The sequence below is a fragment of the Mya arenaria genome, chromosome 16, assembly GCF_026914265.1.
Source record: "Mya arenaria isolate MELC-2E11 chromosome 16, ASM2691426v1".
Lineage (NCBI taxonomy): Eukaryota > Metazoa > Mollusca > Bivalvia > Myida > Myidae > Mya > Mya arenaria.
Window position 1 is genome coordinate 21,503,631 of NC_069137.1, and position 105,195 is coordinate 21,608,825.

The 105,195-nt window shown below is 34.8% G+C and overlaps 7 protein-coding genes across 11 annotated transcripts; all 7 read right to left on the reverse strand.

Annotated features, from left to right (window-relative positions):
• Positions 1–4,538: 4,538 nt before the first annotated feature.
• LOC128221164 (protein KTI12 homolog) lies at positions 4,539–19,265 on the reverse strand. Its single transcript, XM_052929637.1, has 8 exons — positions 19,064–19,265; positions 12,672–12,723; positions 10,027–10,079; positions 9,142–9,197; positions 8,112–8,191; positions 5,994–6,153; positions 5,626–5,757; positions 4,539–4,700 (listed from the first exon to the last, which is right to left on the reverse strand). The coding sequence occupies exons 1-8, from the start codon at positions 19,212–19,214 to the stop codon at positions 4,557–4,559; spliced, it is 828 nt and encodes a 275-aa protein (XP_052785597.1). The 5' UTR covers positions 19,215–19,265; the 3' UTR covers positions 4,539–4,556.
• Positions 19,266–21,798: 2,533 nt separating this feature from the next.
• On the reverse strand, positions 21,799–32,362 carry LOC128221022 (uncharacterized). Of its 2 annotated transcripts, none has more exons than XM_052929421.1 (4): positions 32,279–32,362; positions 30,253–30,295; positions 24,082–24,508; positions 21,799–22,320 (listed from the first exon to the last, which is right to left on the reverse strand). In XM_052929421.1, the coding sequence occupies exons 1-4, from the start codon at positions 32,306–32,308 to the stop codon at positions 22,302–22,304; spliced, it is 519 nt and encodes a 172-aa protein (XP_052785381.1). In that variant the 5' UTR covers positions 32,309–32,362; the 3' UTR covers positions 21,799–22,301. The 2 variants fall into 2 exon arrangements, with proteins under 2 accessions (XP_052785381.1, XP_052785380.1); XM_052929420.1 differs by lacking the exon at positions 32,279–32,362 and adding an exon at positions 31,569–31,697.
• Positions 32,363–35,600: 3,238 nt separating this feature from the next.
• On the reverse strand, positions 35,601–41,381 carry LOC128221141 (uncharacterized). Its single transcript, XM_052929596.1, has 3 exons — positions 41,246–41,381; positions 39,100–39,148; positions 35,601–36,732 (listed from the first exon to the last, which is right to left on the reverse strand). The coding sequence occupies exons 1-3, from the start codon at positions 41,273–41,275 to the stop codon at positions 36,314–36,316; spliced, it is 498 nt and encodes a 165-aa protein (XP_052785556.1). The 5' UTR covers positions 41,276–41,381; the 3' UTR covers positions 35,601–36,313.
• Positions 41,382–47,288: 5,907 nt separating this feature from the next.
• Positions 47,289–64,053, reverse strand: LOC128221947 (T-cell-specific guanine nucleotide triphosphate-binding protein 2-like). 4 transcript variants are annotated; one of them, XM_052930658.1, is made up of 9 exons: positions 63,904–64,053; positions 60,127–60,275; positions 59,790–59,868; positions 57,565–57,622; positions 53,760–53,814; positions 53,563–53,618; positions 52,316–52,370; positions 50,928–50,977; positions 47,289–49,346 (listed from the first exon to the last, which is right to left on the reverse strand). In XM_052930658.1, exons 2-9 carry the CDS (start codon positions 60,215–60,217, stop codon positions 48,183–48,185), a joined length of 1,608 nt encoding a protein of 535 aa, XP_052786618.1. In that variant the 5' UTR covers positions 60,218–60,275; positions 63,904–64,053; the 3' UTR covers positions 47,289–48,182. The 4 variants fall into 4 exon arrangements, with proteins under 4 accessions (XP_052786618.1, XP_052786619.1, XP_052786621.1 ...); XM_052930659.1 differs by lacking the exons at positions 50,928–50,977; positions 53,760–53,814; XM_052930661.1 differs by lacking the exons at positions 57,565–57,622; positions 60,127–60,275 and having other exon boundaries at positions 59,791–59,868; positions 63,904–64,017.
• A 20,272-nt stretch (positions 64,054–84,325) lies between these two features.
• On the reverse strand, positions 84,326–87,664 carry LOC128221485 (uncharacterized). Its single transcript, XM_052930091.1, is given in 5 exon segments — positions 84,326–84,706; positions 84,709–84,729; positions 84,732–84,939; positions 85,478–85,584; positions 87,643–87,664. Coding segments are annotated over 5 exon segments (432 nt in total). The 3' UTR covers positions 84,326–84,632.
• A 6,398-nt stretch (positions 87,665–94,062) lies between these two features.
• On the reverse strand, positions 94,063–94,806 carry LOC128221486 (uncharacterized). Its single transcript, XM_052930093.1, has one exon. It carries the CDS (start codon positions 94,804–94,806, stop codon positions 94,063–94,065), a length of 744 nt encoding a protein of 247 aa, XP_052786053.1.
• Positions 94,807–99,603: 4,797 nt separating this feature from the next.
• On the reverse strand, positions 99,604–105,045 carry LOC128221487 (uncharacterized). The gene is made up of 3 exons (XM_052930094.1): positions 104,377–105,045; positions 102,963–103,106; positions 99,604–101,053 (listed from the first exon to the last, which is right to left on the reverse strand). The coding sequence occupies exons 1-3, from the start codon at positions 104,466–104,468 to the stop codon at positions 99,604–99,606; spliced, it is 1,686 nt and encodes a 561-aa protein (XP_052786054.1). The 5' UTR covers positions 104,469–105,045.
• Between the last annotated feature and the right edge of the window lie 150 nt (positions 105,046–105,195).

Genomic DNA, 105,195 nt, shown 5'->3' on the forward strand with positions numbered 1-105,195 from the left:
CAACTATGGATAAACCTTGTTAACACTCTAGAGGTAACATTTTCAGCCCAAATATCCTGGAAATTTGTCAGAAAGGTTGATTCGTTGATTTCTAGCTCAAGTTCGAATATTGGTCATCTGGGGTCAAAAACTTGGTCACAGAGCCCAACTATGGATAAACCTTGTTAACACTCTAGAGGTAACATTTTCAGCCCAAATATCCTGGAAATTTGTCAGAAAATTCGTTTCGATGATTTCTAGCTCAAGTTCGAATATGGGTCATCTGGGGTCAAAAACTAGGTCACAGAGCCCAAATATGGAAAACCTTGTTAACACTCTAGAGGTAACATTTTCAGCCCAAATATCCTGGAAAATTGTCAGAAAGATTGTTTCGATGATTTCTAGCTCAAGTTTGAATATGGGTCAACTGGGGTCAAAAACTAAGATACAGAGCCCAAATATGGAAAAACCTTGTTCACACTCTAGAGGTAACATTTTCAGCCGTAATATCCTGGAAATTTTTCAGAAAAGTCGTTTCGATGATTTCTAGCTCAAGTTCGAATATGGGTCATCTGGGGTCAAAAACTAGGTCACAGAGCCCAAATATGGAAATATGTTGTTAACACTCTAGAGTTAACATTTTCAGCCCAAATATCCTGGAAATTTGTCAGAAAGGTTATTTCGATGATTTCTGGTTCGAATATTGGTCATGTGGGGTCAAAAACTAGGTCACTGAGCCCAAATATGGAAAAACCTTGTTAACACTCTACAGGTAACATTTTCAGCCCAAATATCCTGGAAATTTGTCAGAAAGGTAGTTTCAAAGATTTCTGGCTAAAGTTCAAATATGGGTCATCTAGGGTCAAAAACTTGGTCACAGAGCCCAAATATGGATTAACCTTGTTAACACTTTAGAGGTAACATTTTCAGTCCAAATAGCCTGGAAATTTGTCAGAAAGGTTGATTCGTTGATTTCTAGCTCAAGTTCGAATATTGGTCATTTGGGGTCAAAAACTTGGTCACAGAGCCCAACTATGGATAAACCTTGTTAACACTCTAGAGGTAACATTTTCAGCCCAAATATCCTGGAAATTTGTCAGAAAGGTTGATTCGTTGATTTCTAGCTCAAGTTCGAATATTGGTCATCTGGGGTCAAAAACTTGGTCACAGAGCCCAACTATGGATAAACCTTGTTAACACTCTAGAGGTAACATTTTCAGCCCAAATATCCTGGAAATTTGTCAGAAAATTCGTTTCGATGATTTCTAGCTCAAGTTCGAATATGGGTCATCTGGGGTCAAAAACTAGGTCACAGAGCCCAAATATGGAAATACGTTGTTAACACTCTAGAGGTAACATTTTCAGCCCAAATATCCTTGAAATTTGTCAGAAAGGTTGTTTCGATGATTTCTAGTTCGAATATTGGTCATGTGGGGACAAAAACTAGGTCACTGAGCCCAGATATGGAAAAACCTTGTTCACACTCTAGAGGTAACATTTTCAGCCCAAATATCCTGGAAATTTGTCAGAAAGGTTGTTTTGATAATTTTTAATTTAAGTTCGAATATGGGTCATCTGTTGTTTTTTTATTGTTATTTATTGTTTTAATTTCAAACTTCATGAACTTATTCACAGTAAATTGTGATCTTTTGTGACGAGTTATATAAAATCCAACCTAAATATTGTAAGAGTTATTGCCCTTTGTATTGTTTTAAACAAATACATAGTTTTCATGTGTTTAAAAGCTGGACATATAATAGTTCCACCTATGGTGTATGAAGGGGCAGACAGGCACCATCCAGTATAGAGTCCGATCAATTACTTTTTAACCCTTTGTCAAATCATGACCAAATTTGGACAGAATTTGTATGAAAGTGTTTGATAAGAGAGTTATTGCGCTTTAATCATAGAAATTACCTAAAATTGCTCTTGTCCTATTAATAACTTTTTAAGCATTTGTCTAATCATCACAAAATTTGGTGAGAATGCGAATGGGCATAATACATCAGAGAAGCCATATCCCTGTTATTGACCTTTAATTATCAACAAGTCTATAGCACAAAGTTTTACTCAGGTGAGCGATATAGGGCCATCTTGGCCCTCTTGTTTGATAACGATTGTACTTCTTAGCCAATGTCATCTGTCAGATGTTTTTGCTTTAAAGTTACTGTCGCCAGTATACCAGAAAGCGTTTCCCTTCCATTGAGAGCTCCAAAATATGCCTCAAAATCACTACTACAATGTGTCTCTTGTAAGAGTGCAAAATCGTAGTCATTGTCTTTAATTCAATTAAAGACTGCATTTCGTTTTAAGTTATTTCGTAATCCATTCACGTTTATGGAAACTACCTTGAACATTTTATATGCGCTGCAAGTTCGTCCGATTGACCATCATAGATGAAAGCCAGGAGGTTAGCTTATAGCTCCTCCGTGCCCTCGTCGGAAACATGAACACCTTTGGAATCCCTCGGATCGTAGAATATTTTATTAAACTTGAGTCCATGATAAACAAGTGCATCGTTGTCTTGAAAGTGAAAGTTATTTTTTGACTGACACAGTTTATCCGTTTAAATAAGTTTAGCAGCAGAGTTCATACTTTTCACAACATGATTTTTGCCTTATCGCGGCAGAATACTGGGAAAAGCTACCGGCACGCCCGCCGCGCTTCGGTGAGGGTGGTCAATGCGCGGTTGGTGCCTGCGATGATATCGTCGTTGCTTCTGATTCGCATGTCGTTCTTGCCGAGGTGCATGACTACCACAGTCTCATAATCTCCGATTTCCACCTAGGAAATCAAGCTTTCTACAGACATTACTGATTCGCCAGAGAAAGAAACATTCTTAATACCTGAACCTTTCACGTATATTCGAGTGCAATTGGAGTCACCGAAAATAATGTTTACTTCAGATTTTCCCGCCCTACAGGATTTTGACGTCACTTCCGGCGGGAAGGCTCCTTACCCGATGTATGTGGGCCGCGCGCCGGTACGGGTATTTCCAGTGTTTCACGGACGCTATCAATAAGTATTCAAAAGAAAAGAATTGTAGAGATTACACTTCTTGTTATTACGCATGGGGCAGATTTCGAAACGACATTTATTTCCAAGCTGATCTACTATTCAAATAATCAAAATCTTGGATCACTTTTGCTAAAACTGCAGAAAAATATTTTAACTTAGAAAATGCACTGCTAAATATAAATTAATTTTCTTATTTAATTTAAAAATAATTGAGTCTTGGAGCAATGTAATGTTAATACATAATATTTTTATACTGCAGGTGTGCCAAGTGAAATTTGCTACATTGTGCATTTTCTGTTGAGAAGAAGTAGTGCCTAGCAATGAGGAGCCAATTGCTGATCAGACATAGGCATATTTCATTGTAAGGCCAATATGTGACAAGAGTGTTGCAAATAGGAAAACTCTTGCAGTCAGGAATGCGCTTCAAATAAACAACAACAAAAAGTGACACGAAAACTGAGTTTGTAATAATATCGACTTTATGTGGCATTATTTTAGTATGTGAAGTGAATAAAATGCTTATAACATGATTACATTAAGTTAAATCTGAAATTGGTGGGAGTGAAAAATGGCCTGTAAAGCCAAACATATGTGTATGACAAAGTGAGGATTTGAACATATTCATTATAATATTGAGGCATTGCAGACATTGTGTTGCAAAGAAAACAAAACAAACTTAAGCATTTTTTTTCAAATGTCATTCATACTGTCTATGAACATGCCTCTTCTGTTTTATTGATATTTTGATCTTTGGGTTTCGCCAACAACACTATGAAAAATACATGTACTGTAAAAAATATCTTGCATTGATCCCGTCTAACAATTTAAAAAAAACAACGTTTAAGATCGAGATATACAGGTCCAGTCTTTTCTTGCCATACCATTGTGGTGATAATGAAGACGGCGAGGCATTCTCGGGTTATCAATCAGACAATGCTTTCACATTCTCGAGTTATCACATGAAAAAAAGCTTTTTGCGTTCAATGACACTGCAAGATTGACTTTAAACACAATAGGGTTTATCTACTGTTCTCCTCCAACCTCTAAGTCAAGTGTGAGATTCATAGGTTCAGGCATTGTCGATACATCACTTGGACAAGTTTTTCGAAATCAAGGTTATTGTGACCTTGACCTTTGACCTGAACAATCTACAAGGATAATCTACTGGTCATGACCAATTTATAATGAAGTTTTGAGTTCCATAAGTCAAAGCATTGTCGAGTAATTACTCGGACAAACTTTTTGTGTTCAAAATCACTGTGACCTTTACCTTTGACCCAATGACCTAAAACTCAATAGGGGTCAATGTAATACATGATGTTTTTTCTGAGATAATGACTTAAAGGTGCTTACATGCCAAACCTAAACCAAGACACCAACTCCGAGGGTGAGTCGTATTGCTAGTCAATTTCTTCAAATAGTCAAGCGTATAACTGCAAACGGACACCGCGAAAATAAAATAGTTAATGGTATATGGCCATAAAACAAATTACAGCATGTGACAATCTTGAAATCACAAGGCAAAACAAAGCAAAAATGGGGACAATGAAAGTAATTATTTATTTCAAGGTATTGTTCAAATATTGCACAAACATGTTTGATATTTTCCCCGGGTTGTCGACCGGGTGCATCTTCATATATGTTATAAACTGTCGCCGAGTTCGTTGCAGCTCGGCCAATGTAAAAGATCGAGTAAATTGAAGCTGAAATTAAGGTTAAGGAAATTAATAAAAAAATGTGATCAACAAATTGCAGTTTGCACTAGTTTTAATGTTAGATACACTGCTGCATCCAATAATACGATGAAAACTACAGGGGAAAAGCCAAGTAGTCGAAAATACAATAAATAAACCCTGTCTGGACACACAAGGCAGGGGCCCAAACGACAACTAGAGACACAAACGTATAAACGTACTAACACCACATACACACATTCAAACACCGCAGACAGACCACACATGCATCAAAATAGCTTTACCGCTAGATCATGGGTTTAACGCCTTGGATCGCTCAGTAAAACATGAGTTCACTGGAACACGAGTTCACTGGAACACAAGTTCACTGGAACACGAGTTCACTGGAACACGAGTTCACTGGAACACAAGTTCACTGGAACACGAGTTCACTGGAACACGAGTTCACTGGAACACAAGTTCACTGGAACACGAGTTCACTGGAACACGAGTTCACTGGAACACGAGTTCACTGGAACACAAGTTCACTGGAACACGAGTTCACTGGAACACGAGTTCACTGGAACACGAGTTCACTGGAACACGAGTTCACTGGAACACGACGAGGGCACTGGAACACGAGTTCACTGGAACACGAGTTCACTGGAACACGAGTTCACTGGAACACGAGTTCACTGGAACACGAGTTCACTGGAACACGAGTTCACTGGAACACGAGTTCACTGAAACACGCTGGAACACGAGTTCACTGGAACACGAGTTCACACGAGTTCACTGGAACACGAGGGCACTGAAACACGAGTTCACTGGAACAAATAGGTTCACACAGCTATACTCAAAAAAGACAACACCAGTGCAATGGCAATATCTTAAAATAGGTTTGGGATAGAGTCACCCCCCCAAAAAAGGTGAAAATACACATTGTAAAGGATACTTTATCAGTGGCACCTGGGATGCCAATGTTGTCCCCGGGAACGCTCGTCTTTTGTGACTCCATTATAACCCCGAGAATATCTTGTGTGGTTTTGTCCAATTCATACAGGAAATTTGTGGAAGACAGTGGTTGCTGAAAAGAAGAAATTGAGACTTCATAATAACTCCGAAAATATCTGGAGTTGTTATGCATATCATGAAAAATATTTTATCGATTTATAGCGCTTGATACATAATAGGTCACCATATATTGTGCACAATTAACGACATTCAAGTAATGATATCACAACAAGTTTTTTCACTAAGTATATAAAAAATATGACATTATTTCATGTTCTAGACATTATAAAGAAAAATTATCCCACATACAGGTAAGGTTGAAGCATTAGGAGGCGGGGCCTTTCTCCTCAGAAGTGCGTCAACAATGGCTTCAAATGGTAAGGCATCATCCTTCTGGACCACGAACAGAGGGCTATCCCATCTGTTGTTAGCTTTCGGCTCCTCAAACCGTTGTACCAGGCCATCAAAACTATAAAAACACAAGGCCAGGCTAAAATATTTTCTCTTGTTTTCCATCAGATAATTTTACATGACCACTAAACGCAAGCTCCACCACTTATCACTGGTACAAAGAAAAAGGGCGGTCGAAACTGCAAGAACACAGTGTAAGGCTTCAGTCTTAATGTTTAAACTCTTCACTACTGAGCTTGTTTCTGCAGTTTTCCATGTAAATATTAAATATTTTTCATGTTTTCCATCAGATGATTTTACACGTCCACTCAACGCAAGCTCCACCATTTATCAGTGGTGAAAAGAAAAAGGGCTGTTGACACTTTCGTGGTTCAGCTGTGCCTTGTGTTTACTTCGACGCATGTGAGTATGATTTATATTTTATTTGACAATTTCATTAAACGGACATATTTTGAAAACCCGAGAATGTGGTACTATGAAATAACATTTTTACTGCAGGTTGGCTGTGACTTCGTTTCAAAATTGTGCGAAATGGGATGCAAAGAGCTTTTCACCCGAATCGGACTTTAAAAGGCAGCTTATGGGTCCTCCTGGAGAGTGATAACATCGCTCTGTGTTAATTGACTTCCCTGTTTTATAACATCATAGCTAAGTTGACTTCACTGATTTTTTTCTCATGTTAACAATTGTCACCCTTCTGCTAGTAAGAGCCATTATTATTTAAAGATGTCATTGTAAATCCGACGCCTTATTTTCGGATAACGACAGACTTGATAAACTGCAGAGACAGAATCAGTATCATGAAGACCGCATAGTGAGCCTCTTACATCATCTTAAAAATATCACCAGGCTGAACTATTGTAATTGCTGAAGTCATTGTTTAAAAACTTCAATATAGGCCTTTACTCTAAATAAAAGGCCCACAACTCCGGCTTCAACAAATAAAGATAGTCGACTGAAATAATGAAGGCCCACAACTCCGGCTTCAACAAATAAAGATAGTCGACTGAAATAATGAAGGCCCACAACTCCGGCTTCAACAAATAAAGATAGTCGACTGAAATAATGAAGGCCCACAAATCCGGCTTAAACAAATAAAGATAGTCGACTGAAAAAATGAAGGCCCACAACTCCGGCTTAAACAAATAAAGATAGTCAACTGAAATAATGAAGGCCCACAACTCCGGCTTAAACAAATAAAGATAGTCGACTGAAATAATGAAGGCCCACAAATCCGGCTTAAACAAATAAAGATAGTCGACTGAAATAATGAAGGCCCACAACTCCGGCTTAAACAAATAAAGATAGTCGACTGAAATAATGAAGGCCCACAACTCCTGCTTAAACAAATAAAGATAGTCGACTGAAATAATGAAGGCCCACAACTCCAGCTTAAAAAAATAAAGATAGTCGACTGAAATAATGAAGGCCCACAACTCCAGCTTAAAAAAATAAAGATAGTCGACTGAAATAATGAAGGCCCACAACTCCGGCTTAAAAAAATAAAGATATTCGACTGAAATAATGAAGGCCCACAACTCCGGCTTAAAAAAATAAAGATAGTCGACTGAAATAATGAAGGCCCACAAATCTGGCTTTAAGAAGTGTAGAGTCTCTTTTCCAACCAGAAAACAACAACAACACAACACCATTAAACGATGATTGGCATTACCTAAATGGCACTCTTGTAAATCACATAACTTCTAATGTAAAAATACAAATTAGAACTTAAATCTTTTTCACTAAATCTCAAAATTACAATGAAAAAAACAGGGACAAGCCCAGTTGTCGAGGGCCCAAACGACAATGAACTAAAGAAACAATCATATTAACACCACCTACATAAATAGAAACAACAAAGACAAATATATAAGCTGGTCCATACACAATCTAAAACTCTATATTAATGCCTCAGAATATATTTACACTGTTTGGTCATTAACCACATAACACAACACTACTTTGTAAATTGATCATCAATGTTAATCGAGAACAATAGCAAAAGGTAAGTCTCACATGTCTTGGGAATATCTTTCCTCGTCCGGTCTGGCCATGTTCCACTCGCTGGCAACATCCCTATTTGTATCACAGAATATCTAAAACATAAAAAATATATATTAAAATAATGGTTTCAATCCTGGCCACTGTTGTCCAGTTTATTTAAACCAATTTGTCACAATTTCCGCAGCATAGAACTTTACTAATTCACAAACAAATTAAAATTTAAAAAGTTAACATCTAAAAGCTTGTTTTATATCGTACCTTTTGTCGTGACTAAAAGTCTAAATTCCGTTACCATAAGCTCAGCCTATTCTCATTAGTAGAATACACTTAATCAAGTAAAAAAAATAACAACGAGATTTTTGTGAATTAAATAATTATGTTGCCTGCTTGTTGAAATTTTGACAATTCAAGGGCCATAACTCCAGAGTGAACAGGTCGTTGTCAACCTTGAGGAGCCATTCTCAGCAAAAAAGATTGCACTAATTGAAGGTAATATTAACGCATATTCCGTGCCAATCATGGGTTTCAGAAAAAATGGATATTTATAAAATCCATTTTTATCCACGAAATTGAGCACTTCCGTTCCGTTATATTCGCTGATTTCTACATCGTGAATGTCCTTACATTTTTTTATTGAAATGCAATTTACGCAAAAACAAGGGGTTAGATAGAAAAGGGTGCTAAGTGAAATTAAATAAAGAAGCAGATAGAGACCTTTCGCTATCACCTCCCAGCATGGAAATTTACTATCTGTATCCTTACTATGAATATTAAAATGGTGCCCAGGCATTTTAATATATCCTAATTTGGACATGTTGCTTATGAAAAGTATGTTACAAATCAGAATGACAACACCTCATCATCTGGCATTTTATATATATATATATATATATATATATATATATATATATATATATATATATATATATATATATTGCAGAAACACAGAAATATAACTGCTTGTGTAAAGAAATTTTAGCAAAAACAGATGTCAGAAATAAAGAACTTGCGCATGCAGATGGGCATCAAAAATAATACTTACGACTACTTGGGTGGTTTGACATTCCTTTGTTACACAGTACAACTCGTATCGAAAACCTGATAAACAAAAATAGTATGTTACATTTTTGTTACTAGATCTTGTTTGCTAAGGAAACATAATGTTTTTCCATGATCTGGAAATATAATATTGTAGATGTAAATTATAAACATGGTACAAGATAATCCTTTTTTGTACTATATAAATTAAAATATACCGCTTATGTGACATAGTGGTTAAGGTGTCTGTCTACGGAGCATGAAGTTGAGGTTCGAGTCCCACTAATGGCTTGTTCTGATATGGCCAGTTGCTGATCCAGCAGCTAGTTTAATTTATAGCACTTATTTGCTTTTCTGCCAGGCGCCCAGCATATTGAACAGGAATCAGAAGTAAAGATATTTATCAACCAAGGTGTCTCATAAGAACAGAACAGACAGAACAGAACAGACTTATTAAGACTTATACTATCGTACATCGTCTAATCACATATAATAATTCACTTAATTATGTCATGTGTATGTACAAGGTAAGTTTTAAAGTTGAACAAAAGCGTTACAGGAGCGTTATTTAGTTATAATTAACTACTATAAGGTATAAATATGTAAACGCAGTAGTGTAACAGCTTCATAAACAGGCTATAAAAGAGGATGAACAGAATTATGTATCGTTGTTTAGAATACAGTTACGGATACATAGTGATTCCTTTACGTATTTACAGAGCTTAATAAGCTCAAATCTATTAACAGAGTTTAATAGTTGGTGATATTTAAACACGGAGGGGCGAACATATGAGTCAAGCACACTGGCTCTTTATTGAGAGGGGTGACATTATAATAACAAATACTTTTAAATTCAAATGGTGAAATGAATTAAAAAAAACTTACAAACCTTTGATATAGTTCAGGGAATCCAATATTGTTATGGCGTCTTTCCCAAGATTTCTGGAAAACACAATGTTAAAGATGAATTCAATATTCATTTTAGTTTTAACTTATTTGTTTTTACGATTGTGAAACAAGTAATGATAACTTATATTAATCACTCTTGTGGGTGGATGTTGCACAAGAGTTTTGTCTTGCGTTGTTGGGGAAACCGAAGAACCAGGAGGAGACCCACTTGTCCGACTTGGTGACCCCAAATCAAACTCTAGAAACATATGCCCAGGCCGGGAATCGAATCTGGTCCACGAGGTGAGAAGCGAGTGCACTTACCACTGCACTAACCGGACAACCTAAATAATATATTCATTAAATTGCAAAAGCATGTACACAATATAAAAGAATATAATATAAGAATAATGCATGGTCCCCACGGAAAAAAGATGTTTTCATATTCTCATCTATTGTATTCATAAAAAGTTAAAAAACATATTCTCATCTATTGTATTCATAAACCATTTTAGTGAAAAATTTCAACTTAAGGATTTTTTTTTCTAAGTTGTATTTAAAGAAAAGCTAGAATGCTTTTGTGCAAATGAATGAAAAATGCGAGAACCCCCCCCCCCCCCCCCCCAAAAAGCATATGAATAAATCTTATGAAAAATAGAGGCTATTTAAAATATTCAGACAATCAGTGTTAGAAATTTGAATTATTTCACAAAGTTTAATAGATTTTTTAAGCGATTTTTTGAACCATTCCCCAATCATGAGAATAATCTTCTGACATAAATTCTAATAAAGAAAAAAATCAAACCTACCCGTTTTTGGACAAGATGTTACCCTAACCACACATTTTTTTGCCTCATTCTGACCATGTTTATAATTATGAATCTCTTCTTCCCAAGATAGAGCACTATTAAAAGCATTTGTTATTTTCTTTTCTTTTCATTTTAAATCTTGAAAGATTTATCATTGTATTGACATGCGCAGCAGTGCTCCAGCTTGGCCTAATAGCAGTTGGGAGCACCCTACTTCCCTTTTCCAGCACCCGGCTGCCTTTTTATATGCTCTGATGAGCCATTTTGTTTGACAGAGCCCTCCGTGATAATAATGAACTAGATTTGATATATATTGGACATATTGTCAAGCCATTTGTTAGAAAAAAGTATAAAATACTACATTGTATTAAATAAATATGCATAATTTTGACACTCACATTAAGTTAAGATAACAGCTAGTGTACATTGTATTTTGTAACAATCAGAATTAACAATATAATTGAACAAAATTACAACACATTCACAATATGAATTGAATATTGAACCTTGCAAATATACACCATAAAGGCTCATTCAATGCACTTCAAAAGTGCCCTTTTTGACCTAGCACCCTGCCCTTTTTAAATTCTGTCTGAAGCACTGGCGCATGTCATAGCTTATTTGAGTTATAAGGGCAGTTTATCTCAGTTGGTACAGCACCTAACTTGCAAACCCTGTTCGATCCACGAATAGGCAGCATAATTTTATGAATCTGTGACAAGGTGATGGAACAAAATTCAAATTGACTTCTTACGGCCTTTATGAAAGGTAGCAGCATAGATGGGTTATATCAGGATTTGAAAAGGGCAAGGTACTAGGTCAAAACGGGCACTTTTGATGCCATTGAATGAGTCTAAATGGGGGCACTTGCAAAAGGCCAATGTTAAATTCTTATTGTGTATGTGTTGTTTCTACTTTCCATACCAACAGATGTTATGAATACCTAAGCTGTTATCTTTACTTAAAGCTGCACTCTCACAGATATACCATTTTTACAACTTTTTTTATTTTTTGTCTTGGAAATAGCAAATTTTTGCATAAATATCTGCAAACCAAAGATGTAAGATTACTGACAAAAAATCAGATCGTAGATTTGCATATTTCCGTTTGAAAATAAGGTTTTATGGCTTAAACCGTTACGAAAAATGCATAAAACATCAATTTTTGAACCTAAATATAAAAATCTGCGGTCTAATTTTTTGTCAGCACTCTTATATAACTGGTTTCCATGGATTCTCGCAAAAATTGGCTGGTTCCAAGACAAAAAATAAAAAAGTTGTCACAACGTTTAATCTGTGAGAGTGCAGCTTTAAATGTTAAAATTATGTATACTATATTTATTATTTTTTTACTTATTTCTGAAGATTGACTACTAGTAATTCAAACAAAAGGGCACATCAGGGTGTAGTACAAAGGCAGCAGGGTGCCCCACCCTTCTACTTAGGCCTAGCTGGAGCACTGTTAATATAAATATCAGCTAGTATGGGTCTGCAGCCTGGGATCATGATTACGAACAGTCTGAAGTCCAAGTCGAGTCTCAGGCTCAGAAAAGCATTTTTATGAAGGAACAAAAAAATCATATTTATTCAATTTCTTTTACCGAAATATAAGTAAATATAAGTACAATACTCAAATAGTAATATATTTCAGCAAATATCTTCATCAATGCTTTGGTATAAGGAAAATTACAATGAAATTAAATTTTGCCCTAGTGAGAATTGAGCTTGGACTCAGAATTGAGACTGTTTGTAATTACTGCCCCAGGTCTTTTACAATAATATAGATCACAAAGATAGTTGGACTGATCTATATGCATCTTACTTCTATCAACATGTACCTTTGAACAGCTGATTTGAGATTCCCCCGCACCAATTTCTCTTGTTTAGAATCTGAAAGTAAAAAGCAGTCATCGAAATTAGACTTTGGTTGAACAAGCCCGAATTCTGACACAAGTGATTGGCATCAACAGTCTGAACAAGTCCTGCTATATAAAATCCAGGATTTGAGCCAGCCCGGAAACCATTTTACCAGTGCAGGGGTTGTGAGCTTGAGCTAATTTTGACCATTGAAAAAGAGTTATTTATGTGTCAACTAATTATAAATGATAGGACCTGGTTGTAAAATATATAATGATGACTTATCTTGCAGATATATTTCTACATATATTTTCATTTAAAATGAAAAAAATCTTAAATGAAAGTTAAGAAAATAAAATATTTTGGACCCCCAAAAAACAAACTTTCATCATATTTGATAGTATTATTGTTGAATGTGGAACAATTCTACTGCAATAATTGAACTTCAGGGAGCAATTTTCAATAGGCCTGGCTGCAATTGGTCTGCCCCCGTGTTTATACTCTTAGCCCTTAGCAATGGTATACGGCTTACAACAAGGCCCAAATTTGCAGACAATTCACTCCAAATTGCAAGATGATACTTCGTAGTTAATAAGGCTATACAGCTTACTTACAGGACATAATTATAGATTATTTAACATTTATCAATACAATACAAATATATTTGGTCGAGTACACAGCTTGGAAAGTCATATTGGATGACTTTCCAAGCTTTGTACGAGACCATATATATTCCATATTGTACAGAACAATGTTAAATGACCTTTTTATTCTATACCTAAATACTTTCCCAAATATATTCTGTATTGTACAGAAAAAATGTAATAATAATAATAATAATACAATTTTAATTATAATAAGTATAGGATAACAATATATTTCACACAGTGAGCACCAAAATTTCACAAGTGGCGTGGACAGGAGTGAAACATTTACTTTTGAAACATTCACTTTTTGGAGTTCCAGGGTGAAATATATTGGTATCTTACACTGAAACAAAAAAAATCTTATTATTATTTGCCTACAAATGATATAAAATGTTTTATCGTTGTTTTTCAGAAAAGTGAGTCAAATTGTATGTGAATGTAACATCATTTTGGAAATGAAGTCGTTGAAATTGTGTCCTAGCACAGTATGCGCTGCCTTGACTTGATTTGGAACTGAAAGCAGGCTAAAATTTCAGTACTGGCTAAGGTCACAAGTCCAAACCCTTTTTGATTTTTTTTATCAATTATCCTTGAGAGTTTTTGTTGTAGTTAGTTAAAATTTTGTATGAACCATCTTTGGTTAATGTGATAATATCTGTTAAAGACAGATTCAGGATCTTATCAATTTTATGTTGAAAATCATTCATTTTATGGACAGTAAATTACCCTTCAATTTATGCTATCAAGGAAACAAAAAGTTATACCGAACACTTGAAAAGCGAAAATACATGGTCATACAATTATAATTAATAAGTATGCTATATTAAATAAACAAATTATAAACATTTATTGTTTCCACTGTTTCTTAAAACATGTGCTTTTAATGTGAAGCATGATTTCTATTTATAAATATCTTGAATGTAGGTCAACAAAATTGCAAGGCCTCAAAGATGTGCATGTGCCCTCTGACCTCATCCCCACTTTTGCTACATTTTTATCTTTACGTATTAGAACATTGAAATTGGCATTATTAGAAAAAAATCAACACAACAAGATGAAACTTCGCAAGTGTGACCAAGCCTCTATATTAATCTAAATCATTGAAAAATTGATCAAGGTAAACAAACACATGTTTTAACAGTTGATAGGGATTTGTGCCCTGTTGGGAAATGTACCGTCAGCCATAGCCACAATAATGCGCATATAGGGAACTTTTTTAACATTTGGATATTCATTTTGTTCCCTAAATGCCACAAGTGGAATGATTCATACCAATGTAAAATATTTTCTTCAAATGTAACTCCACAATATTTAACACTGCATTGTTAAACAAGAGGCCCATAAGGGCCTATGCTCTACTGGCATGGTTCTTGTGGCCGTTTTAATCCAGAGCATGTATGTATGGGTAAAAGGCAACAGACATATAGTTCAGGTTTTGTGTTTGGGTTACCGGAAAACGTTGCACGTTCAACATCAGAGGACAAAAAGTATTGTAATTAGATTAGTTGCATGAACTATATTAATATGTGCCAAGTAAAAGTCATCTGACAAAAAAAATGCTTTCAAAACTGTACTCATGTTCAAAAGGTCAAAGTCAAGGGCATACAAGAACAACATTGATGCTCATTTGCAACACTGTAGACATGGTCTAAATATCATTGCTGAAGCTTTAAGAATAAAAAAGAAGGTCAAAAGGGGTGGCCGGCCAGCTTTGGCCCCAGGGGCATATTTTGAGCCTGGTGGAGCCTTATTCAAAATAGCAAGTGTCTGCAAAGCTGGTTCCGACAAAAAGATTATCAAACATTCTCAATTTAAGTATACCAAACCTGTGAACCCCGGGGGATGGCCAGTAATGACACCAGGGGCATAATTTGAACAAACATTCACAAGCAATTGTGCTGAAATGGATGCGCGAACACACAAAAAGATTTTCAAACCTTTCCAAATTTAAGTTAAACAAACCTGTGAACCCTGGGCGTGGCCAGTAACGACCCCAGGTGCATAACTTGAACAAACATTGACAACCAATTTTGTTAAGATGAATGCGCGAACTATAGACACTATGAGCTAAAAAAAGGGCTTTGGGCTTTCAACAAGAACAAGGCAGAGTAATTCACAAAATCAACTGCAGAATCAACAAGAGCTGTCACAGTATGTGACGAATGCCCCTGAATGTGACATTGACCTATGAACAAGGTCAGTACATGAAAAGTTAAATATCAAACAAATACATTTGGCAAGTTATTTCAAATTGCCTCTGGACATAAAAAATACCACCTTTACTTGACAACCTACATTCTTATGTCCTTATATTCAGCATTCCATTGTGAATTAACACTAAGTGTATCTTTCACCTTAAGAGGTAGGGACATGGGTCTTGTACGTGACACGTCGTCTTGGTATGTCGAACACATGTGGCAAGTTATTTTAAAATCTGTCCATACAAGAAAAAGTTACAGCCCGGACATAACAACCAATACTCTGTATTCTGATATGCAGCATTCCATTGTGAATAAACACTAAGTGTGACCTTGACCTAAGAGGTAGGGACACGGGTCTTGCACCCGACACGTCGTCTTGGTATGCTGAACACATGGGGCAAGTTATTTAAAAATCTGTCCATACAAGGGAAAGTTACAACCCGGACACGACAAACTATACTCTATGTCCTTATATGCAGCATTCCATTGTGAATAAACACCTAAGTGTGACCTTGACCTAAGAGGTAGGGACATGGTTCTTGCACGCGACACGTCGTCTTGGTATGCTGAACACATGTGGCAAGTTATTTTAAAATCTGTCCATACAAGGGAAAGTAACAGACTGGACACAAGTTATTGAGCTGGACACACTGACGGACGGACGGACTGACCAACGGTGCGATTTTAATATGCCCACCTTTGGGGGCATAAATAGCAAGTTGTCTCCCTTAATCCTAGACTTGACTTTACATGTACATGTAAACATGGCTAAAAATAGAATTCGGTCATGCAGACCTGGCTAAAACTAGGTTAGCTAAAAATAGCATATCTTTCAAACTTTCAAGGTCCATAATCTAGGCATGCATGGGCAGATATGGCTGGTTTTCGAAAGGAACCGAGCTCTAATTGATACCTAAATACTGTACAAGTTTCATCGAGAAACATTCAAAAATGAAGACTGTATCGCGTTAACAAGAAATTGTTTACAGTGGCACGGACGCACAGACTCATGGACGCACATACTACGTACACATTATCATCGCATAAGCTCTTCTGGCCTTTGGCCAGTAGAGCTAATAAAAACACATAAGTTAAACATAAATTATTTTTAGCTGATACCTTTCTCTTATTACACTTAAGTGTTTTATGAAACATAAATTTAGATTGATCTGTTAACACCTTTAGCACATAGGCAAGTGGCCAGATTAAACCTCCCAGTCAATAGCCAACTTACTGATAAGCAACTACTTCCTTATTTGTAAAGGCATTTAAGGGTTATTGAAAAAGAGCAAATTCATACGGCAGTATGACCTTAAGATCAATATTACTCACAATAATTGTGGCCAAATCTTTTTTTATGTGAATATATTTTTTATAGATAATTAAATTATCTAATAAATGGTGTCAATGATGAAAAATTTAATTATTTTATTACATCTGTGAATGCATTTCCAAGATCAAATTGTAACATTTCTTTGAAATGTCATAATTTCATTAAATTAAAGGGTAAAAAAATGCTGGGATCAATCTAAATTTTATTGCCCCTGTCATAAAGACCCATCTGGATTAAAAAGCCGACAATTGATGTTCTAGTGTATTATACACAGAAATATGACATGAATATCTGGTGTCCACTTGCACAAATGTGTTTACCTTACCTATTTTACGGCCAGAACCATGCTGAACATCTATCAGCTCCACAGAAAAAAACAAGCTGTCATTTTCACATGATGATAATTAAATCAATTCTGTATATATATGTGCATGATTTTAATATGTGCTTCTACACTTTTGTAGTGTTTTTAATAGTCACTGAAACTTGCACTGGCAAAACCAAAGAAATCTGGCTCATTGTTTGTGTCTAAAATGTTGATTTATATCATTTTGGGAATATATAATGAGATAAACAACACATCTGAGGAAATTTAATGTCTGATATACAAGAAACAAACAAGGTATGTAACTCAAACTTACCAGATTTCACTATCGAGTCCAGTTTTTTTAAGTTTCTTAATCAACATACACACAATCCATTTTAAAATAGGTGACATGAAAAAAGGAGTCAATGCCCTTTAAAATGGTATGCAATATGTTGGTATAACTTTATTGTCTTTTAGACAAACAAGCCAAATCCAATGTCAGATTCTCGTCTTTTTCTGTAGTCAGAAACTGTACAGCAAATTCCAATTTTCAGTGTGTCCCTGTGTAAACATGTCTACACACAGAAATATTTAAGTGATTTTATGCTTTGATATACAGAAAATACAATTCCGTTCGATGTCACAAAAAGGGTGCAGGAAGAAGTGAACCATTTCACAAGTGAACCAGTTCCTAAGTGTACCATTTCAGGACCAAGTGAACCACATATGTATTATATAGTGGCTATTATAATAACTAGTAATTATCGCCATTTGAATGCAAGACTCAAGAGTAATTACCAATTAATAAGGCCAATTAAAATACAATTATCCATTAATTACACCCACACTTATTTGTTTTTGGGACATGATTGAGGTGTAAATAACAAACATAGATCATTTTTTGAACATATATGAAATAAAATTCAACAAAGTAGGATGTATTGATAATATATTCATTATAAGGATTAAATAAAAAGGTATTTTGTTTTTCATTTTTCTTTTCCTTTTTTCAAAACATTGTTATATCAAAATACATAATTCTAATAAATAAACACTTTGATATGATTAACAATGTATTCATATTATCTATTAAATCATTTCTACTCAGGAAAATAAACTCTGAAACATAACATTACATTAAGAGAATATTCCCTATATAACATATAGATGGTTCACTTCGTCTCACCGAGTGGTTCACTTAGTCTTGGTTCACTTGGGAAGTGGTTCACTTCGTCCTACATTCTCACAAAAAAAACGCCACGAGTTTATTAACAGTATCAGTCTTCAAACTAAATCCACTTTGTAAGTTTGTAAAAGGCAGCCATATTCCATATGCGCTTAGATGATGATATTGAGCAAGTTTCAAGTTTTTTTTTTCATTATGGCATATAATATGCATGTGATATAACAAAACAATGAAACACATTTCAGTTAACTTTATAAGCAATAATCGACGGCTTCCGCCATCTTAGGAACTGTGCGCGATATTTTTGCTGTTGTGAAATTAGCGTTAGGTTAAATAACACTAAATTTTACTTCTATCGGAGATCGAAGAAACGGGTGGCGGAAAAAATAAAAATACAGTTAGGAATTTGAATCTTTTTCTTTTTTGGGTTTTGCAACATTTAGGAACGGCGCTCCCGTAAAACGAAAAGGAAGCCAAATGAAAGATAAAAAACTCTGGCCTTATATGGACTATGTCAACCAGTACAGTGAAATTTAAATGTTATTTCACAGTTTTAAACAGTGAATCATCATTTTTAATTCACAGATACTATCTATAAACCACTGGAAAGCATATAAAAATAATGTAATACAACTTAAAATAGCAATTTTGTTGGCGATTTCTGGTCAGTAATGTGAAAGTTATGAAAAGGCTCTTTACCTGAATATACTTCATTCCGGTTGACACCCGTGCTATGATCGCTCACAACAGTAACATCTTTATTGTGATCAGATTCAAAATACCTCTTTAATTCATCTGATCTTCTCGATTTCCCACTGCAGGGGTAACCGCAAATCAAAATAAAAGGCATATTTTGGTTTGTTTATATTCTCACATGGGCGCTGCCATATTAAATCAACCTAAAGAAAAAATGGAAACAAAATCTTGGTTACTTTACACTATTATTATAATTAGTTACTAAAACTCGGAACGGAATACAGAACCTGGCACAATAACCGGGATCAATACACAACACATCCCCAAGTCATTTTGGGTAATAGTTTTTGGTAAATTAACGCAAAGAAGAAGTGAATGCAATACCAGTCACATCTTAATATTGGTAGAGTTGAAGAAAAGTGATGGAGTACAAGGGGACCGGTTGCAATACCCTTGCTGTGTTTGAAGGCACGTCTTGGTTCTTTTACGTGCCCGTTATAAAGCACCGACAAACATAGGAACACATTCCTGGGTCTAACCGGTACTGAATTCTTCCATTTACAATGTACATAATGCCAAGGTCCAGGAAATGATGAACTATATGTATTCCTTTAGATCTTGCGGTCAAGGATAACCATTGAAAGTACAAGCACTTATTTCCAACGGGGTCCTTTGTTTTTGCTGAAGGACCGGCACGAGGAAGAGACAGTGGTGGGATACAAGGAAGTCCGGGTGCGATACTCTAGATCCTTTTCGAAGAAACCCCTTGGTTCTTATACGTGCTCGGTGTAAAGCACCGATACACGGGGTACAACTTTCCTGGGTTAAACCAGTACTTAGTACAACACTTTTCCAAGCACTACCCTTTAAATGTGGAGAACCAAGGGAGCTACATGTACTTGTACCAATTTTAACGTCTTTCGGTATTACGCGGCCAGGGATCGAACCCACGACCCCCCGCTCCGTAGGCGGACGCCTGAGCCTCTAGGCCTCTAAGAAAGGGACTTGTACAAAAAAAATTAAATCGTCTTTCGGTATGACGCGGTCGGTGATAATTCCATAACATTTTGTATGGCTAACCTCACAAAAGTATACATGTTTCCCACAAGTTTACTATCACCCAAGGAAACGCAATTACAAACAACTTTGTTGGAAAAAACAAAATATAGAGAGTTGTTTCGATATATCTTTTTTTCTTATGAGTTATCCTCCAAATTTTTTCACCTAATTTGAGTTTATGTTGGAGCTTATGATTATTGTTATCATATACCCGACTTTAAATAAAGATTCCTGTAACTTATGTCTTGTGTTTTTTTTTCGGGAAGTTAATAAAGAAAACTCTGATAGATTGTGCAATGCTAAAAAGATAACTCGTTGTCAGATATTATATTTTTTTACAGTTCAAACAATCATGACTGCCCCTATATTCACACACGTGTCATCAGGGAGGAAACTGTGCGATGTACAAACAATGCGATGAAAATGAAAACAAAACAGTACAAGTCAAGTAGATCCAATATGTTCAGCTTGTTTTTGAAATCACCAACAATTTAGCTTCAACACCTATAAATATGGAAACTAGCCAATGGTCTGAGATGGTATGACCATGCTTTGATTGTCACGTGACAAATAAAATAAATAAGGCATGTGCCATTACGATAAGTAGGCAAGTCCGAATCGGTGTAAATTGCCTTAGAGGACAACTCATCCCAAGTTATTGATATTACACAAGAGCGCTTCAGCCGTCTGTTTAATAGTGACGACACCTACAACCCGAGTAATTGAGATTACTTACACAAGGGCTCTTAAGCCGTCTATGTAATCGTTACTGCACACATAACCCAAGATAGTGAGATTATACAAGAGCGCTTCAGCCGTCTATGTAATAGTTACTGCACCCACAACCCGAGTTATTGAGATTATACAAGAGCGCTTCAGCCGTCTATGTAATAGTTACGGCACACACAACCCGAGTTATTGAGATTATACAAGAGCGCTTCAACCGTCTATGTAATAGTTACGGCACACACAACCCGAGTTATTGAGATTATACAAGAGCGCTTCAGCCGTCTATGTAATAGTTACTGCACACACAACCCGAGTTATTGAGATTATACAAGAGCGCTTCAGCCGTCTATGTAATAGTTACGGCACCCACAACCCGAGTTATTGAGATTATACAAGAGCGCTTCAGCCGTCTATGTAATAGTTACGGCACACACAACCCGAGTTATTGTGATTATACAAGAGCGCTTCAGCCGTATATGTAATAGTTACAGCACCCACAACCCGAGTTATTGAGATTATACAAGAGCGCTTCAGCCGTCTATGTAATAGTTACGGCACACACAACCCGAGTTATTGTGATTATACAAGAGCGCTTCAGCCGAATATGTAATAGTTACAGCACCCACAACCCGAGTTATTGTGATTATGCAGGAGCGCTTCAGCCATATATGTAATAGTTACGGCACACACAACCCGAGTTATTGTGATTATACAAGAGCGCTTCAGCCGAATATGTAATAGTTACAGCACCCACAACCCGAGTTATTGAGATTATACAAGAGCGCTTCAACCGTCTATGTAATAGTTACGGTATACACAACCCGAGTTATTGAGATTATTCAAGAGCGCTGTACATAAACGCCAGTGTTTTAAATACAGCTCGCTAGTCGAACAATCACTTGTTGTTTATATATAACATGTTATGCAATTTGCTAAGGGACGTCAAGATGTCAGGTTTTCAAATTATACATCTATTCATAGACTGTCAAATATATACATGATACGGTTATATAACAGAACAAAAGATTTACGCAACATAGAATCTTGCCATACAAGTATATGTAATATAAAACATTTCATACATGTGATGATCTTAATTTAACTCCATTCGACACAAATTCGCCAAAGAAGTGCACTTTAAGCCACTGATTACACATGAGAAACGCTTTAAGTGCAGATCAAATTTGATACGTTTTACAGCTTGTCACGTGGTCATATGACAAGTCATACAGAACTGTTTTTATATACATGCATATCAGTTAACCATCATTGGTATAACTTAGAATAATCATAATCCAGTAAATCGCATTAGAAAAGACAAAGCATACGGTTGACAATTTAAACATATTTCACCACCTGCACCACAGGGTACAGGAACAGCCGTAGAGACATTCGTTTATATGTGGTCGTAAGACAGAACTTCCGTAATTTCCGACGGATGGCTGGACCGCATTTACCGTCCTGTCCTGGCCCTAAAACAACAACAACAACACAACATTATTTAGAGGATATTGCATTTGTGGCAATTCAATACGAGATTTATTAAACGAGTTCCACTTGCTGATACAACTCTTCTTATAGACATCAATGACCTGTTTTTATACGGACTTTATTATAATGTTATTAATGTTGTAAGGTTTAAACCAGTATCTAATAATTCTAACGTTTTTATTAGACGTATTATATATAGAGGATATCTGCTTAGTTCTCGATGCACTATAGCATTACATGTGTTTATTTTAACCTGTAACAACTGCTGACAAAATATATGTGTATACGTTCTATTTCTTTTGACTACCTAAACCCCAAATTTCACAGGCATAATTCAATATTAAGCCAAGAAAATAACCAAATAATTGACAAACTATTCAGGTTTAAGGTAGTATTGTTTGCATTTGTATAATCAAGTATCCATAGTTAAACCTCCAGTGTAATTTATCACAGTACCTAAATAGTTAAAATTATCAACACCATTTATATTATGGCTATTATATGTCCAATGCTCATTATGACGTATTCTATCCGATTTATGATACAAACAGGGAAAAAAGAAACGGGAACATAACCTCCCCTTGGCACAGGCCAGCGACATAGCTGAAGTATTCAGAGTAAGATGTACATATATTTTCATACATATTTTCACTATTCTTAGTAATTTAACTTTTATACCAGATGTATACATTTTAAGCCACAACGCATTGCGATAAATACTATCAAAACCCTTATGCATGTCGACATAAATAACATATAATATTTTATTTTCAATGATATATTTTTGCCCAATAGATATTAGAATATAAATTGCGTCAAATGTTGAGCAACCTTTTCGAAATCCGAATTGTGCATCCGAAGTAGTAGCATTAGATTTACAAAATAACTCGATGCGCTTATTTTAAATTGTTGTAAATACTTTTGAATAGCAACTAACAAGTGTAACTCCTCTGTTATTATTGACATCATTAACATAACCTTTTTATGAAGAGGAATAACAACACCTTCTGTCCACTTTTCTGGAAAGAAACCCGACAATAAAACCCGGTAATATATATCAATACATTCAATAAAGTACTCATTTAAAATAAATTTGCCACCAGCCGATTTATTACGTTTTAAATGCTTTATTGCACTACGTACTTCAATAACAGAAATAGGTTGGTCTAACTTTGGAAATGTAGAGTTATCTTTATTAAATTATGACTTGAACAATATATCACACCCTCATCGTTATTGCAATCGAACGTATTGTTGCTAATATTTTCAAAAAAATCTAAACCGTAATCGTGTTCACGGCCTGTAAACATTCGGTATTTCAGCAAAGCTGTAATCATGTCAGAAGCAACTAAACAATATTTATTTTAGCGAAGCCATATCGTGCTTACAGCCTTTACACGAAAGTGATTAAAGCGAAGCCGTACTCGTGTTAACAACCTGTAAACAGAAGTAACAGATGTAAATTACAATGAAAACAACATTTAATTCCTGTGATAATCGTAATTTAACTCCACTAGACACATAGTCTCCAAATAGTGATCTTTAATCCACTCTAGAAACATGAAACGTTTTACATCTTGTCACGTGACCAAATGATAAGTCATACAGAACTGTTTTATATATAGGCATATGAGTTAACCATCATGACCCAACATTGGAATATCTTTAAATACTCAGACAAAAAAAGTAAAGCGCATTAGAACAGACTAAGCATATAAGAACATTTTTATATATTTCACTACCTGCACCACGGGGGACAGGAACATCCGTAGAGCCTTTCGTTGTTAAGATCGTTATACAGAACTTCCGACATTCTATTCGCAAAATGGTGACAGTTGTTGCTTAACACAGCGTAATCTCCATATCGCGATGTATATTTCTCAGCACATTTCTTCAAGCAGCTCACGGTCACTTTGCTTCGACCAGCTACGCTGGTTTCCTTGCCAGACGGACATGAAGACGAGCCCCACTTTTTGGTACTGACGTTAAGATCATTCGGCCCTTTCCGACCGCGTTCCCCAAATTCGAAGTAATATCCCCGATAGAACAAGTATCGGTGTGTTAACTTAAGTGTGTAACGCGTCGGATGGTTGGACCGCCTTTTCCGTCCTTTCTTTTTTCCAAGGCACGAAAATGAAGTCTCGCCGAAATAGTATGGATAGTAGACAACTAAAAAATAACAATAACAGAAGCATTATTTGTAAACATTATTTGTTGACATTGCATGTGTGGTAATTCAATACGAGTTTCACTTACAACTAGGCGGAAATACCATAATTGATCGATGCAGCTATTTTGATACATTTGTGATCTTTTTGTGGTGTTTTTATGTTTTTGTCCCTCGTTTGGTGTCGTTTTGGCTCTTACCATTTCCCTTAAAACTTATAAACCTAAACTTAGCTAAATGGATTTGTAAGGGAGCTTATCATTGTTATAAGAGACAGAAATTATATTGCAATTTTTATATCGGATTTTTGTTTTGCATTGGGTTTGTGAAAGGGACTAAGCTTGACCATGTAATAAGACACAGAGATTATATCGGAATATTGCTTTGCATTCGGTTTGTGAAATTTTTGTTTTGCATTGGGTTTGTGAAAGGGACATAGATGACCAAGTTATAAGAGACAGAGTTTATATCGTTTTTTTTTTTGTTTTGCATTGGGTTTGTGAAAGGGACATAGCTTGACCATGTTATTAGAGACAGAGTTTATAACGGAGTATATATTGAATTTTTGTTTTGCACTGGGTTTGCGAAAGGGACATAGTTGACCAAGTTATAAGAGACAGAGTTTATATCGTTTTTTTTTGTTTTGCATTGGGTTTGTGAAAGGGACATAGCTTGACCATGTTATAAGAGACAGAGTTTATATCAGATTTTTGTTTTGCACTGGGTTTGCGAAAGGGACTTAGCTTGACCATGTTATAAGAGACAGATTTTATATCGGATTTTTGTTTTGCACTGGGTTTGTGAAAGGGACTTAGCTTGACCATGTTATAAGAGACAGATTTTATATCGGATTTTTGTTTTGCACTGGGTTTATGAAAGGGACATAGCTTGACCATGTTATAAGAGACAGATTTTATATCAGATTTTTGTTTTGCACTGGGTTTGTGAAAGGGACTTAGCTTGACCATGTTATAAGAGACAGATTTTATATCGGATTTTTGTTTTGCATTGGGTATGTGAAAAGGACTTAGGTTGACCAATGTTTTAAGAGACAGAATTTTTATATCGGATTTTATGATAGTTGTTATTAAAGCGTTGTCGTAATCGTGTGCTTAGCACTTAAACAGTATGTTGAAAGCCTCTACACAATTGTTTTTAAACTAAACAGTAATCACAGCCTGTAAGCAGTAGGTTTTTTAAGCCAATCCGTAATCATGTCCGAAACCAATAAACAATAGTTATTTAAGCGAAGCCGTAATCGTGTCCGAAGCCTATAAACAATAGTATTTTAAGCGAAGCCGTAATCGTGTGTATAGCCTATAAACAAGATTTATTTAAGCGAAGCCGTAATCGTGTCCAAAACCAATAAAAATGGTTATTTAAGCGAAGCCGTAATCGCGCCCGAAGCCAACAAACAATAGTGATTGAAGCGAAGCCGTAATCGTGTCCAAAACCAATAAAAATGGTTATTTAAGCGAAGCCGTAATCGCGCCCGAAGCCAACAAACAATAGTGATTTAAGCGAAGCCGTAATCGTGTCCAAACCAATAAAAATGGTTATTTAGGCGAAGCCGTAATCGCGCCCGAAGCAAACAAACAATAGTAATTAAGCGAAGCTGTAATTGCGTCCGAAGCCAATAAACAATGGAATTTAAGCGAAGCCGTAATCGCGTCCGAAGCCAATAAACAAAAGTTATTTAAGCGAAGCCATAATCGCATCCGAAGCCTATAAACAGTAGTTATTTAAGCGAAGCCGTAATCGTGTCTGAAGCCTAAAAACGATAGTGATTTAAGCGAAGCCGTAGTCATGTTAACAGCCTGTAAACGACAGCTTTTTTAGCGATACCGTAATTGTGTTTATAGCCTGTAAGCACTTTGTTTTAAGTGAAGCCGTAATTGTGTTTATAGCCTGAAAGCTCTTTATTTTAAGTGAAGCCGTAATTGTGTTTATAGCCTGTAAGCACTTTGTTTTAAGTGAAGCCGTAATTGTGATTATAGCCTGTAAGCACTTTGTTTTAAGTGAAGCCGTAATTGTGTTTATAGCCTGTAAGCACTATTTTTTAAGTGAAGCCGTAATTGAGTTCATAGCCTGTAAGCACTTTGTTTTAAGTGAAGCTGTAATTGTGTTTATAGCCTGTAAGCACTATTTTTTTAAGCGAAGCCGTAATCGTGTTTATAGCCTGTAAGCACTATTTTTTAAGTGAAGCCGTAATTGTGTTCATAGCCTGTAAGCACTATTTTTTAAGTGAAGCCGTAATTGTGTTCATAGCCTGTAAGCACTATTTTTTAAGTGAAGCCGTAATTGTGTTCATAGCCAGTAAACACTATCTTTTTAAGCGAAGCCGTAATCGTGTTTATAGCCAGTAAACACTATCATTTTAAGTGAAGCCGTAATTGTGTTTATAGCCAGTAAACACTATCTTTTTAAGCGAAGCCGTAATCGTGTTTATAGCCTGTAAGCACTTTGTTTTAAGTGAAGCCGTAATTGTGTTCATAGCCTGTAAGCACTTTGTTTTAAGTGAAGCCGTAATTGTGTTTATAGCCTGTAAGCTCTTTATTTTAAGTGAAGCCGTAATTGTGTTTATAGCCTGTAAGCACTTTGTTTTAAGTGAAGCCGTAATCGTGTTTATAGCCTGTAAGCACTTTGTTTTAAGTGAAGCCGTAATTGTGTTCATAGCCTGTAAGCACTATTTTTAATTGAAGCCGTAATTGTGTTCATAGCCTGTAAGCACTTTGTTTTAAGTGAAGCCGTAATTGTGTTTATAGCCTGTAAGCACTATTTTTTTAAGCGAAGCCGTAATCGTGTTTATAGCCTGTAAGCATTTTTTTAAGTGAAGCCGTAATTGTGTTCATAGCCTGTAAGCACTATTTTAAAGTGAAGCCGTAATTGTGTTCATAGCCTGTAAGCACTATTTTTTAAGTGAAGCCGTAATTGTGTTTATAGCCAGTAAACACTATCTTTTTAAGCGAAGCCGTAATCGTGTTTATGGCCAGTAAACACTATCTTTTTAAGTGAAGCCGTAATTGTGTTTATAGCCTGTAAGCACTACTTTTTAAGTGAAGCCGTAATCGTGTTTATAGCCAGTAAACACAATCTTTTTAAGCAAAGCCGTAATCGTGTCTATAGCCTGTAAGCACATTGTTTTAAGTGAAGCCGTAATCGTGTTTATAGCCTGTAAGCACTTTGTTTTAAGTGAAGCCGTAATTGTGTTTATTGTAAGCACTATTTTTTAAGTGAAGCCCTAATTGTGTTTATAGCCTGTAAGCACTTTGTTTTAAGTGAAGCCGTAATCGTGTTTATAGCCAGTAAACACTATCTTTTTAAGCGAAGCCGTAATCGTGTTTATAGCCTGTAAGCACTATTTTTTTAAGTAAAGCCGTAATCGTGTTTATAGCCTGTGAGCACTTTGTTTTAAGTGAAGCCGTGATCGTGTTTATAGCATGTAAGCACTTTGTTTTAAGTAAAGCCGTAATCGTGTTCATAGCATGTAAGCACTTTGTTTTAAGTGAAGCCGTGATCGTGTTCATAGCATGTAAGCACTTTGTTTTAAGTGAAGCCGTAATTGTGTTCATAGCATGTAAGCACTTTGTTTTAAGTAAAGCCGTAATCGTGTTCATAGCATGTAAGCACTTTGTTTTAAGTGAAGCCGTGATCGTGTTTATAGCCTGTAAGCACTTTGTTTTAAGTGAAGCCGTAATTGTGTTCATAGCATGTAAGCACTTTGTTTTAAGTGAAGCCGTGATCGTGTTTATAGCCTGTAAGCACTTTGTTTTAAGTGAAGCCGTAATTGTGTTCATAGCATGTAAGCACTTTGTTTTAAGTGAAGCCGTAATTGTGTTTATAGCCTGTAAGCACTTTGTTTTAAGTGAAGTCGTAATCGTGTTTATAGCCTGTAAGCACTTTGTTTTAAGTGAAGCCGTAATTGTGTTCATAGCATGTAAGCACTTTGTTTTAAGTGAAGCCGTAATTGTGTTTATAGCCTGTAAGCACTTTGTTTTAAGTGAAGCCGTAATTGTGTTCATAGCATGTAAGCACTTTGTTTTAAGTGAAGCCGTAATTGTGTTTATAGCCTGTAAGCACTTTGTTTTAAGTGAAGCCGTAATTGTGTTCATAGCATGTAAGCACTTTGTTTTAAGTGAAGCCGTAATTGTGTTTATAGCATGTAAGCACTTTGTTTTAAGTGAAGCCGTAATCGTGTTTATAGCCTGTAAGCACTTTGTTTTAAGTGAAGCCGTAATTGTGTTCATAGCATGTAAGCACTTTGTTTTAAGTGAAGCCGTAATTGTGTTTATAGCCTGTAAGCACTTTGTTTTAAGTAAAGCCGTAATTGTGTTTATAGCCTGTAAGCACTTTGTTTTAAGTGAAGCCGTAATTGTGTTTATAGCATGTAAGCACTTTGTTTTAAGTGAAGCCGTAATCGTGTTTATAGCCTGGAAGCACTTTGTTTTAAGTGAAGCCGTAATTGTGTTCATAGCATGTAAGCACTATTTCTTAATTGAAGCCGTAATTGTGTTCATAGCCTGTAAGCGCTATTTTTTAAGTGAAGCCGTAATTGTGTTCATACCCTGTAAGCACTATTTTTTAAACGAAGCCGTCATCTTGTTTGCGGCCTGTAAACACTAATTTACAATAGTAAAAGCAAAGCCGTAATTATATTCAAAGTCGTTCCACAGCTAATGCAAAAATTGTCAATTGTAACTACGCCCCCCCCCCCGGTCCATGGGTATACGGGGAATAGCTGGGTAAATGGGCCGTGTTTAACCTACCAGGTGGCCCCCAGTGCCGAGTGAATGCGGTGGTTTTGTTTTCTTGCCCAAAATAGCAGGGAATGGGCCGTGGCTTTGTGCCTGGAAGTATCGGGGGGGGGGGGGGGGGGGTTAACGGGAGTTGTCCGCATTTAAGCCAAGCCTTTCCCTGAGTTTAACGAGATCAAACTGTTTGCTTTAAATATGTACATAATAAAAGGCCTTGCCCTGTTTGTCCACAGGAAGCGGGGGCATTTGACGGGGATGTTACCAGCAGTTTGTCTCCTCAGGATGGGGATTCTCCTGGGATTGGCTGGACAGTAGGTCAAAGTCCCCGCTATTTCCCGGGCCATGAGGGTTCGTTGTTTGAATTGACTAGTGCATAATGAGAATTCTAGCACACCGGATAGGAATTTCCGGTGACGTCAGCCGTGCTGGAAAATCCCATCTGGCATCCCCCCATGCCAGATGAGTCACGCGCTGTGACGTAATACTTTTCATTTCTTTTATTTTACATTTAATGTAACCATAATTATGAGATATCAATAGATGAGTTCCATAACTATTTACTTTACAAAAACACACCTTCAAAACAAAACAAAATAACCCTTAAAAGACGTGATACTAAAGGAACTTCTTGAGGTATGCAGTGAATAAATATTAATGCGCGTCATGACGTCAGCAAACATCATCGCACGTGCTTTTTGGTGAAATTTACAAAAAAAGTGTAATTCAAGGTATGCTAGAAAAAATATCTATCATGTGTGTCCGTTCCGGATCGAAAAATCCGACCCTCGGGCACGCTTCGTAGCCGGTAACTCGGCAAGCCTCGTTACCTGGCAACGCAGGTGCCCTCGGGTCGGATTTTTCGATCCGGAACGAAAACACATGACAGATATTGTTAGTCGTAATCACGTTTTATTCTATGAACTTTTTATATTACAGATAAAACGTAAACTATTTATATTATATACATGTCACGAAGGTGCACTTCAACTTACCGGCTTGTGATACTTGTACTTGCACACCTACCAGTACCAGCAACTGTAATAATAATCATATTTGAGAATCATTGCAATTTAGATTCAGAATAAATTCAAACCATTACAATTTAAATCATTATATTTAAAAATCGTTGTAATTTAAAATAATTATAATCGTCATATTCAATAATAATTAAAAAATAGAATCATCATAAATTAGAGAAACATTTTAATTTAGAATCATAATTATTCAGAACTATTATAATTTAGAATCATAACTATTCAGAACTATTATAATTTAGAATCATAACTATTCAGAGCTATTATAATTTAGAATCATAACTATTCAGAACTATTATAATTTAGAATCATAACTATTCAGAACTATTATAATTTAGAATCATAACTATTCAGAACTATTATAAATAAGAATCATTATAGTGATTGAAAAAAAGAATAACTATATATCATGATCATTCTAATTCAAGATCACTAAAATGGTGTGACATCTTTCCTATATACTTTTTAAGTAATTAGAGGGATCGCGAACCACAACGTGTTCGTTCATTTAGATCTGTCGCTACTCGTTCATGTAACATTTAAGTAAGGTTTTAGTGTCGTTTTTTTTTTTAAATTTTTCAAACGGGTACTTGTAGGTTCACTGACTCGTATAATTCAATGTCTCCGTGATTTGGACACGCCATTCCAAATATGTACTGTTCATTTGTCTAGATGAAGTAGTACAGAATATCTCAATGACGTAGTTCACAAAAAACATGTTCAAGTAACCGTACATCTTGTGTTTCCGAACCTCTCTGTCCGCTAATAAAATCTAAATTGAATCTAGTCCATAACCTTATAACCTACATGTGTTGCAATCTACTTTACAATCTAGAACAAGTTAACTCCAACATGGAAAAAAACTCAAATGATTTTATATTATGTAACATAACTACGAAAACAAGACATAATTAATGACTATATTGCAGTTTGCAAATTTATCTTTATTTTAACTGATTTCGGATATTAAATGGTCTGATTTTCAAGCTTCCAAAGTCAGAAAAGTTTTATTCATAAAATCTTCTTAAACGATGACAAAATAATACAAGGTCACCAGACATCCAAATTTCAAATAAAAGTACAGAAATAAACCTGAAATTCTAGTATTTTCATTATTTCGAGCAATATTTATATACTTCATAAAAGTAAAAATTTAAACTTATATTCTTAACAATAAATTCGGTCCTTAAATATTTCACTGTGTTACGTCATATGTAAACAAAGCTAAAAAACAAAACTAAATCATTATATAATTAATAAAATATGGTACTTACCATAACAAATATAAAAGCCGTGTGTCTCATCGTTGATGCACAGTAACAAAGGAAACAATAAAGTGTTTGGGAAGGCTCTGTACATATATCTGATGACTCTTGAACATTTCCTAGCCCGTATATTTTATTATATGGGAAATACTTTTCATTTTGTGCAAGCTTCTCGAGTTTAAAAGTGTTTCAACTTACCAACATACAACGACTTCCTTGCGAAAGCTTGAAATAAACACCCATATTTTGTTTTTGATATTCCCCGCTCTTCAGTTGAATTGGGGTTTAAGTATTAAACAGTTTTACTTTGATAAACAATGTACTTGATCGACAATTGGCTTCTTAACGACTACTTCAGAATCTGGCATGTTTCGAATCTTTCTTTCCTCTTCCTGTGTTGTTCAAAATTGTTTTTAGATATTTTGCGTTCTTATGCAAGAGAAAAGTCTCCACAATTTATATTTATAAGCGGCCGAATTGGCAGGACCGACGGACCGAACGACCGACCGACCGACATGTACAAAACAATATACTCCTCTTCTTCGAAGGGGAGCATAATAAACAATATGCAATGTTTTAATAAATATTTAAACTGTTTATCACACATCAAATAAATACGGTACCTGAATATTTTATTGTGTTACGTTAATTATTAACAAAACGAAAATGTTCATAGTTTGAAATAGAGAGTCATAATATTGATAAAATATAGTATTTACCGTAACAAATATGAAAGCCGTGTTCCTCATCTTGAATACACAGTGATATTGAAAATAAATAAGAAAATGGGAAGGCTCTACGTATATATTTGATCACACTTGAACTTTGTATTTTCCTTATATTTTATCTTTGATGCATACAACCTATTTTTTGAAAATTTTGGGTCTGTAAAAGCGTTTCAACTTATCAACATACAACGACTTCCTTGCGAAAACTTGAAATAAACACCCATATCTGGGTTTTTTTTATCTTCCCCGCTCTTCAGTTGAATTGCTGTTTGAAGTATTAAACAGCTTTACGTTGATAAACAATGTACTCGAAAAGGTGAATTTGTTTAACAAATAACAAAGTACTTAACTTTATTACTATATTATTACAAGTACCTAAACTCGAACGACAATGGCTTCTTAACGTTTACTTTAGATTCTGGCATGTTCCGAATCTTTCTGTCCTCTTTCTGTTTTGTTCAAATTAAAACATTGTTCAAAATTGTATTCAGATATTTTGCGTTATGCAATAGAAAAGTCAACATAATTAATATTCATAAGTGGCTGCAATGGCCGGGCCGAAAAAATCAATGGCAGGGTCGAAATGGTAAGGAGTTTGTCCGGATACCGAGTATTCACATCGCAATTAATTAAGATCTGTTTGAGTGAAATCAAGCTCTTTCACAAAAATTAATTCCGAAGTCATTTCTCAATTTCTCTAGCACAGCTCATTTGTTTCCACTTAAAAGCATGGTATGATTATTTACACATCATGTCATAATTTTAGCATTAAATTATTGCCTGGCCAAATCTCAATCTTAACTCATTTTACCACATAAAAGCGTAGTATTATGTATAGTGTTACCCTTTTTAAATACATAAACTATTTTTGCTGACCATTTAAAAGCCACAACACTAAACTAATTACTACTTATGTTTGTGACGTTGTGTGCCTCCATTTATGTGTCTGCTAAGTCATAACCTTGTCGCTGTATTTTCCATTGTATGGTTGAAAAGAAGATCAATGAAAAGGGGTTAGTTATATTGAATCGAATCACAAATGCCTTTTGGGTGTCCTAACCTTCGCATAACGCGAGGCGAATTTTTAATGCCATCCAAACCCATGTGCTTACACCTCATTTTGCATACATGTAGAGTACACATAAGGCTTTCATGAAATAAATATATATTGTGCTAAAACTCGTGTAGAATGCTCGAGATTAGTTGCGTTAGTATTTTTCCATTGCATATTACAATTACCTAAATCTTGATATACCAACGATAGAATTGAATATAATTCTTATCCTAATCCTTACTCAGATTCTCCTTAAGTTAAGATATAAACGGCGCCTGGTCTCGCTATGAATGGCCAAAACATGATAGGGCAAACATTTCTACGGACCGTGCCATGGCAATAACTCCAAAATTACAAATGGCGATTCTTTGTTAGCTATCGATTGTCTTGTTTCGTTGAGTCTCTTTTTATGTTTGATTGGCCTAAATCCCCGAGCTTTTAAACACGATTTTAGAAAAAAGCATCATTCACTGTAAAAGTGGGTTAAAATGTTTTACTAGTTCATGTTTAATCTAGTTTTAAGGAAACAATGCTTTTAAGGACTAAAACATACATCATTGGCAACATGTTTTGAGGATATAAGAATTTAAGCAAATTTAACGAGAGAAGGTTTTTTAAAAAGTTTTTTCCTTTAAAGGTTTGACAGTTTTCGGAAGAGTCTGTCGATAATATAAATATGTTTATGTCAAAATCCTCCAGAATACCCTATCAAAAATGAATTGAGGTTTATTTGATGATATCATTGCTAATTAGAAAGTTGTCAAATCAAATAATGAACTAAATTCATTTTATGGTTACAATACAAATGTCCTTCTCAACAAAGACGCAATCACCACACAGCCACAATAAATTGTTAATTGGATTGCCTTAAATACTTTGACATAAAACAAATTCATTTGTAAAAACAAATCTCCGAAAAATCGCAAATGCTTTTCACCCCAAAATCTGTAAAAAATAGTTCGTTAAAATTACTCAACTCCTTATGATACCCATGTTGCAAAGAATGTATGTACGTGTATTATGCTTGATTGAAGATGCACTATTACTCCCAAATAAGATTTAACACATTCGATACAATTGTTTTAAAAAGATGAACAAATGTCGAAAAACAATGATGATTATGGAGGAAACCGAGTTTAGTTTAAAAGAAATGTGCAGAAAACACGGTAGTGCTACCTTATCAAACCCTAGCACATCGCAGTAAATCTTTTAGCATTCACCAATCATTTAATAATTTTGCGATTTTCAGCTATTAAATACACAGTTATAGTATTGTTAATAGTAATTAATATTTTCCATAAATGCGTTATTTAGTAAGTAGTCGAGAGTTTATAACTCAAAATTTATGTTTGTTTTACATGTGTATGCATTGATTTTGAATAAGAGTATCACTTTAATATTAAACTTCATAACTATATAAATATTGAAATATATGGGAATTTCTTCAAGCCTATACAAGACAAAACTGCTTTCTAATTCCATCCATGTTAAAGGTTTTATGATAGGTTATAATTGAAAGACGCTTTCCCTGCCGTTTTTTTAAATCGAGGTCATTCGGCGCAAACACACACTAATGTTTGCGCCGACAACATTGTTAAAATATAACTTGTTCTGAAATATTCCACGAGCGAAGAGGACACCTTTGATTTTTGTTTGGAAACCCCCTATTTATCATACCTAGTCAACCACTAGTGACCTATTTGTAAATCCCGGATTCGTCACATGAGCCAACGTCTTGATTAAGCGTTGTGTTTCTGGACATCAAATACTGCAGTTTTATACAGAATTACCTCCAATATGCATGGTTAACTGAGAAAAGCGCTGCTGTAGTGTGTGTCCATATCTTTTCGGGGAGTGATTGGACCGTAATCGTGATATTCCATCGTATGTTTATGTTAATCTAATGCCAAGTTTTAACGTTTGTATAGGCTATAGATACAACAACAGAGAAAGAAGAAAAACATAAACGAAAGGTGGATTTTAAACATATATGTCCACTACCTTCAAGTCCATGTAATGGGGAGGCATGGTTACAACAATTGACTGGTGCATTACGGCATTAACATCCCGAGTTATTGAGATTATACAAGAACGCTTCAGTCGTCTATGTAAAAGTTATTGATTGTGTAAAAGAGCGCTCCAGCGCGCCCGTATTTTAAATAAAGCTTGTCAGTGGAGCATGTCGGTGGAGTTTGTATATAAACTACATGTACTCCCAATTTGGCAAGGGAATAAAATACGTCATGTTTACAATTTATTCACAGACTGACAAAGATGTACATGATACGGTTATAGAACAGAACAAAGACTAGCAACAATACAAAGTATATACATGTACATTATAAAAAAATCATTCATGTGATACAGAGCAAATGCGGAACGTCCATCTTGTCTTTTGACCATATGTCAAGTCATGTCAACTTGTTATTAGCAGTATATGTGGGCTTATCAGTCGACGATCATGAGTAGGCATCAAAAACACTATGCGTACACTTATATAACTCACACATAAAGAATTGTTAGGCCGCTATGATGGAAATATATTAAGTATGCAATATCAACAATGTAAGCTTATTTCATCGTCTAATAGTCAGAGGGTCGGTTTTATTTCAAGAGTAAATCTCTCACACATAAAGAATTGTTAGGCCGCTATGATGGAAATATATTAAGTATGCAATATCAACAATGTAAGCTTATTTCATCGTCTAATAGTCAGAGGGTCGGTTTTATTTCAAGAGTAATTCTCAGATATTTCAATGTAATCAAGTGTAAAATGGCGTTTTTTAAGATCGTATCTTCGATATCAACATTTTATTACAATTTTAATCGTTCGTTTTAGAAACTAGCATCCGTCATTGACATGTTTTCGTTTAAAGTCCATTCAAACTTTGAAGTCCATTTTACCCGTAATTACTAAGAAATCTCGCTTACTAACCCGCCCCCCCCCCTCCCCCGCCCCGATAAACTCAGCATTACTTCCTATATGTACACCACCAGGGGCAGTAACTGCTACTGTACCGGCCGTCGTACAGAACTCTCGCCATTCTATTTGCAAAATCGTGACAGTTGTTGTTATACCAATGGAACGAGCCGTACATCCACTTATAACTGTCAGCACATTTTCTCATACAGTCCAGGGATACCCTGCTCCACCCCGCTGGTCTGCTTTCTGTATCAGCCGAACATCGAGATCCCCATCTATATGTGCCGACTTTAGCGTAACCTCCACTCCGAGTTCCACCAAATTCCATGTAATATCCCCGATAGTACAAGTATCGATGAGTTATAGCTATTGTGGAACGCGTGGGAGAGCTTGACCTCTTCTTTCGCTTTCCCGGCTTGTTAACACACCGTAATGGAGTCGTGCCGAAATAGTATGGACAGGAGATACCTGAAGACAGCAACAACACTTCGTGATTTTACAGAGATATAATATGAGTGGTCGCTCAATACAAAACCGGTTGTTCTGGAAAGATTTTTTTAACTTAATATCAGACGCCGCCCCCCCCCCCTTGCACCAGTTCCAGTAACTCTTGATGATACAAACGTACATTTTTATGGTAGTGTGTAACCTCCAACCTCCATTGTACTAACTTTTTCCAGAAAAAAAATATGCTGACAAATAATATCGATCAATTTTCCCATAGACCCTCACGGCGTAAGTTAATAATATAAGTATCACATATTGTAATACCTATTCTGTAATTATTTTCTGTATCTATATGTAAAAAATACTTTGCATAGTAGAGGTAACGCTCGATTTTGTAAATTAATGATTCGTACTCAAATTGTTTCGTACCAAGATGTTAAAAAGTATGTCACTCTTATTCTATTGTTTAATGCTGATATTGAATTAAGGAATATACATTTGCTCTATAAATTATTAATGCTTTTTTGCTCTATAAATTCTTACAGCTTTGTTGTTAATAAGTAGTAACGCTGAATTCCATTGTGTATTTTCAGGATTTTACCAACATTGTTTATGGAATTAAACTTGTTATTTTAAACTGAATGTATCTTTACGCATACAACGGGGGTTTTCGTGTTTCACTGACCTTTCCAAAAGCGGTAATCCCATCATTTACTGATAAAGCTGTGTTGATGGGTGTGTGGTCTGTCTGGGGTGTTTGTACCGTTGCCCCCCTCGTCCAGTGCTATTTGGGCCCCCTATCGTGTGCCTCTTAACATATATAGTTTATATTTGAAATTTTGGCTACTGGACGTGATGCCTCATATTGTTGTTAACTGGATAGAAATAAGTGCTGCCTAGGTTTAATCAAGTAAGTAATAAATTTCATTTTAAATTGCGACGAATTCTATTTATGTTGATGATTTACGGCGTTATATAACGCTCACAGATTCAACGCTTTTTATTTATGACGTCAAAAGTTATTAAGCTAGATGATATATATAAAGTATAGAGTATATATAGAGGATGATTATTTGTTCACAAGGTGAAATATATTGAGATATAACACTGTAACGAACACCTTTTCTTTATTATAAAAAAGATATAGAGGATATTTGTTAATATCAGTGTAAGATTGTATTTCATTTCACGAGTGCCATAGAAAAACATTTTCACGAGTGGCGAAATGACGAGTGAAAATATAGTTGTTCTATGATCACGAGTGAAATCTCACCGATATCATCAAATTTGCCGTTTTTCTGCTTTTTTCGGAGTTTTATAAGTTTTTTAATTCATTTTTCAAAATACCCCCTCTTTGAAAAAAGTATTTTCTACGCGTGGGACGCCCCTCACAAAAAACTATAACGTAGCTGTCAATTTTCTATTTCCGGTTCTTGGAGAAATAGTTCTCTGATAAAGACTATTATTTGCTCGTTTTTCAGTGCATACATTTTATGAACATTAATCAATGAACTTTTATAATTGCATCTATTTTCCAAATAATAGTATGAAATGCACAAAAAAGCTTTTAAATTAAAAAGGTCATGTATACATAACCAAATCACTACGCCGACATTTATTAAATATTTCGTCGAAAAACATTAACGATATTGAATTACTTTTAATTATTGTCTTCAGAAAAGCGTTCCAAACTGTATGGAACGGAAATGACGTTGTTAAATTTATGTCCCAGCCCTGTGTGCGCTATCGTTGAATTTAAATGTTAGAGCGAGCTAAGATTTTAAAACGGTGAAAAAATATCAAAATATCATTTTACTGTGATACATTATTTATATTTCACTGATAAATCTCTATAAACCACCAAAAAAGCATATTATAAAATGACGTTTTGTTCATTGCCGCGGCGTCATTTGTGATAGAAACGATTAACGAATATATATGCTTTAAATCATGGTCGCCTTTTTTATACCAATTAACTTCATTGTTATGGGGTTATTTTCTACCTGCTAATTTTGATGAAAACTCTTAAATATTTGTCACTTTAAATTTTGAATATGTTTTGTGTAAGTGTTTTTGCTTAACTCGCTTTCTTTCGCTTGCTTTAGGGAAACTCGCTTGCTTTAGGGAAACTCGCTTGCCTTAGGGAAACTCGCTCCGCACGTGGAGGTTAGGTTAGTTCAGCTGACTGTCCATTTTTAGCCATTATCAAGTTGTCCAGCAAAGAGAACCGTTAGAAAGTTTATTTCGAAGATGGTTTTTCGTCAATAAATAAATTGTAAGTAACTAAATTAATTGCAACGCGTAGATCTTCTGCAATAGTTATTTAAACAAAACCTTTATCATGTTACATGTATTCCACAAGTTTTTGAAAGGTGCATTCCAACTTACCGCTACAAGCCTGTGAAACCTGTACTTGCAGACCTACCAGTATCAGCAACTGTAATAATCATCATAATTTAGAATCATAAAAACACTATAATGAAGAATCATAAAAACACTATAATGAAAAATCATAAACATTTAGAATAATTAAAATTTAGAATCATCATAAATTAAAGAATCATTTTGATTTAGAATCATTAATATTTAGAATCATTATAATCCAGAATCATTATAATTAGAACCATTTGAAATTAGAATCATTTGAATTTAGTTACTTTTTGAGTAATTATAGATGTTGAGAAACACAACGTGTACGTTCACTGTACGTGTAGCTCTACAGTTGCAGATATTTTTAAGTGTCTAATGCGAAATTTCGCTTTAACAATATCCTTGTAGGGTCGCTGATACTCGCATAAATCAATGCCCTGGTGCTTTTTGACACGCCCTTTTAAACATGTACATTGTGCACATGTCTGGATGACTCGGTACACAAATCTGGATGACGTAGTGCACATATCTGTATGACAAATGCACATCCCAAGATGATGTACTGCACAAAATGAGCAACGTTTACGTACCCGTACAAGTAATGTTTCCCAACCTCTCTATTAATGAAATCTAGCACAAAACCGTATTATTATACAGTATTATTCCAATGCACATTTCACCTTGTCACTTCTTTTAGCCATTGGTTATTACAGTCGAATCCCGATGACTCCTAGGGACCGCCCAAAATATCTCGAACCTCGGAAAATTCGAGCCAAGCGGGAACACTTACGTTCAGTGTAAAGAGATCGGTCCTTAACAATCAATTCGAGCCAATCGAGTTCGTGCCGACGGGATTCGACTGTTTTGTGATTCATTTTATGCATGGTGACCCAAAATTATTATGGAATCAGTTGAAGGGTATTGCATATTGTTTTCATATTATGTTATAGTTAAATGACATGAAGATAATTCCAAATTTATTAAGAATGGGTGGAGTGAGCCCAGCGAACGAGTCCTGCTTAATCATTAATAATTCACTTTATGTCATTTAACTGACTTAGAATACAACCTCATTGGCTGATACATTGTCAACGCAAACTCTGACGCAGGTAATGTGTATCGGATGATTGACAGTAGGTGGACATTTATACACACGCGAAAGGTGAAATTCTTAATGATTTAGTATACTACTTAATGGTTGCCTATCTGCAACACCAATGGCTGAAAATGTAGGTTGTATCCTAAAAATAAATATATGTCCGAAAAAAAAATTATTTATAGAGTAATTGCAGTTTATATTTTTTTTATTCATTTCAAATGAAATGGCGTATTGTTCAAACTTTCAAAGTAAAAATGTTTCCAATAAAATCGGTATAATTTGTACATACTAAATAATTCTTTGTTTTACTCAAAAATCCCTTATTTTACAGTGTATAGTTATCAATATATTTACACCTCAACGTCCATTCCTTAAATGAACTGCCTTTCGGCAATTGCGTTCATCAATCGATGTTCGGATCGCAATTCATCGCATAACAATATACATGCAAATTTGATCTTGTTATTGTTTGTATTGTGTCATCAGGTCTCGTAAAATATAAATCAACAATTTAGAAAGTTATTATATTTTAAACGTTTTGTTACCAAAAGTGTTTTAATTTTACGTTTAAAAGTGATTTCAAGTGGTTGATCTTTTCCCCCGTTATTGTGACGTCATTTGAAAAAAATGTTTCCGGTAACAGTCGGGTCGTCCTATTAACAGAATAGGAAAGCACGGATTACTTAAAGGTAATCCGAAATGAAATGAAGTATTTTTTTAACGTTTCTTGAATTAAATAATGAACTATTGGTGTAAATATAAGGAATGAATTGCGGGGTTGATGTCATTATCGGGGATATGAACGCAATTGGGCTGGTCAAAGTACGCGTGGAGTCCTTCGGACTCCACACACTTAGACCAGCCCAATTGCGTTCATACCCCAATAATGGCATCAACCCCGCAATTCATTCCTTAAATAAACTGAATAAATATTTAAACTATTAATCATAGAAATAAATTCGGTACCTGCTTATTTTATTGTGTTACGTTAGATATCAACAAAACGAAAATGTTCATAGTTTGAAATAAAGAATGATGATATTGATAATAAAATATGATATTTACCGTAACAAATATAAAAGCCGTGTTCCTCATGTTGAATGCACAGTGATACTGAAAATAACAAAGGACATGGGAAGGCTCTACGTTTATATGTGATCACACTTGAACGTTGTATTTTCCTTATATTTTATCTTTGATGCATACAACCTATTTTTTGAAAATTTTGAGTCCGTAAAAGTGTTTCAACTTATCAACACTCAACGACTTCCTTGCGAAAACTTGAAAAAAAACACCCATATTTTGTTTTTGATATTCCCCGCTCTTCAGTTGAATTGTGGTTTAAGTATTAAACCGCTTTACTTTGATAAACAATGTACTCAAAGAAGTGCTTTTGTTTAACAAAGTACTTAACTTCTTGATCGACAATGGCTTCTTAACGACAACTTCAGAATCTGGCATGTTTCGAATCTTTCTTTCCTCTTCCTGTTTTGTTCAAAATTGTTTTCAGATATTTTGCGTTCTTATGCAAGAGAAAAGTCTCCACAATTTATATTTATAAGCGGCCGAATTGGCAGGACCGACCGACCGAACGACCGACCGACCGACATGTGCAAAGCAATATACTCCTCTTCTTCGAAGGGGGGCATAATAAACAATATGCAATGTTTTACATGCATGTAATGTCGGAGAATGTTGACTTTATAACAATGATTTTAATTTTGAATAAATGCTGATATTTGATCGATAAATTTTCATAAAGCAGTGCACTGTTTGTCAAATTTTCAAATAGACGCGCATTGCTTATTGCACAGTAAAAAACAATGTTAAAGCTCACTACCCTCTTGATTGAAATTCTAGTTAAATCGCGCTAAGAGCTCTCTGCAAAACGCAAAAACTTGGGTAGTGTGTGAAGTATCTATCCTCAATTGTGTTTCATGCAAACACTGTTTACTATATATTTTAACCATGTCCGTGGTTCTGATTGCATCTTACGTCATGTGGTCAGGTTTTGGTAGTTAGGGCGTTTTTGTTAATATCAAACCAGTTTCAGTTTTGGTTTCAATGGTTTAAGCAGTTTTGAAACCGGTTTCGAAGTAACAAATGCATGGTTTTGTGTACAGTTTAAACAAAATGGCGGAGCTACTGCATGTAGCCATTATTTCTAATTATTAATATTACCTTTTTCATTTGGCTCATTTGTCAATTGTAAGGCATTTTTATCAAAATGATTGAGTTTCAACAAACGTGGTTGATCACTTTCGGCCATGTTGTTTTCAAAGTAAATTAGTTTTTGGATGGAACGAACCGATGAAACCGCCTCCGGTAGGGGTTTCGATAGTTTCAAAAACTGGTTTCGGTTTTCGTTACAAAAAACGATAAAACTGGTTTTGGTTTTTTTGAAACTGTAACAACGAATGCACAGTTCGTGAAACCGATATAAAACCGAAACCAGTTTATTACCAACAAAAACGCCCTAAAGATTCGAGAGGGTACTTTGCTTGGGGTTATTTATTACTGATCTCATTTTTAACGTCACTGGTTCAACACACGTAACGAGTGGAGTTAACCGAGCGGCTATACACTATTTTATCAGACTTATGGCAGAACTATTAAATAAAAGACAAAAGATGAAACTGTATAAAAAGTTTACTAAATGTTACTTAACCTTTTGATTGTGTAGAAATGATTTTGATTAAGCTCCAAATAATAAATCACAGAATGATTATAAAAGAAGTAATGTTCCTTTTGGCTAAGTGCCTATGATTGACATATTTACAATGAATTTCAAACTCTTTAAATCAACAGATTTGCCGATGATCTCGGTGAATTGACAGAAAGCTGGGCTTTCTTGAATAAAACACTGAGTTGTAACTTCCAAAAATAAAAAAGCTCATCAATTATGAAATACCAAATAGCCGAGCTTTCTTGGTATATACATAAAGTACGTTCACTTTCATTCTTTGCGTCTGCAAACTATAAATACGCTTCATCTACATCAAACAGGAAAGCAGAGCTCCACTCGTCAGCTATTAATATACAATACGTCAAAGCTGAGCTTTTCAATACAGATAGTATATTAAGACAAGCAACTACAAAGTTCAAGTTTATTTATATCAAGTATTTCTTGATGTATACTGTTTGGTAACGGCATCTAGAATGACAATATTGTGTGTATGTAAGCTTATTTATACTCGCACTCGGGCCTTGTCCATTCGGCGAGTGCTCCGTTAAGATTGTTAGTCATTTTAGGTGACATTTTTGAGCATAGTGCACATACAAATGTAACTCTGGTTAGAGCTAACCTGGTTCTTTAACAAGCACCATTGTATAGCACTGTCAAACGGGACCCCAATTTAACGTCCCTCCCCAGTATCCAGACTTAAAATAAACACCGAGGCAGAACGGTCTATGGGAGTCCGGGGCATGACCCCCCCCCCTCCGGATTTTTTTTGCAAGAAGCGATTTGCTGCATTTTGAAGTATCTTTTGGTTGATGGTTTGTGTACGTTGTGGCAAAAGAAGTAAGTCGAAAAATATTTTACAAGGATGTGGTAAAATTTGATAGTCAAGTGTCTTATTACTAGACAACGGATCTGCCGCTATATTATATAATATAATTATTATCAAAAACTCGGCCTTATATACGCCGCGAAAAGCGCTAGAGCAAAGCGATGCTTTGATTGGTTATTTTAACTGAGCATCGAATGGTTAAAAACCAAGCACTTTGATTGGTTGTGATCAGCATACTGATTGGACAAAATTATTCTTATCTAAATGACTATCAAAGATGACTTTGGCTTGCGAAGTATGCTATGCTTTTAATATCAAGTTACAGACTTTTTATGTTACAGTCAACTATTTAACAAGGATGTGGTAAAAATTTTCACACTAGCAATTGCTAACAGTGTTCTTAAAACTTTCTACAATATTTTGTATTCAATCAGAAAGACAAGTACTTAGTAAAAAAGTATTGCGAAGTTAGCAATAAAATATTTTGAGCATTACCTACAACACATCGAATTTTCGAAAAACATGTTATTTTTTATACTCTGAAATAGACTTATAAAACGGTTAAAAGTCACTCGAAATTGACAAACAAAATATTCCAATTCACGTATTCTCAAAAATTTAAATCAAGTTGAATTTTTGCTAGGAAGCTAAACGAGCAATTATCTCAATAAATCCGTGGCCCTAGCTTGTAATACAACTTTGATACGTTCGACTGATTTGAAACCCCGTGGCAAGGATCGATGTCCATCTTTAAACCCGACACGATAGACACATGCCGTCACATGACTACAATTATAGACATTCTCTACTTTTTACGTTATAACATGTGACTGCCTTGGAACCTCTTGGGAGAAACAATATTAATCCGGCAACCAACGAGATATGCACAACTTTATAATTTATAATACGTATATGTTCATACATGGAGGACGGTTGTGTAATACGTGGCCCGACTTTTAACTTCCCATTCGTAGTATATATACATTATGAGGACGAGGGCAAAATGATATATTTCTATTGTTTTTATTTTATTTTTCTATTGAGTTTCAAAGGTTCTAATGGGAACATGTTTTGTAGAAAACCTCAACATTGTAGTAATGTAATATTGTCAAGACTTCTAAACAAAGAAATTCTAATGCAGTTGAACCCAGATGCGGCTCACATGATTGCTCCCGCTTTTTGATCGTCAGACACATCTAAATGCAGTTCACACAAATACAAATATTCTTAACCAATATAATGCACACATGTATACACACCTAAAAGCTAACAGGCGAAACAAATGTAAATGAAATATCCATACAATAGGCAAAATCAGCTACCACTTGGACATATATTAAAGAGGTATGGACCGTGCACAATAATTCATTTTTGATTTACCAAATTTAAAATAATAAGAAATGTGCAAGCATATTTAACTGACTGGAAACGACAACTCTATGGCCGTAGTATTTGACAAATCAAACATTATTACTTTTTGCTTGGTTTAACCAAAATTTATTTAAAATGGCATTTACATTTTCAAGTTAAACGCTTAAAGATATTCAAATGATACACTGCGGGTATTTTACATGGAAAACACTCAAGTGATATATGCAAATAATCATGAAATAGTACAGAAGGAAGCTTAGAGTGTCTAACATTTATCGCTTTTGTCACTGTCTCAAGATGCTTATAATGTTGTAAAGTTATGATTTGTTACATTCTCACTGTTAATAACATTGTGAAAAAGTAAAGGTATTGATTGCTTGACTAATTACATAGTTTTAAAAACATTTTAGAAAACGGACAAATGGCTATCACCGTATCACACGTAAGTGGTTAAGATTGTATCTGCTGGTATGGCAATAAAATATATAGAGGAGTTGTCAATTGGTTCGTCAAATGTAAATGTATGGTTAAACCAGACGGTTTCCACGCGTTAATGGTTCAAATTCCACATAATACAACGGCATTTCTTACAAAACAGGAATAGGAGATAGAAAATGTAAAGCAAATTCATTCACACACTTGTCCGTACATGCCTCAATCGAATAAAGTTGTGATGAAAGTTTAAGTGGTGAGGCGTGTTTGACATACTTTAAACGAAACAAATGAAGGTTTCCTTGTTATCTTGCAAACTTGTCCTCATCTTCTTTACTTTAAAAATGATAGTATCTCCTGGTTTAACCTGAAGTGAAAGTTTGATTTAGCTAGTAAACTGCATCTGGTTTTCCAATCGATTGTCAAAACGTTTAAAACGTGTACTACATGTCACCATGGTTCTTTATTGCCGATCAAATGCCATTACAGTGTCAATGTTCGACTTTTTCGAACTGCAAAGCATCTGGTGTAGGCTTGCATGCATCCCTCTTTCACCGCAAAACGGTTACCGTCGAAACAAAAACTGACATTAAGACATAAGTGTGTCATTAACCCACTGAGAAAGAGGGCAAAGGAAATCAGTTAAACGATTCATAATTGGGTGCATAATTATTTTTGACATCCGTTTTAATCAAAATTGGACGTGGTTTAGTGGTGCATATGTCGCTTTTTATCCAAGAGGTTCAGGGTTGGATGCCAATCAGAAGCACTTTCTCACGACATTTCAAAAGGTTTCTTTTTAACAATTGAGCTGAAAAATATAATATTAGATAAATTTTACGTTTCAACAGCATGAATATACTATGATTGCGCAGATACAAACATTGTTGAAAACAAGAGTTTTAATCAGAAATGTTGTAAGTACACGGTTATACAATAGGGGTCATATGGGGCAAAATAAACATACTATCGTATACGATGGCTGTTCAATGTAAAATCGGTGTTTTTAGCATATTTTGTGAGTGTTTTTGTCCAAACTTTGTTTGTTGATCATCATGTTTTTCTTTTATCTTGATCATGGTTAAAGTTATGGCTGCATTTTTGGTTGTATTACCGACAGGTGTTTAGATCCTTAGTTAATAATTAATCATTGCACATAAAGTTGTCAATAAAATTGTTCATTGAATTTATCAAACTGAATTAGAAGATGCGGCTTTGCATGGGTGATCAAGTAGAAAGAAGAACAACCAGCATTTGTACACCTAAACAAGGTCGAAAGGGAGCTTCTGTAAGATAAACACAAGTAACAAAACGGTTCAGAGATATTTACCGAACTACTGCTCGCCATTACAGCTTCATATTTTAAATATGGTTAGTTGTGCTTGTCAATAGTCAATACAAGCTCCACGTTGCATTATCAGCCATAGATGATGACAACGACGTTTTTGATATATACAATAACAGAAAATTTTAGTTACCAACTCTGATAGATATGACCACCAACTATAGTAAACGCCAACAATGTAGTGTTTATCCCCATAAGACACAGTCAATTTAATGCACAAGTGGCAGGATTTCTTAATTAAGCAATGGACACTTTAATGGCAAGCCCAATACCATAACATATAGCCATGATCCTGTTTAAAGGCACAAGGATAAAGGCCTAAGAAATATCACACAAGAGACAATTCAGGCTACAAGACAACTCACATTAAAACTATCGTGTATTTATTTTCAAAACTTAATTGCAGAATTAGCGTCAACCCTTTTATCTTTGTAAGAGCAAATATAAATATTTGTTTGCCTTTATTTTGTTAATCATGCAAAGAAGAACCAATATTCTACATCTTATAACAACTGTGGTAAATAATGACTGAACAACTATCACTAACATTATAATTCAAACCTACGCAAGGAATTCAATTTGTTACAACTCCACATGTCAATACGCATTTTGTCAAACTCACCAACTAGCGTCTGCAACTTTTCTTTCCTGCCAGCATATGCGTAGTAGATTTAGTTTTATTGCTGACGTTATATGGTTCTATTAAAATGCACGACTGTTTTTTTCAACACAACCATATATTCCGGTGTAAAATAAATATTTTTATCAAAGTTTTTTAATAAACGATTTGCACTTAATAAAATATAAACACACTCCACGTTTAAGATTTCTTAACATAACTGAATTGCATTTAAAGCTCGATGCAATCGAGAAACAATTAAATATAGTTAAATGTGCAGTTTGTCCAAAACCTGGAAATGTTTATGGATTGGATGACAAAACAAATTACACTTCTAAAAACATATTATGCCTTCATTATTTATACATAGGATAAAATGAAAACAATTTTAAAGCATATATGGATGCGTCGACACAACTGCTTCATGTCGTGTTTTAACTCGTCAAAATGACGGATATAAAGTCGTCACTACGTGATCACTTCATCATTATATACAATATATTCTTACATGCAAAACCGTACTTTGTTTACTTCTGTCTTATAATATTATGTTAACATTTTAACGTATTGCATCGTTATAACAATGCAGAAATTTGATTGTTATCGTACATATGCAGTTAAATTAATACGATAGGCGTGCCCGGTTTAAACAGGTGACTGTTGTAAACGTGTCCGGATGATCATTCACTTCACATTTCTCAATGCCAATTATGTACTTGTCAGTTATTTAAATCCAGTGGAAAGCCGATATGCATTTAATGCCAGTGCATCTTTTTCACACAACTCTAACACACTTTTCAAACAGGCAACACAAGTTGTGTATGTACGAATGGCGCAAGTGATGCTGCAAACAATGGGAATACGTTTGATTAAAGCAGGGACTGACTTCCATTCTTTTGAAAATATACTTTCCAAATCGTGTTCTGTGTATGAAGACATTTTAATTTCTTTTACTATCTCATCTTTGTCAACTTTCAGTTGAAGTGCATCAATTTCCAAGCTTGCTGTGTTAATCCCTAACTGTTGCTGATACAAACTACATTCATGGAACATAAGTTTCATCACTTCTTCTCGATTTTCATGTGACATTAAAGAAAAAAGAGATGCATAAATAGCTATTCCCCCCATTCGGCCTTTGAGAAATTTTGCTTTCATCTGAATAATTCCACGAGAACGTTCAGATAAGGAATAGATGAGCGCTTCTTTTTTCAGTTCTGGGGCCTTTTCTACGAGCTTAAGTAACAATTCTTCAAAATCGTAATCTTGCCTCTCGTAATTATCAATAAGAGCTATATATACATTTTTCAAATGTATTCCGCCATCTAGAAGGTGTTTCCTTATGTTTTCCCTTATTTCTTCAATGACCTTCCGCCTGTTGTGCGATCTGGGGTGTGACTGTTTGCTTGCCAGCATGTCTTTATGTATGTGCGTTCTTACAAAGAAAAACTTTTTGTTTCTTTTCTCTATTTCATTGGCAAACCACATATCGTTTTCCTTAAATCTTTGTTGTGAAAGTAGTAAAAAGAAATCGTACTTGTCTAAGTTGACAAGTTCAATATAGTTGTCTTTTGGAAATTTTGGAGTACCAATACCTGGCAAATCATAAAATGCGATATTTTGTGTCTCTGGATGAACATATTTCGTCACTTCCATTGTAGTTTCAGTACATCCAACCGCCGCAGCTCCTTCGTCGTCTGCTGTTAAACCGAGAACGGCGTTGATGAAAGACGATTTTCCAGATCCACTTTCCCCTGCTATTGCAATTTCAATTTGCACATTTTTCCAACTGGACAGGTCATTGTCAACCTGTTGTTGCATCTCTTCATCACTGTTGTTAATTAGCAGAGTAATGTAATAGTCCATTTTTACTTTTGCAATGCCCCCAATCTGTAAGATAAGATATGTAAATGAGCTTACAACAGGTACCCACAATGTCTTTAAATCGAGTTCTGAAACGATATTTTGACTTTTATGTGTACTTTAAATTAAGTACTTCATTGTATGATAATCTAGTTTCATTTTCAGGTGATTGTAAACTATGTATTTCACCATCGATATATGGTAAGCTTTGATTAGGATTTGATTACAATATTCAAGCATTTGTTTATTTAATCCATGCATATATATTTTAGAATAAATTCTCATAGAATGTGAAGAAAGTTCTTTATGAGTAAGGAAAATTCTTATTTGGTACATAACAGAAAAATTATCATTGGTAAAATTGAAGTGCTAATAAAAAAAATCACCAATGCTGGAACATTTTTTTAGTCTTAGATTGTATTAAATTATTTTGTGAGTATTGCATTTCAACCTTTTGAGGAAATTATTCTGTTGTAAGATTTAAAAAGCCGTCATATAATGTGTTCAAAGATTTATTTTTGTGGACATTAAGACTACCAGAATCGTCGAAAATATTTTGTGTCCTTTTTTCTTTGGACATTTTTCTTTTTTTTCTAGATATTCAAATTTTCAAATTTCTTTTATTATTTTGCGAATTGGTGAATAAGTTATTTCTGTTGCTGTTTAAGTATGTTGCTGCTTATTCTTTCTCTGTTTCGTTCGGTGATCGTTACACTTTGATCATATACTGTCAGAATCACATACGGGCAGGGGCCAACAAACTGGAAGATTACCACAAACGGGCAGATTATGAACTTCAATTTTCCGTGCGTTACCAAGCAGGAATATAATGCACGACGGGCAATCATTGAAGCTATAACATTTCGTTATGTGTTATGCTCAAACGCGTCTTCCGTTATAGTGCCAATGAGTGGAATATGGATGTAAACAGTGAGTATCGTTTCTTATTTTTCATTTTAGAGGTTTATACGAGTCAATTTAAAGAAATGGAGAATGTAGTTCCACATAGGAATGGCTATGAGTTGTTCTAAATGTAAAAGTTCAAAATAAAATTTAAAATCTGATCGTCTAGAACTTGTATAGCTTGCTAAGCCTTAGTGTCTACAACGTAAAAAATCTGGATTTTCGTGAGTATTGTATTTCCAGGTATTATGAGGCAAAAGGCTAACGATTATGTTTATATATTTTCAGATGGGTGTTTTAAAAAGGAAAAGGAGGCGGGGCTATTCATATCGAGAAAAAAATCACTCTGTAGCTCAAAATTTGCAAGAAAAAGGATTAATGAAAAGAAATTGCCCGCCGTGTAATAGTTTTATAGATAAACTTTCAATTGGCCTTATTTTCCAGCATCCAATGATTTATATCAATACAAGAGTACTGAACTTAAAAGTTCGTTTAGCATTTTGTTGTCATTATACATAATGTCAAAATACATAATTCCGAAAGGTATTTGTTATATTTGGACATGTATTTATGCGTACGTTATTGAATTCACACTTATTTACAGTGACGTCAGGAACAGTAGTTCGTACGAATATTTATTATCGTAGTCTTCCTGGCTTTTAAGAATGATTTTTTTAACGGAAAAAACGATTCGGTCCAACTTACTTTGTTTATATATTCCAGCAATAATTTTGCAAGCTTGGTGCGATCAGAACCTGTAATAATGCAACATTTGTCTAAAACGAATAAGAATATTTGAACGAAAACTTTAGAACAATAAACATATTTTCAAAGTGACCAATTAAAGCTGATTTATGCAACACTAAAACACTGATTTGAGCTATTTTGCACCATAATGTCATACAGTTTGCTTTCTTCTTTTATCGTTGAACAGAAGATAATTGTTTGTTTAAAAAATAGTTATATTCTGCTAAAAAAACGCCGGGTTACATAATCACAGCGCGGAAATAGCCGCACAAGCAAAAACTCATACTCGGACTGCAACACGACCAATCCATTTGTATGGTTTCGACGTCATCCTGCTAATGCTAAACGATTAACTGTGATCTTAGTCTCATAAGATAGAAATACCGGCTTTTAAGCACATATTTTTCAAATTTAATTCGGTATCCTTCATAAGAACCATTATATTTGACATTTATTCATCCTATTAGTAATATTATAACAATATCATTAATTGAATTTGTCTTATTTGCAAATCCAATATCACTCAATCACTATCAGTTATATCCTTATATACTTAAAGTGACAATCTTATTCAAATTCAATACATACACGTGTACAACAAACGTCGATTTTGACTGATAATTCTTTAACTACTTACTTAATAATGCATTTATGGAAAATATTACTTACTGATAACAAGATTGAAACCGAATATTTAATATCAGAAAGCGCATAAATATTAGATGACTGGTGAATGCTAAAAGATTTACTGTGGTGTACTATAGTCACATATAGTCACATAAGATAGAAATGCAGTGTTATTGGCTCAGTGCAGTGCTTATTTTTTCATATTTAACTTGGTATCCTTCATAAGAACCATTGTTTTTGACATTTATTAATCCTTTTTGGAATAATAATTTTTTTTTATTAATTTTAGTAAATCTTATTTTGGAGTAAGAGTGAAAGATAAAGTAAAGGACGTATGCAACTATAACTCTTATGCTCTGTTATCCAAAAACTGTTTTCATGAATGCGGTTGATTAACGGGATTAAAACAGAGTATTATCGATCAAAGATGACACATATTTGTTCACGATTGCATATACACATGTTTTTCTGTTGTACTGCCAAAAACGTCTGAATCAGTTAATTTTGTCGATGTTATTAAATAATTATGTCTTCTTACCCATATAAAGGGCTCACCTATTCAGAGGGCTTAATCATCTCAGGACTGACCAATAGCACGATTGAAACTGTTTCAGAAACAGTCCGTAATTTACAAGGAAAATGACCGTTATGATTTATTGAATTGGCTATTGGGCTTGTCCCTTTATATCCCATTGTATTATGTAACTTGATGTTCTTACCCTTTGCAGCAGTCGTGTTTGGTCCACGTTTTCCTGGTGCATCAGAAATTTGTTCCTATAAGGGAAAGATGTTTTTCCACTTTGAGTGTAATTATAAATGCATGTCAAATGTTTTTATATAAAATTCAATTCTTAGAAATGTTAAGTACAAATCGAAGACCGTCCATCATCGTGCGATTCATGGTGAATGTCGTTGCAATAATAAAGATTCATTTTTAATGACACATGACCTCAGCTCTCTGTATACTAACACTCCACATAATGATAGTATAGCAGCACGCAGTTTCTTTCTTGGCATTTTACCAGTATATTTGTATCTCTATTTATAACATAACATACGGCACAGGAGTAATATAACCCCATGTGATATATTTATATATAACTTGTGTAATAATTAAGCAAATTAGGTAACTGCACCAAAGAAAAATGTATTCATACGCGCTGTCAAAAAGTGTAAACAACCATTAGAAAGATGTTCAAAAGAAATCATGTCGGTGTTAACAAACTCAATTCCACGAAGAAACAAATGGTGAAGAATGTTGGTCTTAACCCAAACAAACATCTCCCTAACCACAGCGCCAGACAATCAATTTTGCAGAAATTGTAGCATTATAGGAATGACAACAATGTTCCTGCGAACCAGATTATGCAAACATCGGTACACAAGAGCATTGCATCTATAACAACAATAGCCACTGATCCAACTTTTTCTGGTAGATTTTACAACATGTATGTAGCTCGAATTCACGGAAGTAATGTCCTTGTGTAAATCCATTAAAATGACAAAAAAAATTCATGCTGTTATCGGCAAGCTACAAAGCGAATTCGCACTATTGAAAGCGACCGTGATGTTGACTAACGGTCTTTTCAAACTTCCAAATGACATATACACACTCTCGTGAATACTTGTGACGTCATGCAGTTATGACATTGCTATTATTATTGAATTGCTTAATTTTAAAGAATTGAAATATGTATTTTTGTTGTTTTTAAGTAATATCATATGTTTTGTTTTGTTGACAAAATGTTTTTAAAGTCATTCGCGCAATAAAAGAGCAGGCACAAATATTTGGAAAAGATGGGCAAAATGGCCAGGGAATATCACAAGACACGCCACAAGTTACACTTAGATACATTGATTACATTCACTTTTGCTTATGAGTTTTAACCTATGTATTTAACATGTTTAAAATAACTACTTAAAAACTAAATTAGAACAGTTAAGTGTATGTTTTGAATGTAAATACCTCAAAATGTAAAGGTCCAGGCTGTCGGCGTCCCGGCACTTCATCACTCGGAATATCTAAAAACACGTTATTTTTTAATGTTTACCTAATTGATTTACTCAAACTTTGCAATCAAGCCATGATATTTACTTTCATAAACTATTTCCGCTATGATATCAATCGTTTTTTAAAGTCGATAACATAAAATATATTCTTACGCTTATCAGTCACTTTTTGGAGGTTTTCTCTAAGTGTCTCAGTCAGAATTACATCCTGTAATATAAAACTTGAGAGGAAATATACAGCATTTGTATACTGTGTGTTGCATACTGTAACCCACAATACACATTTTCGCCAAATACTGAATATGTATGTTATAGTTAATGTGTTAATAACGCTTGTCTTTTTCTATCATATAAACTATAAGTCTGATATTCTGTGAGTTACATGTGTACATTCAATTCATTTAATCCGATTTCTAAACTTGTTATGCGTAGTATCTGTCTAGAAATTGCGGCTTTGTCTTAAGCCTGTACCTTTTAATCAGACACATCGTTTGTTTGATTGCGTGCGTGCATATGTGCGTTTGTAAGTGCGTGTGCGTATCCAAGGACTCAGTGCGAGCGTAAACACGGAAGTGTTAAGATCCCTAATCGAAATCAAAGGGCCTACAGTGACGTCTTTACAAGTTTTCCCATAACGGAAAAACTGCCATACGTAGTAAGCTAAATAAACATTGATTGTGGATGACTATTCAGATCTTGTTCTAACAGAGAGATTCTGGCCTGATTTCTTAACGTGCAAACCATGGCAATCACGAAAAGATCTACGCAACTCTGGTCAGATGACGACATATCGCAGTAGTTTTAATAGTCTGCCGACAACGCGGGGAAATTGGGAACCATCACGACAACTCCGGGAGGTCCCTCCTATGTTCCAGAATGAAGATCGGCGACAGGCGGATGAACGAAGGGTGGAACGACGATGGGCGAGTGGGCGACAGGCGGATATTGTGCAGTCGTTACGCAGCCGACAATACAACGAGTAGCTACCGGGGACCGCTTTTTTATGTTGTCAATGAATGTAGATTAAATAGTTATTATGTATGCAGAAATCTTATTATATTATTATTGACTAGAAATGTGTAAATATGACACAGATGCCCTCTAATGCAACGTTTGTCACAAAGGAAAGGGCCATTATTAAGTACATTCTTTACAAATGTGTGTCCAATAACGGCGCGATAAGCATAGTTCAGTAGAAAACATAGGTAGTGCGTTAAACATTATCTTAAACTCCTAAACTATATACTAGAGCTTGCAGCGGAAAAAGATTTCGTATTGTTTTTTTGGAAAACGGTAAAGGCCAGGAAAAACAATCAAATATGGAAGTACGTTGTAGGAGATGGCATTATCGTTATACGGTGTAACATATCGAAACCGTGCGGATATTGTGAAACAGTTGGTGAGTATTTCAAAACGCTTTACATGCCGTCTGAAAATGCATCCTTCGAGAGCCACTGGAAATTAATTGTGGAAGATACTGTACAACTTGTACTTGTACTTGTACACACTGTTCTTCAACCGGACCTATTAACTGGACGTAAGAATATCCCCCGAAGCAATAGCTTAGTGTAAAAAAACTTAACCAACTGGAAAAGCTTGTGGTCCAGATGAAGTCAGCCATTAACACTTAATGTATAGTAAAATGGTTATCGCACAACCCCTAGCTACTTTGTTACTGCGGTGTTGAAAGTTGGCTACATACCTACATACCTGCCAAAATGAAAGAAAGAGAGATCATAACACTTCATTAAGGTGGAAACAAGTGGAAAGACGATCCTAACAATTATTAGAGCTATCACCCTGACACCTACAATTCTCAAAATATATGTGGAACAACTGAATATACAGCAAGACGAATTTCATGATCAGTTTAAGGCTTACTCATGATAAGTTTTTTTTACAGAGAGAATACCTGAATTACGCTAAGAAATGTTTATCTTTAATGTTTCTCTAGCTCTTGGACGCTCGATAAAATTTTGATCGGGTCTAGCACGATGATCTTTTCAATGGATTTCTTGAAATAAACACGGACAGTAATCTATTTTACCCAACGATCGACAGGAATACTCTGTTAGTCCTACGAGAGGTGTATGAGGGCACAAGAAGCCGTCTGAGAAATCGATTCAAGAATGCATGAAAGAAAATTGTAAATAAAAACATGTTACTCCCAGTTATTGAAACTGCTTTTGAACTAACCGTGGTTGAAAATCGATCAATGCAAAATGTCCCAATCAACTTCTAATAGTTGTTTACCACTATGGGAAATTGCAAGAAACAAACCCAAACGTTGATCAATCTGTAAGCAAGTCCAAAATGATTTTGGACTATTTGTGTCATGCTCATAGTTACAAATTTGTAAATGTTGAAGTTGAAGGACAGACACAATTATTGTTGATCTTGCACTTATTTTCACGGAAATGAACGTTATCGTTTATCGCTTTGAAATACAATTTACGAACAGTGTAGGCTCGATAATTTTAAGACGATAATGAGAACGACATGAGCTGATCAATGTGTGTATTTATTTTCACTCTGTACCGATATTTATCTTGCATGTTTTGTCAACTATCTTGTAGCACTTGCAGTATTAAGGCTGCTTTGCGGATGTCATAATCAGTTTCTTTAAATAGTTAAATTTACTGTTTTCACAGTTAACCCTCTTACTTTTAATTCGTCTAAAGCAACCTTACTGTAAAGCATGTGCTTCTCTTTTTAAGCGTCGTGAACTGTGGATATGGACAACTGTACTTCTCGGGTATCATTAAACACAAAGCGCTGTGATTCATCAATACAATGTATTTTGCTGATTTGAATTGTCTGTAATACATCATGAGCAGGTTATTATGAATAATTATTCTGAAAAAGTATTGTTTATTTTTGTTCAATAGAAAATAATTACAACTTTGGGCAGGTACGAGTAAATGCTTAAATCCTATTGGATAAAACAACCTATGTGTCATTTATTCAATTCTCCATGAAGCATTCGTGTATGCAAATCAGCTTATCAATTAATATTCATGACCGGTCTACTTTCTTTTTACAACCTATGACGTCATGTCATAGTAGAAAGTTGTTTAGATTAGTAAGCGCATTTATATATGTGCATTTTTCTTCTTAAATGTATTTGGGGTAAAAATAAAGCAACAATTGAACAATACACTTTTTAGAATATTGTTCTGGTTTTATGTTTTACTATTTATGACAATACATTGATGACGGAGAACTGGAAACTGAAAGTTCGTCTGCAGCAAAGAGTCATGGCGGGTGATCTGTCAGATTTCGACTCGTTTGGAAAACTTTTTGGGTAGTGTTAAGCTGTTTGAGCCGGAATTGAGTGAGGAAACTGCTACTGATGCTGCTGAGATTCCTTCAGAAGTTGAAGAACTGATGAACATTTCATTTGTTGATTTGCCTGAAGTAACAAATAAAAATGAAAGTAAAAACGAAAGTGTAGATCTAGGTCAACAGCTTAATGAAAGTTATGACATGCCAACCATTCATGAATATAAACAACCGGGCAGTTTGTTCAATGGTTAAAATATTGTATTAGGCAAGGATTAATGGAAGATACATTTCAGAGTTTAAACAAGTAGACTTTACGTAAATATCTTACCCGAATAGTGTTGTTATATCGTTTTGAAATGGTAAAAAAATGAGATGTCGCATTGTTACTTAATTTTGCTCCACGTTTCTCTCAGTCGACGAAGCATTCATACGCGTGGATAGGCTACATGCTACTAGTAATTACCGAGTGATCTTTATTAAGTTCGTGAACAGAGAACGCTGCTTTAAAGTATGTCAAAAGTTCCAATAATATGCGATCCAGATTATCGAGCAATGTTCATTGACTACAGCGGATTATCAACATACTTTCGGTTCGAATCTGTCAGTTCATGTGAGTAAAATTGTCTGATACATTTAATATACAATGTTTAAGTAAGAGGATTAAGAATTTAACCTCCAAGTCAATGTCCAATGCAGCATGTATACAATCAAAGGCCTCTGCTTGGGAACTCCATGAAAACAAATGCAGAGAATTTTTTTATCTTTCTATACAAATGAAGTGACGTTCATTTTCGCATGAATGTCCAAGACGAATCACCATCGAAGTAATTTCAGCGACCCTCTTTTTATACACGCTTCCTATCAAAACAATATCAAACGCTACGATAAAATTAATCTGTACAAAGACAATAAATACGTATATTACTATTTCTATTTAGTAACACACGGTTTCCGCGATTATTTGAATGACTCGGCTATTATCAGTTTTGCGGGCCGCCTGTTTTAATTCAATGCTCGCTTTTAAATCAAAATGGACGGAGTGTAGAATTGCAATTTATTGATCTGTTCAAACAGTACAATTTGTAGAATTTGAAAGGGGGGCAAAAGCGAACACAGTTAAAGAAAATATGCTAGTATGCTATAACCAGTGTAGACTAATAGGGCGGGGTTTTGTATTCAGCTTTGGCATTGAAAACAAAACAAACGAAGCGGCAAGTTTTGTATTTTCTTACATTTTGTACACTGTTCATATATCTCGACATAAAAAATCGATGTATTTGTTTATTTTAGAATATTTTTTTTTCTAAATGATACAAGTTAATTGTCATTAAACTGAATTGTGAAATTCAAGGCATGGAAAGAAAGAGTGTCAGTGAATATGAGTGATTCGTCTGAAACAAATTCCGATTTACTTGTTATGAATCATTCAAGCAAAGAAAGAAAATGATGAAAAAACGAATTGGCAGCACAATGTTTGTTTTTGCGACTTGGTTTTCTCTCAAACTATACGCAAGGGGAGAGGTGATACTATACGCAAGGGGAGAGGTGATACTATACGCAAGGCGAGGGATGATAAGTTACGCAAGGGGAGAGGTGATACTATACGCAAGGGGAGAGGTGATACTATACGCAAGAAGAGAGGTGATACAATACGCAAGGAGAGAGGTGATTCTCCCACCTCAGATAAGTAGATCAATTAACTTAACCATTCTAAAAATTCTTATCTTGCCCACGGGCGAAGATAAAATGCCCGTATGGAACTTCTTTTAATGGTCACCACATTGTAATTACCTCCCTTATTGAAGACTGTCGTCTGTAGCGCATCATGGAAACCTTGTCTGGTGGCAATATTTAGAACGCGAGTTTATTATTTCTCGCTTCAAAGGCAGTTTTCACGCACCTTTCAAGAAATAATGCTTCACTCTTCTTAGAACTATTTAAAGACCGATCAGACCATTTACATACTCTGAATCACTGCGCGAATATCCATGACAACCACGAATTATTGCATATCCGTACGCAATTATTTTAACTAAGCACAAAAGTTCCGGCAAAAAAATACATTTTTACTTAATTTTGTTTAACTGAGGTGGGAGAAAAAGCATCTACCATAGCCGCTCGTGTTAAGATAGGTTCATCCCGACCCTCGCGCAGGGTGTTTTGCGGAAACTCGGTAAACCTCGTTTCCGAAAAACACTATACGCTCGGGTCGGCATGAACCTATCTTACACTCTCGGCCATGGAAGATACTTATATTCTATACGCAAGGGGAGAGATGATACTATACGCAAGGGGAGAGGTGATACTATACGCAAGGGGAGAGGTGAAGCTATAAGCAAGGGGAGAGGTGATACTATGAGCAAGGGGAGAGGTGATACTATTAGCAAGGGGAGAGGTGATACTATACACAAGGCGAGAGGTTATTCTATACGCAAGGCGAGAGATGATACTATACGCAAGGGGAGAGGTGATACTATACGCAAGGGGAGAGGTGATACTATACGCAAGGCGAGATATGATACTGTACGCATCGACCTATAGTTCGCCCATTTCAGAGGGGCTTTCCCAAATGCTATACAAAATATATTTCAAAAGTATTTTAATATATAATGTAAAAAAAGAAATGCATTACGTCTAAAGAGTTGCGGAAATATTTTGAAATTGTAGTCAATGTCGTTTTCCTTAAGAAAATAAGGTTTGTGAACAATAAACAACATATAAGGCATATCTAAGAAACATCGTGTTAAAATGGTGCTTGGCAAAAACGCATTCATATTTAATCTTGTGTAACATGCAGTAAAAGTAAATGTAAGGTACGATATATCTATGTTTATGTTGTATCATGTTTTGTTGCAGATGATATACATGCAGCTAACATAGAAAATACTCGAAAATAGACCTTGCAAAAGCGCTGCGATGGATTCATTAAGGGCTGAAACTTGTTGGTCCTCACTTTGCAGCCGACTGGATGCTCCTTCTACAGAAAACATTTTAAAACTTTACTATGTATTGATATATAATAAAAACATGTATTATAATACACATTATGGAATAACCGGCGAAACGGCAAAAAACAGGAATCGATTTTATACTGAGATTTATTCATAATTGTTGCAAAGTTATCCACAAATGTCAAAGCATATCACATAATAGGGCGCCTTTTAGTCAAGAATCAATAGATAGCAAGTGTTCGAATATTAACTGGAATTATTGCAATTAAATACAATTGTGTGACCTTTGCTATCATTGTCGCATGGCAATCGTTGTTGCTGCCCTTTATGGCTGTCTTTTCGATTGATTGGGTCACTTTGGTCAGCAGAATCCATACTTTTCTAAGGGATATACTTCTTCTTCCGCATGTGCGTCATTTGTTTTGTTCAACAACTACAAATTTAGGTAAATTGCTGGTAAGATACCGGTTTTAATTGTAATCGTTGCAAAACCTTTAAACATGAAAATCTTGGAAACTAAAGTACCACAACTATCTGATATACTAGTAGTTGTATTCGGAACAAAAGTCAAACTCATGCAAGCAATAAAAGTAATCGACATTGAAGTGTATTAACGATGGTATGTTGTTCAGATAATATATATGTAATTTGTATCTTATAACCTTGCAAGAACCAGCTTTAGGAATATTTTAAAAGCGAGTAATACTTAAATTATATTCTTTAAAGCTGCAATCTCACAGATTTACCAAATCCTGAGTTCCTGTGTTTCGATGTAATCCCCGCAAAAGTCACATACACTTAAATTAGAGATTCCACACTTGTATAAGAATTTTTTTAGTAGGTATAATTCTGTATGAATTTGTATTGAAAACTTCTCAGGGTAACATCATTGGTGCATCTATAGTATGATGTGTAGATTAATTTCCATAAAATGTTATCTATATGTTCTTCTGGAATTACCCGTTTCCATTTTTCATCTATTTTGCTGTAAGTTTCTTTATAAAACTGGAGTGAGTATAGCAATTTGGTTTTACTTTGCTTGTTTCGATTTTGTGTTTTAGCGTGTCTTGAGAGTCATTTATTGGCATGGCAGCTCTCATTTGATCTTTCATTATTGACTGTGGCAAACAGGCTATTAGTTGATAATATTTTAGATAATCGTTATGTTTTATATTGTACAAATATTTAATATCTTTAAATTAGTAAAAGTGCTACCGTTGTTATTTATGTGTTAGTTGTTTCATATTATGATTTTATTTGTCGGCTTATTTGGGTATAACTGGTTTATTTCTGTCCAGGAATAAATGATGTCAAATAAGAACTTGTTTCCACAAAAAAATTTGTTAATTAAGGTATCGTTTAAATTACACTCAAAAACAAGGTTTCCACCGGATTTGTCAATAAGATTTGAATAAAATGTTTTATATTGGCTTTTGTTAAAGCGGTCTTATATTCTCTTTACAAATGACGCTTTAATTGAATTTAAAAGTTTATATATGTCAGGTACTTTCAGACCTCCATGTTCGTGTTCTTGTATAAGTAAATTTCGTTTTATTTTATCAGGTTTGTGAGTTAAATATATCTTTGTTTATATCGTCAAAAATATGTTTTTGCGGGTCTAGTAGAACAGTTAATGGATATATAATTTTTTGCAGTGCAAATGTTTTTATAACTGTCACCTTGCCAAGAAGAGTGAGTTTCCGGTGATGCCAACTTTTGAGACAATTTTTGAAGTTTTGTAATTAAGGGAGAAAATTGAGGTTTAGGAAGCTATTTTCAATATTTGTGAAATTTATACTTGTTTTTGTTAATTATTTGTATACTTGACAAAATAAAAAATGCACTGACAGTCTGTTTAAGCAGACAGCTCTGTGAGGTCAAGTGAAGTGGCCATATATTTAACTGTCTGCCTTTTATACTAATACCCCGGCGTTTAAGAGGCACACGGTTATATGTCTAACACTTTTAAACAGTTAAACTCCAGACGGTTAGGAATATGCGACTGATAAAATGTTTGATACCCGTTTAAAGCTTTCTATTGAATGCTCTGCATTATAGTTGGTTTCCAGTTAGCTACAAATACATTTAAGGTTAGGCAGTACGTTCAAATAGACAAATGCATGAAATTAAGAACAGTTCATCGAGGAACAAAATAGACGGGCCTTAAATGCAAGCCCATACATGTAGAGTGAATTATGGCAGTGGCAGATTACAGTTTCTTCGGGGATTGGTCCAGACAAAACATCTAGCGAAGCCGTATTAAGACAACCTTACACGGATATGTAATTGTGTTGCCGATATTGCCAATAAAAAGTATTGCAATACAAAGAAATGCAACAACTACAACTAAACGGGATAAATATTCAATATGTATAGATAGCTATTGGTTTAAAAGGGCCTAGTTTAATCCTTCTATAAGTGACCCCCCCCCAAAAAAAAAAAAATAAAAAAATAAAATAAAAAAAAATAAATAAAAAAAAAAAAAAATATAAAAATGGACCCTAATGGCCCTGAGCAAAAAAACACACAAAAAAACAGGAATTCGGCCCCTGCTGTGACATCAGTGCAATTAGCAGGAGATGCACAACAGGGGATTGTCATGCCATACATTCCAAAACTAGGCCTTTAAGAGATATGGACAGTGAAAATAATTCAGTAGTGTTTCAAAATAAAGGTGAAGGCATATTTTACTGACCGAAAAGAACGACCCTATTTCGTATTCTTGTGAAATTCAAACAGAAAAACTTCCCTTCATTGCTTTGTTTAACCAATATTGATTTCAATTTAACATTTAAGATTTCCAGAATCACATCTTCTAGGCAAAATAGAAATATGGTGATAAATGGAAAGCAATCATAAAATAATGGAAAAGGTAGCATTGAAGCGTCTTACCTGCATCGGTTTTGACACTGTTTCATGCTTATGTTGATGTATATTTAAGGATTTGTTAACTACTTAATGGTGATAATATGGTGCTGATTGTTTGACTTCTTACACAGTATTGAAAGCATTTCTGCAACGGACATGTTATCTTAAGTAAATACATTCTTCAAATATTATAGGGAAAATATACTTTTCTTCAATGAATTTATGTAACCTTTCAATATAATTATCCTCGGCACCTAGCGTATCATAACCTATTTGATACCCTGGGAAAATCACCTGTTAAAATCTCGTACTCATGAATAATTAATAAGGTGAAATCCAGTTACAATACATATACATTTTAAACAAATTTTGTTTTTAAATCATACCATTAGTTTAGTTAATATTGAGCAGATACTGAACTGAACCACTCAGATACTCATTTGAACACATTTGAAATTCAAAATCAAATACGTTTTGATTTTAATACATTTGAAGTAATGTAAATAAAGTTTTCAAACGTTTTTCTTCAAAATATATAATTCTCTGCAATATAACATCAAGTCATAGAAAACTGAACAATGACCATTGTTAAATATATATTATTAAATCAAGAGGGTTGTGGTTGAAGTAACTTTTTTAATACCATGTTGTCAAAGACAACGTTCAATAATTAATGTGCATGCGTGAGAATGCTTTTTAATAGATCAGTGCGAATTTTCATGGTAAAACTCAACCATTTTGTTACGGCTCTGATGTGGGAGTTAAGGTATAACCGAATAGACAATTTAGAGCTAGTCTCAGCTGAAGTCTACCATAAGGTGTCGGGTTTCTCTTTTAAATCACGTATCTGTACAAACAGTGGGCTATGGCGATATTTTTCGGCAAACGGATTGGTTTTTATTCAATTGAAATGCTCACTGGTTTCAAAAATAAAATACTTATTTTTATTTGCTTTTTCTAAGTTAATCATTTCATTTTTTCGTTTAATTAACGCATTATATTCAAATTAAGAAAACGTTAAAATTTACAAGTCACACTTCATGATAACCACGCAATAGTTTTTTTTGAAAGCCATGTAAAACAAGTTATAATTCAGACAATAATTCACGTTAAACAATGTATTTTCGTATTTCATGAAGAACTGTAAGTTTAATCAACGTTAGTTTAATCTAAAATAAAAAGTTAACATTTACCTCTCAAAACCACTTGTTTATTATGAGTTATCCGTTTTTAAATGTGTCTTGAAGTTTGTCCTAAAACAAAAGAACAACTCCATAAACCTAAGTCTATGCATATCTGAAAATACGCAATAGCTGGATTGATAATTGGAAAGTAAAGGGTATTCCCCCGATACTTGAGGCCGTATCATGTTACCTCAATACAAATATTTTATAATAGGGAAGTTTAATGTCATTTGATGTTGAGATACAAATTATAGCGATGAATCATGATCGTATAATTATGTTTAAGGTAATAGTGTCAGAAAACGATACGACAAAGCTTATTTTATACTGCATGTTTGACATACATGCCGCCTTTCAAAAATATCTTTATGGCCGCCAAAATCCAAGATGGCCGCCATTACCCAACCTTTGATGTTAAAATCATTAAGGCTAGTATACATATAATCGCTTCTTTGTTTATGATTCGAGGCTCGGTACTCAGTGAGGTAAAAATGACAGAATATACATTTTATAATGCAAAAACATTAAGCGTGTGTTGTATTAAACGAAGTGCACGTGGTGCATGTAAGTTGATTTAAACTTTTGTTCAGGGGGTTTCATTCCTGTAATAAAATAATAAACCTTCTTATATGGTCTAGTAAAAACTGTATCGTGCAGGTAATTTTTTTCTAATAGCACTCTGATATGAGCTCTTAAAGTGACTTGCTCATGCTTTTGGACCAAAAATTAGTTCTCCCTGTTATGCATCTTAAAACACTTATTTCATCATTTTTTTTACTCTATGATATCGAAAATACAGAAAAAAAACAGTTATAACATAGAAAGTATTTTGTTTGAGTGGGGTTCGAACACACGCCGGTAAAGTAAAGAAAAAAAGAGAAAAACACAGGCTAGTCCACGCGGCCAAGGAACTTTTACAAAAGTGGTGGATATGTTGACCTTTTAAGGATACATTGATTACACAACGCCAATCAACCAATCTCGCGACACCACAACCGTGATTAATTTTCGATCGCGTTATAAGCGCCTAAGAAAATTGTGCTCTTCAAAGACGATATTTGAGCAAATATCAACATTTGTCGAAGGGTTCCAGCTTTTGGTATTTTTGTATTAACACCCCTTATGATTTGCTACACATTATTTCGTTATTAAAAAGGGTGCATTTTACAAACCATGAGCGAGTTTCTTTTTTTAAATGTTTAAATAAAAAAGTACTGTAATTGCCTTAGTCTTTCATTTTGTTTAATTTGATTTGCTGTTTGATGTCCTTGATAACAACTACAGTTTTGTTTTTTAAGTGAGCAATATGAATCGTCTAATGCCATGCGGTGTTATAAATCACTGTGCTTTAAGATTTAGGCTTTTTTTTGAAATTGTGCATGAGATTAGTCGGAAGAATGCTCGCATTTGACGCTTAGGCCTAAAAAATACATTTGGTTCGGGTTACCCGACCCTACCTACGGAAAAGGCGCCGACCCTACCGTTTTTATAGTCAGTTTTTTTAAAACATGTTGTTTAAAACCTTAAATGCTTATACAGGAGTTAACTTTAACACCATTCTCCAATGATGAAAATGACATTCTTATATAAAGCCAAATAAAAGAAAAATAAATAAATAAAAAGCCTACCTACTCTACCTATTTTTGAAAATGATGTAACCCTAACCAAACAATTTTTAGGCCTTATCGGAAACCAAATAGTGTGCAGGACGTTAATGTTTTACGTTTAAACGAGTATCATACATAACGTTCCGTCTTGAGTCTAAGTATGAAATATATTTGTTCTTGAACTTTGTGTCTCTAAACCGGGTCTTCGTAAACATTAACGTCCTGCACTAATGATAATCAAGTGGTTAACTATAAAATAGTTAAATTAATTAATTAAACGAAATAATTGTTGTATTTATTCGAGTAGTAGAATTTGGGGGTAGTTAGATGGTATATGTTTGTTTTTGTTTTTTCAAAAAAAAATATACAAAAAAGGACAGTAGACGCGACTGGTAGACTGTCCCCCTAGACATCGCTTAACAATATCATGTTAATTATTATAATATTAGATTAACATATTACGCCAAAAATCAACACAAACGATATTTGTAACTGGGAGAATGTGGATTTTCGGTTGTACAAGTGTTCACCGATATTAAAATGCACTTAAGACCACGATCTACATGATCTTTGTTTGCAAAGCACGGTTAACCGAAATGAAATACAATACACCATAAACAAGTTGATAACAGCAATAAATGCTTCACAAGCAAACTAAATTTGTCTCAAGGACAAATATAAGGTTTAGATTTTAACTTTTAAGAATCCAATATTTGTATTTCTTAACGATGAAGAATTTGCCTATAGTTAAGATTGTGTGTATAATGAAATAGAAACTTTTTTGTAAAAGTTGAATGATATACTATTTACGAGTTGTTTTGTTAAATTTGTTTTGCATGCATATTTGTATCTTGAGTAGCAAGAGAGAAAATATTGGTCTGAAGAAACCTTAACACAAACTTGTCAAAATAGTTTTAAGTTTCAATATTTATCAAATTTATAACTTGGGTCCTTTCATTTATGGGTACGAGTTTTTGAGAGCTTTAGAAATTTTACTAAAGAAGATTTTATCAGATTTTAGTAAACAAAACAACAATGGCACTTAAACTTTAAGTATAGCAATAGGAAAAATGGTTTGAGATGCCAATATGATTGACACTTTCCTATCAGCATTAAGTTAATGGGGTATTTTTGTCCCTGTAGTCAAATAAACTGAAAACTAAAAAAAAATATGAAAGTCATAATTCAAGATATTGAATAAATATTAAGGCCATACCAAATTAATGTCTCGTTCACTGGATTTTTGCCAAAACAAATAGAAGCAAGCGAGCGAAAAATGATAAAAATACAATTTTGTCAGTATCCATAAAACCAGAAGCGAGCGAAGAGCGATTTTTTTTTCTTATAATCAATAAAAATAAGACAGATTGTTCAATAAAATTGCCCTTAAACCCATTTGAATGCAATCTTGAAATGGAACTCTGCTGGATATTGGGTAAACAAGGGCGTTGCTAGCCCTATATTCATGTGGATTCTGTATTGAGCTAGGGCATGCCCCTTTTTGAAAACCATGATGCAACCTGCCCGTTCTAAAGTGCTTTATTTAGTACTCGAAAATAGACAGCTTTAGGATCATGTTGTCAAGTACGCATAATTCAATTTTCGCTGATGTATTATATTTTTGTCAGACAGGTTAATATTCAGCTACACGCCTGTTAATATCCGAATACATATTATTTATTCATCCGTTTTTAGTACACACATTATATGGATAAACCAATTTTCTAATCCACGGAACGAAACATAAATTTGGTGTGGCCTAATGTTTTATACAAAACATAAAAAACGTGACTTTAGCGGAGTGAAATACGGCCGTTATGCACTTAAGTGAAATACGGACTACCGTATTTTGCGATATGAATTGCATTTAGATTTATGATGGGTATATAATAAGATTTATGATGGGTATATAATAAAAGCAGTTATACGGTGATAATTTTCCTTTTAAAAGCTTGTGAAAATATTGCGGAATTCGGGTTTGCATAAATTATCTGTGAAATCATTACGTTGGGAGAACAGCGAGACGAGACGGTTAACTAATACTATCAAAACTTAAATCTCGGTACTTATTATTTACTGAGTGATGAGTTTAATCCCTTAAAAGTATCATTAATAAATTTATTTCTAAGGCAATATAGTATTTTTTTTAAATACTCTCTTTAAAGTATGAGTTGAGTTAATTTGTTTCGAGTAATTCACAAAAGCAGGGTAGGAAGTGAAAAATGTCATGTATTCAAATTAAATGACGGATATCGTTACAAAAGAACAATATACATGTAAGAAACAAAGGTGGGGGTAAATTAGAAGCCATAAGAAACCCCAACCTCAACTCATTCGCGATTAGAGAGTGACTATGATGACATGATATAGAAACAATAAGAAATCGGTAAATGAAAATCGAAAGAAGTATGCAGAGAATATAACGGTGACTAGAAAAATAAATTTTACATGAACGACAAAAATAAGTACAAACATAATGAATGATGCGGCAGAGAAGGAGCACACAACTCCAATCTCTGAAAAACATAACCTTAGATAATTTAGGAGAGGAAAGCAAGGAATGAGAGAAAAAGCCCCAAAATAGCGCATAAAAGAAAATAAAAGAGCCCACAACTCTAGTCTCCAATCTATGAGCCAGGAATCTTAATATATCTGAACCAAAAGTGGTGAATATGAACCAAATAAATTGACATGAACAAGAAACATGCACGGAATACAGAAGAATAACCGACGTACTCGATCCCACAATATATACCTATATACATTTATAAACAAGCAGGAAAGTGCTTATACGAGCCCACAACTCAACGTAGGCATAACAAGAAATACTGAAACACGACATGTTTTTATATTACCCGACAATATGTCCCTAAATGACACATGACGCGTGTCTAGTCAGCACATTCACACCTCTGGCATTAGGGGCCAATCGTTGTAAAAACAAGATAAACGAACTTTATAAACAACATCAGTGATGAAAGCAAAATGTGTTTTATTCTCTTTATTGATTTTTTTCGAATATTCGAATACCGATTTTGACATTCGAATACCAAACGTTTGATCGAATATTCGAATATTCGAATATTCGTTTTCATCCCTAATAAAGATAGTAATAGTTACTTTTACACACAATCAATTCCTATTCCTGACAAATAAGTTTTGACTTAACGAGCTCCAACACTCACAATAATATTCACTCAGAGGGGTAAATACAATTCTCTAATGATATGAAGACTGCTCAGCGATACAGAAATATATTATAAATATATCTGAAGGCTGTGCAAAAAATAAACTCGGTCAAAACAACAAGCTGCAACGAATTAACTACACCTAGATAAAGGAACCAGATAATGGAAGTGTATTTAAACCGTATTGTTTTTCGCGTGAGAACTGGTTTTAAGACGCATGAAAGACGCGTGCTTACTTTGTGTCGACATTGAATCCAACTGAAGGCTGTGCAAAAAATAAACTCGGTCAAAACAACAGCTGCAACGAATGAATTACACCTAGTCAAAGGAACCAGTCTGGAAGCGCTGGAATCGTCTGATTTATGGGATGATGCACATGCAGAAAACGTTTGAACATTATTACTACGGCGTAAATATATAAGTTATTGTTCTGATTATTATTTCTCAAATATCAAATCGATAATTGCTCTGTTTATATACTAGGATATATGTTTTTCAAACGCTATGCTCAATGGATATTTTTCTTTGGCAAGTTTTTCTGACGATGTGCCTTTAAGTGTACTTAAACCGTCTTGTTGTTCGCGTGAGAACTGGTTTTAAGACGCATGGAAGACGCGTGCTTAGTTTGTGTCGACTTTGAATCCAAAATATTTATTTTTATATGATGCAAAATGTTGTATGTTGTATGGTTTATTTTTTTAATTTGTAATTGTTTTTAGGAGTTCAAAGCAACACAAAAAATACAGGCTCTGACAAACTTTGCAGTGGATTTAGTGTTTTGTTGATTTTTTAGTCTTGAGAATGAAGTACGTAAATTTGAAATGTGTTTATCTATGTAAAAATAAATGACGTGCTTGTAGCAAGAGCCTGGTGTTTGTTGTACTTTGGTAATAGTAGTTGTATTTTTAATGTTACAATTCAACGAACAAGGTTCATGTCCAATACTGACATATTTTCAGCAGAATTCGCTCTAATAGCAAACATAACGTCAATGGGATATATAAAGTCAAAGTGTCATGCGACTAGAAAAAAAGCGGCATCTGTGGTGTGATGTGTTGTTAAAGCCATTTATTTAAGGTATTCCTGACGACAATTTTAAGACCCATTTCTGTTTGTCGCGGTTTTATCGAAAGACCCATTTCCGGTTCTCACAGTTTTATCGAAAGACAAATTGCAAGTGCCGAGGTTTTTATATAAGGTATTTTTCTGGTTGTCGCGGTTTTGATATAAGTCCCATTTGTGGTTGTCGAGTTTAAATTCAAGACCCATGTTTGGTAGTGTCTTTTTTAACACAAACCCATTTTTGGGGTTCTTACGGTTTCAATATAAGACCCATTTCGTGTTGTCATGGTTTAAACGCAAGACGCATTTTTGGTTCTCTTGGTGTTGATATAACTATTATTTCTGGTTATCGAGGTATTAATATAAGCCATTTTGAAAAATTTCGGAAAAGTAGGAAAATTTGTTTCCGATCAAAGAAATATAAGTCAATGTGTCAAATGTTTTGCGGAACTTATAATATTATCAGACCTGAAAGAAAACTTAGGAAGCAGGTCGGATTGTTTAATCCTCCTGCTAATGCTTAATATTCTTAACATACCGACTATCCACAAACTATTGGATAATCTCCAAAGCGACCAAAACTACATGCTTGCTTTCTATTTTTTTTTTAATTATCATATGTGCAGTATATATATATATATATATGTCTTTTTTATTGACGCTTTGCCCATCATTTAGCATAATGTTTTTTATTATATTTTGTATCACCAGTGGATGATTTTTTTAATTGTATCATACACTCATTAAATAAGATGAATGGATTGGTGATGAGATCAAAGACTTTTGCAGATAAGGTTTACGTAATGGAATATTTGAACTAGTTGTTTGCCATTTCGAAGTTCATATATTGTTGCATTATCCTATTTATTATTATAAATATGAGCAGCCAATACAAAGAAGAAGGCGAAATCGCGTCATCGATAAAAATAGCGATTGAATCACGAATTTCCCTCAATATTGCATATTATGATCGTCAACATATCCCACGATTATTGACTTTGTTAAAAATGGCCGCGTTACGTCTTCAAGAAATGACGATTAGTTTATACTCGTAAAATAAGTACCGTTTGTTGTTATTATTGTTTTTTGATGTGCCATTAATAATAATCTCGACGGATACGTTAAAACACACCGAACTCGATGTGATACAGGTCACCAGAAAAACGTCCTATCATAATATATTTCTCTTGTAAATTGTAGGGCTACAAACCAACCATCTTCTACCCGAAGCGGCAATCCAAACCCCTGTTCGACGCGTTGTACAAGCAATGTGAAGGGATGGACATGCCTGTTTTATCGTTCTTCCCATCCGAAGCTCACCTTATAACCGACTCGTACAACTTCGTAGTCGACGCCTTGTTTGGATTTAGTTTTAAAGGTATGCTCTTTATATTATACTCGAACACCTTCCTATTTGATGCCTTGTGTGAATTTAGTTTTGAAGGTAAGATATTTTTGCAATAAGAAAACATATTTATGGAAACAAATAATTTTCTTTTTATTTCATTCAATGCATATGTTTTGACACCTTTCAATCCCACTTACTCATTCCTGTAATGTTAAAACATACATGTAATACATTGCGTTAACAATATGCTGTTTGTTTAGGTGTCCAGGTCTTAGTTTACTTGTGCAAAAGGCGTATACAAATTATTCATTACTATCATATAATCCTATTTGCTAGAGCATGTTCAATTAAATATGCCGGTCCGAAACTTCCTCCTATAGTGATAACCGGTTTTAGGTTTTTAGGTTGTGCAAAAACACCAGCTCAAGAATTACGCTAAGTAAATTACTTAAAATCAATTCGCAATGGGATTAATTGAACTTTTAAGATTAATAAAACGTAGATTAATCTAAAACAGGATGTATAAAAAGAACTAAGAACATTGCGTTTTAATGTCTTATCCACAAAACGGCGAAATAGTTTCATGAGTTGCTTATCTTTAGAATTTTGTTTGTTAATAATATGCACAACGGCTTCATTGTCTGAAGGAAAAACGATACGCTTATTCTGCAGGAGTGTCCCTCAGAGTTCCAAGGCCTACACCAGGGGAACAGTTTTTGACAGTAATGTGGAATGTGTGCAATACACTGTCGACCGGCCACACCTCTGCGAAGTAACGATCATTTAAATAACCTCCGAATTTAATGTTAGTTGTATTAGTATATAGATCGAGAGCGGCCGAACAGTCCCAACGGTCGGGAAGCATCATCGAAATGCCATTAAAAGTGTCTATAAACACGAACAGGCTCACAAATCCGTGCGAACGTCCAACGTGTGGCGTTTCTTGTAATGTGGCTTCTGAAGACCCATAGTTAGGTGAATCATGCGACGCTCTACCGGGTACGACAACCACACACGCGAAATTCGAAAGACTTATTAGACTTTGAATTCCTGTATTGTAGCTTTCTTCTTGCGTTTCATGCGGGAGAGACAATCACGATTTTTTCCAAAAGGCAGTCTTTAACCATGGCAATAGAGTCGAGCACGATCCAACGAACGTCCTCGTTGTAACAGGTAAATAAGTTGTTTTTTTCCTTGATGGGAATTCCCATATCGGACGCAAGCTGGAGGAAGTTATTCAGGTGAGCAATGCAGTGGTCGTATGAAGGTTTGGACAAAAAGAGTCTAACATATGGGTGCAACCTAAAGTACCGTGTTTGTTCGTGGCTATCAATTCAAGCGCCGATGAGAATCGTTCGAAAAGGTAACGCGAGTTGCTAAGACCCACTGGCAGAGTTTTGCCTACAACGCTCTTCCAATGAAACCTCAATAAGAGAAGACGGGTGGGTAGGAATGAGTCTGAATGTTTTTTTCTATGTCAGTCTTAGCCATGCAACAGCCCCGTCCAAAGTGTTTCACCAGTGTTTCCGCATCAACAATGGAATTGTAGTGGACGACACATTTGTCCCGAGGAATACCATATGAATGGGGGTAACAATGTCTTGAAGAGAGGTAGCGATATCTTCATTTGTTGAATGCTAGTTTTGGTCGGTTTGTGTAAGGTGTTGACGGCATAGAAACTGGTACTTGTTTGGCCAGTTCTTGTATGGTTGAAGAGTACTTCATTAAGGAATCTGTGCAGCCAGTGTTGTTTTCTGTGTACACCATCACAAAAATGGTGAAGGCCCTGTGCCAAGCTTCCATAGATTTGATATCTTCCTGTTCAGCTTTATGAAAGGAAATAATCACCTCGTATGATTGGCGCCTTGACAGTTGACCAGTTTCCTTTGAGAAAATTAAGGCCCCAAAGGAAATAAACTGCTCGCCCAATATCTTGGCCTTCAACTTTGAGTCCACATCCGCAGTAAGCGAACTAAGTTGGACACCTGAAGAAGTGGCGAGCATGACGGGAGTGGGGTTTGTTGAATCAAGGGGTGTAATTTCTTGATTGCTAGCTGTAGCAGATACACCGGCTGATGTTCGCAACGGATGTAGAGTGTCTGGATCTGTGGGCAATGGGACAGGTGGAGTTGTCAATGCTGGAGGCTTGATGACGCCCATCTCCAGAAGCGACTTAATAACCGATTCGGTGACGACCGGTGCCACTTAAGCCACTATTCCGTCTACAGACGGAGTGTCAGCTGCCGCACTATTTCTTTTGCTCATAACTGGAAGATGAAAGTGCTTGAAATTCCAAAATTAAAACGAAGAATGAGTGATGTAAATAAGCTTTTTTAAAGTCATATTTTTACACCTTAAATGGTACTAAAACAAACATAATGATTAGCAGCAATGTGAGACTCTCCAACCAAGTAATCCAAAAAACGCAGTTGTAAAACTCTTGAGTATAGACATTTAACAAGCAGGTCAAATAGCCATACAGCACAGAAGAGTAATTAAAACAAATGGCCCCATAACCCTACCCTCTAAAAGAGTAATACAACCTTCGGCTCCAGTAACCCAACTCCGTCTTGGCTCCTCACAATAGAGTAGAAAACAACATTCGGCCCCAATAGCCGCACTCCACATGAGAACATTACAAGAATAGGCTCCAATATCTTAACTCCTCAATAGAGTAATACTACAATCGGCCCTAATAGCCGTACTCCACATAAGAGTAGTACAAGAATAGGCTCCAATAGCTTAACTCCTCAATAGAGTAATACTACAATCGGCCCCAAAAGCCGTACTCAACAATAGAGTAATACAACAATCGGCCAGAATAGCCGAATTCTTCATAGAGTAATACGACAATCGGTCCCCATAGCCGAATATGTAGCATAATATCATACATAATTATAATTGAAGATATATCAATATATACATACAAATATATATCACGATAGAAGAGCCATACCAGTAGATGAGAAATGGGTATGGCGATACAGGAAGTAAATTGTGATTGTGAAAGCAAACTATATAAATTTTGACCAGCAATAAATACTTAGAGGTAAATCAGTTGTTAATTGATGTGCAGACTGTGCACTAAATAAGTAATTGTGTTATTAGTGGTTTTAGCCAGAGAAATAGCAGAAACTTAATAAATAAACAAAAACAAATAGTGCCATGCTCAAAGGAAATGAAATAAAAGGTTAGTATTTAAGTATGTTGAGACATTCATGAGCATTTGTCGAAGTTAATGTAGTAACACAGAATGACAGCCCCCCCCCCCCTCGCCCACCCTCCCGACTGCTGTAGAACAAAATATTTAGACCTCTGGCATTCAGATGTACACCGTCCAGGAAGATAGCCCTGGAGGGGTCCGAGAGAGGTCGCAATTTCCAGTACTGAATACGCACCTGTTGTCCACATTCAGTGTTCAGGGCTCGATTGAATAAAACGACTGCCGCGTTAAACTCCACAATACTAACGTTTCTTGTGTTTCGTCGAGGAAGTAGCTGAGGAATAAAAAAATCCCCGGAGATGGAAGCGGATTGCCCATAGTGACATCAGGGCTACCATTCGCAACACTAACAAGTGGAGATCAATTATTCCTTTCGCACAGTCGATGTCGTTTCCTCCAATCATCATGGTAATAATGACGAGCAGATAACGAGCAGATAACACGGCTGTCTGTGAATCGACCACCACTGAGTCCAAATAGTCCAATGGACTGGCCATGAGTCAAACGAAAAGCATCTTACACCGAACTGGCATCCTCGAGGAGGAAACGATGAAGTCTATTAACGTGGGAATCGACCAGAATCAAAACATCCTTTTCTTTGTTTACATCCGAAGTATTTGTTAAATAAACACACAAAGAACTGAAGAAATATGTTCGTAGCGGGACGATTCTGCCTAAATTTTTATACCCGAAATAGATAAAGCTATCTTTCAATTGAAATCGATAAAAAATCACTCTATACCTTCAATAGTTAATTCAAGCTGCACTCTCACAGATTGAACATTTTGACAACATTTTTTTTTGTCTTGGAACGAGCCAATTGATGCGAAAATGCATGGATACCAGTGATATAAGACTGCTGACAAAAAATCAGATCGCAGATTTTCATATTTAAGTTCAAAAATTGATGTAACGCGTTTAGCCATAAAACATTAATTTTCGAATAGAAACATTAAAATCTGCGATCTGATTTTTTGTCAGCAATCTGATATCTGCAGATATTTAAGCAGAAATTGGCTCATTCCAAGACAAAAAATAATCAAAAAAGTTGTCAAAATGGTAAATCCGTGAGAGTGCAGCTTTAACTTTAATACAAAAGCTTGTGGAAATACTGCGGAATCTGGGGTTGCATTAACTATCTGGGAAATTATTACGTTGTGAGAACAGCGAAACGAGATGGTTAACTAATACTATCAAAATTGGAATCTCGTTACTTATTATTAACTGAGTGACTCTTAGATACTCGTTCCTATCTGTAAAGTAAAAAACCTAGATATTTGCAATGATTCACTTACTGTGTGAGATTGAATTTTATTGTTAAGTAAATAATATAATGACTGTTTAATTTAAACTGTCACAGGTACACAATTACACGGTTAAAAGCACTAGAAAGAGTAATCCTCGATTTAGTCCAAGATGGCTGCCAAAATCCAAGATGGCCGCCATGACCCTTATTATTGTAAAGAGGAATTTTATTAGTAAATAATTCATCCACGTTCTACGATAACTAGACATCATCCAAAATCAACTTATCATTACATGTATTGGTATTTGAGGTCATGAATCAACGGACGTTGAAAGCTCAATGGTTATATCGGTGCTGGAGAAATTGTATTTTAATTGAGTTTTTTTCTGTTTCAATCACCTGTATCAGGATGCATAACTCTTGTCTAAAAAACTTTAAAGGTTATGTTGTACAAGAGACATTCTTGTACGAGAAAGGGTCATCGAAGAGAAGATGTACCATGCACTCGATGGTTTATTTTTACGTTTTTACTTTATTCAGGGTTATTGGGATAAGAATGAGGTTGTGCACGCAAACTGGATTAAACCCACAGTAATTTTACTGACCGTTCAAATGCGGTACCTAACAATCGTTGATAAAAACACCTATTTTATATAGTATATATGCACTGTGTTGTTTGTGGATCTTTGTGCTGTTGATCCATGTTTCTTGTTTGTGATGTTTTGTATTTGTGTTCAGTATGTCTTTTGTGTTTACCCTGTGCCATTAAAGGGGGTTATGTTTAAACCGTTGGCTACTGAGCTGTAATTTTTCATATAATTATTGGCATCGAGACAAATTAATAAAAACTTCGTTTCACAGAAATTGAATATAAAGTTTATCGTTCAAAATTGATAACACATATTGCCTATTCCATACAGAATAATTAACGAATTGGGTTGGAAATCAAAAGGCCATACATGATATATAGGATATTTGTTGAATTCAGTGGAAGATCGTTTTTTATATCACGATTGGTCACAGAAAAAATATTTTCTACTCGTGAAAATATTATTTTTCTGTGACCACGAGTGAAATAAAATACGATCTTACACTGAATTCAACAAATTTTCTTTTTACGTCATGCATATATCGTGTGTTTTTTTTCAATGTATTTCGTCGATAGTGTAAATTTTGTTTGACGACAGTCCCTTACTGTTGCCTCTGCGAAGGAAAGTAACTGCGGCATAACCGCTATGTAAAAGTTACCTCCTTTTCGCGCGAGCAGTCCGTCCACTAAAAAAATGTTCCACACTTTATGGAAATGGTTGTTTGAATTGAAATTATTTTTAGATAAAATCCTGCTTCCATCAACGAAACCTATCATTTTTAACATTTATTGACGCACATGAAACTTGAGCATGTGACAGTTTTTGTACATTCACGAACAATTTCAACAGATTTATATTAACAATGATGGAATTTTACAAGTGTGTATACGTAAAAGCAACGGAAGTCTGTGTTTAGTGTTTTTCGTAGTGTATATCTAGTCACTGTCGCTCTCAGACTCTGGATCTTACGGTATTTTTTCGGGGTGATTTCATGCTCAGTGCAGCCGAAGGATGTTTTGTTGTTGGTACAGCGAATTAGTTTCATATCTATTAAAGTTGAATGTCACGTTCCCGTTAAATTTTATGTTTGGGAAGACCCCAGAGGAAATGTTGAGGATGTGCCCGAAGATGCTTTTGAAAAGGATGTAGCGCAGACTTTGAAAATTTTCTCGACAAGATGTCGGAAAACACCATGGCCTAGTAAGGCTAGTTGGTTTTCAATCTGCTTTATTTGTTCAGGTTTTAATGGCCGATGATTTGAGCTATTTGATAGACTGGACTCCTTTATCGTTAAGCTTTTGGACAAACCTTTTCTGAGCATTATTTTTAAAAAATAAAAATGAATTGTTGAACTGATGAAGGTAAACAATTGAAGGAAATTGGTCAAAGTCGAAATGTTTGTGCATACATGTACGCGGTTAGAGTTTGTAGGAAGAAATGATCTATCAACTCTATTACTAGCACATGTGGCCAAGTATATATTCAACTGATACCTACCAAGCTGGTTAATTGTAGCAGTATGTTCCATGAAATAGTTTATACATAAATTGGTAAGTTTGTTCTTTTTTAATAGTTATAATCAATCGCAAAAATGTTTGTTTTATTAAAACTATTGCATAATTTGAAACTAATGCATACTTTGATTTTGACAATTCTATAAGATTCGGTCAATGTGTATATTACTGCACTACAGACGACAACAAACATGTACTTGTTACATACATGTACTTCCCAAGTCAAGGGAAGCAATTCTTGTAAAAGATGGAAAAAATAGTCCCGAGTTGTCTGTACAGAGTGGAATGATCAAATGTTATCATTTCACTCGAGCCAGAGAGAAATGATCAAGTTATCATTCACCAATATTTTCACCGATATGCATGAAATAAAACAGGTGACATTCTTTATTAACAGTACTTATCGCCAAACGTTTTCTTCGTTTTAGTTAAAACATGTTTGTGACGCCATCCATTGTTCTTTTTGAACTCTATATGGGTTATTGGACCGTGTCCTGTACTATTTTTCTACTAACTGTCCAATATTAAAAAAAATGGACTGCCCATTATTTTAATAAAGGACTGTCAATTATTTTGTTAGTGGACATTCATTGATCTCATAATGGACAGTCAGTAGAAGTAGCAGTGTGGTGTGATTCACGTACTGTAGAATCAAGATGTTTGTTGACAAACTTGTGTTCTTGTATTGTGTAAATCTATGCACTAATTTGAAGAAAAATTACTTTAAAACTCTTAAGGTTTAATAAATAATTAAATAAAATAAAATAAACAATTTTAACTTGAACAGATTTGATTTGCTTACGATGCATTTATTACTTATAATTTATTTGTAATGTAATTAGTTTGGTAATTTGATATTAGGACAGTTATATACCTCATGTCTCAACACATCTTATTTTTAATAAAACATATTGAACCTTTTGATTGCATAGCAGGTTTAACTAAAAACTCGTCTGAGATTTTAGAAAGTCTGACAATTTTGTAACATTGTATTTGGACACGCTGGATTGCTACCTTTGGTCATTTACAATTCTCTGACTTCTCAATAAATGCCTCTTTTATTCTTATCTGATCAGAATAAAATGATCATTATGAAACACAATATCTTAACATCTGAAATATCATGTCGTTGTTACGTAAAAACAGCGTAACATAATGATATCATAGCAATGTATCTAGTATTGATAAGATTCATGTACTTTTTCAATAAAGTACACAAATCGATCAGCATATCTGAATCGACAATGCCTTTTTTTCTCTTTAGGTTTTAGCGTAGTATTTTAGCCGCAGAAGCTTCACAAAACTTTTAACTGTGAGACTTTCTAGCCCGTGCAAATAATGGTTCCATTTGATAGCGTAAATAGCTGACGTTACGACACTTTACGATTTCTCCCCATCGACCAAATGCGTTATATTCATTGAAAATGTCATAGCCCTGGCTGGCCGGAATGGTAAACTCAATGAAACAAATATGTCCTTGACACCATGGATTTGACAGTGCATCTGCTTAATACATATATAAGGTTATGTAATTGATGACAAGTTCCATGCTCTATCGACAACCAAACGAGAAATACAATGTCATGGATTACTTTATTAATGTAGAGTGATGGCAGAACCGGTTTGTTACGTGATTATTCTCCCTGGATAATTTTAAAGGCCTAGTTTAAGGAATGTTTGGCATGATAATCCCCTGCTGTGCATCTTCTGCTAATTGCACTGGTGTCACAGTAGGTGCCAATTTCCTGTGTATTCGTTAATTGGCTAAAGGCCATTAAGAGTCCATTTGTATAATTAAAAATTCCAAACTGCACAGCAGGATACTCAGATACATGTAAGAGATCTGATAAGACAATTAGGCAATTAGATTAAGAACAATAAACAGAGGTTGTGTACAAATACACGTTTTTTTGCGGTGTGTTTTTGTTGTTGTTGTTGTTTTTTGTTTTTTTGTTGTTGTTTTTTTTTTTTTTTTTTTTTGGGGGGGGGCACTTATAGAGGGCTTAAACTAGGCCTTTAACGGCCCGAGACTATGTCGATGGACATTGTGAACACGAAGCGCTAATAGTTTTGTTTTTCCATTTCATTTTTAAATGTGTTACTCAGATTTAAAGAATGTTTTATTTATGGAAACGGACTTGAAAGAAACACAAAACTGGTCAATACCTCTTAATAATCATTGATTATATCGGCATGCAAACAACCAATAATACAGCAAGTGAATCCACATGCTGGTGGCATCATTACCCAACTATTTGATCGGCAAACCCATGTGAATCGACATTATGCAAGTAAACCCGCATCCGGGTGGCATCATTACCCAACTATTTGATCGGCAAACCCATGTGAATTGACATAATGCAAGTAAACCTGCATTCGGGTGGCATCATTACCCAACTATTTGATCGGCAAACCCATGTGAATCAACATAATGCCAGTGAACCCACATGCTGCTCGCATCATTACCAAACTATGTGATCGGCAAATCCATGTGAATCTACATAATGTCAGTGAACCCACACGCTGCTCGCATCATTACCAAACCATTTGATCGGCAAATCCATGTGAATCGACATAATGCCAGTGAACCCACACGCTGCTCGCATCATTACCCAACTATTTGATCGGCAAATCCATGTGAATCTACATAATGCCAGTGAACCCACACGCTGCTCGCATCATTACCCAACTATTTGATCGGCAAATCCATGTGAATCAACATAATGCCAGTGAACCCACACGCTGCTCGCATCGTTATCCAACTATTTGATCGGCAAATCCATGTGAATCGACATTATGCAAGTAAACCCACACGCTGCTCGCATCGTTATCCAACTATTTGATCGGCAAACCCATGTGAATCGACATTATGCAAGTAAACCCACACGCTGCTCGCATCGTTATCCAACTATTTGATCGGCAAACCCATGTGAATCGACATTATGCAAGTAAACCCACACGCTGCTCGCATCGTTATCCAACTATTTGATCGGCAAACCCATGTGAATCGACATTATGCAAGTAAACCCACACGCTGCTCGCATCGTTATCCAACTATTTGATCGGCAAACCCATGTGAACCCACATAATGTAAGTTAACAAACATGCGCTTCGCATCACTACCCCCCGATCTGCAAACGCATGTGAACCACTATAATAGGCATTTTGCTCTATACCCTATAAAGTGTTTCGTTTTCTTTGCAGTTAAAGTTACTTTTTTCGCAAGCACATTCAATATGGTTCAAGGACTTACGTTTAATTCTAACTCTTAATAGCCTTATACATTTATCTCTGAAATATGTAAATTTACCTATAAATATCAATTTGTAGAATGAAAAAGATATATTTTGTATTAATTAAATAATACATAACTTATATATTATATATATTTAATATTCTTTGTCATTTGGTACATCAAGTGCATTTTGCAAAACTGATATTGTATTGAACGCTATTTATTTCTCGAAACTATCACTTAGTATCGTCCTTATTTCACTACTGATGTGAAAATCTACAGAAACAAGCTCAGTAGCAAAAAGTTAAAACATAAACCCGGTTTAATGGAAAATATTTGTCGGCAAAATGATGATCTTGCTATGTAAATAAAACAGTTATTCATCAAGTTGTAGATACTTTAATATAAGCTCACACTTTTGCTATGAAGGAGTCCGGGCTTTTTTGAGCGATATACCCGATGTCGAGGATGAGGATATTTAGAATATAAAAGTAAAATATGTTTATATTGGAATATAATTCAAAACAGTTTTTGTTTTGACCGATGTGTAAGTTTTACAGATTGACAGCTTTAATACCTTACGTTTGAATTCTCACTGGCCTTTTGGTGATATTGCTTCTATTTCTGGGCGTTTGGTATAGCTATTCCTTTTTTAAAGCTTTGTTGGAAATGGATTTCTGCTTAATTTTGGAATCGACTTGGCTAAGCCCTATTCTTAAAAAACAACAACATTGAATGAAGAGCACATAAGAAGGTTTTATATTCAACTTTCGATCACGATCCAATATTTTTCCGAACGCATCGCTCTCACATTAGCTCTAGTATGTATAACTCCTATAGTAATATTTATTAAATGTAACTTTATCAAACATATGTTAAGTATTACTTGCACTTGTTTCGCATCGTAAGCATATACGTCCTTATCATAGCCACGCATTCGGTCTTTGATAGAGAGTTTAGTTTCTTAAAACACTTCGACAAACCTTTTCACGAAACCGCAGCCTATTGGAGCACTGTCAAAACATCGATTTGGAATAGGTTTGACAACGTGTTTGGGTAAACTTCTCACCTAATCAAACTCCGGTGAAATAACGCAGGTCGGCCTCTTTAAGCAGCATGCACTGCCATTTGTTGGTGAAGAAAAATAAAAGTTATCTTTGTTTTAAGTCATCACTCGAAGCAAAATGTTGCCTTCCGACGTAGCATTTATGACGTCATTTATCACGTGGTATACACACACTGTACCAGCCCTTATCTGCTTTCATTTGGCAAAAACAAGTTCGGGTAAAACAAGGAACTGACCACGGCAAGGTAGTTACTCCACCTTTGACCAATGGCGATATTTTGAAAGCTCGTTGTCTTGTAGCGTTGTGGTTCTCGTTTGATGTTTGATTGGCCTCAATCCTTGAGCCTTTAAACAAGATTTTAGGAAAAGAGCATCACACAGTTCAAAAGTGGGTGGGGAATGCAAAACATAAAAAGGTTTTAACGGGTAAGGTTTTATCTAGTTTTGAGGAAATATATTTTCCAAGAGTAAGACATAGCAACATTTTTTGGTTAAAAAGGATTGGAGCAGATTTTACGAACGAAGATTTGTATTACATTTGTATTAGTTTTCGACTTTGATTCAAATTCGGGCGACACCATCAATATGTTTTTTTACGTCAAAAAGTCCCTTACTACCCAATCATGTATTGAGGTTTCTTGAGGCTATAATTTAAAATAGAAATAATTTAAAAAAAAAGTGAAACATGGTGAAATAAAATCACTTCGTGGTTACAATGCAAACGCCATTCTTAAAATAAAAGCAATCACCTCAAAGCCACAATAAATTGTTGATTGGATGGTCCTAAATATTTCGACAAAAAACACAATTAAAATCTTTTTTTTGAGAAAATGAAAATACTGTTTGTGCCAAAATCTTATTACATATTTCGGAACAGTACTCATCGCATTATTACAGATACACATTTTGCAAAGGATTTTTGTATTATGCTTCCTAGATATTGAACTTCAAAACTATATAAAAATAAATTTCTCACAACCTTTAAAATACAAAATTGCTTTCTGTTTTTATTCATATGAAAGTTATCCTAGTCCGAAATTTCAAATCGAGGGAATTCGTCGTAAAACGCACATTTATATGCGCCGAATATATATATACATCGATTCTTAATTAATACACATGCGTTGACGCAGAAGAACAGTAGACATCTTTTCCAAGAGCTTAAACATTGGACATCATATAAAGTACGAGTATACTGAAATATCTTCAAATTGTATGGTTTGCTGAGCAAAGAACTGGGCGTGATAATGCTGTTGGATATGTCCATATTTTCCGCAGAGTAACTGACCTTCAAGAGAATTGATATTTATTATGTTTTAATGCTGGACGTACGTCAAGGATATAAGTCTGTATAGAATATACAACGCCAGTAACGAATGAAAACATAATCTACCTGTGGAGTGTTAAATTGAAAGTAAGTCAACTATATAGTACAGTCCATGAAGATGTTACAGCAACCACAGTCCGAGTTATTTGGATTAAACATGAGCGCATCAGTCGTCGAAGAAGATATTTGTTGTCTATAAACTACATTTTCTCCAAGTGGCTAAGGATTAATAGATTTATTCACAGAATGCCACAGAGATACATGATACCGTCATAAACAGAGCAAAAGACTTACGCAACAAAGTATCTCGTCCTACATGTATATACAATATAAACAACAATGCATAACTGTTATCATCACATCAAAGCATCTCGTCATTCATGTATATACAATATAAACAACATTTCGTACATTTGGCTATCACATCAAAGCATCTCGCCATTCATGTATATACAATATAAACAACATTTCATACATGTGACCATCACATCAAAGCATTTTGCCATTCATGTATATACAATATAGATAACATTTCATACATATGACCATCACATCAAAGCATCTCGTCATTCATGTATATACAATATAGACAACATTTCATACATGTGATCATCGACACAAAGCATCTCGTCATTCATGTATATACAATATAGACAACATTTCATACATGTTATCATCACATCAAAGCATCTCGCCATTCATGTATATACAATATAAACAACATTTCATACATGTTATCATCACATCAAAGCATCTCGCCATTCATGTATATACAATATAGACAACATTTCATACATGTGATCATCGACACAAAGCATCTCGTCATTCATGTATATACAATATAAACAACATTTCATACATGTGACCATCACATCAAAGCATTTTGCCATTCATGTATATACAATATAGATAACATTTCATACATATGACCATCACATCAAAGCATCTCCTCATACAAATATATATTTAATACAATATAAACAACATTTAAACACATTATCCCAAAACGTTTCACCTTACGCCACCAAATGAATGTGTATGTACATGACAAGTCAAACTTATTATTACATTTCGGCTTATCAGTTAACCTTCATGACTCAACTTTGATAACACTAAGCGTACACTAATATCACTCTCACACAAAGACTTTCGTGGCATTAAAACATACTAAGCATGAGATATTTCAATGTAATCCCGTGTAAAATGGAGTCATCTTAGATTGTGTGTTCGATAGCAGCATGTTTATAAAATAATATACATATTTAAGATAAGCTTCCTTCATGGACAGGTAGGTTATCCTTCAATTTACTCCTGTTTACATTACAATCTTAGTTATTGATAATACCCACACCACCAGGGACAGCCTTCATCGATCGCCATAATTCTCGCCATTCTATTTGCAAATGGTGGCAGTTGTTTATCAGTAGTTGTACTTTCCATATATTTGAATATAATCGGCGGCACATTTCCACATGCAGTCCACGGTCACTGCGCTCCATCCTGCTGGCCTTTTTTCCGTTTTGTGCGAACATGACATGCCCCACCTACGAGTTCCAACGTTAAACGAACCGCCCCTTCCAAATTCGATGTAATGTCCCCGATAGTACAAGTATCGATGGGATAGTTTATGTATGTAATGCTTCGGATAGGTGGACCTCTTGTTCTAGCACACCGGATAGGCATTTCCGGTGACGTCAGCCGTGCTGGAAAATCCCATCCCCCCATGCCAGATGAGTCACGCGCTGTGACGTAATACTTTTTATTTCTTTTATTATATACTTTAAGTAACCATAATTATGAGATTTCAATAGATGAGTTTCATAAACAATAACTTTGCAAAAATATATCTTCACAACAAATCGAAATTACCCTTGAAAGACTTGATATCGAAGGAACTTATTGACGTTGACAGTGAATACAAATTACTGCGCGTCATGACGTCAGTAAACATTATCGTACGCGCTTTTTGGTGAAATGTACAAAAATGAGTTTATTTATGCACTTTCTTCACAAAAAAAAATAAGGTATGCTAGAAAAATATATTAAGTGTATCCGTTCCGGATAGAAAAATCCGATCCTCGGGCACGCTGCGTAGCCGGTTACTCAGCAAGCCTCGTTACCAGGCAACGCAGGTGCCCTCGGGTCGGATTTTTCTTTCCGGAACGGGAACACATGACAGATATTATTAGTATGTAACGCTTCGGATAGGTGGACCTCTTGTTCCGTCCGTTCTTTTTTACGCACGATAATTTAGTCTCGCCGAAATAGAATGGACAAAAGTAATCTGAAAAGCACCCGACAGCAGCAAAACAACATTATTTGTACATGTATAGAAAATATCAGATGAGCGGTCATCCAATACTAAATTTATTCAACAGGTTTTTTTTGTTTCATTGACCGTTCGAAGGCAGTAATTCCATCAGTCATTACTTATTGTAAATTATTGTAAAGCTATATTGATATGTGTTTGATCTGTTTCTGGTGTTTATACGTTTGCGTTCCTCGTTCATCGTCGTTTGAGGCCTTACTTTACCGTATTTATTAAAGCTAAACTGTATTCATGTTTACAGCCTATAATCAGTAGTTATCGAAGCTAAGTCGTAATCATGTTCAAAGTCAATAAACAACAGTAATAAAAGGCCAATTCATAATAATGTTTAAAGTCTATACACCATAATTAGTATAGCTAATCCGTTACCATGTTTACAGCCTATTTACAGTAGTCATTTATGTCAATCAATAATCATGTTCAAAGTATAGTTCATAGTTCCATAGTTTATTGCATAAAAAAATACAATGTTTATAGCATGAATAAAATGATACAATCAAATGGGTAGAATAGAACAGTATCAAGACATTTTCAAGAGCATACAATGTTAACGATGTTATACAGATCGCATAGCACAAAGTGTACGTTCAGTTGTTAATGATTATGTAGCTGTACATACTGTACATTTCTCCCACCTCAGATAAGTAGCTCCATTCATTTAACCATGCTAGAAATTCTTATCTTGCCCACGGGCGAAGATAAAAATGCCCGGATGGAACTTCTTTTAATTGTCACCAAAGTGTAATTACCTCCCTTGTTGAAGACTGTCGTCTGTAGCGCATCATAGAAACCTTGTCCTGTGGCAATAGTTAGAAAGCTAGTTAATTATTTCTCGCTTCAAATGTCACCAGATAACAGTTTTCACGCACCTTTCAAGAAATAATGCTTCACTCTTCTTAGAACTATTTAAAGACCGATCAGACCATTTACATACTCTGAATCATTGCGCGAATATCCATGACAACCACGAATTATCGCATATTCGTACGCAATTATTTTCACTAAGCACAAAAGAGTTCCAGCAAAAAAATACATTTTTACTTAATTTTGTTTAACTGAGATGGGAGAAAAAGCATCTACCATAGCCGCTCGTGTAAGATAGGTTCATCCCGACCCTCGCGCAGGGTGTTTTGCGGAAACTCGGTAAACCTCGTTTACATGAGCGGCCATGGAAGATACTTATAATATAAAGTTGAAGGGTCGTTTGCGAAATTGATAATCGCATAATTCAATAACATCGTTCTATTGAATACGCCATTCGGAACATGTACACTAAACCTTGATGACTTAATGCACATATCTGCATGACGAATTACACATTCCTGGATGACGTATTACACAAACCTGTGGTGCACATACCAGGATGATTTAGTGCACAAAAAGTAACCAACATGTACAAGCACCCCTACAAGTACTGTTTCCCAACCTCTCTTTTCTCTATTCTCTAGTTAAATCTTAATGTCATCCAGTCCATACCCTTATTAATAAAGCTACATATCCAATAATGATCTGTTTTATAATCTTGTTGTTAAAGTATAAATAAATAAATCTTCATGTCAACAGTGGTTGCTCATATGTTCATAGTGTAACCTTTTAATTTTAGAGTCGAGGTATTTCAGTGGCGTAGCTACATAATATTATAGGCCTTGTAGGCCCGGCCCTATAACTTTTTTTGGAAAATGATCAATTTGAATAACCCAAAAATGCAACAAAAACTAATAGCTACTCAAACACTTTGAACAACTCGATTTTTTTATTTTAATGAAAACAAGTTTGGTGTTTATTGAAACTAGGTGTATTGCTTGGTTTTATTGTAATCAAGTATAATTAAGTGTGTGTAATGTGCATATAAAAGTCCCCAAACTCACATAGAATCATCGGGCCTACAAGTTCTTTAGGCCCTAGCTACGCCCCTGTATTTATAATAATTTAATATGATACTATTCTAACTCTTAACTATTTTGCTTATATTCTATTTAACTTTAATCTAATTTGAATGCACTTATGTATTACCTTCCAGGTTCTTTTTGTGCATTATTAATATGCTATTTGATTTTCATTTGTCAGAAAAAACTCTGCTAGTTAGCTGCTAGAAAACTATTTTCAGATTACAAAAACCTTCAACAGATAGTTTGATATATCAAATATACATTGTTTATTTAGAATATATGATTGTACTTACCGCAACAAATATGAAATTCATGGATTTCACCCTTAAAGCAGTGACATTGGAAATAACAAAGCGCTGGGAAGACTTGGCGTTTTTATATGATGACAGTTGAACATTTCCCAGTCCTTATCTATGAGAAATACAGTCCATTTCTGTGAAAACTGTATGACTGTAAAAGTGTTTTCAACTTATCAGCATACTTGATGACACTTGAACATTTCCCAGTCCTCATCTATGAGAAATACATTTCATTTATGTGAAAACTGTATGACTGTTAAAGTGTTTCAACTTACCAACATACAGCGACTTCTTAACGAACTATTACCAGTATTTTTACAAAACTTCTATTTTTTAAAACTTGGTCAACAATGGTTTAGTTTAAACATATTTATTTTACAACGATTTTGAAACAAGTTATTACAACATTATATGAATCATCCTCGTTGGAACGATCTTACGCGAGAGTGTGGTCTTGTCATGTGGGGGAAAACCGGAGAACCAAGAAAAAACAACATTTGTCCTACTTGGTGACCTCAAACCAAACTCACATGCGCCCAGGCGGGGAATCGGACCTGGGTTGCCTAGGTGCGAAGCGAGTGCGCTAATCGGACAACCTAATAATGTTTTTTTAACGAGATAATATCAGCTCCAGTCATGATTCGTGTCTTTCTTTCTTTCTTCTTCCCGTTTTGTTCAAATCAAAGCATTGGTTAGAATTGTTAATGCGACTATTTAAATATTGTTCGGAGTTAAGGCAATACTTTTCATCAAAGTGGGGCCATATGTTCATATTAATCAATACAATTAATTGTAAAAATGTTGGGAAAAAACCCTGTAATGTTGAGTTCATGTGTATGTGTGTGTGGATGTATGTGTACATATGTATGTATGGATAGTTATAATTGTACCTTGATCACTATGTTATTATGTTTGTCATTGTAAAAACGCTGTATACTTCTGGGCATTTTTGCCTAAATGTTTTTGGGAATAAACTCTATGAACTAGTTTAAGTCCCTAATTGACTAATCTTTCGTTGACCATTTCAAGGCGGTAACCCCACTATTCATTAATAATTAATTATGTGTGTGTTGAGAAACTATTTTACATCTTCGTTGACCATTCCAAGCCAATTCAATAGTTTATTAGCACAAACATTCAAGTTCATCGCCTTTACTTCTGGCGGTAACATTTATTTACATACATGAGAAGAGCATGATATTATAAAACACAGATTAATAACACTATTAGGATATTGATAATTCACGTAAAAAAGTAATTATTAACGTGAAATTGCTTGAACAGTGGCGTACCTTAATCCTTTACAGAACAATATCTATAAATTGACCACCCTCGCTAATGCGGTCAGGCATGTTTTGACAGTAGCGGGTATGTTAGTGATGAAAAGTGATTGTTGTAAGGCCACTGTTCAGAGCATAATTATTATTTGTTTTAGTTCACTGATCAGACTTAAGAAGAAAAAAATAAATAAAAACAACAACAAAAAACAACAACAAACACAGTTGTTTCAAAAGCAAGCAATAATAGCAATACAAGAAAAAAAGAAATAAAATAAAATAAACATTTATTGGTTTATGATACTTTCTCGTCTTAAAGTTGAAAGATATACATATTTAGCAAATTTAATTTGTGTACTATTCTGCTTTAGCCGACCAGGCATTAAAGGCTATTTATTCACTGAATTCACTTTTTGACGTTGTGTCACTGGGGTTAATGAAAAACTTAAACTATTTGACAGCTTGAGCATGCCTATATTTAATTATGGAGCAGAAATATGGGGTTCTCATAAAGCCCCGGACATGGAAAGAATATATTTAAAATTTCTTAAACAGGTATTAAAGATTCAATCCACAAAAGCTTATGTTTATGGTGAGCTTGGGAGGTTTCTTTTAGATATTGCACGTAAAGAGCGAATTCTGAAATATTGGTACAAAATTTTAACTAAGCATCACGGTTCTTTGGTACATGAAGTGTATTGGGATCAAGTGAATTATAATATTCGTGGGTCATGGGCATTAGAGGTAAAGCAATTGCTTAATAGTTTGGGTTTTAGTTATTTCTGGAACAATAATGACATTTCCGTTCTTCAATTAAACAGTGTCATACAAAGATTGCCTGATCAGTATTGCCAACACTGGTTTTCTCTATTAGACACGTCATCCAAATTAAAAACTTATTGTAGTATAAAGCGTAGGTTTGGTTACGAAAATTATCTTAGTTGTATTAAAAACAACAAGCATCGTATTTCGCTAATCAGATTAAGATGCTCAGCTCACAGCTTGAATTGAATTGAATTCCAAGCCAGTAACCCCATCATTTATTAATAACTAATTATGTCTGTGTTGAGCTAGTATTTAACTTCTTCGTTGACCATTCCAAGCAACTAACCCCATCATTTATTATTAACTAATTATGTCTGTGTTGAGCTAGTATTTAACTTCTTCGTTGACCATTCCAAGCAGCTAACCCCATCATTTATTAATAACTAATTATGTCTGTGTTGAGCTAGTATTTAACTTCTTCGTTGACCATTCCAAGCAACTAACCCCATCATTTATTAATAAACTAATTATGTCTGTGTTGAGCTAGTATTTAACTTCTTCGTTGACCATTCCTAGCAGCTAACCCCATCATTTATTAATGACTAATTATGTCTGTGTTGAGCTAGTATTTAACTTCTTCGTTGACCATTCCAAGCAACTAACCCAATCATTTATTATTAATTAATTATGTCTGTGTTGAGATAATATTTAACTTCTTCGTTGACCATTCCAAGCAACTAACCCCATCATTTATTAATGACTAATAATGTCTGTGTTGAGCTAGTATTAAACTTCTTAGTTGACCATTCTAAGCAGCTAACACAATCATTTACTAATAACTAATTATATATGTGTTGGGCTAGTATTTAACATCTTCGTTGACCATTCCTAGCAGCTAACCCCATCATTTATTAATGACTAATTATGTCTGTGTTGAGCTAGTATTTAACTTCTTCGTTGACCATTCCAAGCAACTAACCCAATCATTTATTATTAATTAATTATGTCTGTGTTGAGATAATATTTAACTTCTTCGTTGACCATTCCAAGCAACTAACCCCATCATTTATTAATGACTAATAATGTCTGTGTTGAGCTAGTATTAAACTTCTTAGTTGACCATTCTAAGCAGCTAACACAATCATTTACTAATAACTAATTATATATGTGTTGGGCTAGTATTTAACATCTTCGTTGATCATTCCAAGCCAATAACCGAATCATTTATTATTAACTAATAATGTGTGTAGTATAGTAGTATTCAACTTCTTTGTCGAACTTTCCAGCAGCTAACCCCATCATTTATTAATAACTAATTGTGTCTGTGTTGAGCTAGTATTTAACTTCTTCGTTGACCATTCCAAGCAGCTAACCCCATCATTTATTATTAACTAATTATGTCTGTGTTGAGCTAGTATTCAACATCTTCGTTGTTCATTCTATGCTACTTACCCCATCATTTATTAATAACTACTTATGTCTGTGTTGTGCTAGTATTTAACATCTTCGATGATCATTCCAAGCCAGTAACCCCATCATGTATTAATAACTAATTATGCCTGTGTTGAGCTAGTATTTAACTTCTTCGTTGACTAGTCCAAGCCAGTAACCCCATCAATTATTAATCACTTATTATTTGCGTGTTGAGCTACTATTTAACTTCTTCGTTGATCATTCCAAGCCAGTAACCCCATCATTACTGGCATCATTTATTATTAACTTATAATGTGTGTCGTATAGTAGTATTCAACTTCTTTGCCGAACTTTCCAGCAGCTAACCCCATCATTTATAAATAATTAATTATGTCTGTGTTGAGCTAGTATTTAACTTCTTCGTTGACCATTCCAAGCAGCTAACCCCATCATTTACTAATAACTAATTATGTATGTGTTGGGCTAGTATTTAACATCTTCGTTGATCATTCCAAGCCAATAACCGCATCATTTATTATTAACTAATAATGTGTGTAGTATAGTAGTATTCAACTTCTTTGTCGAACTTTCCAGCAGCTAACCCCATCATTTATTAATAATTAATTATGTCTGTGTTGAGCTAGTATTTAACTTCTTCGTTGACCATTCCAAGCAACTAACCCCATCATTTATTATTAACCAATTATGTCTGTGTTGAGCTAGTATTTAACTTCTTCGTTGACCATTCCAAGCAGCTAACCCCATCATTTATTATTAACTAATTATGTCTGTGTTGAGCTAGTATTAAACTTCTTAGTTGACCATTCCAAGCAGCTAACCCCATCATTTATTATTAACTAATTATGTCTGTGTTGAGCTAGTATTTAACTTCTTCGTTGACCATTCCAAGCAGCTAACCCCATCATTTACTAATAACTAATTATGTCTGTGTTGAGCTAGTATTTAACATCTTCGTTGTTCATTCCAAGCAGCTAACCCCATCATTTATTATTAACTATTGATGTCTGTGTTGAGCTAGTATTTAACTTCTTCGTTGACCATTCCAAGCAGCTAACCCCATCATTTATTATTAACTAATTATGTCTGTGTTGAGCTAGTATTTAACTTCTTCGTTGACCATTCCAAGCAGCTAACCCAATCATTTATTATTAACTACTTATGTCTGTGTTGTGCTAGTATTTAACTTCTTCGATGATCATTCCAAGCCAGTAACCCCATCATGTATTAATAACTAATTATGCCTGTGTTGAGCTAGTATTTAACTTCTTCGTTGACTAGTCCAAGCCAGTAACCCCATCATTTATTAATCACTTATTATTTGCGTGTTGAGCTACTATTTAACTTCTTCGTTGATCATTCAAGCCAGTAACCCCATTATTTATTAATCACTAAGTATGTGTGTTCTGAGCTAGTATTTCACTTTTTCGTTGACATGTTCCTATGCGGTATCCCCAACAGTTATTCATAACGGCATTATGGTGGTGTGTGCCTTTAGTTTTGTCTCTGCTATGACCGTACTCTGTACCTCTGAACAGAACATTTGTTAACAAGTTAGGCTACTGGGCTTGATCCAGTACTTTCGTCTGTAGTATTAAAAGACAATTAGAAGTGACTCATTCCCTCGCTCGCTCCCTCGCTTGCTCGCTTGCTCGCTCACTCACTCACTCACTCACTCACTCACTCACTCACTCACTCACTCACTCACTCACTCACTCACTCACTCACTCACTCACTCACTCACTCACTCACTCACTCACTCACTCACTCACTCACTCAATCACTCACTCACTCACTCACTGACTCACTCACTCACTCACTCACTCACACACTCACTCACTCACTGACTCACTGACTCACTCACACACTCACTCACTCACTCACTCACTCACTCACTCACTCACTCACTCACTCACTCACTCACTCACTCACTCACTCACTCACTCACTCACTCACTCACTCACTCACTCACTCACTCACTCACTCACTCACTCACTCACTCACTCACTCACTCACTCACTCACTCACTCACTCACTCACTCACTCACTCACTCACTCACTCACTCACTCACTCACTCACTCACTCACTCACTCACACACTCACACACTCACTCACTCAAAATAAACCCACAGACCCTCGCATTTAACTTTCTTGTATCAAACAAACATAATGACAGACAGACATACAGGGAGACAATTTATTAACTTGCACATAGCATATTGTCAAAACACATATTTCTTATGATACAATTTGTCAGTGTGTATGAGCAAAGATAATAACAAACAATAATAAATACACATAAAAGCATATAAATATGTAGAAAAAATAAATAATCAATCAATGAGAAGGTGAACATGGCTTATAAATGTAATTAAGTATTGACATTTAGAAAGGTTGATCTTATTTTAAGAGTTTCTTAAACAAAGATACATCATTTTAATTTTTAATAATGACGGGTGATCCATGGCAAATCCTAAGTGGTATAAAAATAATAATATATATTATACTAGCCTTAAACAAAGACAACAACTACCGTAGTTTCAAGTTTTCAATATAAAGTTTATTTCATGGATAGTGTATTTTATTTTTAAAGCTGCACTCACACAGATTGACCGTTTTGATAACTGTATTTTATTTTTTTGTCTGGGAATTAGCAAACTTAATGTCAGTAAACAAGAGTTATAATACTACTGAAAACAGTTTAGATCGTAGTTTTTTCATGATATTTACCTTCGAACATGGCTGAAAGCGTTACTTACACTTAAAGAAAATTACTGAACAACTTTGCGTTTTCTAAACACATCGTCAGAATGGTAAGGTCCAATATGCTCGTATCCATGATTTTTCATAAACTGTATTATTTCATCTCGAAATTCATCTGACTTATCCGTCTCTATAAATAAAACATCAATGTTTACTCTGTCCCAGTCAATAGACTGCAATATGTAAAGCTCCGCGCCTTCAACGTCTAGAGAGAAGAAATCCACATGGTGAACGCCAATAGCTGACATAATGTCTTGAAATGACTGACACGCGACTACGGTTTTCTTTCCATAGTTCTTATCCGTATGGCCAATGCCAGCCGATTTAATCTTCCTTCTCTGAGAGTCAGACATTGTAACGTTAGAACTGGACAGGTAACTTGCCATGGTAAACTCCATTGCGGGTAAATCATTACTGATACAACAGTTTAAAATGTAACTATTCCTATTTTTCTTCAACAGTTCTTTGTAGACAACTGGATTTGCCTCAATCAACAGACCAGTCCATCCTCTTTCCTTTTCCAGGTACAGAGTATTGGAAGTTGATTCCCCGTCATGTGCACCGAGCTCTATAAAGAAACCATTGCGTTTTTGCTCAAGCAGCTTGTCCACATAAATGTCTTGCCCATACTCAGACCACGTTTTCTGAAAGCTTCTAATACCATCTTCATGCTCCAAATTATACTTTCCACTACCTTTTGTGATGTTGAGTTTCTTCATTTTGGATTTGTTTTCTGATATCCCTGGAGTCATCCTAGAAGAAGCAAATGAGAAGTTAACACTAAATAGAAGAAAACCCACAAAACAAGCGAGCGATATAAGTATCCAGTAATGTGTACTATGTAAAGTCCTCATTTCTGTTTTCCATAAAATGATATGAGCATACAGTGTTGAGTTCAGTTCATACTAAAATGATTTCAAAATTTGACCATTTTGAAAAATAGCCTCAGGGTTTTAATGAAAACGGTCAATACACACGACATATATTTATTTTAAAACTGTCACAGTTGTCAATCAAATTCTAAAATTTGACTTGTAGTTTTAACATCCGTGTTTTTTTCTAGCCTTGGGTTGTATTTTTTGGTGAATGTTTCCTTAAAGGGACTGGACATTAGATGATACAATTGCAAGAAACAAAAGAAAATTGTCAAACACTTACATCAAATTGACGTCGTCGTGCACCACGCATTGAATCTTACATACTGTTGTATCACATCGCTTACGAATCATACATCTTTCGCAGTTTTTGCACATTTTACCAACTCGAAATTAACTGGGGTTGTCTACCACGTAAATCCTAGTAAGTTTAAAAATAGCCTCGGTATATTTATCTGTACTCATAATCAGATATAATTTAAACTGGGAAACCGTCATATTTAATATGCGCTATTTTAAAACGGGGAAACTCGGATGAGACAGCAACATATTGCGTTTATTATTTTAATATTTTAAAATGATGTATTATCGGCCTCCTTCTAGCTCGCATTGACACTTCTAGGCTTGTTTTGAGAAAATACTGTATTTGCCGATTTTTGGACCATCTGGTGTTTTATCCCTATAAGACATAAAGGAATACAAAAAAGACGCTGTAAAATGTATATTCCATTTAATTAAACTTACTTTAAGTGACACTCGTATCTAAAATCAATACATACACATGTATAACAAACATATTTATTGTGATAAACCTTAAACTCCTTTGAATAAAACATTTATAGAAAATAATAATTACTGAAAACAAGATTGTAACCGTTTATTTATATTAAAAATGCACAGATATTAAATGAATGGTGAGTGCTAAAATATACAGTGATCAGCTATCGTGCCATAAGGTTGAAATACTGTGTTTTCTTTCAAATTAAACACACTATCCTTAATAAGAACCACTGCTTTCCATATGTATTCATCCTTTTCGCTAAATTGAAACATTTCTATCATTTGTGGTGCATTTTATTTGGGAGTAAGAGTGGATCTTTAAGTTGTTCTAAGTTTCAGGTTTTATTTCGTCATTTGTACCTTTTACAGTACTTGAGTAAGATATGTTTCATTGCATATATACATTATATCACAGTACCCAAATTTATCACAAAAACAAATAAACAAAAATTATCTTTAAAAAATGTACTCGTCCGTTGTAAACCAGCGGTATGACTAGTGTTCGAATTGTTTGAATGTTCGACAGGTAGTAAAAATTGTTCTTGGTTTAATTGTTGTTGGGTAATTCCTGAGTCAGTGCAACTTTTTTGAAAGGAATACCATAAGTTTACACAGTATAACAGAGTATTGCAATGCTTGACGAAAGACGTGTTATTTTTAAATACAGAAATGTTTTTAATCATAAAAAGGTAACGATACGCCATGTGCTGTATTATTAGATTTAGTGTAGGGCGTGAATTGATATATGACCAACAGGAACCGAGTTCTTGAGAACATTCGTTTACATGATAATAATAAAGCGAAGTTTGCTTGTGGCGTGCAACTTATCGCTCCTTTAATATAAAAACAAACTATTATTAAACAAACTATGATATTAAACTAGTATATTACGAAACATAAAATAACTCCTCATTCTACATTAGTTTATTAATAAAGATTTCCTTCTGTATCTATATGATCCGCAATTGTTCATTTCTATTTCTATATCGTCAGCTAACTGGTCAGCAATTAAGCACAACACCGTTTTTTTTTAAAGTAGGTCTCAACGCAGGAAAGGAAACCAAAGCAGAACCGTATTACACAAAAAACAGTTAAGTCCAAAAACAGTGAGTATACTATTTTTAGCGTTTTACTTGTTGTTTTTACCCTGAAAAGATGATTTGTCTTATTTCCAGTAAAAATCGTTCTAAAAGGGAACTAAAATTATACAACTTAAGTGATCGAAAGAGCTCGTTTCCGATACTCCTTTATCTTTTTTACTAATGTTACAATGACCAATGGGATTTCTAGTTTAAGTTTATTATGACCAATGAATATCTTTATTTTGATACGTTCATTTCTGAGAACTTCTCAGGAAGTCAATATGATTTCATATACACTTTACTGCCGATTTTGTTTAATTATGTACCAAATTGTATTGAGGCTTAATGATACCTTTGTTACTTAGTTTTGTATAAAACAAACTGGGTTTCAAATTATGTTTAATTTAGACTTAAATGCGACATTCCCAATTTCCTTTTCGCAAAAAAACTCAATATAATACATGTTTACAGCGCCAGTGGCGGAATTCTAAAATTATGATTCTTTAAATAATGATTTACAAAATATTGGATAGTACATGTATGGTGGCATATTACTACCGCAAGATAACTAACATGATAATGTTCGCGGATTTTTTTTTCCTGTTAACCGCTTAATGTTTACGCGATAAGTATCTACCAATACAATTGCTAGATTATTATCGCGAAAATTAAGTGGTTAATTGATTGTAGTGTTTTAACGTATGTTGTGTATAACAAAGTCTTAAGTGATTGCCATTGATGTGTATTATTGCATAAAAAATGTTTCTCAAGAGTAAAGTCATTAAGTTGTAAGTGCTGAATTGAAATTACTATGCAATCCACTTGCAGCGTAGCTAAATGTTAGTTTTTGGTATTGATTTGATTTAAACATATTTTATTGCATGACGATACATTTACACAATATATGATGATGATAACAACAAAGGAACAGAATCAGTGCAATGTAACAAAGCTTACGTTCGTATAAAAAGGACATGCAAGGGATTGGGCCACGAGTTTTTCCAACATCAGTTACGGCCCTTTCCCAAAATGTCATATGAAAAGCAAAAATGATTACGTTGTCACATAAACTATGAAACCAAATGTAATATTTCATGCATTTATGAAATGTTCATATACATAGGAATAAGAATAATGTGTCAAATAACTACGATACAAAAGATTTCTAATTAATAAATCGTATAATGCAATAAATAATAACAGATAAAGTAGAAGTTTAGCTAAGTGTAAGAAATAAGATTAAAGAGAGAGAGCTAGAGATATCAAGAGAGAAAAAGTGAAAGATAGGTGGAGTGCTCCTTGTGCTTACTGTGGAGTGTCTAAGAAGCGATTACTGTACTCTATATAGTGGTGCACTTCCGTAAATATTAAGTTTTTGGTATTGATATCCGTCCACATACATCCGAGGTTGTTTTCGATGCAAAATGGCCGAGGAGTTCCGAATGCCATTTTCCTTGGAAACGACCTCGGATGTATATAGACGGTTTACAATGTCAAAATACTTTACATTTAATTACGCTGGTAGTAGATCGCGTAGTAATTTGAAAGAATAAAATTACAGAACACACCTGACTCTGTACTGCTTTGTTATTTCCCAGGCAAAATATTCCCCTGTCGGACACTAAACATTAATCTTACATTATCAAGTACAAGCAGACACCAAATTTGTAGGAGTTGCCGCCACGAACTACTTTTACTACTGTACCGGCATACCATTCGGAACTCCTCGGCCATTTTTATCAAAAACAACCTCGGGTGTATGCCGGTACATCAGTTGAAGTAGTTCGTAAATTTTTGAATTATATCATTTATGAAATGAAGTGTTTTAGAATTATATTTATTGATCTAAGTTTAAATTGATTGTCAGTGAAGTATATTATTGCAAACATAATTAAGATTTCCAAGAGTAAAGTCATAAAGTTTAACTGCTAAATAAAATTACTACGCGATCTACTTACAGCGGACTTAAACGTACCTCTTTTTGAGAATGTAAACCGTCCAAATACATCCGAGGTTGTTTTCGATAAAAAATGGCCGAGGTGCTCCGAATGCCGGCATACATCCGAGGCTCGTCGTGTGGTGGAGATTGTCGAGGTGTTCCGGTTGAGGTATTATAGTAAATGTGACGCAAGGAGTGATATAAAGTCAAAGCTTTACTATGCAACAACAGAATGGCAGTGCGAACTGTCAAATTAACGTGATTATTAACAATAAGTCCCATTTAAACGAAACTTAAGTACCACTACTTTAATTAATTCAACAATCTCAATCGCATTGTGTTATCTTCACTGTAAGCTGTACAAATGTCCGTCACTATGTACATTCACTAAAGCTTGGAGAATATTTTTAAAGACATATTTATCCTTCGTTCTGATCCTGTTCTCTAGATTGTAAATGTGTTTCTGTTTGTCTTTGGAAAATCCCATTACCTGAAAAAGACGTATTTTGACTAAACGCCTCGGGTGACATTTTGCTCTCGGGTTGGCAATACCAATGTCACACATGCTGCCATGTGATATTTATATAATACGTTGATGAATAAAATTTAAGTTAAAATTTAAGACCAGTTTCTGCTTTTTGCTTTTAAGAAAAAACACGTTATAGTGTACATATATTAAAAACCAACCAGAAAGACGGTATTGTTTTGTCATTCTTTATTATTTCATTTGTATATGCATTTAACAACTTCCCAATTTTTCCAAAATAATACAAATACAATGCAATAATGATATTGTGAAAGATGTATGGGGAAGGGTCTTTACTAATAGCGGTGATAACAATGATTCGATTATTTGATAAACTGCTGATTCATTTATCGATCATAAAGCATTTCATTACAACTTGGAATTCTACTTTTGTGAGCTGACTTGGCGCTTCTTAAAACATCTTTGCTTTGCTTGCTTATTCCATCATTGCTATAGAAACTACAATCTGAATCAGTATCCATGTCATCAGCGTTGTTTAACTTTGCTTTCGTATCTCTCTTAAAGTTGTCTGAACTTTTACCATCATCGCTAAAAGTCCTTGCGTCTGCAATCATGGCGGATATGTCACCATGGATTGTTCTGTTCCGTCGTCGTTTGTCTCTGGCACTTGGCTTTGTTACACCTGCAGCTCGCTCAGACACGCCGTTAGTACCGTTCATTTTGCATGCATTGGATTTCCCATTGACTTTAGTTTCTCTTTCTGAATCTTTTGATTTTGGAGTTGCTTTATCGTTGCGTACATCACGCGAGGTTCTTTCATCTCGAGTTGTGGCATCTGGTTTACCATTTCTATAACTTGAAATAGCAACAGATTTTAAATTCTTCGGTTTTTCCTCATTATGTTGTTCTGATTTTATCTGACGAGCAACATAAACGTTAGTAGCGTCTATTTTCGCTTGGCCTGTATTCCGTTGATAAGAACGCGGACTCTCGCTTCTGGCTCTCATTCTCCGTCTTACTTTCGACATTTCATCAGCAACGTTTAGTTTCATATTCATTTCGCGTCTCCCCTTGACCCGGTCGTTTGATCTTCCATCTCTATTCCCAAACCACATAGTATTGGCTAAAGCTATTCGTTCATTGTCTGAATCCAACTGTTCCTTCTTGACGTATTCCTTATCCTCACGGAAATTGGGGCTCTTTGTTCGGCTAACTGGTATTCTCGAAATTGTAAGTTTTCGTCCCCTCTCTTGTAGATCTTTCAATGTTTCGAGAATATCTTGCTGCTTATTTTCATTATTGAGTCCATTGATATCCGATTTAGGATAGGTATCTTCTTCAGAAGTTTGTTTCACTTTATTTTCTGAACCACTGGATTGGTGTGTCGGAACTCGCGAAGCCATTTTAATATCATTTACCTTGGCGTTGAACGTCTTGTTTGAATTCATATAATATCCTTGGACATTTTCAAGAACATTCAGTGCTTTAATATCAGCTTCATCGCTCCTTGCTTTGTCATCTGTTTCACCAGTATTCCGACACAAGTCACGGACTGCAACAGTGTTTGAACCTTCGGGTTCCAATCGTCCATGCTCTCTTATCCCATTAGATATATTCTCTCCTTCTCCACCAGAGCTATCTTTATCTTGATTAACGTTATGAGTTATCGTACCTCCAACTATTTCCACACATGTTATTGTTCCAAATGTATCAAATTTGTCAAATACATCTTGAATGGTACTGTTACCTTCAAACTTTAAACGTGTTTTCTGTAAACTGTTCACTTGGTTTCTCAGTCTATCCGCTGTAGATTTATCAGGTCCATTTGCTCTTGCACTGTGGATACAATAAAGTTGTTCATGCATTATGGTTTAACGATATTTACGTAATAGCTAGATGACCTGAACTAAAATCTTAATGATGAAGACTGGGCGAAGTGGGTGAATCGAATGAGCTTTTTCTTAATCATTAAGATTTTAATTAAAGTCATCTAACTGATTTAGAATACAACATCATTGGCTGACACATTGTGAACTCAAAATCTGACACAGATATTGTGTATCGGATGATTGGCAGTGGGCGGCCCTTGAAACACCCGAGAAAGTTTAAATTCTTAGTGATTAAGCACAGTACTGAGTGGTTGCTTATCTACAATTTCATTGGCTGTAAATGTAGGTTGTATTCTTACATAAGGGACAACATGCAAACATGATCAATATCATAAATCATTTCCCCCATCCTTTTCTTTTAAGCTCTATTGTTGTTTAAACAGTAGTTTCATATATATTTATTTCAGTTTTCTTAACCAGTGTGCCGAAAGGGTGGATACTACAAACAAAAACCCATTCGGAACATCTCGGCCATTTTCCAATCGAAAACAACCTCGGATGAATGCTGGTACATCAGAATAAGTATTTCGTCAAATTTTAGATACTCAGTCTAGTATTAATTACCATTAGTTTTTAATGTGTATTATGCATTACTTAGTTTAAATTGGTTGCCAGTGAAGTGTATTATTGCTATAAATAATGAAAATTCACAAGAGTAAAGCCATTAAGTATATCTGCTATACTGAAAATATTACGCGATCTACTAGCAGCGTAGTTTAATATAAAGATTTCGGACATCGAAATCCGTACATATACCTCCGAGTTTGTTTTTTTCGAGGGAAAATGACTGAGGAGTTCCAATTTAAAAACTGGAAAAAAAATCTTGAAAAACAAAACTAGAGGACAATCGAATACAATTAATTTATGATATCTTCCTTCGTAAAAGGGGGCCATCTTTTGAACAGAAAGTATTTTTACGGTAATTTATACATGTACTTGTAAAAGCTCAAATTTAGTTTATAATTTATAAGTTAAATGTTTTAGCGTTTTCTTACCACTATTTGTTTTACGGCAAAGCCTTTATCGTAATGTTTAATCCATGATTGACGCCATTAACTACTTTATGTACATACGAAAAATAATTTATTTAAACAATTATGTCAATTATTTGCCGACGATTGTACAAATAATTGCCGGAGTATGTTTAGTTTAAACAGACCTAAAACGTTCATGCTTATCAACTTTAAGAAACTATTGAAGAGATATGGGATAATATCGTTTGTTTCAGAGGAAGATCGATTTATATTTTACCGAGTGCAAACCAAAAAAAACAACATTTCACGTATAAAGTATTTATTTTTTGGTATTCACGGCGTGAAATATGGCTACGCCACTCGTAAAATTATAGCATTTAGTTCGCACTCGGTGAATTATATTACGATGTAGGATAATGTTGTTTGTTTTAGGGGAAGATCGAATTATATTTCACCGAGTGCAAACCAAAAGTTACATTTCATAAATAAAATATTTACTTTTGGTATTCACGGCGTGAAATATGGCTACCCCACTCGTAAAATTATAGCATTTAGTTCACACTCGGTGAATTATATTACGATATAGGATAATATTGTTTGTTTCATGGGAAGATCGATTTATATTTTACCGAGTGCAAACCAAAAGTTACATTTCACAAATGAAATATTAACTTTAGGTATTCACGGCGTGAAGTATAGCTACGCCACTCGTAAAATTATAGCATTTAGTTCGCACTCGGTGAAATATCTTACGATCTGACGAGTGAGCACCAAGCGTTGTTATTTCACGAGTGGCGTAGCCATACTTTTGTGAAATATATTGCGATCTTACACTGAAACAAACAATTCTCCTCTAAGCAGTTTCTGTTGCATAATACATACCATTTCACAATTTCATTCACGTTAGCAACCGTTTCTTCCACTTTAAATGTTTCATTTTCCACCAGGTCCCGCAACTCTGCAAGCAGCCTCGTTTCAAGCTTCTTCAGTCGCAGCTCCAACTGAATTCTTGCCAAATCTATGTCTCTGAAATTAAAGAGTCTATCTTGCATGGATTTATAAAAAAACATGTCTTCTTAAGTATGTTTTTTAGGCCTAAAAAAATACATTTTGTTCGGGTAAACCGACCCTACCTACGGAATAGGCACCGACGCTACCGTTTTTATAGTTAGTTTGAAAAAAAAAATGAAAATCTAAAAAAATAATATTTATCTTTTTATTTTTTAATTGCTTTTCACTTTATAGTATAAACCCTTAAATGCTTTTACAGAAGATAACTCTAGCACCATTATCCAATGATGAAAATAACATTCTTATATAAAGGCTAATAAATACAAAAAAAGGCTACCTACCCTACATACTTTTGAAAAGGATGTAACCCTAACCAAACAATTTTTAGGCCTTAGGTATATGTATCATTATGTAAGAATATTTATGTATGTAAATTTTATATATGTAAGTATATTTATGTATATTGTGGATTGTCAGGTCAATGTTAAGGTCTTCTTGGCTGAATAATCTGTTGTTTATTAAAACTAATACAGTCTAACCCGTTGGCTCGAACTCCCATGGATCGGCGAAAATAGCCCTCGAGCCTTGGAAAATTTGAGCCAAGCGAGAATGCTTATCATCAGTAGAAAGAAATCGGTTTTTAACAATCAGCTGGAGCCAACGAGGAAATCGAGCTAAGCGTGTTCGAGCCAACGAGGTTCGACTGTATTTGCCTTTTAAAGATCTCTCAGGGTAGTATTGAACATTCTCACAATAAGATCAATGTTGTATGCCAGTTTATTACAATGAACTTTTAATTATTGGAGTTTTGAATGGAATAATGGGTGGTCGTTTTGGGTCACGGACATTACGGACCATTCACATTCACAAATTTACATAAGTTCTATGTACAATTATAAATCATTGTCCATAATTACCTCAAATATAATATAAATTTTGAACAAATTGTGAGTAATGTATAGTTCGTGGTACGTAATGTCTCAAAATAAGGTACATTATAAAGTAAAAACAAACTGTGAGTTAAATTATATATCATTGTCTGCAAATATGGTATGTTATAAAGTTAAAACAAACTGTGAGTAAAATTAGTTGTCATGTTCCGTAATGTCCCTAAATATGGTCCGTTATGTCCCCAAATCTGGTCCGTTATGTCCCTAAATATTGTCCGTTATGTCCCCAAATCTGGTCCGTAATGTCCCTGAATATGGACCGTTATGTCCATGGTCCGTAATGTCCGTAATTCCTCGTTTTTAATGTAAATTCGAATAAAAATAAATTATCATACCTTCTTACCAGCCCTTCGGAAAACTTCAACAGGCTTAGACATTCCTTGGCCCTTTGTGTACCTTCTTCAGATAATCTTTCTACACTGTCCATTCTTAATCCTTGGATAGTTTTGCAAACGAGATCAACTTTGTCTTTTTCTGCCCCTTTATTGGTTGTCACGAAGCTAGGTTTCGCTTAATAACTTCAGTATGTGTTCATATGGAATATGTTTTGAAATACTCGTTTAAGCCTTTCTGCAATGTAAATTCTTAATTCTTGGGTATTTTTCTCGCGTTATATGTATTCCACTTTGTCTTCAGATGTCTCTTGTGGCCTTATTTTATTTTCACGAAGCTAGGTATCACTTAATGACGTCCATCTTAGTATGTGACCATATTTAATTCCTATTGAGATACTCGTTTTAGCCTTCCTAAAATGTCAAATTTTAATTCTTAGTTATTTTTTCTCGAGTTATAAGTATTCCATTTTGTCTTCAGATATCTCTTGTGACCTTTTATTACTGTTTAAAATACGAAGCTACGTTTCACGTTGTAACGTCCTTCTCAGTATAGTCCCATGTTCAATCCTTAGATACTGGTTAAGGTGATTCTTTGAACTTTATGACACCAAATTCAATGTTATTTACTTTGATAGACTTTGCACAATATGCCCGTTTTCAAATTTTAAATATTCCTTCTCAAGTGTTCAATATGCTCTACTCAAATAAGAGTCCAAAGCCATTAACTCAATCATTGGATATGTTTTCACGCTTATTGACATTTGTATACAACATGATATTCTTAATACTCCTTATACCAATTGTTCGCCTTTTGATTGA

Coding starts and splice junctions, on each gene's coding strand:
- LOC128221164 (XM_052929637.1), bottom strand. CDS start 19,214: ATGCCTTTTATTTTGATTTGCGGTTACCCCTGCAGTGGGAAATCGAGA. Junction 9,198..10,026: donor TTCCCTGAACTATATCAAAG/GTTTGTAAGTTT, acceptor TTTGTTTATCAG/GTTTTCGATACGAGTTGTAC. Junction 4,701..5,625: donor TCCCAGGTGCCACTGATAAA/GTATCCTTTACA, acceptor CCTTAATTTCAG/CTTCAATTTACTCGATCTTT.
- LOC128221022 (XM_052929421.1), bottom strand. CDS start 32,308: ATGAGGAACACGGCTTTCATATTTGTTACG. Junction 30,296..32,278: donor CGGCTTTCATATTTGTTACG/GTAAATACTATA, acceptor TTATTATTACAG/TTGCTGGTACTGGTAGGTGT. Junction 24,509..30,252: donor AGTACAAGTATCACAAGCCG/GTAAGTTGAAGT, acceptor GTTATTTTTTAG/TTGTCTACTATCCATACTAT.
- LOC128221141 (XM_052929596.1), bottom strand. CDS start 41,275: ATGAGGAACACGGCTTTTATATTTGTTACG. Junction 39,149..41,245: donor CGGCTTTTATATTTGTTACG/GTAAATATCATA, acceptor TGATTATTACAG/TTGCTGATACTGGTAGGTCT. Junction 36,733..39,099: donor GGTTTCACAGGCTTGTAGCG/GTAAGTTGGAAT, acceptor TGCTGTCTTCAG/GTATCTCCTGTCCATACTAT.
- LOC128221947 (XM_052930658.1), bottom strand. CDS start 60,217: ATGGATTCTGCTGACCAAAGTGACCCAATCAATCGAAAAGACAGCCAT. Junction 59,869..60,126: donor ATGCGACAATGATAGCAAAG/GTCACACAATTG, acceptor TGTTTTCTGTAG/AAGGAGCATCCAGTCGGCTG. Junction 57,623..59,789: donor ATCGCAGCGCTTTTGCAAGG/TCTATTTTCGAG, acceptor TTTGTTTTCATG/GAGTTCCCAAGCAGAGGCCT.
- LOC128221486 (XM_052930093.1), bottom strand. CDS start 94,806: ATGACTCCAGGGATATCAGAAAACAAATCCAAAATGAAGAAACTCAAC.
- LOC128221487 (XM_052930094.1), bottom strand. CDS start 104,468: ATGGACAGTGTAGAAAGATTATCTGAAGAAGGTACACAAAGGGCCAAG. Junction 103,107..104,376: donor TCCGAAGGGCTGGTAAGAAG/GTATGATAATTT, acceptor CTTTAATTTCAG/AGACATAGATTTGGCAAGAA. Junction 101,054..102,962: donor GTGAATGAAATTGTGAAATG/GTATGTATTATG, acceptor TTGTATCCACAG/TGCAAGAGCAAATGGACCTG.